We start from the raw sequence: 134177 nt of genomic DNA on the forward strand, positions 1-134177 counted from the left end.
AGTGTGATGCTTGTTGCTGAGGTAACGGGATCAGTGTGATTGCTCCCGTAAAGGTAGCGGGGACTTCTCGGATGGCAGCGTCAACAAACCGGCTCTTTTGGGAAGAGGCTGGGCAGCGTCTCGTGCTGTTTGACACTGGTGCTGTGCACTCGTGACAGGGCTCTGGCTCTTTGACTTGACAGGCAGAGCGGCCGGGAGGAGCAGGCGCTCTCACCGGGGGGTGATCCACAGTCAACATTTCAGGGCAGGATCTGGGATTTCAGAGAACGGAGGCTCTGTTTCTGTTCCTCTCAAAGTCAGTGTGGTTACTCCGTGTGCTCTGTGGGCTCAGGAGGGGCCTGCTGGGAGCCCTGGGCTCGCTGCTCCTGCCGGTGGCCTGGGCAGGGGGACGGGCAGGGGGTTCCTGGGAGCCATCCAGGCCACGGTTCCCTGCAGGAAAGGAAGGTGAGGAGCTCTGGGAGCAGGTCCTGTGTGCTGCTTCTTTTGCCACAGGACTGAGGCTACCCCAGTGCTCACCCATGGCCACAGGGCCAGCCCAACCTTACAGCACCCACAGACTGTGGGCTTTTGTTTGCCCAGTGCCCCCACCCCACTGAGGTCAGGCAGGTCACGGCTGCAGCTCCCAGCAGGCCAGGCTTTGCTGGCTCCAGCAGCAGGGCCAGGAGCCCTGGAGCATCCCTGGTCCCAAGGGAGCCGTGGGGCCTGTGCCAGCCTCCCTGTAGCACCTCTGCCTATTCACAGCCTGCTCTGGGGGAGCCAGAGGAGAGGGAAGGAGGGTAGGTACATCTGGGTGTGAGGAGGGAGTGAGAAGGGCTTGGAGTGCTGAGGGGGTAGGATGCTGAGCAGAGCTGGGATGCTGAGAGGAGCTTCAGGTGCTACAGGGAGCTTGGGGACAAGGAGCAGTGAGATGGGACAAGAGACAGGGCACAGGCTGATGGGGGGCCTGCAGTGGGAGCACTGCCCAGCCTGGGGAGGCACCGGGACTCCCGGAGCGGGAAGAAGCCGAGAAGGACGGAGGAAACCACAGTCAACCGCGTGCCGGGGGCTGCTGCGGGAGCCGTCCCCGGGCTGCTCGGTGGGGCCGGGGCGAGCTGGGGGGAGCTGCGGGCGGGGCCGGAGCTCCGGGCGCTGCGCGGGGGCCGGGGCGGCCGCCGGAGCCCTCCCCCGCCGCTCTCTCCGCTCTCTCCGCTCTCCGCTCCGCTCCGGTCCGCCCTCCGCCGCGCCCCCGCTCCGCTCCGCTCCGCCGCCAGCGCCCGCCCCCGCCCGGCCCGGCCCCGCTCGGCGCCGAGCGGCTCGGATCGCATCGGCTCCGCTCCGCTCGGCTCCGCTCGCCCAGCTCGCCCCGCCGCAGGATGCCGGGGCCCCGCGGGCTCTGCCTGCTCGCCCTGCTGCTGCTGGGCACCCCCGCGGCCCCGCGCCCAGGTAAGCGGGGAGGAGCGGGGCGGAGCGGGCCGGGGATGCGGGGCTCGCCGCCTCCCAGCTGCGGGGAGGGGGCACCGCCCGGCGCGGGGGGGATGCAGCCGGGACCGGGGAGGGGGCGATCGGTGCGGGAAGGGATGCTGGAAGCGGCCGTGCCACCCCCGATCGGGGACTCCCCCGCTTGTGCTGCAGCCCGGGCCGGGATGAAACTTCTGGCATTGCGGGGAAGCGCAGCGGGGCCCGGCGGAACGCGGAGCTCAGCACCGAGGGGCGGACAGCTCCCGCCGGCCGGCAGCGCTCCGGGAGCCGCGTCCGCACCGGGAACCGAGCGCCAAGGCGGCCGCGGCCTCCCGGGAGCCGCGCCGGACCCTTCGCCTCCTTCCCGCAGGGAGAGCAGCCCCCGGTGTCCCCAGGCTTCCGTGTGTCCCCAGCCCCCGGTGTCCCTCCAGCCCCCGGTGTCCCTCCAGCCCCCCACTTCCATGTCCCCACTGGTGTTCCCGAGCCACCGTCTCGGTCAGGGGGTGTCGGAGGGGGGTGTGAGTGTTTACCAGGGGCTGCCTGCTCGTTCCACGTGTCCCCCGTTTCCACGCAGACCCGCTCCCTCTCCCACTGCTGCGATGCCAGAGCTAAGAATAGGCTCCGGGATGCGCTCGCGGGTGACTTGGCAAAGTCATCGCAAACTCGCGTGAGGCTCGGAGGCGACTGAAGCGGCGCCTGTGCCCAGTGCCTCGGCACTGCTGGGGTGCCAGGATGAGGCAGCCGGGCTCCGGTGTGTGTCTGGGTGGGGTTCCCAGCGCGGATTGCTCGGTGGGAGAACGGGAGAGGCCAGTGTGTGCTGGCGCTGCAGTGTGCTCGGGGCCTGAGGCTGCCCTCCGGGGCTGGCAGGGTGTTCATAGCAAACACAACCGGCTCCTGGTGTCAGGAGTGCTGTGCGGTGCTCTCTGCCCACTCCAGTCCCTGCTCTCATGGTCAGATTGCATTAAATGACTTTGACTTTTCGGTCTGAAACCTGGCTCTCCAGACAGGGATTGTATTCCAGAATCCATCCTTTCTGGGCAGCAAAACAGCAGTGGATGTAGAGGGTGGCATTTCTCCCTCACCTGCATGGGTTTGTGTTCTGTGGACGTGCACGTACGTGGGGAGGAATCAGATGCGAAGTCCCTGCCAGTTCTGGCACCCTGTTCCAGCACGGGGACACGCAGAGAGGCACATTCCTCTGGTGTGTTACACAAAAGCTCTGGTCTGGGCTGCTGGTGACAGCAGCCACCATCCCGGGCTCCTGGGGGGCCTGGAGGAGCTGGGGAGAAAAGGCAGCAAGCACAGGCCCAGTGAGAGCTGTCAGCTCCCTCAGTGCCTCGTGTGCCGAGGCAGGAGGGCTGCCCCAGTCCCACGGGGAGCATCAGCAGGCAGTCCAGCTCCCGGGAACAGGATTTGGCACAATCTGCCATAAATCTCATGGTGGAAGAACACAGCGTGCTGAACTCCTCTCTTCTTGGCAGAGAGAGGGAGCTGATAAATTGTTGACCCTTTACAAGGTTTGGTGAATTATTGCAGTAAAATCCCAACTCCTGCCTACGCAGCCTGGAGCCGCTGGCTACGTGGCAGCTCTGCCCGTGCCTGGGGGGAGTCTTGTCCATCTGTGTGGAGGGCAACACAGCCAGGGGCCCAGAGCAGCAAATCCTGCTGTTCTGCAGCTGGGGGGGAAGCAGGATCAGACCCCGCAGAGCCAGACTGCTCTGCTCCATCTGCTGCTCTTTCTGTTCCTGCGTCCAAGAAAAAGCCATTTTCACATGACTTGCACCCATCGGGTGCTTGGCTGGTGGCTTTGGGTGCTCGGCACTGGTGAAGCCATTTAGATCACCAGAGAGGAGGTGTGAAAGCCTCTCCTCTGCTCTCGGCATCCGCTCGCACCCACCCACCGGCGCAGAGCAGAGCAGGCAGCAGAGGCACGTCCCTGCACAGGAGGGACCTGTGCCAGGAGGCTCCGGGCAGCCTGTGCCGGAGCAGCGGCATCCCAGGAACGTGGGCACCAACAGGGACATTTATTTGTGCCCTGGGATGGGTGGGCAAACACGGGGGGAGCGGGCAGCAGAGCGCAGAGAGGGCACAGCTGCCTGTGCTGCCCATGTGGGCTCAGCCCCTGGCGCTGGGGATGGCAGGGGCACAGCTGAACCTCTGAAGATCCAGGGTTTCTCAATATTTTTGGGGTGTCCAATATAGGCTGTGATGAGACCAGCAAACCCTGCCCCAGGCAGATTGGGGTGCTGAACTTGGGCTCCTCTTCACCCCCAAGGTCTGCACCCTTCCTTCTCTTCCTCGAGGCATGGGGGCACTCCTCGGGGGGGCTGTCACAGCCCAGCAGCGAGGACAGAGTTCCCCCTGGTTCCGTGGCGAGCACAGCACCATGGGAGGCTGTTTCCAGAGGATCAGGTGTGTCCAGCAGGAAGGAAAACCGAGCGTGAACTCGGCGAGGGCTGCAACAAGTGCGTGGTGAGCTCTGGCGGCAGCACCCCGAGCAATGAGATAACAGCACAGAGCCAGGCTGCCAGCACAGATAACGGGAATGGGGCTTGTCTGATGGAGAGCTATCAAAGGCCATGGCAAATGGCTCCTCTTCCTTCTCTCCTCCTTGGCAGAAAGGACGAGGAGAGCCTGGATCAGGAGTAAATGAAATTAGTCTCTCTCAGCCCTCTGCTTCGGTATTTTTTGCCGTTATGAATATACAAAGATGCCATTTCAAGCGCAGTTTTGTGGATGTCACAGTGTCACAGACATTTCCTTCTGTACATTTTTAACTTCTCCTTCACTGAGGAATCTGGTAGCAGGATTTAGGGCTGAGGAGCCAGGCTGCGCCGAGTCAGCTGAATGTGCTCCCTTGGCATCCAGAGCGGCAGCAGAGATCTTGGAATAGCAAACCGTGTAAAAAGGGAAGTGTGTGATCCATCCCTTGGAAGTCAGGTGGTGCTGGGTTCGAAAGTTAATGGATAATAAGTGATGGATGAAGCAGAGGAGTGCCAGGGCATTGCTGGACAGGTAACTTGGGCATCAAAATGGGCTGGTGGGAGCGTGGCACATCCTGCCAGCAAGCAGGGACGTTCCCTGGGTATTCCAGGTCAGCGCCGAGCGCTGGGGTGCTTTGTTATCCCATTTTGTACAGACAGTTGTTTTTTTAATGAAATGGGCTTTGTCTGATTAAATAACACACAGCTTTTGATGTAGACTACAAGCAGCCTCAGAAATCTGTGTATTTTCCATCCTCTGTCACTGCGATGAGCGCAGCTGCTTCCAGTGGGCTTTGGGAACAAAAAAAACCCCGAAACCAGAGTAACCTTCTGTGAGCAATCCGAAAGTTATTTACTTGATGCGATTTTATTTTTCGAATATTTGAAAGTGGTTACTGAGCAGCAAAATAGGCTCCAAGGAAATCCTGTTACAAAACACAGGCTCTATTTTAATTAGCATGACGTGAGTGACACGGCTGGAACCGGGGCTGCCACCGAGTGCATCTTTCAGGAGCTCGGAGATGTCTGTAGGAAACACGGCATGAGCACCGGCTTTCCAATTTTCCAGTCCATCAGGATGGATTTACACTCTTGTCAGGGGTATGAAATTGCTGGATGTGGTGGTGAGAGCTGTGTGTCTTTAACCACTTGGCTTGCAGGGTGCTCTGCAAGGTGGGGATGTGTCTGTCCCTGTCACAGGAGGGGCAAGGGGACACCGGCACCCCAAGAGCACCCAGCCCTCTGTCCTTGCCAGGGCTCCAGCAGGATGAGGAGCAGGATGAGCCTCACTGGAGCCTGGGGATGGAGGGCAGCACCTGCACAGGCCCCTTCTGTCAGGGCAGATTGTGGGGCCAAAGCCAACGTCGCCAGCAGAAAGCTCGGGGTGCAGCTGGTGCCATCCCCCAGCTGGTGCACCCCAAACCAGGGGGAGAAGGGCAGGGTGAGGAAGGCTGGTGGGGTGAGAGAAGGTTTGGCACCACTGTGGCTCAGGCTGCTGCCCTTCAGCTGCTGCTTGTAGCTCCACGGCTTTCCAGAGCTCTTCCCAAAAGGACCTGCTTCACGAGACGGCTTTTCCTGCTGCTGCACAAGTGAGTGGTGCTGGATTGATGGGATGCAGGGAGCAGATCCGCCTGGTGCAGGTGCCTCAGCTGCTCTCCCTGCAGCCCCGACGCAGTGGCAGGGAACTCAGCCTGCAGGAGCCAGGAGGAAGGGAAGGAGAAGGGCTCTGCAGCAGGAGCGCTTCCCGCCGAGGTGCTCAGAGAGGGAAGGTGTCCTTCATTCCAGGGGACAGGCTGGCAGCTCCTGGCTGGCTGTCTCCTTTCACAGCTTGTTAACTGACAAGTTGTTAAGGATGTTCTTGCTCTGTCCCATGGGGCCGGTCCCGCTCTACCCGCATCCTGCTCTATCCACATCCTGCTCTATCCACGGATAAAAATACCTGCACAATGGAAACGGCAGCCAGAGAGAGGAGTGAGAATCTGGGAGAGGAGCAGCCCTGCAGACACCAAGGTCAGTGAAGGAGGAGGAGGAGGTGCTGCAGGTGCCCATGGTGCAGCTCAGGGTGAGGCAGCTGTGCCCCTGCAGCCCATGGGGATCCACAGGGAAGCAGAGATCCACGTGCAGTCCATGGAGGAGCCCGTGCTGGAGCAGGATCCTGGCAGGATTTGTGTGTCCATGCACAGAGGAGCCCACACTGGAGCGTGTTTGCTGGCAGGACTCATGATCCTGTGGAAGGGATCCAGGCTGGAGCATCCTATCCCTGACCCTGTGGAGGGGACTCATGCTGGAGAAGTCCATGGAGGAGTGCAGCCTGTGGACAGGACTCGGGGTGGGAAGTTCATGGAGGAATGTCTCCTGTAGGAGCAATGGAGCAGCTTTGGTGGGCACCCAGCACCCATCCAGTGTCAACCCAGCACATCCACAGGGTCAGCTGCGCTGCTGGGAAGATGGGAATCAAATGAACAAACAAATGAACCTCTGCTGCTCAGCTCTGTCACGACTCAGATCTCATCCCTAAGGATTTCCAAAATCAGAGGAGAACCATGGAGCTGGGTGTCTGGAGGAGCCAGCAGGAGTCTGGGACCAAAGAGACAAAGCTGGGAGCAGGAGAGGCTCACCTTCCATACCTGAGAGAGCCATGCTGAGGGTTTCCAGCAGAGCCTGTGGCACTGGCTCAGAACCAAGTGCAGGTGGTGGTTATCTCCAACTTGGATCTGCATCCATGGACCCTGAGGATGGGAGGTTCTTGAGCAGCCACGATCAGTGCATGTGACCTGGGACAGCCCCAGGACCCCCCAAAAATCAGGGGGTGTCAGGGAGGATCTGCCAGGAGCTGTAAAAGTGGAGGCTGTGTCTGGCAGGGAGCAATCCTCTGGCCCTGTGGAGGAGACACCATTCCTGCCCCGGAGTCTTTGTTGGATGTCAGGGACGGGAGATAAGGAGCCCTTTGAAGCAGGAGTTAGTGTCACACTGTCACAGCTGCGGGAGCTGCACGAGCTCTGCTTCAGGGATCCAGCCCAGGCTCCAGAGCAGGAGCACCTGGATCCAGCCCCCGTGGGATGGGGACCCTTTGCTGCACTGCTCTGTCCCATGGTGGCTCAGGGCTGTCCCCAGGCAGAGGGGATGGCGTTCCCAGGGTGCTGACGAGCTGATCTCCCCTCTGCTCCATCTTTTTGCTCGCTGGAGCTCCCGGCAGTGGTGCAGCTGGGGCTGGCCCGCTCCCAGGACACAGCCCAGACTCAGACATCTCTCTTTTATTCCTTTTTCCTCCTTTTCCTTTCTCTGGGAAGAGGCCAGAGCAGCAGCTGACCAGCCCTGAGTGCTGGCTGAGCCTGGAGCTTTCCTGACGCACAGCGAGGAGGCTCTGCCTGGATTCCCAGGTCTGCATTGAGCCGGGGCAAACACGGATTTCTCCAGACCTTTCTCCCTTTCCCTGGCCCCAGGAGCCCCAGGACTGCAGTAGGTGTCCAACCCCCTGAGAGCCCAGGAGGCTGGGCAGGGGCCTGGCTCTGTGCCTGCTCCATGGGGCTGAGGACAAAGCATTGGCACCCCAGGACAGATGGCTGCAGCAGGAAGGTGCAAGGAGAACTCCATGGAAGCGCAATCCAAGCTGCTGGCAGTGCAGAGGGATGGGATGAGCAGCCTGGCCACTCAGCCCGGCTCCGAAGGCATCATTCCAAGTGCAAAGCTTTAGTCTAGGAAGGAAATTTGGTGCCAAATGCAAAGGCATCCAAAAACTCGAGCACGACAGAAGGGATAGCTGTGAGATGGATCCCAGAGCGGCGTCATCTGCTCAGCAAGGAGGATTCTCACGTCTCGGCCCGTCTCTCTGTCTTGCACACTGGGGTGGGATGTGCCAAAGTCAGGAGCTGGGGGGCCGGGAGCACCCCAGGGAGGGTGGCTCTGCAGGGGGACCCCCCAGAGGGGACAAGTCCCCAGGGCCTCCAGGGGACACATGGTGATGTGCTCCAGCCCCAGGGCAGCACGGTGAGGAGCTGGCACTGCGGGCAGGAGCGGCTCGGGAGCAGCATGGGGGAGTGAGGGAATGTTCTGGAAAGCGGTCATTTCGGGGCAATTTCAGAGCTAGTCAGAACGGCTGGAAATATTTAAAATTCAAGAGAGAATCTCCATCTGACGTTTTCGGGTGGATTAATGGAGCATGGCAACATTTTGTGGATGAGATGCTTCATCTCGGGTAGAGTGGTGGCTGGGGGACAATACCGAGGACATCACTGCTGATGTCCCCTCTGCCACCCTGCATCTCTTTCATGATGATGGGGCTGCACAGGAACGGGGCTTGCATCTCCTGATGCTGATTTAAATGCAATTTCAGTGAAAAAAAACAGGCTTTTCCTGACAGTCCCAAACTTCTGTTTGCAAAGATACCAAGTCCCTAAATTGACAGACCACTCTGCAATGAGCCCTAAGAGCTCCCAGCGCTCCCAGTACACCAGCACATCCCTGCCCACCACAGGAGTCCTTGGCAAAGTCCTCTTGGACACATCCAATGCCGTCCTTGGAGAGCTCAGACTATTCCCAGCACTGCTGGGGTTAATCAGTTCTGGTGCAGGGGTCAGATCCTGGAGCAACACTGCCCTAAGCAGCCACCCACGGCAAAGCCACCCCAAAATCTGGGGCCCCAAGGCAAGGAAAAGTTACTTTCCAGGGCACACAGCCCCCACCAGACAATGTGTTTCCCTTCACTCCTTATCCATCCACATTATCCACGCAGCAGTTTTTAAATTGCTTCTGGACACTATATTTACATAAATATGTGAGCCAATGAGGTCTAAAACCCTGGTGAGCCCTAAATGGTGAATTAGGTTTTTGGAAAGAGGATTTTATCAATTTACTGCGAGTGCAAATCAACAGAACAGAATTTACAAACCCATCAAAAAGCGAGGTGACAGTTTGGAATTAATCCTCTGCCCCAGGCACAGGATGTACCTCCACAAACATCTCCCAGCATAAATATATTTGAGAAATAGTGGAGGAAAACGTAACTCCTAATGCCTGAGCACGCTGGCGGCAGCGGGAGATGAATGGAGTTAATGTCACCGGGAAGGTGCTGCCGCCTCCTGCTTTATTTTTATCCAAGACTCAGCGCCCAGCCTGCGCTGAGATATTGCAGTTTGTCTTTGTGCCAGAATTTCCCCCGAAGAAAATCTCCCCGATAATCGCTCTTCCTCATCTATTCCTTTTCAGAAAAAAAAAGAGAATAATAATAATAATAATTGAATTCAGTTCCTCGGCACCCCTCGCTGCTTGGAGGAGCCCCGGAAGGCTGCGTGTCCTGGGGGGGTGAGCGCCTGTGTCCCCCCGGCTTGGAGGTGGAGGTTGGGGGCCGGATTTTGGGACAAGAACTGGCACCGCTGGGGCCATTTGGGCTCAGGGATGCTCGGGGAGAGGGGGATGCTGCTGGTACCGAGCTCCTCTCCTGGGGGAAGCCGAGCTCTCCGGGTCGCGAACACAAAGCCGTGTCCAAAGCCAGCGCAGCATCCTAAATTCTCAATTCCTGCATCTCCTGGGCTCTCTGCTCCCACTGCGGGATGGGAGCGGTGCCTGCCGAGGGGCTGGGGCTGCTCTCCCGTCCCCCGAGGGCTCCAGAGCTGTCGCCGAGATGGAATCAGCGAGGCAATAACCAGTAAAAGCCAAACTTCTCAAGCTTTCTAATCACAACTAGAAAGGCTCCTTTTCAGCTTTTGTTTCCAGCTCACAGAGGAGCCCGTGGCTGCCAGCGGCGAGATGGCTGGCTTTGTTGTGGAGATGACTGTGAAGGACACAGGCTGTGTTCCCATTTAGGAATGCATTGAGGCTTTCTTGGAATTCATTAGGAAAGGTAGGGAGGGAAGGGTGCAGCAAAACGAGAGTCCCTGCCGCCTCACCCGCTCCCCAGGGGGACAGCTTCTCAGTTTTTCCACTGCTAGGCTGTCGTTTACAAGATCTAAATTCCAAAGTGGTTCCGTTCCTCCAGTGGGGCTCATCTGCAGCCAGCCGGGAAGGGGAAGGTGCCCAGCCCAGCATCACCGGGCTCTGGTGCCAGCAGGACCCCACATCTCCTCCCTCCGACCCATCTCAGGGATCCTCAACAGCTCTGCCGCAGCTCAGCGTGGAATCATGGAATGGTTTGGGTTGGAAGGGCCCTCAAAACTCATTTTTCTCCACCCCTCTGCCATGGCCGGGACACGTTCCACAAGCCCAGGGTGCTCTAAGCCCCGTCCAAGGATCCAGGGGCAGCCACAGCTTCTCCGGGCACCCTGTGCCAGGGCCATTCCCTCCTGTCCCGTCACTCCATCCCTTGTCCCCAGTCCCTCTCCAGCTCTCCTGGAGCCCCTTTAGGCACTGGAAGGGGCTCTGAGGTTTCCCTGGAGCCTTTTCTTCTCCAGGTGAGCACTCCCAGCTCCCCAGCCTGGCTCCGGAGGGGCTCCAGCCCCATCCCCCGTGGGGACGGACAGGGCGATGGTGACTCACTGTCCTCACTGTCACCCAAGGGCACCAGCAGAACTGAGTCACACAGACACCATCTCCTTCAGTGGCTCAGCTATCCGCTCAAGCTTCCACGAGGGAGGGCTGGATTTTCCCACATTTCCACTCCACATGCACCAGCCTGGCCTCAGGAGCAAAGTCTTAAATTATACAGCGTTACATCTCTGATCCAAGCAAGAAGCCCGAGAGAGCAGCAGGGGCAGGAGCCTGCCCAGAATCAGTCACCTCAAATGAGGGGTGAAAATTCCTTCCTCTGTCCCCCAGCACCATCCCCAGCTACACCCCAAATCTTTCTCTCGTGGAAAATCCACGTTACAATCTCACGTTGACCTCCTGCTCCCAGGAAATCAGCTGTTGTGTTTATTCAGAGCCAACAGCCCCAGCCTGGCACCTCCTGCCTCCATCCAGCTGCTGCTCCAGGCTCTGCTGCCCCTCGGGGCTCCTGCTGAGCCCCCGGGGCAGGATGTGAGCATCCCTCCGGGTGCTGGCCAGGGTGGTGCTGAACCACGGGCTGCTTTGCCAGAGCACAGCCCAGGATCCCCGAGCATTGTGTGTCAAAAAGGCAGTGCTTAAACCCAGATTTATGTCTCAGATGTGCCTGTTTTAATCATACTACACTGCTATCAAAAGGACATTAAAAATTACGATTACCCTCTAGGAACATAAACAGTGGCAGCAGTGACAAACCCCTCATCCCAGGCGGGTGGCACACGGGTTTGTGTAATTGGCCCATTCATTACCTGCCGGGGAGAAGAGCCAGGTCCTTCCTCACCACATTTCCCCATCCCCAGGGTGGGTCAAAAATAAAATCAGGGGGAAATCTGCCCAGCCAGCAGCGACGAGACCAAGGAGCTGCCCACGAGAAAGTGCAAGGCTCTGCAGCAGACCCAGCTCCCCCCCAAAACACCCCCCCAAGGCAGAGCTGGGGGTACAAATCACCCTCCAGGTGAGGTTTAAGGGCTTTCTGTTAACCCAGCTGTGACTCAGGAACAGCTGGATCCCTTCCATGTGTGGGTTTCTGATTTTGTTGTTTAGGGAATTTGGGGGGATTGAAGAAAGTGACATTGCCTAGTGCCTTACAAGAGAGATGCTTTTCCATCAGCATCCTTGGAGCTGTTCCCAAGGTAAACACAGTGGCAGTAACACCCCATGGGCACAGGGGAAGGTGACACATCCCCCAGCAGGGCAGGTGACACAGGTGGGACCCTGTCTGCTGGCCAAGCCCTCTGTGCTCGTTTATGATATCCTTTTATTCCTCAATTTTGGAGAATCCAGGGATTCTGTGGGTGCTGCACTGGGCACAGAGAGGGGTCTGGGTGTCCCACAGCCCGTCAGAATCATTAGCTGGGCACTGCAGCCCTGGGTAAAGCGTTGTCCTCTGTTCCCAGTGTTCCTGCAGCCCCCCACCAAAGCCTGTCATTATCCTTTCTGATGGAATTCAGATCAATCAAACAGAATAATAGAGCAGAGGTCAAGGAAGGCTGTTCCTTCCCCAGGGAACAAGGGGCTGCGCTCATCAGAAGTACCAGGGAGCCAGTTTAATTGTTCTAAATCTGAGAAATTATGAACGTGCCTGCTAATTGTGTGTCCTCCTGTGCTGGAGAGGGAGCAGAGCTTTGGATGGGAGCTCCCAGCATGCGTGGAGCAGCAGGGCTAAATCAGCTTCTAATTCCCCCAAAAAGCCTGGTTTTCAGGGGTTGATGGTGCCACCCATACTGGGCTGGGAGCAAACTCTGCCCTGTGTGGGAGCACATGGGTGTGGAGGGATGGAGATGGATGTGGAGGGATGCAGGAGGATGTAGAGGGATGCAGGAAGATGTGGAGGGATGCAGGAGGATGAGGAGGGATGAAGATGGATGTGGAGGGATGGAGATGGATGCAGAGGGATGCAGGAGGATGAGGAGGGATGAAGATGGATGTGGAGGGATGAAGATGGATGTGGAGGGATTCAGGAGGATGAGGAGGGATGCAGAGGGATGAAGAGGTGTCTGGAGCAGGGGACACAGCAGGGCTGGGCACTGCACCCAGCCCCAGGAGCGAAGCTGCTGCTCACCATGGAGGAGGACCCTGCTTCTCCCCTGACATTCTGATGGCTAATGGAAATATATTTGCTATCTGTATTAATTAAAATAAAGCACAGCAGCTCGTCATGAGGCTCTGTGGGAGAAGCTGTACATGGGTTATCATCATCCAGCACAGCATCGTGCAGCGATGGAATTAGTTCTGCCAGGCCATCTTTAAAACACAAATCACTGATGGCTGATACAGCTGACAATTAATTATATAAAAACCAGTGTCACTGGGTCTGAGGTGAGGGCTGAGCAGCACCAGCAGCAGCTCAGGGATGGGCCCAGGCTGGGCTGGGTGGTCTCAGGGTCTGGGACACGGAGGGGGGGCAAGATTGTGCCAGCCTCAAACTGCTGCTCTGCCCCCCAGAACGACTCTGGTTTTAGTGAGGAAAAAAAAATTAAGAAGTTCAAGATAGAATTTCAGCCATATCTTGTCTGCCAAGGGGTTTGTTCCTGAAGGAGTGAGCCAGGGCAGGGGCACAGCTGAGGGCTGGACATGGGGATGTGCTGGGGGTTGTAGTTCCCACATGGAGCTGCTGGCAGGATGTGCCAGTGGAGCTGCTCTGCTGCCACCCCCCAAACTGGCCTGACATGAAAAGGATCCAGCAACAAAATGCAGGATATTGCTTGTTCTTTTTGAAGGCAAAACCAAGGAATGGAGGGGGTGACAACCTGCAGCAAGGCCAGGCTGGACGGGGCCTGGAGCACCCTGGCCTGTGCAAGGTGCCCATGGCATGGGGAGGAGCTGCATGGATTTAAGGCCCATCCAAGCCAAACCTTTCTGGATTCTGTGCTTCTCTGATCACATCTGGCACCGCTCCAGGCTGTGGAAGAGCATTTGGGAGCCCAGTGTGCCTCATCTCTCAGCCATCCCGGGCAGTTCCGAGCTGTGCCAGGCCCGCAGGGCTGGCAGCAGGAACGGGGAGTGCTGGGCCAGATCCTGCCAGCCTCGGTGCACAGCCCCTGATCGATGGAGCCCAATAAGTGTAATAACCACAGCCATCAGTAACCCTCCCTGTCCCTGCCTTGCTGATTGCCAGCAGCAGGGCCCTTCCCCAGCTGTCAGGAGTCATTAGGCACCCGAGCTGCATCATTTCAGAGCAGGCAGCAGGGGCTTTTCAAGGGCACCAGGCGGCACCGGGGCCTGCACGGCTCCTACGTGGCCTCGGTGAGGGGAGAAAACACAACAGAAATCTGGGAATCTGCCTGGGAAAAAGATTCCCCCTGCAAAGAGGGACAAAATTGATGCCAAAGCCTGCCCTGACACATTGCCTGAGCAGGGACCACGCTCAGTCCCCAGGAGGGAGAACCAGGCCCTGCACAGGGGCTGGGAGCACGGCCTGGGACATGGGGAATGCCCAGGTTGTGCCATTCCCTCATCCTGAGCAGCTCCAGCTCTGCTGCCTCTGCCCTGCGTGATCCCAGCAGCTGCATCCTGTGATGGGAACAGAAAACTCCATGTGTGCCCTGTGCCAGATGTCACCTGTGCCACCCTCATTGCTCTGAGGCACCTCTCCACCTTGGCAAGGTGGCCAGGACCTGATGGGCTTCAAATCCTGCCTCGAGATGCCCCAGGACAGCTTTTAAGGCACCCAAATTGGATTGGATACCCCAAAATACATTTTTGGGGTATCCCTGGACAAACGCACAGAGGAGAGCAGCCATGGGCAGCAGTGCTGAGGCCACGGGGGACAAGTGACACCCCCGAGGTGCAGCCAGCCCCTGCTCCTCCCTCGGCAGCCTGGACCAGATCCACGCTGTGATTCCTGTTACATCCTGTGAAAGAAAAATAAAGAGCTGCCAAGTGGATTGAGCAGAGGCAGCTCAGCTCTCCCCCAGTTGCTGCAGGGAGCTGGGAGCTCAGGCAGGAGCTGGGAGAGCCGGGCTGTGATGCTGCTCTGCTCACCTGCACCTCCAACGTTGGCACCTCCTATTTCCAGTGCTGGGCTGGAAATGGAATCAAACCCAGCTGGGAACAGGTGGGACAGCAGAGGAGGTTGGGAATAGCTGTGAATTCCACGGATGTGACTGCCCTGGAGTGAGCCCATCAGGGACTTGTGGCCAGACACAGGAACAGGCAGTGACAGTAATCAGACAACTTTGTCCCTCCAGATGTTTCAGGGCTGTGTATCCAGTGTTTCCCAGTGTTCCCAGGAGCTGGGAATCTGGCTGAGCCCACTCCTGCATTCCTCCTGGATCCCCTCCATCCCCCGAGAGGCAGTGCCAGGGCACAGCACCCCTGCCAAGCCTTTGGCTCCTGCAGCACTGGCACCGAGAGGTGCTGGCATGGCAGGGGGGGCACAGCTGAGCAGAACCAGCCAGGCAGGACCCCCAGGAGTCCCCAGGAGCTCCCGGGATCTCCCTTGGCATCACAGCAGGAGCGGAGCAGGAGCTCCTCTCACAGGGCTGACCTGCTCCCAAAGAGTTAATCCCAGCACTCGCTTCTCCAGATCTGCTCCACTGCATCTTAACAGTGATGGGAGATTAATTATTTTAGCTGCAGAGAGCTGACTAGAACGGGGTTTTGTAGCTAAATATACTCTCTCTTTAGGAACCCATTTAATTTTATGCCCTGATGTAGACGGCTGGGCTGGATGATTGGCGAAGAAAGAAGGAGCTTCTCTTCCCCCTCTGCAATTTGTAGCCTGAAATGCTGCCAAAACACTCGATTTCCTCTCCCCAGGTGGGCCCTGAGGAGTGAACATTCCAGCTGGGGAGCCCAGCAGAGGCACAGGAGGGATCATCTTTCTCTCCTTTATCCCTCTGGCTGTCCCAGCTGGCTGGAAGTGTCCAAGGCCAGGTTGGACAGGGCTTGGAGCAGCCTGGGTTAGTGGAAGGTGGCCCTGCCCATGGAACAGGGTGGGACTGGATGATCTTTAAAGTTCTTTCCTAATGAACTTCCAAAACAATGAATTCCCCCTCCAACCCAGCCTGTTAATTCCTTTCAGCCAGGTCTGTCTGCCTGCAACAAGGCACAGATACGCCTTTCTTACACTTGGTACCAAAACCCTGTGATAAACTCAGATGATCACCTGCATCAAAGTTCCTCTCTCCCTGATGGCTTTGCTCCCCTGCTCCCTGGTCCTGGAATACCAGGATAATTCCTGCCCCCATGAGCTGGGGACACAGGGGGATCCAGCCAGCACAGCACAGGTTGTATCACTTCCATGCTGCAAATATGATTTCTCCATAACTGGATGAGCCTCTTAAATTCCTCTTCCTCCTTCTCTGCTGCTGCTCCTCCCACATTCCTTCGGGAAGGAGCTGGGCTCATCCCTGGGGATTTAGGCCGTGCTGGGGGTGATGCTACAGAGCAGGGTGCCAGGGCTGGGGACACACAGACTGTGGAGCCAGGCCACCATGAGCAGGTGGCCCAAAGCCACAGGTGCCTGTGCAGAGCTGGCGTGGCCAGAACAGACGCCTGGGAGTCAAAGCCTCACTGATTCCAGCTCCGTGGAGCAGCAGTGGGGAGGAAAATCCATTTTCCTCCTAGCTCGGGGAAGTGTGTAATTTCCCAGCATCTGTCAGGGCTGCGTGGATCGTTAGAGCAGTTACAGCTCCTCCCGAGTGCTGGGAGAGCGGGGAGAGGTTTGTGAGTTTAATTCTCAAATTCCTTGTGGTGTCCTTGCTCCCGAGCCCAGCCAGCCAGGCACAGGCAGTGTGGATTCTCCAGTCAGGCACAAACAGGATCGATTTGCCACTAAAGCAGGTTTCCAGAAGTGTTTTGCTGTTGGAATATTGCCCCCAGCTGCAGCAGTGCCCAAAGCCCCTGCTCCCACCTGGAGCAGGACCCCCCTCACCCATGGTCAGTTTGGGGGGATTTCCCCCTGTCTCGTCCCAGGGCTCTGGGTGTCTGGTGTCCCCTGGGCCATGTCCCAGCCCTGTGTCCCCTGCCAGCACAGCAGGTCCCCGAGCCCCTGGGCTCAGAGCTGGAGTTGGTGGAACACCTCTCTTCCATCCATCCCTGGAAGTGCCCAGGGCCAGGCTGGACGTGGTTTGGAGTGACTCAGTTTAGTGGAAGGCGTCCCTGCCCGTGGCACAGCATGGGGGATGAAGTGATGTTTAAGGTCCCTTCCAGCTCAAACCACTCCAGGATTTGGTGATTCCATGGTTCTCTCCTCTCTGCCCTTCCCAGCAGAGATGGGTTTGCCGCTGGGTGTGGGAGCTGGGTGGGCAGTGAGAGCAGAGCCTGGTCCTTCCCGGCCACGGCTCCTCGGGCTGGGCACCACTGCCAGCATCCTCACCCAGTAATGAGGGGTTTCCATGGCAACCTTATTTGAGCATCTCGAGTGACACAGATGTAAATTTTAAAATGAAATATTCAGTCCACAGTCCTATGAGCATAAATAAACCCCTGCACATGGGCAATTTAACAGCATTTTAAAGCAGATCCGAAACTCCCCAGGGGCCAGCGGAGTCTCTGTGGCACTGGGAAATTCATGGGAATGGAAAGAAAAGAGTCCTGACCCCTTTCTGCCCCAGGAATCCCAGCACACAGCTGCATCCCAGCCTGAGTCCAGAACAGCATCAAATCAGCGAGGTGCTGGTCACAGCCGGCCTGCAGAGGATGTGGCACAAAGGGACAGCCCAGGAGGGACAGCCAGCTGTCCCCTGGCATGGGAGGAAAACAACTCTGAACTTTCCCTGCTGCACTGTCTTCCTGAACAAAAGCTGGGCATCTTTTTTCTTCTGGATTATCTCCCATTAATTGCGGCATGCAACAGTCCAGGTTTTCCCATTGGAGTCTGGAGGCTCCCAGCAATTCCAGAGTGTCACCCACAGTGGGCAGGACCCAGGGACAGGCACTGCTCCTTCACCCTTGTGCCAGAGAGGAGAACAGCTTTCTCTTTTCTGAACATTCGGCTGAAATCCATGCACAGCCCTCCCGTCCCTGTCTCACCTTTGCCAGGAAAGCGGCTCCGAAACTCGCGGTGCCGCGGGCAGCCCCGGATCCGGCTGGAGCTCCCACGGGGATGACTCACCCACATCGGATTGCTACGGTTTTATTTGCTTAGAGGGGGAGCTGACAGGATGCTCTTGAGGAAAACTTTTTTTTCCCTTTCCTGTTGGAAAAACTTAATCTGCTGAAACTGTGACTGCAGAACCTGGGATTCACGTCTCCTGCTTGGAGGCAGGCGGCCTTCGAGGCTGCATCCGCCTGCGGGGACATTTGGGGAGTGAAAGATTGTTTCAATTAAGGTTTTTCTGCTCCTCAAGATTCAAGGCCAAAAGCTTTGGAAATCTGAAACCAAACCGATCGCAGCCAAGTGTTTTGATGGACACAACCTGGTCTCATCCAAACCCTCTGTTTTCCTCCCTGAGGATGAAATGCGTGTTACACACGCTGGAGGTCGGCGTGGGAAGAGGTGGGAGAGCAGAAGGTGCCCAGGGTGCCCCTTCCCACCCCCCAGCCCCCTGGTGATGAAGGATTGCACCAGGACCTGGCCTAGACCTCCCTGCTTTATCCAAGATCTGGATCAGCCCTGGCTGAACTCATCCCCAGCAGAAGTGTTCCTATTTCTCCACAGAGGTTCATGGCACCCCTGCATTGACCATGTGGGAATGGGGAACTCCAGGGGCTCAGCCTGTGTGCAGAGGGTGCTGGGCAGTGCAGGATAAATCCCAGCTCTCCACCAGGGCTTGGATATGATGCCAGCAGCAGCTCTGGGCAGGATTAGCCCAGCCCAGCACCCATGAATGTGCCTGAGCCCATCACACAGGCAGAGCTGAACATCCCCACTAATAGTGCCTGGATCAGCTTTATTCATTTCTGCCACAATCAGATCCTAAACCTCTCTGGACATGATTCCTGAGCTGGAGCAATCCTGCTGCCCTCCCTGGAGCGAGTGCTCAGGGCGATACCATCGGCATTAGTAATGGGAGCCGTGATACGGCTACTCCTGCTTTGGCTCTTTCAGGAGCACAGCAGCGAGACGAGGCCTTTGTGATTATTCCAGCATCCTTTTATCAGGCATTTGCAGCTCTCTAATTCCTCTAAGCCCCTCTGGCTGAGGTATCTTGGCAATCAGGTTCTCCCGGTGCCACAGGAGCACCGCTCGTGTGTTGGCCACAGCTGCCCACGGGACACGGGCCTGGCTGGGGGTCCTGGGGACCCTCTTGCATGGGGATGAAGCTTTGGGGCTGGGGAGGACGATTTTGGTGCCTCTGTGCCATCGCTGCTCAGGTGGGCGGGTGCTTGGTGCCCCCAAACAGCTGGGGCGCTGGGTCTGGGTGAGAGGAGATGCTCCGGGAGCCGCTGCCCTGCCACCCTTCCCATCCTGCTGCCTCTCCAGAGCTTGGTGCCACCACCCCAGCCCTGGGATGGGGCTGTGCCCCTCTGGCAGCTCCCACACACAGCCCAGGCTCGGCACCGGCGCTTCCTCCTCGGCTAAGTATAAACCGCGGGGGCTGAGGCTGGTTGGAGACATCCTCCCCGGAGCCCTGCGCGGTGTTTGCACACAGCCGGTATCCAGGCACAGCCCAGAATAGACCTGCAGACGAGCTGCCGTTCTGTGTTAAGGTCACTTTGTGCTCCAGAGTGCCCCGGCCCTGCCTGGCCCACCCTGCAGGAGCAGCTGCTGTGCCCACGCTGCCCCGCAGAGCCCCCGGTGCCCCGCTGGACTGGCGAGGGCTGCAGGGCCACCACAGAGGTTCCCATGGATTTGGAGAAGCGGAGAGCTCCTGATGGAGATACAAGATAAACCCCTTGTGCATCTCCATAGCGTTTATTTCCTCCGGAGCTGCTGTGGCAGATTAGATCAAGGTCAAACGTGATCATTTCTCTTCCAGCAGCTCCGGATTGGTGCAGAGCAGGGTGGGTTTTGGCAGCTGGGGAGGCTCCTGTGTGACCACTGTCACCCCGTGGGGGCCTTGGAGGTGGCTGCTGGAATTCAGATCAGGGTGGAAAGGACCTTACCAAAGCCCACCCTGGCCCTGCAAACACGGAAACCCACTGCAATCCTTCCTTGAGGATGGGGACACTCTGTTCTGCTTCCCAAATGGTTCCTGGGCAGGAGTGAGAGGGCAGGGGCTGCCCGGGGGCTGTGGGGGCTGTGGGGCAGCACCGAGCTCCATGGGGAGGGAGCAGGGTCTGGCAGCCCAGGGAGGTGCTGGAGCACAGCTCGGCTTTGGGGGTGGTGATCAATCAGGAGCTGAGATCGACGATCAATTCCGTTTCTGATAACGCAGAAAAAAGCCCTTATCGATCCCGGATGCCAGGGCCCTGTTCCTGCCCCTCCCCTGCTCCATCCTGGCTGTGTTCCGCCCTCTCTTCCCCTGGAATGCGCATTTGCCCTTTACAAACTGCAGCATGTTTAGTGTCTCATTAAGGACTCGCTTTACAGAGTGTTTTATTTCATGCTTTGTTAAGGACAGAATCGAGTAAATGCATCCTGGCAAAGGATCTAATAAGGAATTAGTCAGCTTTCCAAAGGCATAAAAGATGGTTTAAAGGCACAATCCATTAAGAATTAGGGTTCACATGACAAATAACCCCGGGATCCTGGGTTGGTGGTTTTGGGAATGTGTGGGCTTTAAGGACTCGGTATCCTTGACTCCTGCTGTGAGCTGGTGTTCCAACATGTCCTAGCATGTCCCAGCATGTCCCAGTGTGTCCCAGCATGTCCAAGTGTGTCCCAGCATGTCCCACTGGGCAGTGAGCCTCCTCCCCTGGCAGGGCTGTGCTTCCTCCCCCCTGTCTGAGAGCAGCATCTTCTCCTGTCATGGAAAAAACCTTTTGCTGCAGAGCCCTGGAAGTGTCACCTGGGCCATGGAAGAGCAACCAGTGACTGCTCCTCCCTGTCTTGGGATGGGAGAGGAAGAGAAGAGCCCAGGAGAGCTCTACAAAACTTCTCAGGGAAGGAGAGCTGCCACAGGCACAGCCTTGGGGACATTTCCCCCATCGGCCCAGGCAGGGTGACCGTGAAGGCCAAGATCAGCCCAGGGTGGGATGGAGAGGGAAGCAGAGATACCAACAAGCAGAAGGTGTGGAAGCTCCTGCTCCAGCTCTGCAGAAGTGTGGGGACACTGAGGCACCCAAACCTTCCTGGGGAGAGATTATTCAGAGCTGATAGTTGCAGATGATGTGTGTGAAATGTCTCTTAATGCACTCAGGGAATTGGTGATGGTGATGGGTTTGCTGAACCACTTTCTAATTAAGGAATTAATGTTTTAACTTGTGGCAAATGGCAGGAGAGGCCAGGAAGCCCTCGGAGGCCAGGACAGGTTTGCTGGTGCAGCAGGGTGGTGGCAGCAGGGTGCAGTGGCTTGGGGCAGGCACAGCTCTGTCCCCATCTGTCCCAGGGGCAAAGGACCAGCCCAGGGACCTGCAGAGTGTCCAGGACCAAGGAGCAGTGTAGGGACTGCCAAGAGTTTTGGCAGCTCCATCCTTGAGGCTAATTCACCAGCTTTTGCCTTTCCCTGTTTCTTATCTTTGGTTCTTGCCAGAAACTGCTTCTGTTTTCCAGAAGATGGAGCAAAGTCAGTTTTTCCAGCGCTGCTCAGCCCCTCTGCACAGGCTGCTTGTGCCCTCCCTCAGCCCCCTGGGTGGTGTCACCCAGCAGTGTGCCTGTGCTTCAGGATTCACATACAAAAGCTCCATTTTCCCTCCTTCTCTTCATTCCAGTCTTACCTTAATCAGCAGAATTTGAAACAGAAAACAAGTTAAAATGTAACCCAAGAGTCGAGCTTTTGTTTAAGGCACCTGCGCTACCGAGGTGAGCCGAGGTTTGTCTGGAGTCTGCTTGGGAAGGGAGCCCTGACTGCTGCTCCAGCCCCCATCCCATGGAGAGCTGGTGCTCTGGTGGCCTGGCTGCCACCACGGGCATGTCACAGCAGCCCCAGCTGGGTTAGGGATCGCTCGGTACCTTCGTGTGCAGCCACTAAGGGGAGTGCGAGGCTGGGCAGCCCAGCAGTGGGGCTGGGGGATTGCAGACCCCCTGTGCCTCCAGAGGAACAGAGACCCTGCGTTCTGGGGGGCTCCAAACCCTCCCAGGGGACACGAGGGGGCTGGAATTATGGTCTTTAAGTACCCTGCATTAAGTGCTTTCCCTGGCAACTGCTGTTTCCATGGAAAGCGTTGACTCTCGGAGCTCTTTGCGTGTCTCACAGAGCTCACGATGAATTCCAGCCCATGGATCACAGCCCAGTCACCCCACGGTGGTGGATAAATCTGTATTTATGCAGTTACCCCCTGGCCAGAGCGGAGCTGGGTGGCTTTGGTCACTCGCTCCTTCCTGCCCATCCCTGTTCCCAACAGAAGTTGGGTTGGGTTTTCCCAACACGGATTCGCCTGAGGGGGCTCTGCCAAGGCGGGTGTGCTGTGCAGTGGGGGCCGGTGGTTCTTTCTTTGGGAAGTGGTGGGTGTTCCTGCAGCCACAGCTTCCCAGGGGGCTGATTTCACACCGGCAGCACAGCTCTAATTTTGTGCCCAGCTTTGCCCAGGCCCCACTTTCCCCTGTTTTTTTGCAGACAGCGGATCGGGGGCAGCGCTGGTGCTGGCCAGCCCGGACCCTCTCGCTGCGGATGAGCCGCTGGGGAAGACGGGCGGTGGAGCTGCGGAGCTCGGGCACAGCACGGCTTTGGCAGGTGGAGCTGAGGATTTTGGGCATGCCCTGGGTTCAGCCCCTGGAGCTGGGCAGCTCGGGCAGGGCACTGCCCTCAACCTCCTGCCGGCCCCGGAGGACGAAGCCGCGCCAGCGGAGGAGACCACACCGCTCCTGCCTACAGTCCCCAGACCTGCTGTCAAACAAACTTCCCCCGTTAAGAAAAAGCCACCGACTCTAAAGCAAGTAAATACGGGAAGGAAGCACCCAAGGCTGAAGCCCACCCTGGCAGGGCCCCCCGGGACTGCCTCCCCGGCCAGCCCACGGAGCTCCAGGCTCCCCACAGCCGCCCCAGGGCCGCGGGTGCCAGCAGGAGACACGGAGCGGAGCCCTCCTGAGCTGCCCTGGGGGGACCAGGCCACCACCAGCCGCCCCACACTGCAGATCTCCCCTTCCACCCTGCCCCCAGCCCTGCCCCGGCCCTTCCCTGGCAGCACTGGGGATGCCGGAGAGGCTCCGACGGCCGCTCCCGCTGGCGCTGCCGTTATCCCAACAAACGGCGCGGAGAGGGACGTGCACGGCTCTGCGGCAGAGGAGAGCCAGGAAACCACCACGACCACCATCGTCACCACCACTGTCACCACCACGGAGCCCACCCCGGGTGAGCTGAGCACAGGCACGGGGCTATGGCACCGGTGGGGAGCACGCCTGTGTTTAGGGAGGGCCCCCCAAAATCGGGCCACCACCCGGGTTTGGGGGCTGCCTAAAATCTTCTGCTCTTCATGCACTTTATGACTGGAGGGATGAAACACTTGTGCAATGAGGAGAGGCTGGGACAGCTGGGAGAAGGCTCCAGGAAGGGCGTAGAGCTCCTTCCAGTTCCTAAAGGGGCTTCAAGAGCTGGAGAGGAATTTAGACAAGGGCTTGGAATGTCAAGAGAAGGAGGAATGATTTTCCACTGCCAGAGGGCAGGGTTAGATGGGATATTGGGATGAAATTCATCCCTGTAAGGGTGGTGAGGCCCTGGCAGAGGTTGCCCAGAGCAGCTGTGGCTGCCCCTGGATCCCTGGAGGTGTCCAAGGCCAGGCTGGATGGGGCTTAGAGCAACCTGGGATAGTGGGAGGTGTCCCTGCCCATGGCAGGGGTTGGGCTTTAATGTCCCTTCCAACCCAAACCACTCTGGGATTCTGTAATTCAATGGGATCACTGATGGGGGAGGGACTGGACTGCTGGGTTTTGGGGTATAGGAGGGAAGTTCCCTCGGTGTGACCCCACTGTGTGTCCCCTCAGTGCTCTGCAGCATGAGCTTCCATGACCCCGAGGGCTACATCGACTCCACGGATTACCCCCCGCTGCCCCTGCACGGGTACCTGCAGTGCACCTACAACGTCACTGTCTACACCGGCTACGGCGTCGAGCTCCAGGTGAGCCGTGCCCTGGGGGGCATCCCCACAGCCAGACCCCCCTGGTCACTGCAGCAAAGCCTTGGGCACCTCTGCCCTGGGCACTTTCACTTGATGAAATACCCCTTCCTGGGGAAAAAGTAGATTTTTCTGAGGCTTTGTAATAAATGAACTCTAGGAGGGAGCTGGAACATCCTGAATGTCAGCGATGATCAAGCTCTTTAAATGTCACGCAATTAATTTAAGCAAGAGGAGCTGGCAGCAGGTTGTTAAAAAGGCACTTGATGGGAAGGGGCCACCAGCTCCCTGCCCTCTGCACCACCCATTTTCTGGGAGAGGTTTGGGTGGCTCTGAGGGTGCAGGAAGCCCAGGAGGGCGGCCCTGGTTCCTTCTCTGGCTGTCACAGGTGCCTGGCAAATGCCCACCCATCAGAGCAGGGTGTCTCACCCAAGCTGACGTGCACCACTGCACCACCAGCTCCCCCTGAAATGAGCATCCCTCAGCCTGGTGAGGCTGCAGGCAGGGCAGGCACCTCTGCATGTTCCAAACACTCTCCAGGTCAAACCAGCCCAGGGTCCCCATGTTCCCTGCAATCCCTTTCTTCTTGTGTTTCCTCCATGCACCCAATTAAAATCCCTTCACTTTGAATTGTGTAATTAAAAGTGTGCATTAAAAGGAGCAGGAATTCCAGCGGGCTGTCCTCACTGTCCCCTGGGGACACAGGCAGGGGCTGCCCCCAGGCCATGAGGCCACCGTGGCTGCCAGCCCTGGTGGGGAGGTTGCCCTGGGAGCAGCAGTGGTGCAGGTTGAGCACTGGATAGTCTGAGCAGCTCAGCCACTTTTCCATGGCAGTGGAAAAGTATCTGGACACAGCAACTGTCTCCTCGGATCCACAGGGTGCTAAAGACAGGCTGCTCCGCTGTAAATTCGCCTCTGTCCATAATCCATCAGGTGACACCACTCCTGACCTCACTCCGTTGCGAGCTGAGGTTTTAATGGAGCATAAAATTGGCCTCTCCACCCCCCCAAGCTTTGCATTTTGCTTTGCTGATCTTCGGAGTGTTTCAGACAAATTAAATCACAACAGCAGGTCGGTGCTGGTGGAGCGTGGCCTCATCTGCAGCTGGCAGTGCCCCGAACTGCAGCACCACGGGCTCAGGGCTGGGAGGTGAATTCCAAAGGAAAGGCACTGGAGAATCCGGGCTGTGGGGTATGGGGTCCCCTCGTAGGGGTTTGGGTTTGATTCCCAGCCCCTGTAGCGGGGAGGTGCTGCCTCTTAGCCTGGGAATCTCATTAAAGGCACCTGCAGGAGGAAAGGGAAGCTCCTGGGACAGGATGCCCTACACGGGCTGTCCCCTCTCCCTGCAGGGGCTGTGGCACAGCCTGGTGGTGTCAGGAATGGCTGTGGAATTCCAGCCCTGCCCAAAACTGCTCCTGCAGGCACTGGGAGCAGGAGGACACAGGGACCCTCCACTTCCTTTGGAGTCAGACCCTCACTGACTGCAGGGAAATCTGCCTTTGGGGAGGAGTGGGCACAAAGCCTGGATGCCAGGCATGGCGCTGGGAAAGGCTGGGAGCTGCCCCGGGCTGTGTGAGAGCTCAGGGTCCCTGCTCAGCTCCCTGCCCCTCCCTGCACCCCTCACAGCATTCCAGGGAGAGCTGTGTCCCTGCCTGTGCCAGGGCAGCCCTGGGAGCGGGGAGCAGCCAGCTCTCCCAATGCTTCGTGAAATTATATTTATTTTTAAAATTCCTGAATCTTCTTGGCAGGAAATAGAATTTCCCTAAAGAGGTTTTTCCAGTGGGAGAGCGAGGCTGGCAGCCTGACTCGAGGATCCCTCCTGCCTTCCCAAGGCTCTGGAGGAGCTGCTGTCGGTGCAGGCTGTGATTGAAGCCGGAGCCTGTGCTCCCAGCCCCTGGCAGGAGCTCACACATATGGTCCCTCTCGCAGGGCTGACGGTCCTTGGCGCGGCGCCACGGCAGCGTCTGCACTTGCTGGTTCCTCCAGGCTCCTCTGGGAATGCCAGCCTGGTGCTGGCACAGGGAATGGCACCCTGCTCCCCTGGCTTTACCCAGGGGAGGCTGATAGTGTGTGTGTGTGTGTGTCCCGTGGCATCCAGCACTGATCCCCAGCTTCCTCCCTTCTGCAGAGCTCTGCCTGCTCCAGCTGCTCCCCCAAATCCCCTTCCCAATTTCCCAGAGTGGTTTTGGCTCTGTGTCATGTGCGTGGTGCCACCAGCAGTGGAGGGAGCCAGCTGGGGAACAGGTTTGGCTTCAAGAAGAACAAAATCTGTTAGAAACACCTTGGAAAAATCTTTGCAGGGATCCAGGCTCAGATGGAGAAGCAAAGCTCTGTCCCAGTGGGAGCTGAGGGAAATTGTTGTCATCGTATGGAGCCCACTTGGATAACTGGACTCCAAATAATTCACCCAAATAACACTCAATTCATCCCATTTATTAATAATCAGATCTGAGCCATCCCACCAGTCACAGTGCATGCTGGCCATGCTGGGGATGCTTTTTTGGGACAATACCTGGAAAAGAAGAAATGACCCAGGGCAGGCTAGGGGTCAGAGCTGCATGTGGCTCTTCCAGAACCCAGCTGGAAAAACAAGGCAAAATCAGCTCCTCTTGGATTGAAACACAGGCTGGGGTGAACCCAGGCATGCTCTGAACCAGCCTGGGGATGTTAATCCAGCTTTGCCGTGAAGAACGGGCTTTTCCAGGGATTTGCCTTGAGGAGCAGGCTCAGGATGCTGAGGGCTGGGGATGGCTCCATGCAGTGCCCTTGGAGCAGGGCACATCCCAGCCCTGTGTGCCAGGGGGAGGTGGGCACGGCGGTGACAACAGCCACAAATCCCTCCAGTCACAACATCGTCGGGAGCGCTCCCAATCACGGCTGGGCTGGTGCTAAATATAGAGCCCTGGGCCTCGCACACTCAGGGAAACAAACGGTCTGATGAGCATCTCTCTGCTGAAATATGAGCCCATTTATTAAGCTAAATGGACGTGAAATGTAAATGTGAGGTTACTGCTCAGCTATTTCCAAATAATAATTAAAGCCTTTTGGAACTACTCATTAGATGCACTCGCTGTGTGGCTCCCTGGTGGGGTGAGGGATCCTGGGGAGGTTTCCTGGTGCACGGGGTGAGCACCAAACCCTGAGGAGCGCCCTGGTTTTGTTGCAGCGCTGCTCTGGTGCGATGCTCTGCGGGTCTGTGTGACAGACAGACCTGTCCCCGCAGCTCACAGGTCTCTGCTCCCCGCAGGTGAAGAGCGTGAACCTGTCGGACGGGGAGGTGCTGTCCATCCGCGGCGTGGATGGAGATGCCCTGGTGGTCTTGGCCAACCAGACCCTTCTGGTGGAAGGCCAGGTGATCCGCAGCCCCACCAACACCATCTCCGTCTACTTCCGCACCTTCCAGGACGACGCGGTGGGGACATTCCAGCTCCACTACCAGGGTGAGTGTGACATGGGTTTGGGGGTTTGGGGCCAGTCCCAAACCAGTGGGCTCCTGTTTCACCCCCTGCCTGTGCCCACAGCATCGGTGGAGGTGTTGTGCCCAGGGTAGAGGGGTCAGTGTGCCCTGATGTCCCCAGCCCTGTGCTGGCTGTGCCTCTCACACCCGCCTTGCCCCGTTTCTGTCCCCATGCAGCAGCTCCTCCTGCACACACTCACACTGCCAGTCTATTTTTTACCTCGAAGAGCTTTAAAAAATAAATGAGTTCCAGCAAATTATTTTTAAAATAGAAACTGGGTCTGGGCAAGAGCAGTAACAGGTGGGGAAGCAGCGGCAGTGGGGGGTTGGTGGTGCTCCGCCGCTGGTCTGTGTGACACGTGGGCACATCCAGCACGTCCCCACGGGGAGGCTGGGAGCAGCTGAGCCCCAAGCTCCCAATGTGTGCCTGTCCCAGTGTTTATGCTGAGCTGCAACTTCCCACGGAGACCTGACTTCGGAGACGTGACGGTGATGGATCTGCACTCGGGTGGCATTGCTCACTTCCACTGTCACCTGGGCTACGAGCTGCAGGGCCCCCGCATGCTGACCTGCATCAACGCGTCCCGGCCACACTGGAGCAGCCCCGAGCCCATCTGCTCAGGTACCTGCACACCTGAGGTCCCATGAAACATGAGTCCCTTTCTTTGCCCCATGAGATGAGTGTGGTCCTGGGAGGGGATGAGAGCACGGCCTGAGGTGCCACAGGTGGTCAGGCGGTGACAGCAGAATCTGTCCCCTCATTAGGCAGCAAAGGGAAAGGAAATGAAGATGTTATGTGTGAGTATAAATATGCATTTGTGAGTATAAATATGTACAGACAGAGCAAAGCAGAGCCAGGCAAGAGGTCTGTGCACTGGGCACTCTTGAGGAGCACCAGGCAGTGGGGTCACCCCTGGGCTGGGGGGACACAAATGCCACTGTCCCCGTGCCCATCCCAGCGGGGCTGTGCTCTGTTGCAGCTCCCTGTGGAGGGACAGTCCACAATGCCACCATCGGCCGCGTGCTGTCCCCCAGCTACAGCGGGAACCAGTCTGGCAGCATGTACTGCGTGTGGGCCATCGGGGCACCCCCGGGCCAGAAGCTGCACCTGCACTTCGAGAAACTCCTGCTGACCGAGAAGGACAGGTGAGACTCCAGGAGCTGTTTCCCCACAGCCCTGAGACTGCAGAGAGTTTCCAGGGAGCTCCAAGGGGCTTCTTCTGCATGGGGTGAGGAGCAGGGCCTTTTGCTGGACACTAAATATAGGAAAATGGAATTATTTGGGTTGGGAAAGCCCCCTGAGATTATTGAGTTCAACTGTCCCCCAGCACTGCTGAGGCCACCACTAAGCCGTGTCTCCATGTTTACATGGCTGTTAAACCCCTCCAAGGATGGGAACCACCACTGCCCCCAGCAGCCTGTTTCAATCTTGTCAGGCCTTTTGGGGAAGAAATTTTCCCTGATATCCAGTCTAAACCTTCCCTGACACATCTGGTCCTGTCCCTTGTTCCCTGAGAGCAGAGCATGACCCCCCTGGCTGTCCCCTCCTGTCAGGGAGTTGTGCAGAGCCAGAAGGTCCCCCCTGAGCCTCCTTTTCTCCAGGCTGAGCCCCTTTCCCAGCTCCCTCAGCCCCTCCTGGGGCTCCAGCCCCTTCCCCAGCTCTGTTCCCTTCCCTGGACACGCTCCAACCCCTCAATGTCCATCCTGGAGAGAGGGGCCCAGGATATACCAAAATCTGGATGCTCCCAGCTCGTCCCAGCTGCTGCACCTCACTGGGTGGGGCTGAGGGACGCTGCTGTCCCGCAGGATGGTGGTGTACAGCGGGGACACCAACCGCTCGGCCGTGCTCTACGACTCGCTGCGCGCCGACAGCGTCCCCTTCGAGGGCGTCATCAGCGATGGCTCCTCCATCAGGATCGAGTTCCGCGCCGAGGAGCCCGCGGCCGCCACGGCCTTCAACATCCGCTTCGAAGGTGCTGTGTCCCCGTGGCAGGACCCGAGGGCAGTGCCAGGCTCAGCCATGGCTGCAGGCAGGGTCCTGGCTGTCCCCTGTCACTGTTGGACACTATGTAGAAGTGTGGATTCATAGCAGAATGAGTTGCTAGGAAAAGGGGCCTTTTATTTTCTGAACTTTTCAGCTTTTAAAGGGTTTTACGCTACAGGGTTAACATGGTTGGTCAAAAGAATGCCGCCTCTTGTCCCATTGGTGGGACAAGAGATAAACAGGCTATTTACAGTTGTCCAGAACTGTTCTGAGAAAGTAAGATGGTTTGCAAATGTTGTCTTTGAATGTGAGATCTCCCAAGAAACTTTTCCTTGGGAATAGATCAGCTACTGACAGCTTGTAATTTTCTCAGGTTCTGAGAAAATCAGGTCCACAGTCCCCAGCTGTCCTGGTGCCCCTCTGTGGCTCCCGTTGTCATTTAAGTGGTTCCTGCTGTAGGATCATTCCCACGGGAGCCCTGTGGCCTGAGCAGGCTCAGTAACACGCAGCAATCCCAGGGTGGATGGCTCAGCATCCCCAGCTCGGGAGGCACAGTGCCCGGCAGTGCCCAATCCCAGTGCTGATCCCCCATGGGAGCGGGGTTTGGTTAAGCCTGCATGGCTCAGAACAGATAAATGGTTGTTAATCCTGATTGCCTGTAAAACACTCGGTGGAAGAGGCCACGGTGGGGATGCAGGGGTCAGGTTCTCATGGGGACAGCAGCGGGGCCTGGGGGTCACCCAGGGAAGCTCAGCGAGACAGGAGAAGCTCCGTGTCCCCAAAGCTAACAGGGCTCTCTTCCAGCCTTTGAGCGGGGCCACTGCTACGAGCCCTACATCCAGAACGGGAACTTCACCACCTCCGACCCCACCTACAACCTGGGCACCACGGTGGAGTTCACCTGTGACCCCGGGCACTCCCTGGAGCAGGGCCCCGCCGTCATCGAGTGCATCAACATGCGGGACCCCTACTGGAATGACACGGAGCCGCTGTGCCGAGGTCAGTCCTGCCCGTGGGCGCTGCTGGCTCTGGGGTGAGCAGCCCTGGGCCCCCGCTCAGCCCTGCCTACCCCTTGCCCCCACAGCCACGTGTGGAGGGGAGCTGACAGCTGTGGCCGGGGTGATCCTGTCCCCCAACTGGCCGGAGCCCTACACGGAGGGGGAGGATTGCATCTGGAGGATCCATGTGGGTGAGGAGAAGCGGCTCTTCCTGGACATCCAGCTGTGAGTAGCCCAGGAGCTCAGTGTCTGTCGCTGCCCCAGCAGTGCTCAGCCCATTTTGCTGCAGTATCCTGCTGCCCTCACCTCCACCATGGAATCACGGAATCCCTGAACAGTTTGGGTGGGAGGGACCTTGAAGGTGATCTCCCATGGGCAGCGGCACCTTCCACTATTCCAGGTTCCTCCAAGGCCCTTCCAACCCACAATGATGGAGCAGCCACAGCTTCTCTGGCTTCTCTGGGCCAGGGCCTCACCTCCCTCACAGGGAAGACTCTTGCTATGTCTTGTTCTCCCCCTCAGAGCTTCCATAATCCTCTTTGACAGCACCTGGCACCCTGGGCAGGCCTGAGTGGTGCTCCCTGAGTTCAAAGCACCATTACACGATCCATAGCAGCAGTTAATTGCTGCTCCAGTGGCTTTGGAATTCTCCACAGGGAGTGGTGCCACAGCAGCACGTGGCCATGTGCTACTGGGTCATTCAGGGTTAGGAGAGCCTGGAGGCATCCATGAGATGGAAACAGCTCAGTCTTTGGGCTGAATGTGAAATACAGGCTCTAAGGGAGCACAGCCACCCAGCAAGGCCAGGCTGAACATGCTGGGGTCAGAAGGGAATGGGATCTAATGCCAGGCTGAGAGCTTTTGGCATGGTAATGCTGCTGCTGCAGCGGGAGCCTCCTTTGATGCTATTTTGGGTTTTCAAGAGGAGGACGTGTTTCAAGTAGAGGCTTAGAGTCATAAAGATTTTAAAGCTCCCCATAAAATCCCAAGTGGGAGCTCCCAGCACACCTCTCCCAGCTCTGTGGGTGCTTGGGCTGAGCAGAACTGGAGGCCAAGTGATTTGAAGTCATCAGGCATAAATGTCACTGGGAAAATCGTGTTTGACAGAAAGCAGAGATTTACTACAAATGTCAGCTTGCCATGGGGATTAGCTGGGCTCCCTCCAAGATCATTCCTAATAAAACGTTTTGGGATCAGCTCAGGCATCTCCTGTGTGGCTGGGAGCATCCTGGTGCTCTCCTCTGGCCCTCTTTCCCCCAGGGAAGGGGAGGAGGGCTGTCCCTGCCCCAGTTCCTCCAGGCGCTGGTGCTGGCTGTGCTCCCAGCCCCGGGGAGCTTTGCTGGGCTGGACACGGCAGGACAGAGAGCAGAGAAGGGGTGTCTTCGCCCACCCTCGGGGTCGATGTGATCGTTTACCCCCACTGGCAGCCCCGGGCACCCAGAGAACCCTCCCTGTGTGTCCCCTGGGGTGTGCACCCATCCCCTGCCCTTGGCCTTGGAGCGGGGGGAGAGCAGCGAGACCCCCGCATCCCCTTCGGCTCCAGAGCAGCCGCATTCCCGGGGTGGACGGAGGCTTCAGCCATCCCTTCCCGGTGTCCCCGTGCCATCCGCGGGCCGCCACTGCGCTCTGGTGGCCGCGGGGACAAGCGCGGCTCCGCCGGGACCGGCGCTCCCAACGCGGGGTCCCGGGAGCCGCCGGCACCGCCCGGCCTCGAACCCCCCGGACGGAGGCGACCCGGAGGAAGGTCACCTGGCTGTCCCTGCTGTGTCCTGCCTGGGCTCCCGGCACACGCTGCTCTCTAACCAAACTCTCCTCTCAGCCTGAACATCACCAACAGCGACATCCTCACCATCTACGACGGGGACGAGCTCTCCGCCCGCATCCTGGGGCAGTACGTTGGCAGCAGCGGCCCCCAGAAGCTTTACTCCTCCAGCCCCGACCTCACCATCCAGTTCCACTCGGACCCTGCTGGGCTCATCTTTGGGAAGGGGCAAGGATTCATCATGAACTACATAGGTACGGGGAGCAGGGTGCTGGTGAGAGGATGGGACACACAGCCAGCCCAGACTGTCCAGGTGCAGGGGCTGGAAGCAGGGAGAGTCACTGTGGCACCACACCCCCTTCACATCCCACCCTGAAACTCCTGCAAACCCCCAGCCCAGCTGCAGTCTCTGGGTCAGTCACTTCTGGGGTGTTCCTCTATGTCTCCCCTCCTTCAGGCTGGCAACAAGGCATTTTTGGTCCCTCTTAGCCCTGGTCTGGCCTAGAGGGAAATAAACTGCTGGGAACAGGGATGCAGGATCCCCACACACACCCTGTCAGGCAGGAGCTGATGGCAGGGGTGGTCACTGAAGCCAGTCCCTGGGTGGGCTCCTGAGATGGATGTTCCCATCTCTTTGCTCCACAGCGGCTCGGACTGCACCTGGAGACATCTGTTCCACTGTCCTTTGGGGCAGCTGTGCCTGCCCACTGCAGGGACAAGGACTGGGAAGGGCATTCCATCCCCTGTGCCCCTGGCTGCCTCTCCCCCACCCTGCTGCCTGTGCCAGACTCCTTCCAGACATGTTTTCTGTGCACTGCTGGAAGCCCTGGCTACGACAGATGGAGGGAGCTGCAGTGCAGAGCACCTGGGAGGCTGCAGGGCCCTCCTCAGTGCTCTGCAGCACACGGGGCTGGGGAGGGCAGGACACAAGCCCTCACCTGAGCAAACCAGCCTGGGGGAAGCAGGGAACAAATCCTTCCGTGAGCAAACCAGTTGTGCTGTGACCATGGCGCTGGCACCTCTCCTGCACCTGCAGCTGGAGCTGAGCCTGGTGTTCCCAGGTTATCCTGACCCCAGCACAGACACTGCCCCACTTTCACCGGCCCAGCCCTCTACCTGCCTGTAGGATCAGGGCTGGGGAGGCTTCAAAGAGTCCCTGTCCCCCATTGCTGCCCTTTCCCTGTGCCCAGGGGATGCTGCCCGCAGCCCAGCCGTGCCATTTGTGGAGCATGGGGCTGGAGAGCTGTGGGGAGGGACAGGCCCTTGGGCAGAGCCGTGTGTCCAGCTGGGGTGGCTCTGGGGAGGGCTGTGCTGCTCGGTGGGTGACAACCAGGATCCTTCTTGGCTGCAGAGGTGTCCCGCAACGACTCCTGCTCCGACCTGCCCGAGATCCAGAACGGCTGGAAGACCACGTCACACACGGAGCTGGTGAGAGGGGCCAAGATCACCTACCAGTGTGACCCGGGCTATGACATCGTGGGCAGTGACACCCTCACCTGCCAGTGGGACCTCAGCTGGAGCAGCGACCCCCCCTTCTGTGAAAAGAGTAAGTGCCCCACAGGAAGGGGCTGCTGTCCCCATCCCACACCCTGGAACATCACTGATCCTGGTCTGAGGGGCTCCCAGGTCTGAGGGGTTCCCAGGTCTGAGGGGCTCCCAGCTCTGAGGGGTTCCCAGCTCTGAGGGGCTCCCAGGTCTGAGGGGCTCCCAGTTCCGAGGGGTTCCCAGCTCTGAGGGGTTCCCAGGTCTGAGGGGTTCCCAGGTCTGAGGGGTTCCCAGTTCCAAGGGGCTCCCAGGTCTGAGGGGTTCCCAGTTCCAAGGGGCTCCCAGGTCTGAGGGGTTCCCAGTTCCAAGGGGTTCCCAGGTCTGAGGGGCTCCCAGGTCTGAGGGGCTCCCAGTTCCGAGGGGTTCCCAGCTCTGAAGAGCTCCCAGTTCTGAGGGGCTCCCCGCTCAGCCATCCTCTCTCCCCAGTTATGTACTGCACGGACCCGGGGGAGGTGGAGCACTCCACCCGCCTCATCTCGGACCCGGTGCTGCTGGTGGGCACCACCATCCAGTACACCTGCAACCCTGGCTTTGTGCTGGAGGGCAGCTCCCTGCTCACCTGCTACAGCCGCGAGACCGGGACCCCCATCTGGACCTCGCGGCTCCCGCACTGCGTCTGTAAGTCTGGGTGGTCTCTCCTGCTCCCCTGAAGTCCAGCTCCTCTCTGGGGGTCCTGGGTGGAACTTTTCTGCAACCAGGACCCTGCCCAGCTGTGGGGGGTGGTGCAGATCCTTGAGCTACCTGGAACTAGAATGGGGTGAGAGCTTGGGTGCTTCCTCACTGCCCCCAGGCTGCTTCTGTCCCTCGGCAGCCCAAGCCCTGGGCTTACCCTGGATGTGTTTCGTTCCCTTTCAGCTGAGGAGTCGCTGGCCTGTGATAACCCAGGACTGCCAGAAAACGGGTACCAAATTCTTTATAAGCGCCTCTACCTGCCAGGAGAATCCCTGACCTTCATGTGCTATGAAGGCTTTGAACTCATGGGGGAGGTGACCATCAAATGCATCCTGGGGCAGCCATCCCACTGGAGCGGCCCCCTGCCCATCTGCAAAGGTAACAGGGAAGGGGATGGGGGGCAAGGGGACAGCCAACACCTCTGTCCCCAGCCTGGGACAGCCAACACCTCTGTCCCCAACCTGGGACAGCCTGGGGACCTTGGTCTGGCTGCAGCCCCGGCTGGGAGCTGAACTCAGCTGAGACCTGGAGCTTCTCTGGATCTGGGCTCTGCTCAGTCCTGGCCACATGCTGACAGACACCAAGAGCTTATTAAAAACTGGGAGTTTGCAGCGTGTTTTTGGGACCAAATGGGGCAGGAGATCCCAGGTTTGGGTTTCCCAGCAGGAAACAGCTGCCAGCACCCAGTCAAACCCAGCTACAGACCAGTAACTCTCCGTCTCTCTTCCAGTGAACCAAGACAGCTTTGAACACGCTCTCGAAGGTGAGTGACGTGGATTTCCTGGATGCGCAGGATCCCGGTGGAGCCTGGGAGGAGGGGGAGAGGCAGAGAGGGGATCACACGGTGCCTGCAAATGCCAACATAATAGATCTTGTCCTTTCAGTAGCAGAAGCTGCTGCAGAGACGTCGCTCGAGGGGGGAAATATGGCCCTGGCCATCTTCATCCCGGTGCTGATCATCTCCCTGCTGCTGGGAGGAGCGTACATCTATCTCACCAGGTGGGGCTGCAGGGGGCTGGCACCGAGCTGGGGGACACGGCCAGGGCTGGCTCAGCATCGCCCCCGCCAGCCACACGCCCTGGGCATGGTGCTGGGAGAGCTCTGGGGTGCCCGGGGTGCTGGGAGGAGCTGGGATGGGGGGATGTGGTTCTGGAATAGTCCATGCAGCCCAGCGACTCCGCCTCTCCCCGCAGGTGTCGGTACTACTCCAGCCTCCGCCTGCCCCTCATGTACTCCCACCCCTACAGCCAGATCACGGTAGAAACGGAGTTTGACAACCCGATTTATGAGACAGGGGTGAGTCCTGCTGTGCCTGTCCTCGCTAGGGACACTCCTGAGGGGCTGGGCTGGTTGGGCAGCCACGGGATGAGCTCAGCCAGGCTCTGCGGGAGCACTGAGCAATGGGCCACGAGTCCATCCGCGTGGCTCGGGAGGTGCAGGGGGCTGAGGGGACCTGGCTGCAAGGGCATCGCTCCCCTGGGAACAAAACAACACCCAGGATCTCTCTTCCTGCCTGGGAATGGGGAGATGATCCTGAAATGCAGCTGCTGCCCTCAACTGGCTTCTCCTTGCTTGCAGGAAACACGAGAATATGAGGTTTCGATATAAGGACAGCGGTAAGAGAGTCTCCAGCAGCGAACTTAATGTGCTCTCATAGAACTTCCTCAGTAACTAATCCAGAGACCACGTGGAGTTTGGTTGGACCCCCGGACCTGCTGTTGTCTTTCCTTTTGCCTCTCTATTGAAGATTTTACTGTTTTCTTCACTGTATTTATTCTATTTAAACTGCGATAGGTGTGCTGCCCAGCCCTGGGCACAGGCAGCAGCGGGAGCCGGGGCAGAGCTGGGTCCTGGTGAGGCCAGGGGGTCACGGGGGGCACTGCTGTGTCCCCCATCCATGGCAGAATGTCCCCCTCCATGGCGGAGCGTCCCTCGGCACTGCCCACACAGACGCAGGGGGATTTTTGCGGTTCTGATGTTGTCAAAAATTAAAGATGTCTCCATTGCAAGAGCCTGCGGTTGATTGCTGGGAGCTGAGGTAGCGCAGGGTCCCCCCACAGGCTCCCATCCCGCAGCTCCCGGCTCCCAGTGGGACCCTTCCCCGGGGGGCTCGGGGGGCAGTGGTGCAGGGACAGTCCTCGCTGCAGAGCCAGGGAGCAGGGACAGCCTGGTGAGGTACGTGCTGCTTTCTTTTCCCACTTTGCTTTGGATGTGGAGAGGCAGCAAGCCAGGACTCTGGGGCGATGCTCTGCCGAGAAGCACCAACCAGTGCCACCCAGCCACCGGCCCAGAGCAGCTGGGAGCCCTGGAAGCCGTCCTGGAAGCCACCCTGGATCGAGCAGAGCTCCCAACCGGTGCCTCTCTGCTCTCTGCCCGTTGTTCCTCTCCAGCAGCACTTCCCATCACCCTGCCAGGAACACCCGACCCGGCATGGCCGGAGGTCGCTCCTTGTCCCCCGGCAGCATCTCAGGGTAAGCAGGATGGGCTGGGCTCCCTGGCTCCTGCTGCAGGAGGGGCCTGGGGTGGGCTGTGCTGTTCTGCCCACCCTGCACCTCCCAGATCCACACCTGGCTGGGTCCCACGGCCGGGCAGGGGATGAAGGTGGAGGTGTTCGGAAGAAGAGGCAGGTGGGATGTGTGGAGGCTTCAGCACAGGAGCTCTGCAGGGAGCAGAAGAGGCAGAAATCGGCCCCTCAGTCCCACCCTTGCCATCCCCTTCACTGCATCACCCCTGCCAGAGCCACACAGCAGTGGGGACATGGACCCCCCAAAGGGCAACCTCATCCCTGTTGTCCCCCAGCCAGTCCCTGGGGAGGGCAGCGAAGGCACCGCCACGTCCTTGGCTGCCGGTGTCCTTCCTTTGTCCTTGTAGAACAATCGCAAGCGCGGGAGGCTGGGTGAGCTCGGGGTGGTTGGTGCAGCTCTGCGGTGTACAGCTGGGATTTAGGGGTTTTCCTTTCAAAACAACGAATGTGTGTTTGTAATTTGTAACGGTTAAAAGAAAAAAAAAAAAAAAAAAAAGGAAAAAAAAAAAGAGAAAAAAAAATGTGCCAACAAATGTACGAAGCATTTCATTTCCCTTCATACATGTCTGTTTTTATAAGAACAATGTGAAAATTGCTGGGATTAAATATTTTTGAACATGATAAAGTAGTTCCGTGGGAAGCTCTAGCGTTCAGTATATCCTCGATAACAATTGTTCTGTATTTTTAAATGTCTGAAATCACTTTGCAGAGACTCTGGCCGCAGGCTGTGGCCACTCAGGGCAGGGTGAGGGCCGGGCACGCTGCATGCCCTGCTGTGGGATGGTGGCCCAATGCCACTGGCTTGGCTCTGAGTGCCAAGTGCTGCCTTGGTGCGACTCCACAGTGCTCCCTGCTCCCGTGGGATGGAGGCATCTGAGCCCTGCTGGGACATGAGGTGACCTGGGGACATCTCCCCACAGGAGGCAGTGCTGGTTCCCCCTGTATCCTCTGCACTCAGCATTGCCCCTTCCCGTGCCAGCCCAGCTCAGTGATGTCTCACAGAGTGGGTGGGGGTCTGGGTGCTACCCCGGGGCACTGGGATCCCACTGGAGACCCTTGGCCATGTCATGGAGGACATGCAGAAAATTTCGGGGAGCCCTGGTAGCCCAACCCTATTGGGCAGGGGGTCTGTGGGGACCCATCCTGCTTGTGCCCTGCTCACCTGCCTGTGGCTGTCACCTGGCAGCTCCCCAGAACTACAGGGAGACCATCGTGGGGACAGGAGGGGGCTGCACGCTGGCCACATCCCACAGAGGGCAGGCAGGCACAGCTTAGGAGGATCCCGGGGCTGGGTGGGAAAAGTCCCTCCCTGCTCCGTGGGAGCCTCTCCGGGCTGAGCTGCTCCGGTGGGGGCAGAAGCGAGGCCCCACGAGGTTTTCCTCCAGCATCAGGTGTGGGCAGGGCAAGGTCCTGCGGGGGACCCCCTGAGCACGGCCTGAGAGCGTGGTGGCAGCACGGTGACTGTCACCTCGCCAAGGGGTGCCAAGCGCCACCGGGACCCCCCAGCAGGAACAGCATCCCTGGCACCAGCAGTCCCAAGCGTCCCTGGCAGCGGGGAGGGAGGGGGATGCTCAGCCCAGCCTGGGAAATGCCCGGCCGAGGAAACCTGGAGCTTCCCATCTGTACCTGCCCCTCCGCTCCCAAAACAACGCAACAGCGCTGTCCTCCCTCCCCAAACGTGCTTTTAACCAAGGTTACGCTGTGACATCCATAATGGCTTTGCTCAGCAGCTGCCAGGCTAATGCACAGGGGGCGAGGGAGCCAAGGCTCTGATGCAGAGGATTCCTGGGGGAGGGAGCTTGGGTTATTTTTGGACAGAGATTGCCAGAGAATTAAGATGAAGGGGAAAAAAAAAAAAAAAAAGCAAAAAAAAAAAAAGCCCTTGATGCTGCCGTTCCTCCTCGGTGACGTAAAGCCAGAGCCAATCTCTGGCCTCAGGCGTTGTGCTGCGGATGGAGCTTTGTCTGGGCCCAGCAGCCTCGGCCACAGCAGCCTCTTCCTGCCTGGGGCCGGGCTGGGGGCACGGTGGGGCCATGCCACGGCAGTCACACCCTGAGGGACCCCCGAGGTCAGGGGTGGAACAGCAGGGACCCCTTGATTCCTTGCAAGCTGCATTGGAGGCTGGTGAGGCAGCAGCATCCCTGCCCAGCCCAGGTCAGGCACAGCATCCCTGCCCAGCCCAGGTCAGGCACAACATCCCTGCCCAGCCCAGAAGGCTGGGAAAAGCCCTGGGATGCACTTGGCACAGCTCTGCCAGCGACACCCTGGCAGGAGCCCAGTCTGTGGGCAGCCTCCTGGCTCCAGTGGTTCCTTCTCCCTTTTCCCGAGATGTCCTCCTGGGGCAGACACTGCCAGTGTCCTTCCCTCAGCTGCTGCCAAAACTGTGCTTATGGTCTGCCAGGGCTGGGATTTCCTGGAATGCTTAGGCTGGAGCTGGGACAGTGCTCCTGGAGGGGCTCTCTTTGTGCTGAGGAATCACAGAATCATGGAACCACTTGGTTTGGGTTGGAATGCCATCTTGTTCCAACCCCTTGCCACGGGCAGGGACACCTTCCACTATCCCAGGTTGCTCCAAGCTCCATCCAACCTGGCCTTGGACACTTCCAGGGATGGAGCAGCCACGGCTCTCTGGTCAACCTGTGCCAGGGCCCCACCACCCTGCCAGGGAAGAATTTCTTTTCAATACGCCATCTGAACTTATTCTCAGTTTCAAGCCAGTCCTCCTTGTCCTGTCACTCCACGCCCTCATCCGAAGTCCCTCTCCAGCTCTCTTGGAGCCCTGCAGGAGAGCCAGGTTGATCTGCAGGGAAGAGATGAGGACCAGGGGCTGGTCCAGTGTCAGCTCAGAAGGCAGAGGCAGGGGAGAGTGGGGAGAGCCCAGAGCTGCGGAGCCTGCGAGCGCTGACAGAAGGATGTGCTGTGTGCCAGGAGCTGTGGCTGAGGCTGGGGGGTCTGAGAAGGAGCAGGATGGTAAAAACTCCCATTCCTTTCACCCTGCAACACACACCGCTGCCAGGGCCCTGCAGCAGCACACCGGGCTGGGGAATGTGCTGGTGGGAAGCGGCAAGAGCAGGCAGGAGGCAAAAAAATGTCCCAGGATGGAAAAGAAGGCACATTTTAGTACTGCCAGGGATGAAGCTGCTCAGAGAAAGCACATACACACCTGAGGGACTGTGCAGGACAGTTCTGCTTCCACTTCCAGAGCCCAGCCTGAGCAGTGCCAGGGGAGGATGCGTGGGCACCGGATGGCAAAATCTCCAAAGCAAGGCAGGGCTTTACTTGTGCCAGGAGCAGTGACACGTGTCCCACACGGCTCCACGTGGCACTGCCACAGGGCAGGGCACGGCAGGGCAGGGCAGCACTACCAGGGCTCTGCCTAGACCCGGAATCCCGGGATCTGCGTGTGGGCAGCCCAGCTCAGCCCCTCACCCGGCACCCGGGCAATGGAGAGCGAGGCCCGGAGCACTGGATCCCCTGGGGCTCCCGGAACTGACAGCATTGGCTATGGGGAACGGGAAATGGGGAGGGGAAAAGCGAGCAAGAAGAGTCACAACAGTTTCTCCGCTAGCACTTGAGAGTTGTAAAGGGACGCTCCAAGCTGGGAACAGTCTCCCCCTATCCCTGGTGCCGCAGCACATCCTCGCTGAGGCATTCCCTGGCTGCCTGCGTCTTGGGCATTGCCTCGCTGGGAGCTCCCGTCCCCTGCAGGAGGGGACATAATGGGGACACACGCCAGATGCATTTATTCTTGGAGACAAGCAACCCCTGCAGCCCTAGGGCTGCAGCACAAAGGGCCGGAATCCCCGGAGCCAGTACTCCCTGCTCCCTGAATCCCTGTGCTCCTGTATCCCTGGAGCCAGAATCCTGCACATCCCAACTGCTGCATCCCTAATAGCCTGTGTCCCTGGAGCCAGCCCCTGTTCCCTTGGCGGCTGCATCCCTGCGCGCTCCCACCCCTGGGACCAGCCTCCCCAGACTGCTGCAGCCCCCAGTGCCCGAATCCCTGGAGCCGCTGTCCTTGCCCCGTCCCGCTGCACCCCCGGTGCCCCCGCAGCTCCCGCGCCGCCGCCACCCAGCCCCCGCGTCCCCGGGGCCGTGTCCCCGCGTCCCGGGGTGCCCGCGGCCGGGATGGGCGCTCCCTCGGGGCTCATCGCCGCCTCCTCCCGCCGCTCCATGGCGGGGACCCCTCCCGAAGTGCCGCAAGCCCGCGGCTCCCCCGCCCCTCCGGGCCCCTCCCGGCAGCGCGGGGCGGGAGCGCGGGGCGGGGGCGGGCGCGGGGGCGGGCGGGCTGTGCGGGGCCGGGGCCGCAGCTGCCGCCCGGCGCGGTCCCGGCGGGGGCGGCGCGGCCCCTCCTGCCCGGGCTGCTGGGAGTTGTGGTCCGCGGCGGCGGCGGAGCGGCGCGGAGGGAGCGCGGCCCCGCACGGCCCCGCACGGCCCCGCACGGCCCCGCACGGCCCGGCGCGGGCGGCAGGTCGGTACCGCAGCGCTCCGCAGCGCACGGCGGGGGGGCCGCGGGGGCGCGGGGCGGCAGCGGGGCCCGCGGCGGGGGGAAACCCGGAACCCCCGCACCCCCGGCCGGGGCAGGGGCTCGGCACGGCCGCGCCGGGTGACAGCTCGGCGGCAGGTGCCACTAGGGTGATGGGACGGCGGCACGGCCGTGCCATTGTCACGCCGGGTGATGCGGCCACACCGGTGACACCCGCTGACGCCGCCACGCCGGGTGACACCGTCACACTGGGTGAGAGCAGCGCGCGGGTGACACTTACTCTGGTGGCACCGGCGGGGTGGCGTGCTCAGGAGAGGGTGAAGGGAGCAGCCGCTGCTCCGGTTCCGGAGCGGCACGGGCATCCCGCCTCGCCCCAAGGCTCCCGCTCCTCATGCTGCTCCCAAAGGCGACGCCAGCCGTGCCGAGCCGAGGACATCCCTGCCACGCGTCCCCGACACCGCAGGCCCTCGGCCCGGGGACCCTGGCCGGGCTGAGCGGAACCAGCCGCCTCCAGGAGATGCCGGGGCCACCACGGAGCCACCGAGATGCAACTTTGTGCTGCATCGGAGCCTCTGCCTTCCTTATGTAACACGGCTGCTGCTGGCACGGTGCTCGCCTCCACGTCCTGCACAACTTCGGTGCAACGTGGAATTGATCTCCGCTCCCTGGAAGGGCTCTGCCATTATCATTAGCTGAGGAGCCTTTTCTGGGATCTCAGGCCAGGGGTGCAGGATGTGACCCGGCTCGGTGCAGGGCCGTGGCTGGGAGGTGACAGCACCCAGCGGGTGCCCCGTGCAGCCCCAGCCACGCGGTGTGTGTGGGGAGCAGTGCTGATGTTTGGGGCCCTGCCCCAGCCCCTCTGGAGGTGGCTTTGGTCAGGTTTGCAGTGAGGTGTCCGTGCTGGCACAAGGAGGCAGCTCCTGGGCTGGTCCCACGGAGACTGTGCCCAGAGAACCCCAGGGCTCTGCAGCCCGAGGCTCCCTGGCTCTCTGGGGTCGGGCAAGGCGGTCTGTGGGCACGGGGGCTTGGATTTCTTGCTGCTCTGCTGGTTTCCTGCTGATCTGAGGTGTTGCCTGCAGCCCTGGGGCAGCAGTGGGGTCAGTGTTTTTGCTGTGCTGCCCTTGCAGGGTGTGACTCTGACCTGGGGACCCCGAGGCTTTGGACCCCCCAGTTCTGTTTCTCCTGTGTCTTCACGTTGCCATCGACTCTGACCGAGCGTGGCTGCTGTGCCTGAGCAGCTCCCCTTGTAGGGCACCCTGAATACACATCAGCCAGGGCTCTGCTCCTCCCCTGACGTGCTCCAGTCCTGCACGGGGGTTGTGCTGGCCTTGGGGGACACCCCTGGGACCCACTCTGTGGTTGCACCCCTGGAACGGAGGCCTGGGCGGGAGAAGCGGGAGTGTCTGGAGGGATGCCAGCCGTGGAGATGGAGGAAAGTTATCTTGAGATTCCCGGGAGGCTGTGACATGCCACGTGGGCTGCAGATCCCGGGATGGGGCACGCAGGCAGCATGCTACAAGGAAGTAGGGTGGAGGCAGGTCGGGTGTGTGGATGTTCGTCCCTGGGGTGTAACACTGCCTGAATCCCAGGTCTCCAGCCCTGCTGTAGGGTCAGATCTCATCTGCAGCCCATCTCCATCACCACTGATAAGGAAATTCACGTTGAGAGGCTGCAGGACCTCGCTAGGAAGGGCTGGGGAGAGTTTGGATGGCTTCCCTGGCTCATAAACCCATCCTGCTACTTAGAGTCAGTGCTCTTACCGATGAGCTGGTGAAATCAAACAAGCCACCCTGACCTGCCCTTGTTGCCCCCACCGTGACCTGCTCCCGTGGCCATGTGCTGGCCCTGTGGCCATGTGCTGGCTGAGCTCTGGGCTCTCCCACAGCTTAGCCTCTGGAGGGAGAGTCACTTCAGAGCCATCAGATAGAGGGGATAAGCTGATGTGCTGCCAGATAGGGCAGTGAAGTGTCTACTCTCAGTGTATATTCACTTAGCAGCCAGATTTCAGACAAGATAAGGCAGCAACTTAGGAGAGAAACTGGAGGACGAGCAGGAGGGGAGATGGTCACTGGGGCGGTGGGAGATGGGGTCTGGGTCTCCCCGCTGCCTTTTATTTGGGTATTTGTGGAAGATGCTGTTGAGAGCACTGGGGAATTTACCCAGCATGGGCTGATGTTGGGTTCCTTATCCACCATCCCCTCCCTGAGGAGCCAGTGCCCCACACAGTCGCAGTGCACAGCTCTGGCTGTGTCCTGTGCACTGACCCCAGCAGGGACCCCACAGGGCAGCTCTCTCCCTAACACCTCTGGGTTTTTTCTCCCCAGAGCATCCCTCCAACACGGCCTTTCAGGATGGTGGGCCCAGAAGTGCCGGTGGGGACCCTCTGGCCACGTGGCTGCTGACCCAGGGGTGCTGCCGGGCACCGCTGCCAATGCAGAGCTCCCGGGAGCGCAGGGCAGAGCCGCCGCTCCGCTCGCCCATGGCAGCCCCTTCTCGCCGCGCCCCGGCCCGGCTGCATGGTGTGGGTGCCCCTGAGCCCCACGAGCAGTGACCGCCGGGCCCCGCTGCGCGCTCCCAGCACCACCACCATGTCTCTGGAGTGGCTGATGGACTGGAGCTGGTCCCTGGACGGACTCCGGGATTTCATTGCCACCGGCATCCAGTCTTTCCGCGACTGCGACGCCACGGCCCTGGTGGCCGTCGCCTGTCTGCTGGTCCTGTTCGTGTGGTACTGCTACCACGTGGGGCGGGAGCAGCCCCGCGCCTACGCCACGGTGAACGCGCTGATGCAGAGCGCCGAGGCCAACGGGGTGCAGAACGGCTTCGTGTACTGCCAGTCGCCCGAGTGCGTGCGCTGCTCGCACCACGACGGCCTCAACCAGAAACTCTACCACAACCTGCAGGAGTACGCCAAGCGCTACTCCTGGTCCGGCATGGGCAGGATCCACAAGGGCATCCGCGAGCAGGGCCGCTACCTCAACAGCCGGCCCTCCATCCAGAAGCCAGAAGTCTTCTTCCTGCCCGACTTGCCCACCACGCCCTACTTCTCCCGGGACACTCAAAAGCACGACGTGGAGTTGCTGGAGCGCAACTTCCAGACCATCCTGTGCGAGTTTGAGACCCTGTACAAGGCGTTCTCAAACTGCAGCCTCCCGCAAGGATGGAAAATGAACAGCACGCCCAGCGGGGAGTGGTTCACCTTCTACCTGGTGAACCAGGGCATGTGCGTGCCCAGGAACTGCCGGAGATGCCCACGGACGTACCGCTTGCTCGGGAGCCTCCGTACCTGCATTGGCAACAATGTCTTTGGGAACGCCTGCATCTCTGTGCTGAGCCCGGGCACCGTCATCGCCGAGCACTACGGGCCCACCAACATCCGCATCCGCTGCCACCTCGGTGAGTGTCCGGTGCTGTGGTTCGTGTGTCGGGAGGGTGCGGAGGGCTGTGGCCGTGACTGGGCACAGGAGCCCCAAAAAAAGCCTCTGGCACCCTGTGCTCTTGGGGCTCAGACACCTGCTCTGCTTTGGCCTGAGGGAGGTTTTGGGGGCTTTGGTGGTGACAGCCTCCTGAGGAGAGGCTGGTGCTCAGTCTCTGGGTACCTGAAATCCTCAGGGTCTCCAGATCAGCAGCAGGAGGGTTTCACCTCCTCCTCCTGCTGACCCAGGGCCATGGACTCTTGTTGATTTTACACAGGGGTCTCTGAACATCCCTCTCTCTGCAGGCAGGTCCCTCTCCCATCCCGGGATGTGGGACAGCCTGGGGTGCTGCTCCAGGACTGTGTTGTGCCACTGGCAGCTCCCCTATCCTGGAATCTCGGGCACTCTGCATGGGACATGTGTGAATGGGAGCAGAGGTGCTGCTTTGGGGTTTGCAAAGCTGCAGGTGAGGGCAGGGGGGCCCTGGGCTGTCCCCTGCGGTGGGTCAGGCGCTGGGTTGGTGGCACAGTGCTCCCTGCTCGGCGGGCAGGGACGGGGAGAGCCCACGCGGCACAGATGGCCGGGCTGGCACAGCACCGACCGTGCCGGGGGAGGCACCGCACGGGCCCGGCTGGCAAACACCAACCGCGCCTGTTCAGCCAACAGCTCGGGTAAACACACCCAGGCAGTGCTGGCCATTTGTTTGGAATGGGAATTGTCTTCAGAGCTGATCCCAGGAGCTGCTGGGCAGCTGGGACCTGCCCTTGCTGGTGCCAGGAGGAAGTCTGTCACTGACCCCTCTCTCTGGGCTGCTGGGGGATGTGTTCCCCTCGTAAGGGGCTGGGAGAGGTTCCTGGAGGAACCAGTGGTGTCCGAGTGGGCTCAGGTGAGCACACCTGGCACACAAGTGTCCTGGGCAGAGGAATGACACAGCTTGTTCTTCCGCTGGGACTCTGCACTGGGCTGGGGGCACACTGGCACCCCCACCTTGGGGCTGGGAACGCAGCTCTTGCTGTGCCTGGGGCATGGATGGGTTTAAGACACAACCTGCCCTTTCAGGGAGCTGGATCTGCAAAGCCAGCACAACCATCAGTGGGACGAGTCACTGCCGAGGATTTACTCCAGGCACAGGCAGCCTCCATGGGCCAGGGCATCCCGAGGGTGTGAGTGGGATGGAAGGGCTGCAGGCTGCTCCCTCCCCGCATCCCCCAGCAGCTCAGCTTCCCTGTTCCAGCATCTCCAGCTGAGTCTGTTGTGCAGGGAAATGGCTTTGGGTTTTGCAGCCTTTGAAACAGCAGCTTTGTAGTCCCAGCTTTGCCGGGCAGCTGGGAGTCCCTGCTGCGCTCGCTGGGTTTGGCATCGCTCTTGGATCCGTCCTGCTCGTTTGCTGCATCGTTACCGTTCAGCAGCCACGTGAGCCCTGACCCCTTTCTCCGCCACGGCCGCATCTTCGGGGCAGGATGGCTCTGCAGCAGCTCCAGGGTCCCCAGCACCGTGAGGGGGTGACAGTCTTGGTGCAGGAGGTGATGGGAACCCCTGTCAAACTGCCTTGGCTTGTGCTGGTATTTTAAGAAAAGACCCATTTTATTTCTATGGTTGTCCTTCATGTGGCCCTCACAGAGCTGCTCCCCTATGAGAGTTTTGTGACCCCGCTCTGGATTTCTGTCCTTGCAGCCCCATGGGTCACCCTGAGGCACTTTGGGTGGGGACCGAGGGATGGGGCAGGCACATGGGGGGCTTGTGGCAGAGCCACAGTTGAGCCCAATTTCCAGGCCCAGTACAATTCCTGCTCCCCCGGCCTTGCCTGGGGCAGGGTCATCGCTGCAGGGCTGGAGGAAGGAGCAGGAAGGATCTGCCTTTGGTCCTGAAGTTGGAAAATATCCCAGGAGCCTGGCTTCCTCTGCACACCTCAGGGCCATGGGCTCTGGGGACTGGGGAGATACGTTCCAGACTGTTCCAGATATGGAAGTAGTGCCTGAGCTTGCTGGGGACAGTGAAAGGGCAGGAGGGAGCAGACAGGGAATGGGCAGGGGCTGAGCTGCTCCAGGCTTGGGGTTCAGGTCGCTCTTTGCAGGGCAGCAACCCCTCAGCAGCAGTGTGGAGCTCATATGGAGCTCACTGTTTGCTCCCTGCAGGAGCCACAGGGAACCGGGCACGGCCTGACCCTCCCTGTCCTCTCTCTTTGTGCCTGAAGGTCTGAAGACACCCAGCAACTGTGAACTGGTGGTGGGGGGCGAGCCCCAGTGCTGGGCTGAGGGCCGGTGCCTGCTCTTCGATGACTCCTTCCTGCACACGGCGTTCCATGAAGGTGAGTTCAGTGTGTGGGGCCTCGTGGTGTCCCCTGTGGTGTCGGGGACTGGGGACGAGTTGTGGGGGACACCCAGTCCCTTCTCCTGCCCCAGCAGGGCCGTGGGGCTCAGGCCCTGCTGTCCTGGCCTGCTCCAGGTGGGAACAGCCCTGTCCCTGCCATGGCAGGGCTCCCCACCACACGCTCCCTCTGCCTCAGGCTGCTGGGGCATCCAGGCACCTCTTTCCTGGCACATCCCTGGAGCCCCCTCAGCCAGCCCATGGCTTGCTCCCATCCCCATTTGCTCAGCCCAGCACGGGGCCTGCTGACCCTCCTCTCCCCGCCGTAGCAGCTCAGCTTCCTTCCCTGCCGAGCTCGGCGGGGCGGCCCCGGCTGCGATGCCACGGGCTCGGCCTTCAGGCCCTGCTGCGGCTCGGTGCTGACGTGCCAGCGGCGCCTTTGTCTCCCCCGCCGGGGAACGGCCTCACGCCCGTGGATTGTTCCTCCCTCCACCGCTGACGGAGGCTGTTCCGCTCCAGCTCTCCCGGATTACCCGGCATTAGCCGCCCGTGGCATAAAAGCATCAGGCAGAGCTGTTGTGCACAGGGGAGAGTGCGGAGAGAGTGGGAGAACAAAAGCTGTTGCTTCCACATCAGACCTGCTGTGGGATTGGGAAGCACAGCTCCGTGCAGGGCCAGGAAGGCTGGAGTGGCGCAGCAGCCGCTCCCTGCACAGATCCAGGGCGCAGCTGCAAGGAGGCCCTGCCTCAGGAATCCTCCGGGTGCCCAAAGCAGCCCTGGCAGGGAGAAGCCTGACCTGTTTACCGGTGCCTCACCCTGCTCTTCCATCCCTGCAGGTGCCCCGGAGGAAGGTCCCCGCGTGGTGTTCATGGTGGACCTGTGGCACCCCAACGTGGCCGCGGCCGAGCGCCAAGCCCTCGACTTCATCTTCGCGCCGGGACGATGACGGCGCTGCCCGGCCTGGTGGGTTCAGGGCAGCTCGGCCGGGGCCTCTCCCGGCACAGGGGCCTCGGTGCTCCCTGCCGAGGGTCTTGTAAATGGAAACTGTGACGTGTATCCGCGCCCATCTCCTTCCTCCATCGTTGGCTTCAGGGATTCTTTTCCAAGCGCTGGTGCCTCGGCCCTGCCGGGGTTCGCTGCCCTCCTGCTCCTTCGTGTTCTGTTGCTACTGTGTTTTGCGGTGTTCAGAAGTAGAGTAACAAGCCCAAGGGTGCTCGTTTGAATGTAATGTAAAAATTTTTCTTGTGGTCATCAAAGGAACAACACACACACACACACACACACAAAAACCATGACAGCCAACCAGCCTGCCCTGCCCGGCTGCGGTCCCGGATGGACGGACAGATGGACACTGGGGGCTGCCATGGGCACTGTGCTCCCCCCAGGCTGGGTCTGATGGGGTGGGCAGGGCACAGCTCTGCCCACAAAGAGCCCTCCTGGGGCTCCTGCTTCCTTCTCTGTGTGCCAGCTGGGGCTCCCCAGCCCTCCTGCCCTCAGAAACCCTTTCTGTCACCCAGGCAGGGAGCAGAGTCCACCGCCAGCCCAGCAAGGCAGGAGCCCCTACCTCCACCCTGCTGAGGGAACAGCACACAGAGTCGTGTTCTTCAGTCTGGCCAAGGGCGTTAGCAATTGCCCAAATCCCTTCCTTGCTCTATCTGCAATCCTCAGTTTTCCCAGCTCCAGCTGGGAAGCCCTGCAGGGGCAGGGATGCTGTTTGGGAACAGAGAATGGGGGTTTTGTTTGTCCGTAGGAAGAAAGGAGGTCACCATTCCTTCTGCTGCTCCATCTTCTCTCCTCGAGCCAGGCACACACAGCAGCAGCTCCCATGGACCTGACACCATCACAGGAGAGGCTCCCAAGGGGGGTTAATTCTGCAGCCTGAGCAGTTAGCCCCCACCCTGGGGTCCTGCCCACCCAGAGACCACCACACTTTTCCTGAAGTCCCCCAGCACCGGGGTCTGTTTGGGGTCTGGGGGCTGGTTTCTAACACTTCCCCCCCAAAGCACAGTGTGTGGTGGATGCTCACAGCTCTGGCTGGGGACCCTTTGCCTCCGTGCCCTGCCCAGGAGGGACCAGCCCTGTCCTCCAACAACTTCTTTACAGACTTTTCAGTGATTCGATTGCAAGATAAGGCAGAGATTTCAAATACATCTGAGATATTTTTTACACCCGTCTTGTTACAGACTACCTGAAGTGCATGATTTCTACACGCATTGGCTACCTGGACACAGGCCCTGGGGAAGCAGGCTGGCTTTGTCCAAAGGTTGGTAACATTCATACAGTGGATAAGCAAAGATTATCAATAAACAGTTGTGCTGAAAACAGAACAGGCTTTGCCTGCTGCTCTGAGTCCCGGGTCAAGAACACACTGAGGGGTTGGGTCCTGCTTATCTGGCTGCTGGTGGGGAGAAGTGGCCTAGAAAAAGCAGGAGCTGCAGGATGGGAGGGGGCATGGGCCTGTTTGCCAGTGATACAGTGAGCAAGGGTAGTGCTTTAAAATAACCACCCCATGGAAACTCCGTCCTGACCAGTTACAACCTCCCAGGCCTGGATATGGCCAGGTTGGATGGGGCCCTGAGCAGCCTGATCTAGTGGGTGAATCCTTGCCTATGGCAGGACCTTGCAAATGGATATTTGAGGTCTTTTTCAACCCAAACCATTCTGGGATTCTGTGATGTCAGTGCAGCCCAGGCTGCCAAGGAGCACAGGGATCTCCCACAGCCCATCGGACTGGGCACAACTGTGGCAGTGCTGCCTGGCCCAGGGCAGCAGAGACTGTCCCCAGCCATCCCCAGGAGCAGCTGTAGGCCTGAAGCTCCCTGGGCTACACAGAAGCCACCAGCCTTGCCAGAGCATCCACAAACCATTTCAGGAATTGCTTCCAGCTGCCTGCACTGATGGAGCAAAGGCAGCAGCTTCCCAGGAGCAGCTCCAGGGCAGAGGGTGCTGCTCAAATCCCACCCAACTGCCTGAAAACCAATGCCTCACCCCCTTAAGCACAAAGCCAGCTTGGCAGGGGCAGGAATTGCTCCCCACAAGCCCTGGCAGTGCTCAGAGAGGCTCAGCTGCTCCTCATCCCCTGATGCTCAAAAATGCCCCATTTTTAAGCATCCTTTCCAGCACAGCCATTGCCCCACGGGGGCAATGTGTGTGCTGTTCCCTCCTGAGCAGCCCAGGGCAGGTGTGGGCTGGGTGGGCAGGCATGGGCTGGGTGGGCAGATGCAGCCTGAGCAGCTGAAGGAGCAGAGCCAGCCCAGCTGTTCCTGGCCGGCAGACGGCTCAGCAGATTGCAGCAGAAGATCCCTGACGGCAGCAGGCAGGAGCATCCATCCAGTTTGTGCTTTGCTGCTGTGCCAAATCTCCCTCCTGTCCCTCTCAGGCTTTTCCTTCCACTTCTCTGTGTTTCCTGCTACAGCACACAACCAGTTCCCAAGCGCCCAGGCAGGATCCAGGCAGATGTCCCCAGGGAGCGGAGCAGGCTGGAGCTGCTCCTGGTGCTCCAAGGCTTCCTGTCCTGGGAATTGCAGAGGGAACCCAGATCTGCTGAGGGCACAGAAGGGACAGGCAGAGCAGCATCTCCCAGAGGGGCCACTTGGCTCAGCTGAGCAGGGATCCCAGAGCACACAACACTCATCCCTCCTGCCTTCTCTCATCCTGCGAAGCCTCCCTGATGTTCTTCCTCATGATGTTCCCTGTGCTCACTCCAGAACAAGAGCAGCTTGTCCATCACCCAGTGGAAGTGTGCAGGAAGTGACCAGGAAAGCAGCACCTTACCTTGTGCCATCTTCTACATGGAAGTCACTGAAGCAGGAGGTCACCAGGGTGGCTCCAGCTCAGGTTTCCCATGGAGTTCTCACTCCTACGCTGCCAACAGGCTCCTGACAGTCCTTCCATGCCCAGGATGGGAGCAGTGCCAAACGACTCTGCTCCTGCTGAAACACCTCCTCAGCTGCCAGGGCTGGCAGACGGGTGGCATCTGTGCCCAGCCACCCCTGAGCAAGCAGCTGGCTCATCTCTGGAGTCCTCTGAACTTCCCAGAAATGTCTGCAGAGCAGCCCTGGGATGGTGGAGCGACCTTGGGAACTGTCTGTGCTGGAGTGGGACCAGAAGCTGTGGCAGTGGTGACCTTCCCATGCCCAGCTCTGACACTGGAATGAGCCTGCTCAGCACCTCCCCAAGTTCATGTCTCTGCTCACCATCTCTTGGTGACAGCAGTCACCCATCTATCCATCAGAAAGCTTCCTGCTCTGCAGGAATGATTGGACCAACAGGCTCTGTTCAACCCCAGCACTGCAGGAACCACCCTTGGCACGGAGCTAAACAGGGAACAGCTCCCACAACCCAGCCCATCACACCAGGAACCACAAACATGACAACAACGTGACTCTGGCTGCTGACACAGTGCTGGGATGAGCCTTGGAGACTCCTTTATTTCCACAGTCACACTGAGGGGTGTGTCTGCAGCAGCAGCAAACCCAGCCAAACACAGGTATCCACCCCTCAGCCTGAGCAGCCACGGGCTCCCCTGGCCACCAGTGACTGGGGACACTCTCAGAGCAGAAAGGGAGCAGCTGCTGAGGGCATACAAAACCTCTTTGGTCCCATCACCTAAGAAGCAACTTTGGGGTCTGAAGAGTGTGGGCAAACGGAGCAGTCAGAGCAGTGAAGCGAGGTCCTGCAGCAGGAGGGAGGGAGCACAAGGAGGGCAGGGCAGGGCTGGGCCATCACTGACCAGGGAGGTGTGGAGGGACAGGGACATCCCTCCAAAGTCACCTATGGTGTGAAAACCTCCTGGGAGCACCCAAAGGGGGACTGTGAGCTCTGCAACTCTTGTTCTGCTCCTGGGTGAGAACAGGCAGGCACTGCTAACCAAGGTAAGGCACTAGGATCATTCCCATGGATTAAGGGATATAAATAAAGGCAAAGTCTGACCAGGGCAAGTGCAGGCACAGTGGCTGACTGACATCTCTGAAAGCCAGCACTGCCCAGGGGCTGTGTAACTCAGAGCAAGATGAGGCTTTACCTCAGATCAAGGCACGTGGGGAGTCTGCAGAGCACCAAGAGAGTCCCTGTAAACTCCATGTAAACCCCAAAACGCTGCATTCTGCCCTCAGTCTTTGGTAAATGCTGTCAGTGACACCTGCACTGGCCCAAAACGTGCTGTAGGACAGGGCAAGGAGTGTCCCTTCCTCAGGGCCAGGCAGGCTGGAGACCCCACAGAGGCAAGGCAGGTCCTCCTGCCTCTGCTGGCATAAACAGCCGAGATTATCCTTACTGGAGATGAACATTCCACAGGGCTGAGCTGCTGTCCAAGCACAGCAGCTCACAGCAGGTTCACCCCATGCTTCAGCAGCTTCTGCTTGGCCTTGCTGGGCAGGCTGAAGGCGCTGTCGTGCGGGTTGGGGATGCCTGAGTTGCGGAGAGGAGCTCCCAGCTGCTGGAAGTAGGTCTCCTGGACAGGATTCCGGCAGGCATACACGGCTGTGGAGGCGTTCCTGGAGGGGCAGGAAAAGGAAACTTGACAGCTTTGGGCAAGATTCACAGCTGGGCACTGGGTTCCCAAGTTTTGAGAGGGACTTTCAGGTGTCTCAGCACAGGAACATGGAGCTGAACAAGCAGCAAAACCCTGAAGGCTACAGGGAACCAGACCCTCCTTCTAAAGGGTCCTGGCATCCTTAAAAGGGAAAGTGGGATATCACAGAATCATTTAGTTTGGGAAAAGACCTCCAAGACCATTGAATCCAACCTGTGACCAAGTCCAACTCGGTGCTCTGGCCTGGGTGACAAGGTGGGGATTGGTCACAGGTTGGACATGGTGGTCTGGGAGGGCTTTTCCAAAATTAATGATTCTGGGATTCCATGTGTGGCCACGCTTCAAAAATTCCCATTGCTGCCAGCCCACCACGAGCCTGGAACAGTCCTCGTGCCTGACATTCCTCCTCTCCCACTCTGGCCACAATCAAACACCAGCACAGCACCTCCCAGCAGGAACCACGTATTTAGTCACAGGTGTGATGAAGCTCAGAAAAGAGTCAGATTCAGTCACCACCAAAGCCGTGATTAAAAAGTTTAATTAAGACTAAGAATCCCCCCTCCTGGAGTATTCCCTGCAGGAGGGCTGGCAGGGAGCAAAGCCAAGGACCCTGGATTCCTCCTCGAAGGAGGAAAGCAGCAACTGCTATGTTTGCTGACACCCTTCTGTGACAACTCTCCATAAAAGAAAGCAGTTTTAGTCATCTTGTTACTCAGGCTGATTCACACATGGAGTTGCTTTTTTCGGGGTAACAGGGAACACGCCAGCTTAGCCAGTCAGTTTAGGATTGGATTTAAGGAGCCAGCGAAGCTCATGCTAAACAAGGAGTCCTCCAGCACTTAAGTGTGTGATTCACATTCCCTTGGCAAGTGGTGCCAGAGCAGCAAAACTATGTAATTCCCAGGAGCATCTTTATTTCATCATGTTTTGGACAAACAAGCAGGAACAGGTGGGTGGGATCTGTGCACTCCCAGCTGAGTTAAGGAAAGGGGTGTTCACTTCAGCCCTGGCCCGGGGAAGGGCTCTGGATGTCAGGAAAGGCTCTGGATTTCGGGAAAGGCCCTGGCTGTGATAAGAGACCATCCTGCCTGGTGCATCACAATTGAGTTTGCCATGCACATCGTAGTGTGTTTCCAACCCAACGAGCCGTGCAAGAAAACAATATCTAGGTTGCCAATTCTGGGCGCCTTTGGCTCCCTGCCGAGACACAAATTTATTAGGAACAGCTAAATTTAAAACTGCGTCTTAGAACCTCATGGTGCCAGGAACTGGCAATTGTGTGAGTGCTGCATCTTAATCCAAGCCATGGCACCACTGAGCTGTGCCCTCAGTCCACCCTCCTGGTGCCACTGCAGCCTCTCAACATCGAGGCAGAGCATGAAGGAACCCACAAATTTAGGGAATAAAGCCAGGTGACTGGTCCTTGGGTGTGGTCACAACCTGTGTCGAAACCCAGGCAGCCTTGGAAAGGGGTTCTGCCCTCCTGTGACCACCTCTGAGCCTGGGACAGGAGGGCTGTGGGTACCCCTTACCTGATGATCACTTCTGAGGCCGTGGGGAGCTGGCTGAAGTCAGAGTGGATGAGTGTGGCCACCCTCAGAAAGTGCCGGTCCAGGGGCCCGGGGGTGTGGGGCAGGTTGGCTGCACGACAGGAGAAAGGGGGTGTTAAAAACCCACTCTGCACTGTGCCCCCTTTCACTGAGCAGGAAAAGGCTCTGGAGCTGCACAACAGGCTGGGGACAATCCCAACAGACAAAGAAATGTTCCCATAAACCCCATTCTCCTCATTGCTCCCTCCCAGAAGACGAAGGCTCACCCGTGAGGACGTTCTGGACACAGTCATAGTGAGTGAAGGTGTAGTTTGTCCTGGCTGAGGCCGAGGAGTCCTTGGGCAGAGTCTCCCTCAGGTGAACCTCGAGGCCATTCAGGGAGGCCAGGCTGCTGTGGTACTGCAGGCAGAGGGAAAGGCAAAGCTCAGAGCCTCACCTGGCCTTCAAGGAGGTGCTAGAGAGAGTTCAGGTGACAGAAGGAGCGGACCCTTCCTCGCTCTGCTGTGCAGCTTCCCATGTAGAATGCCTGGGAAGCTTGGGCACAGAGGGAAGCAGACAAGTCACAGAGCTCCCAGGGTCAGACTGGATGGGGCTCTGAGCAACCTGGTCCAGTGGGAGCTGTCCCTGACAGGGACCAGATGGGCTTTAAGGTCCCTCCCAACCCAAACCAGTCTGGGATTCTACGACTCAGAAAAGGGCCCTTCAACCTGAAAATCAGCCATTAAGCCACCTGATGCTACTAATTACAGAGAAATGAGAGACCCCATTAATTTACTATCAACCATTACTCTCCAGGGCTCATTTCACATGATTTACATCCCCAGCCAGGGACATTCCTTTGCTTACACCAGGCAGTACAAACACACAACAATGCACTAAATGAATGCCAAGCTGCTGTTCTGCAGTAGCCCAGAGGCCCTGATCATGCTGAGGCTCCCTGGGCACAGGCAGGGCACAGGCAGGGGTTCTCCACCACTCCTGGGAAGATTAACTCCATAATCCTCATCCTGCCAGTGTGCTTTCCCCTACTGGGGAGAGGATCAAGCCTTTGTTCAGCAGGACGGCAGTGCCTGACCTATCCTTGACCCCTGTCACGCCACAGATTTTCCTTTCTGTGCAGTGAAATGGAGGGATAAGACCTAAAGAGCAGCAGGAGGCGAGGACAAGAGCCTCCCACTCCACAGGGAAAGTCTGGGATGGAACCCGCCCTCCCAGAGGTTCACAGCTGCACAAGTAGCATATTTTACCCTTCTTTGGTGTCATTTGGGGGCCTCAAAGCATTTGAAAAACCATTAATTATAACTCAGCTTGGACATCCCTGAGAGCTGAGGGTCATTTTTAACCTATAGATAAACAAAGGTACAGACAAGCTGAGGTTGTGCCTCAAATCCACCAGCAGCAGAGCCCAGCTGCACCTCCTGGGACACTGGGACATGCAGGGCACCTCTCCTAAGGGATAACAACCTGCACCCACGGGAGGGAGCAGCAGAAGAGCCCAGTCACAGCTGAAATCCAAGCTGTGTGACAGTGCAGTTTTGGTGAGGTCCAAGACAAGGGTATGTGAGATGGAAGCAGGATGTTTGGGGAAAGAGGAACATGAATGGATTGAGAGCTTGTCAGCCCCAGGGCAAGACATGAAGGAAAACGGGCTGTGCAATCCCTGTGCAACAGGGATTCTCCAGTGTGACAATTGCCACCTGCCTGTGTCCCCCCTGCTGTTCCAGATGAGCAGAAAGGGGACAAAGTGCCACATCTGGTGCAAAGGGCCCCGGCTGCACCTCTGGGTTCAGCTGATCTGGCAGCAATCCCAACCCAGGCACATCAGCCCTGCTGTGCAGAGCAGTCATTCCCCAGCTCCCAGGGCCCCAGGCGTCCCACAGCTCCGAGGGAAGGAGCAACCTTGAGGCTCTGCATTAGTCTGAGCTTCCCTCCACCTTCCAGTCTGGCTGGGTAAGGAAATTAGGTTGTTCCTATGGCAACTGGCATATCAAACAGGGCTCTGCAGCTTTGACTCAGCTCCTGGTAGGGAGGCAGAGGCCAGGCAGCAGCTCTGCAGCTGATGCTTCCCAGGAAAGACGGGGGTCCGGCACATCCTGCCCCTGCAGCCCCGTTAGCTCTGCTCACAGGGGATCCTGGGCACCCAAATCGCACCACAGGGAAATTTGGGATTACTCTGGTGTTACCCAGGTGCAGCACCCACAAGACATCCCTCTCCCCAGCCCCAGGGAGCAGCCTGGAGGCTCCCACAGCCAAGGGAACCTCTCTGGGACCCGCTGCCAGCCACGTCTGCGCTCTCCCCGAGGGAGAGGCGGTGATGCTTAGGGTGGGGGTTTAACAGAACCAACCTCGCTTCCCCAAAAGCGCCGAACCAACGGGGATCCCCAGCGATTCCCAGCTCCAGCGCAGGCCCCTGGCAGCCCGTGGCTGTCTGTCACACCCACACGCTCTGCTCCGGTGCCGGCACCGCCAGACACCAGCAGCACCGGGAGCTGCCTGCGAGACGCGGCTGTCCCTGCTCTGACAGCTCCCACGCAGCCGCGCCTGCCGAGCCCGGCACAGCTCGGAGCAGCTGATGGAGGCACGGGGAGCACCGTTCAACGCTCCCTCCTCAGCTGTGACCCCACTGCAGCGGGGCAGAGCTTTCCCACTCACCACATCTTCCACGGCGCTGCGGTCCCTGCGCAGCTGCTCCTCGGCCAGCAGCGACAGCACCAGCCCCTGGATGCAGTGAACGTAGAGGCACAGCTGGGCTGGCTCACCCCCTCTGCCACCCAGCCTGTCCCAGCTGCCCTCCCCGCTGCTGGGACATGGCCTGTCCCCTGCAGGATCAATGGGCAGAGCCTCCTGAACCCCTGGGACCAGCGGCTGCCTCCTGCTCCGGAGCTGTGTGTGTCCAGCAGGGCCCGGACAGTCCAAGCCCCACACGTGGCCACCAGCTGTGCTGCCACTTCCTCCAGACACACGGTCCTGGCTCACAGTCCGTGGCTTGTCCTGCTCACTGGATTTTCTTCTGCTCAGCTCCCGGGCAGGAAAGGGAACAGCTGGACTGTGGCTGACTGAAAGGGAATTTTGGGAAGTGCAGTGACCGACATCAGAATCCGCAGGGGATTCCCCCTTGTCCTGGCTTTCCTGCTCCCAGGTGTAAGGGCTGGGAAAGGAAAAGCCTTCCAGGTATGGACCTCTAGTCCAAGCACATTCGGTCTGGAGTGAGGAAGGGCTTGGGAGCTGCTCTGTGTCGTTCCCTGAGGGGAAGGATGTTTTCCCGCTGAGTTCTGAGCTTTCACTGCCTGCTCCACTCAGGTTTGCAGCTGGAGAATTCCTTGTGCTGGCCCCCATTCCAGAGAAGTCCATCAGAGGACTTGCAGAGCTGCCCAACTGCACAGCATCTCCTGGGGCAGGTGTGCCTGAAGCATCCTCACGGGACTCCTGCACAGAGATTCCATCCAGGGCTTGGTTTTCATGAGCTCCTGTTGATTCTGGAACTGCCTGGGAGCAGAGAGCACTCTCCTCTCCTCTGGGGCCTGCTGGGGACATGGGTGACCTAGTGGGAGATGACAAACACTGAGCAGGATCTGTGTGGAGCTATCCCACAGCTGATAACCCCACCGGCTCCTGGCACTGATCAATGGCTGATCCATCCCCTGCGACAAAGACACCTGGGAACAGGACGGGCCGAGGTCTAGCACAGCTGAAATCCTGGGAATCTGACACTGCAGGCTCCTGGGAATGCCCCTCCCTTGTCCACAGAGCAGTGCTGTGAGCTGAGGGACAACAGATCACAGCTGGTCTGGGGAAGCAGCTCTGCCCCAGGCTGCTCACAGCAGGGATATGGACACGGGAATTCTGCCCAGCCTGAGGGGCCTCGGGCAGCTCCAAAGGCAGAGCCTGAGTGAGTTCCAGGGAAAGCAGTGACAATGGCAACAGGGACACTGTGCCTCGTGTGAGCTCCTGCTGCAAATCCTGCCCCTGGGTCAGGCTGCTTTCCCACCTGGCCATCCACTCCACTGGGAAGTCCCGGAGCACGGACACTTCCTCTCCTGTCAGGAACACCGGCACGATTCGGACGCCCGGCGGCAACAGAGACTCTGCAAGAGCAGGGGAGGGGTGAGGCTTCAGTGAACATGTCCCAGCTTCAAAAACAGAAACCAAACCTCATCAGGGCAGCCTTTTCCTACTCTCCCAGCATTTTCCCGTCCTGCTCATACCCTTCATGCCTGACACAGTCGCATTTCCCCTCAGTGTTTCCATCCTGGCAGATCATCTCCACACTGATGCTGAGAGGGGATGGCTGGAGGTTTGGACTGCAAGCACCAGCCATCTGTTGTCACGGCCTGGCAGTGGCCAAGTGGCCACATGGGGAACTGGAATTAAGGCAGGCATGCTTGGGAATCTACAGGACTGGAATAAAACCCAAAAGAGCAAACCCAACAGAAGGAGCTGGTTCTGATCACACAGCACAGGCTGGCTGGTGGCAGCAACACCCTCTGGGATAGCTTGGAGATACTCCAGCACAGCTTGGATGTGAATCCCAGAGAACCAGCTCGTGCTCCCATGCAGGGAAGGCAGCCCATAGGATGCAGCTGGATGCTCACCAGACTCCTGTGGCTCCTCAGCTCTGGGCTCACTCTGCAACAAAAGTCAAGAATCAGCTCTGTGGATGGATAAGGACACCTCTGTCACCCTCCCAGTCCCCCAAGGCTGCAGCAGACCCTGCACCACCTGCAAATGCTGGCTCTGGTGCTGGGAAGGGTTTTGGTCCTTAGGGAGCTCTCAAAGCCAAGGGGAGCTTCCCAAGAAGCAAAATACACCTAAAAGTCAGGACAGAGCCCAGATTTATCATCACCACCTGCTCAGGGCACAGAAACTCCCTTCATTCAAGCAGAAGAACAGCAAAGGTTGCCTTCATATCTGCACACCGACAGCTTTTTTATAGAAGATCTTGATCACATAAAACTTTTGACAAGTTTTAAAGCAAGTGAAAACTGCTGTTTGTCCCCTTCAGACACTCATTTGGTGGATTTCCCAGCAAATACCATAACTTGTGTAAAAAGCCAGTCAAAACATCACATAGGTGAGATCTCACATATTCAGTAAGTTAAAGACTGAAAAAAACCCCCAAACTGATAATTCCTAGTGCAGAAGTCTTGGAACCTTTTTCAATCATAACTAATAAAAGCTTTAAGCATCAGCACCAGCATTTGTCCTTCCCCATGGTGACACGTGCCAGATGTGTGTGGCAAGAGCTCCCACACCACATCCTTGCAGGGATCTGCTTGCAGGGAAGGTGTTCAGCAGCATACCTGGCCTGGGGACTCGCTGCCCTGCAGGAGGACTTTGGCAGTGAGTGGAGGTGGCAGCTGGGTGCTCACAATCCTGAAAGGACAAAGCAAAGTCACACAAGAATGGCTTGGCTTGAGAGGGAACTTACAGATCATTAGTTCAGAGAACTCTGATGATGTCTGGTGACAAAATACCTCTACCAGACAGACCAGAGACACAAGGTGACACACCCTGGTGCAGCACAAGGCTCCCAAGTCCCTCCTCAAGTCAAATGTCCAGGTTCCTGCACTCTCAGGTGCTGCAGTGACTCACTCCAGTGTCCTGCCTGCAGCTATGAGGTCACTCCCTGGCAGATGCTCTCCCTGTGGCACATTTCCAGTGCTCATAAAAGGTGTCACTGGAACAGTTCATGCCAAAGAAAAATGGCACTTGAGTGCTGCTGCCAAGGAATTCTCGGAATTCCCCACCTCCTGTCTTATAAGGCCACCTTGGGGGCTTTCCTTGAAGTCTTTCAGTCATCTTTGATTGAAAGAAACTGGAATTTATCATGGGGGGCCATGGCTCATGCCCCTGTGCACTTCCTGTCAGTACAGACAGTGGTCCTGGCCAGCAGGTCAGACAAACCCAGGGACAGATGGACACACCTGCACTGAACTGCAGAGGGAACACTGCTGGGAAAGCACAACATCCACTCATCTCCCTTTTCCTTGGTGACTGCCCCCTAAAAAGCCTCAGAAATTCAGTCCTCACATCCTGCTGAGTATCAAAAGCAGCAGATTTCTACTGCAGCCCAAGTCTTGAACTCCTTCATGGTGATGAGCACATTGGAGAGACTGTTCACAAGGGCCTGGAGTGACAGGACAGGGGGCAATGGATCCAAACTACCAGAGGACAGGGTTAGATGGGATATTAGGAAGGAATTCTTTCCTGGGAGGGTGTGAGGCCCTAGCAGAGGCTGCTCAGAGAAGCTGTGGCTGCCCCTGGATCCCTGGAAGTGTCCAAGGCCAGGTTGGATGAAGTTTGGAACAACCTGGACGAGTGGAAGGTGCCCCTGCCCATGGCAGGGGGTGGAACAGGATGGGATTTAAGATCCCTTCCAATCCAAGCCATTGCATGATCCCATGACTGCACAGACCACTCAGTCTCAGGGACACAGGACAGACAGGGACTGCCTGGCCTGAAGCTCTGATGGTCCTGCTGATAACCAAGAGCAGCCCTCGAGCCCTCGCTCTGCTCCCTGGATGCACTCCAGGACCCAACCCTGGAAAGGGGTGGATTTTACCCTCCAGGGAACACCTGGAGGTTACTTACAAGCCTTTGTACTGGATGCAGCCTGCCAGGACATGGGGAGAGCGCTGGCACGTCTGCAGGATGAGAGCTGCCTTCAGCAAAAGCAGGGGATCCACCTGGACAGGGAGAGCCAGGGCAGTGAGGCCACAGAATCCTGGGAAACCTTGAAGCAGCAAATAAACAAGCACAGTGGAACTGGGGCAGGTCTAGAGGCAGAGGACAGGCTCTTACCTTGGTTTTGTCCAGATGCCAGAGAGAATTGAAAATCCTGTGGAGGTCACTGGTGTTTTTTTGGATGTGTTCAATGTACCTGTCCCACTCCCTGCTCAGCTCCTCCTGGGAAAACACCTGTGGGTGACAGAAACCCCCACACTGTCACTGCAAAGTGTCCATGCACTTGGGATGGGAGATGCAATCCACGTGGGCCAGAGCCTGTCAGGAAAAGGTCAGGAAAAGGTGGGAGACAACACTGAGGGGGAACTGCTTAGAGTGACCACCTGGGAAAGGCTCAGCAGAGCCCCACAGGACCTCGGAGCAATGGCAGGGATGATGACCTGCTCACTTTTCCAGGTCCCACTCCTTGGATGTGTGACCCTTGGCAGGAGGAAGGCAACACAAGGGAACACTGCAGAGCTGGGACACCTCGGGAAGGGTTTAAATCTCCCCAAAAGTCACCATGTCCCCAGTCCCTCGTTACCAGGTCCCTCGTTACCGTGTCCCCATGTCCCCAGTCCCTCGTTACCGTGTCCCCATGTCCCCAGTCCCTCGTTACCGTGTATGCACCACGCACGGGGCCCTGGTAGAAGGTGAAGAGGCCGATGAGCTGCTCCAGGAGCCGCCGGCAGCTCACGTCAGGCAGCTCCACAGCACAGCCCAGAACCTGCAGCAGGCACAGCAAGGGATGGAGAACGCTGCCTTGACAGAACTCGGGCATGACAAGTGAGAACAACTCTCATCACTTTCACACAAGGACAGGCAACTCTGTGCAGGCAAACAGCCCTCGGAATCACAGGCACAGGAAAAGGGAACACAAACATACCCACACAAGAGCCCTGGCACAGACAGGATAAATAAATATCAGAAATGCAGAGCTTCAGACACACTCTCTTCCCACGTTAGATGACCTAACTTAATGCTTTAATAGCTAAGAACATTTTCCTGAAATGAAGTACTTGAAAATATTCAAAATAACTCATTATTTTTATTATGAAGCTCCATTTAGTATTTGAGTTGTTGAAACAGAAGCAGCAGTGCCAATTAAATGGGGCTGACTGGCCTCAGCCCAGTTCCCAGGGGATGGTTTGGGGCACTTTTGTCACAACTGCCACATGCTGCTCTTTATATACCAAATGTCTCGGGACACTGACGAAGCTCTGGGGATGCTGAGGGCTAGAAGAAAAGAACAATCAGACTATCAAACAGTGACTGTGTCCTTACAAACTGCAGCACATGGAATTCTGTTATGCCACATCCCTGGAAGTGTCCAAGGCCAGGTTGGATGGGGCTTGGAGCAGCCTGGGCTAGTGGAAGGTGTCCCTGGCCATGGCAGGAGGTGGAAATGGATGAGCTTTAATGTCCCTTCTAACCCAAACCAATCTGGGATTTTGGGATTCTGTTCCCAGCCAGGAACACCTTAAGAAATCCCTTTGGGGTGTGGGCACAGAAATGAGGTACTTGAAATTTTTCTGCAGGAAGCTGAAGGGACTGCCAAGCCACAGAAAGCAGAATTTAAGTTACCTTGCAATTAAATTTGTGCACTGCAAGGACCCTCCCCACAGTGTGTAGCCCACACCCTGAAAAATGAACCCTCTTTGTCTGGGTCCAGTCCTTCAGCCCCTGGCTGTTTTCACTCTGTGACTGCTCCAGAGCTCCCGAACTCACCCACAGAAAGTCTCCATCCACCACCACGGCAAATTTGAGCTTCCTGAGGCGGACGAGGCTGGGAGGGGCCCCGGAGATCTCGGTGAGGCAGCGAACAACCCCGGCCATCTGCCCACACAGCAGCTCCTGCTGCTCCAGGACCGTCTGCCAGGGAGCAAAGGCTTTAACTTCCCATTAAAAGAACTCAGGGAAAATAAAACAAAAAATCACTGTTTTTTTCAGGTATAAATAAAAAGTAATTATCATTTCAACTCAATTTACAGAAAGGCTTGTCAGGCATTGGCACGGGCTGCTCAGGGCAGTGGTGGAGACATCATCCCTGGAAGTGTCTAGAAAATGTGTGGCACTTGGGGACATGGTTTAGTGGTGAAGAGGGTGCTGGGTTCCTGGTTGGACTTGATTTTAAGGGTCTATTCCAACCTTAACAACTCTGGGATTCTATAAATCAAATGCAGTAGAACAGGCAAATTCCTGGGAGAAAAAGAATTGAATTCCTTTTTCCAGGCAGCACAAGGGCCTGGGGCTTATGGAGAGGGATTTTTATCCCTCATATGTGTTTATTCATAACACCAGGCCAGACCTGGGCTGTGCTGGCCCATTCCTCAGGGAGGGAGCAGAGTGTAACCCCACTGCTGTGCCCCCAAGCCTTGTGGAGCCCAGCCCTGCTCCACCCAGAGCTAAATGATAATTGGGATTTATTAAAAAAATTCTTAAAACTTTTGTGACTTAAATAAAACTTAAAATTTTTGTGAAGTAAGGATCAATCTAAATCAGCTGGAAGCCAAACCCCTCCTGATCCAGAACCATCAGCATCCCTTTACAGATGCTGAAATAAAGCAGACATTACCTGGGAAGGGTAAAAATAACAGATCCCGGCGCTTGTAGGATCCCCTTCCTCCTTCACTTTTGAGCCATCATAAAGGAAAAAGTAATTCCACCTAAAAAAACATTGGCAGAAATTATTGTGTGTTTGAAAACTGTTAGGCTTCTCCCTCGCCTTTCTATTTGTTTGGAAGAGCAACAAAAGGTTATTGCAAATATTACTTGTAAAATATTACAGTATATTACTGCAAATATATGACATGATTCTTTGCACAATCACACTGAGTTTACACCCAAAAGCAGCACCAAGAAGGTCCCTCCCGACTGAATTTGACCACTTTTGTGAGTTTAAAATAGGTTCTATAACTCCACCTCTCAGACACGTGGAAGGAGAAGTGGATTTGTGAGATATTGTACCCTCAGCACACGGGATAATTATCGAGAAGTGTTATCCATGTGCATCCCAAAGAGCTCCCGAGGAGCTGGGGACAGCGGGGTCCCTCCCAGGACGGGATCCCACTCTGCTCATCACTTCTTGAACGCGTGTTCAGCAACACTTTCCATCCACCCTGTCCTGTCACCAGCACCTCGCCACAAGCTCGGAACGAGACAAGTGCGGGGCTTCTCCGGCAGCAACAGCCCAGCTCCGGGAGCAAAGCTGGGAGCAAAGCTGGGAGCAAAGCTGGGAGCAAAGCTGGGAGCAAAGCTGGCACCGAGCTGGCACCGAGCTGGTACCGAACTGGGACCGAACTGGCACCGAGCTGGGACCGAACTGGGACCGAACTGGGACCGAGCTGGGACCGAGCTGGGACCGAACTGGGACCGAGCTGGGACCGAGCTGGTACCGAGCTGGGACCGAGCTGGGACCGAGCTGGGACCGAGCTGGCACCGAACTGGCACCGAGCTGGGACCGAGCTGGGACCGAACTGGGACCGAGCTGGCACCGAGCTGGCACCGAGCTGGGACCGAACTGGGACCGAGCTGGCACCGAGCTGGCACCGAACTGGGACCGAGCTGGGACCGAACTGGGACCGAGCTGGCACCGAGCTGGCACCGAGCTGGGACCGAACTGGGACCGAGCTGGCACCGAGCTGGGACCGAGCTGGGACCGAGCTGGGACCGAGCTGGCACCGAGCTGGCACCGAGCTGGGACCGAACTGGGACCGAACTGGGACCGAGCTGGCACCGAGCTGGCACCGAGCTGGGACCGAGCTGGCACCGGGGAACCCGCGCTGCTGCCGGGCCAGGAGCGGGAGGCTGGATCCGCTCCCGGACCGCCCCTGGAGCGACCCACGGCCAGGGACCGGGCCGGATCTCCCCCACGGCCGGGGGCAAAGGGCCCGAGGAGCCTCCCGGGGCGGCGGCAGGCGTGGCGGGGAGGCGGGAGCGGGGCTCGGGGCTCACCATGGCGCGGGGCCGGGCGCGGCGGGGCGGGACATGGCTGCGGGAGGCTCGGGCCGGCTCGGGGATGCTCCGGGCGGTTCCGGGATGCTCCGGGATTCCCGCCCCCCCCCCTCCCCGCTCGCTCCCGCCGCCGGTTCCGGGCGCGCCCCCGCGCACGTGACCGCGCACGTGACCGCGCGCATGGCGGCGGCGGCGGGCGGGTGGCGAGCGGGGCGCGCGCGGCGGCGGCGGCGGCGGGGCCGGGGCGAGGAGGAGAAGGAGGAGGATGAGGATGATGATGAAGAAGGGGAAAGCGGCCCCGGAACCGAAGCGGTGCTGCGGCGGCTGCGAGAGGCGCGGTGAGTGCCCGGCCCCGGCCCGCGTGTCCGCTGCCCGCCGGGCCCCGCTAACGCCGCGCTCTCCCCGCAGGGACGATCTGCTGAGCTCCGGCTTCTGGGCGGCGAGCTCCGGTGAGTGCGAGCGGCGGGGACAGCGGGGACAGCGGGGACAGCGGGGACATCCATCCCCGGCACCGCCGCGCTGACCCCGCCGCCCGCAGGAGCCGTGAGGGCCCCGCTGAGCGGCCCCGCCGAGCCGCCCGCCCGCTGCGTGTGCTACGGGCTGGGCCGCTTCGGGCGCTGCCCCGCCGCTCGCTACCAGCTCGCCTTCCTGCTGCTGCTGCTGGAGGAGCTGCGGGTGAGCACCGGCACCGCGGGGAGCAGCGGGGGCAGCGCCGGGCCGCGCTCACCCCGCACTGTCCCCGTAGGTGCCGCCCGGCCGCTGCGCCCTGTTCGACCCGGCCTTCTCGGCGCGGGAGGCGGCGGCGCTGCGAGCGCTGGGGCTGCGGCTGCTGCCGGAGAATGAGGTGAGGAGACGCCCGGGCAGAGCGGCCGGAGCCGCGGGGGCCGCGGCCGGGGCCCGGCCGTGACGGGCGCGGCGGGTCCCGGGCAGGAGGGGAAGCACGGTGTCCAGGGCGCGGCCACGCTCTTCTACATGGTGCACTGCGGGAAGGCCCTGTACAACAACCTGCTGTGGAGCAACTGGAGCCCCGCGGCGCTCTCCAAGCTGGTCATCATCGGGAACAGCTTCCGAGGAATCGAGGAGAGGTCTGGGCACACCCTGGGCAGGCTCTAGTGCCTCCCACCGTGCTTTCCTCTTCTCTGTCCCACTGCTTTATTGTTTCCTACAGCAATTTCCCTGTTTAGCACATTTTTGTTGCCATAAAGTTTTCAGTCGTGTGCCCTCTTCCCCCCCCTTCTCTGTCCCACCCCCATGCAGAAAAGCTGTCCAAATCCACAGGAACATCTTCTCTTATTGCAGATTGCTGTCCAGAATCTTGGAGAGAGATTATTCTTACATAGCAAAGGTATGAGGCAAAAGTTTAACACTATCGTTTCATGTTGACAACACATCTTTTAATGAGAAAGGAAATGAATTGCCACTGAAAAGAAGAAGGGGGGTATTTTTAAAACCTTTTTCCTAGGCACTATAATATAAAAGCTAATCACTTTAGGATTGTTGAACATCTGCAGAACATCCTGCACACAGGGGCTGAGGGTAATGTAACACCATTCTCATCCTCACTGGCTCAGCTTTGCAGGAGGGGGCTTCTGCATTGTAAATTTTTCCCCAAATGATCTTTTAGGTCTTGAAAGGAGTGGAGGAAGTGGCACTCCCCAGTCACCCCCGCTACCTGGACACTTTCAATGACACCTCTGTGCACTGGTTTCCCCTGGATAAACTGCAGGAGCTCTCCTCTGAGGTCTGGGATTTCGTGGAGGAGCCGATGTACCAAGATTGTGAGGACCTGGAGATCATCAGGAAGGGGGAGGGAGCTACTGCCAAGGCCTGACCATCCCTGTGGTGGCAGGGCTGGGATCCACAACTCTTCCCATGGAAGCTTCTGGGCAGCTGAGATGGAGCTCAAGTAGCATCAGGCTCTGTCAAAAGTGGCAGCACCTGAATGCTGAGGTGATGGGACATTTTTCTATGTTATTTAATAAAAAGTAAAGCTGAGCTTTGACTTACACTTGCTGAACTACAGCAAATCAATTCTACCAAAACCTGCCTTGAGAACCATTCACACTGCAGTGACTGCTCTTTGATTCCCTCCACTTCCACACCAATTCAAGGCCTTTGCATGTCCTACACACCTTTCAAAGCACCAGGAAGGGGAAATTATCTGAGCGGTTTGTAGTGGGAGGTGTTGGGGTCTGGTTCCCAGTGCAGGCTTGGAAAAAGCTCCCAGCTCTGATTGCTGCTGAAATCAGCTCTTGATCGGTCCTGAGAACACCCAGGTCAGCTCCCTCCAGGAAAAGAAGCATTAGGATTCCGTCCCTCACCTCTGTGCTCTTAACCACTGCAGTCCCACAGAGAGAGTTGGACAGGTCCTGGCTGTGTGCAGCAAAGAGGAGCCCACTGTGTGAGGGATGTTGTGGGGACAGTAACTCACTGCCAGCACAGCACACAGCACAAGCTGTGACATCTGTCACTAGAGACTCATGGGACTCAGCTGGGCCAGCCCTCACTCTGCTCTTGGAGCAGAGAATGTGATCCCTCCTAACCTGCTGGTAAACCTCTGTCCCAGGTGGCAACCACAAGTGTCAGCACTGCTTATTCTCCCTTAGCCTGGGTTCCCAGGTCGGGAAGTCTGACCCTCCATCCTCTTGCCACTGCCTGAACAGTTCTTCCAATAAAAACCATCCTGGCATCCAGCTCCTGTCACTATTTACAAACCTGGAACTTACTTATTCTAAGGGTTACCTGGAGGCTGTTCCTGGGTGGTGACAGAGTCCCCAGCAGGGTCTCACTTGGCCATGTCAATGAGGCTCTGCAGTGAGGTGGGCACCCAGGTGATCTCCCCTGGCACAGAGACCTCACTTGGCCATGTCAGTGAGGCTCTGCAGCGAGGTGGGCACCCAGGTGATCTCCCCTGGCACAGAGACCTCACTTGGTCATGTCAGTGAGGCTCTGCAGCGAGGTGGGCACCCAGGTGATCTCCCCTGGCACAGAGGCCTCACTTGGTCATGTCAGTGAGGCTCTGCAGTGAGGTGGGCACCCAGGTGATCTCTGCTGGCACAGAGACCTCACTTGGCCATGTCAGTGAGGCTCTGCAGTGAGGTGGGCACCCAGGTGGTCTCTGCTGGCACAGAGACCTCACTTGGCCATGTCAATGAGGCTCTGCAGCGAGGTGGGCACCCAGGTCTTCTCCCCTTGCACGAACACCACGCCCCTGTCGATGTAGATGACGATCCTGCCGAAGGTGTAGAGCTGCTTGCCCTCGTGCCGCTTCCCGATGACGGGCATGAAGACGATGTTGTGCTCCTCGGCCTTGGTCTGGATGAGGTCCTTGAAGTTCATGGGCACGGAGCCGGCGGCGGCGCCGATGCCGCGCTGGGCCATGTTCTCGGCCTCGCGCCGCTCCTGCATGGCCTCGTACTGGAAGTCCTTGCGGCGCTCCGTGTGCGTCAGGTACGCGATGTTCTCCCGGGCGCCCGGCTGCATGTACCCACCTGGGGGAGAGAATGGGGAGAACATGGTCCTCAGATGTTCCCAGAGGGAAGCAGCTCCATCTGGCAAGTCAAACAAGACAATAGGAGTGTGGTGTTCAAGTTGGGGCCCAGAAGGGGAGTTCTCAGTTTTGGAAAGAGGGCAAATTTCAGGTGCTACTCCCTTTTCTTTTATACAATGTAACTTCCAGTGAATTCCCAACAATCACTTTTAGGTCTTGGGGAGAGTCATGTGGAAGGGAACAGATGTAAAGATAAGGAAAAAAACCTGTATCTCACCATAAAGAAAAAAATACCCAATAATGACAGCTTTAGAAATCAAGCCCTAAAGGATGATGTCTGACTGACAGGGTAAGGCTGGAAGAGGATGGCCCAGCAAGCCACCAAAAATCTGTTTCTGCTTCAGTGCAGTCCAGAACTACTGAGCAGCACCTCAGAGGTGTTCTTTCAGGACACAGCAAGGCAGAGCCCACTGAGTTTCACTGCCCATGGGAGCTGCTGCCGTGCTGCCAGCAGGGCCATGCTCCAATCAGCCCCCCAGGAGCAACACTGACTGTGCTGGCAGCCCAGAGCAGCACAGCCACCCCCACGAGCCACCTACCCACACTGGAGGACACAGCCCGGTTCATGATGTCAAGGGCTTCATTGAACTTGTCTTTGATGGAGGGATGTGCCAGCACCTGGTCTGAGAACATGGACTTCCAGCCCAGGTACCACTTGGTGATCTCTTCATAGTTGGGGCTGTTGCTGAGCCAAGAGCAGAGCACCTGCAGAGCAAGGGACGGGTCAAAGGCAGCACAGGGATATTTGTGCAGGAGAGGCCTCTCTGCTACAGAATCCCAGAGTCATTAAACATGGAAAAGATTCCAAGAGTATTGAGTCCAATGTGTGGCAAATCAGCCCCTTATCAACCAGCCCAGAGCACTGAGTGCCACAGCCAGGCCTTCCTTGGACACCTCCAAGGATGGGGACTCCATCACCTCCCTGGGCAGCCCCTTCCAGTGCCTGACCACCCTTTCCATGAGGAAATTCCTCCTGATGTCCTACCTGAATCTCTCCTGGCATAATTTACCACTTGGTTTATTACTGAGTGTCAGTGAAAGGAGGAACTATTCCAATGACTACTGAGCTGTGAGTGGGAACCAGCCCAGTTCAGCACCAGCACTGCAATTCCTGGGCAGGAATCACTAAAACACTTCCCAGCCAAACTGGGGTTCCTAAATTCCTAAAATTCCAGTTTAGGAATCACTAAACTCCTTCCTCAGCCCTCAGTGTCTCACCTGCAGCCACTTTGGGAAGAAGTGTTTCTCCAGCAGTCCAACGAGGCTGGAGACAGAAATCATCCCCTCCCAGTCGATCACCCAGTAAAAGGCATCCATGTGCTGCTGGTGCGGGTTGATGATGAGCTCATTCAGACACATCCCTGGGAAAGGAGAGGACAGTTAGAAAAGGGCCTCACTCAGTGCCCTGACCTCTTTCACTACCTTCACTACCAATACAAGAACTTGAGCAGCACCTTTTTGTTTTCCTAAGGGACAGCAAGGATCTTTGGCTGATCCTGCCATAAAATGGTGCATTTCCACTTCCAGTGATTACAAATTGCTGCCAGAACTGACAAACTGAAAACACTCAACTATTTTTTAACATTTTAGCCAGTCTGCATTACAAAACTCAAGGTGAAACATCAGAACAGACCAATTCAGGAGTAACAGACACCTCACAGCTTGGTCCTATCTGACACCTCTCAGATATTCCTACCAGCTGGAGATGGATGATGTATAAAAAATAAGACAGAAAATCTAGAGAATAACCAGAGTAATTCCTCATATTTCTCTAATCTTTCTGCCTCTGCACAGGACTGGTAGCAGAAAATCAAAGGCAAGCTTGGTCTAACCTCACTAACAACAATCTCTGATGTAACACTGGCACCCACATTAGCAAGGATCTTTCCTTGGTGTCAGGGGGGAGATGCCACCAGCAGATTCCCAAAATCCAGCACTGTCTATTGTCTCACCGAGTTTAGGCACGATGTTCTTGACCATGAAAGCCTCCCAGGAGCCGGGAGTGAACACATCCTTCCAGGGCTGAAGGATGAGCTTGGCAGAGGAGTCGCTGGGGTGCCACTTCTGCAGGGCGTTGGCCAGCTTGTTGCGGATGGGCGAGTACAGCGGCTCCAGCCGCGCCTGCATCAGCGGCAGCCAGGGGTGGATCCACGAGTGGATCGGCACCGTGTCCGTCAGTGGATTCCAGCTCTCCACCTTGGGGCACGACAGGAAAGATTAACTGAGTCCAGCCACCAGCAGCAAGTTTTTTTTTTAAGCATAAAGAGCTGTGGTGCAAGCCCCGACGCCTCAATCCATCGTCAGAGGCTGCACACTGGTGTTTGGGAGTTCCAGTTGGAATTTAAACACTGCTTCAGAGCTTTGCTCTCCCCAGCCCTCTCCTCTCACCTCCTTCTGCAGCTTGGGAAAGATGAGCTGATCCAGAATGTTATCCAGTATCCACACAGGAACAACATTCACCCAGCTATCCAAGAAATCTACCATGGATCCACAGTTCCTTGGCTGCCACCGTGCCACGATGTTTCTGACATACGGCATCCAGATCTCCCACATCAGTCTGGGAAGAAACCCCAAACAAATCAAAATGAAGCTCAAAGCTACAACCTGGGCCTAAACAAACCAAATGGGAGCTGCTAGTTAAAGCTGCTTCCTTTCTGTAGCTGCAAACTGATTTTAACAGGCCCAGCAAGGGAATCCTTGGGAAAAGCTCCCTTATGTCTCCCTCTTTTCCATCCCTGAGGAAGCAGCACTGGAAGATGCTGCACAAAGTAAAAATCATTTGTTCTTTACCTGTGAAAAGCATCTGTTGACAGGTCCTGCCCACTGTGGGATAACAGCTGATCGTTTTCCAGAAGGCTCTTCCACTTGGCTATGATCTCTGTGCCATATGTACAGTCCTGGGAATGATAAAGCACAAATGGTCTGTATGCTTCTCCATTAATTCCAGCTGGGATCTGCACAGAGCTGGGATCTGATGGTGTGCTGAGCACAGCCAGCCTTCTCAACTCCTCTTAGGGCAAGCCAGAAGCTTGCAGGCTTAATTCTAGAATCCCAAAATTATTCAAGTTGGAAAGGAACTCCCAGACCACTGAGCCCAACCTGTGACCTCTCCCCACCTTGTCACCAGCCCAGAGCCCCAAGTGCCATATCTGTCATTTCTTAAATGACTTTTAGTAAAGTCCTGCCAGAGGAAAATCCCACCCTACAGTATTAATACACCTCCAGGGAGAGAACAGTCTGAACTTTTCCAGGTGTACAGAGATCCAGACTCAATCCCAGCCTAAATGGCACTGAGAACAGACTGTGCATCTCTGATACCTGACAGAAAAATCTCTCCTGCTTTTGCTAAAAAACAACAGCTAGAGATTTGTTTTTCACCAAATTTTTCATCCCAACACTCATAAAAGGGATTGGTTTTAACCTTACAAATTCCCAAATTTTCACCCAGCAAATGTCTGAGAATGGGGACAGTAAAGGATTTCACTTTGTCTCTTTTTCTCCAGACTGGTCAGGAATTTAGAATCCCAGAATCACAGACTGGTTTGGATTTGAAGGGACCTTAAAGCTCATCTCATTCCACCATGGGCAGGGACACCTCCCACTAGACCAGGACACTCGAGACAAGGTAACAAAGATTACTGGAGCCATCAAGTGAGGACTGCAGGTAACTCAAACCAACACACACCTTGAGGGGATCCCAATTCTTGAAGTATTCCTTCATGAGAGGATAAACTATGGCCACTGCCAGGTCCACCCTGTCCGACATCCTGTACTCCTCGTAGTACTTGTCCTGCAGGGTCTCAAAGATCTTTGCACACTCATCCAGGGTCAGGGGGTTCTCACAGCCTGGCTGCATCCGCCTCTCACACTCCTCCACCATGTCCAGCACCTTGCTGAGGTTGCTGATGGCCTTCTCCTCGTGGGACAGCACCTCAGCCATCTTCTGGATCTCGTGGCTCAGGTTGACCACCATGTCCCTCTCGTACTGCAGCTGCCGGTCGCTCTGGATGATCTCCTGCTCCGTGATGTCGATGAGCAGCTGCAGGTTGTGCTCCAGCTCGGGCAGGGCAAAGCCCTGGGGCTTGGAGTCCTTGCCCAGGGGCTGCTGGGGGCTGTCATCTGGGATGTTGTGCTTGTGGCTGATCTGGCTGTAGCTGTAATAAACCTTCTGCTCCCGGCCCGTCATGTCAATCACCTGCCAGCACACAGAACAAATTCTCTTACAAAAAACCCTCATTCTCAAAGAAGGAGAAAATCCCTGACTCCAACCTGGAATCTGGAGATTTCCAAGGACCTTAATTACCCCAGGAGGCTGCTAATGTACACTGTGTCTGAACGAGGGGATTGCCTCCACAATGTCCTTCTCCAGACACAAGGAGTTAGAATGAGTAAGAGACAATCTGGAAACAGAGAGAAATCTCCTCATCTCATCCCAGTTTCACTGAATGATTCTACAAGCAGTGATCTTGCCATTAGTTACACTATGAGTTATTGCACTTAGAACTTCTATTAATTTTACAGAGACACTTTAATTTCAGATCCATAATTTGAGTGCACACCAAACAAATCCCTTACTGTCCCTTTGAGGTAGCAGATGGTTCAAACAATCCCAAAAAGGACAACTGTGCTTTCAGAAGTAAATGAGTGTTAATTATGACAAACGTGAAACAATTAAACTTAAATTACAATTAACCCCCTACACACACTCACATTTAATCTGTCACCACATCCAGGTGACACAGAGCTATTACATGGCTCAGGGATGAATTCCATGAGGCTGCACAGGCAGTTCCTAGGACTGGCTATACTGAGGTTACTAGTGGCTGAAAGGTGCTGGTGACACCAAAAAGCCCGAACTGTTCCTCAGGGGTCACCTCTTGGCTTATCAACCTCACCTTGACCTGGGACAGCTCCTTCTGAGGGGCTGCAAGCTGCTTGCTGATCCTGCCCTTGGCTTTCAGCTCTTCCACTGTCTTGTAGCTGTACTTGGGCTTTTTCTTGCCTCCATTCGGGTCCTTCCGCCACTGGCTGAGCTCCTTCTGAAATTCCTGGAGAAAAACAGCAGAGTTGTGCTGGCTGCTCTTTGTCACCCCCAAATCTGCCCCTTTCTACATGAAAATAACCACCAGATCAATGAGGAATTTGTACAGGAAATAACTGGCAAGTGGAAAAGCTGATGCCAAACCAGCTCAGATGCTGTGGGCCAGTCACCCACCCTATGGATTAATGAACAGGATGTTCCTGATCTTTTTTTTTATTTAAACAAAAGACAAAGACTATTTATGTGGGGGACTCTTCAAAGGAGGGATTCTAGCAAAGCTACTGAAACAAGAGTGAGCCAGAAAAGAACATTGCAGTCACAAGAAAGATGTGACTAAACGAAATCTATGTGCTCTGTGTTTGGCTTCTTTTCTAAAATGAGTCCAAACAGTTTTCTCTGACACAGAAATTAAGAAAACTGAATTTTGTACACACAGCACAGCAGGGAAACAGCAAGAACTCCAGAAATACCTCCTCAGTTTCCTCTTCTGAGTCCACCACAGGGAAGTCCTGCAAGGACTGCGGGGTCCTCTCAGAGCCGTAAGCACCCACAGCACCTTTGCCTTTCCTCTGCTTAGCCTCGATGGGATTGATGATTCCTGGCAGGATGGGAATGGGGTCAGGAGGAGCAGCTTGTGTGCTGGGAGAGAGCAGAACAGCCAGGCTTTCCCTGCAAGTTACCAGATCAGCACCAACACCCTCCCTGGCACTGCCTCCAGCACCGTGGTACTTCCAGCATCACCGATTCCCTATAAAATCACTTCGCCCCAGCACACACCAAACTGCCAAAGCACAGCCTTATTCCCAACCACACTTCACTCCCTTTTTATTCTGCCACATAAAACAGCATCTCCTTTTCCGTGGGATGATCGCCTTTGGAATTTACTGCCTTTTTTTCTTGCTATTCTTCTCTTGTAAAATACAGGGTAGAAAATGACCACAGGTCAGTTTGAACACCCCTGAGTCTCACCACAGGGCCCGGATCACTGGCAGGAAAACAAGAAAGAAGTTGAAGCCACCTGGGACTGGCAGTTCTTTAAGGAATCCAACCTCTCCTCCAAATCCCCAGTTAATAATAAACCACCAAACACACTGACAGTACCTTGAGCATTCTTCCCCAGACCCCTTCCAGGGACATATCCCATCTTCTGCAGAAGCTTCTGTCCAATTCCTTTAGTGTGTCTCTCCCAGCTGCCAAAATCCACAAAGGACTTGGAGCCCCCTACAAAGCCTTTCTGGCTGGGCTTGAAATTTCCACCCTGTCAAAAACAAACACACAAAAACCTGCAGCCCTGAGGCTTCAAATAACCAATAATCCCTCAGAAGGTTCTTCCCAGAAGAAATCCTGCTGTCCCCACACTGCCCAGCTCACTGGAACCTTGTTTGTGCATCAATGAAGCACCTATGGAGATTCCTGAAATTCCTCAAATGGGAAATGAAAGTCCTGAAAAACTCTGGCTGACAACCTGACAGTTCTCAGGTTCCACAACCAGATTTAGCTGAAGCAAATTCTTTCTGGTTTTAACTAAAAATAAAGATTTGAGTTTTAATTTATAACATGCCTGGATTTGTCCACTCTGTGAAAGTAGAAAACTAAAGTCTCTGAAAGGCAGGAAAATCACAGGAATTCTCTTCTTTAAACCTCCACTGACCAAAACTGGAATATTGAGAAAAACCAAAGGACTGATGCCCAAAGACACACAACCATTATATCAATGTACAGTTGTACCAATGATTTACTATTCTGATTTTTGTCTTATCAATGTATTTTTATCAAAGCAAACACTTCCCTTACTGACACATTTGGGTCTCTGGTTTAATTATTTCTCCCTTTTTTAGAGCTCTATTACAATTTTGCTGCCCTCGACCACAGCCTGAGTTTCATAAATATAAAACAGAGAACAGTAAACTTCCTGGAGAACTCACTGTTTTTAACTTCTTGGGCACAAACTCCTTGGGAATCTCCTCCTGCTTCACAGGCTTCTCATCATCATCCGAGTCCTCATCCGAGAGCTCCTCAGCTGCCGCCTTCCTCAGCCCAGCACTGACAAAGCTCACGGGGGCCGAGTAATCCCTGGAGCTGCAAAACGAGAGGGAATTCTGCTCCAGGACACATTTCTACAGGAGCATCGCAGCTGCTGTGCCTTCCACCCCGCAAAAATGGGATATCAAAGGAGCTGTTTAATCCTGCTTTTGCCAGGCAATCCCCATCCTCTCCCCGCGCTGCAGGGAGCGAGCACAGCCAAAATCTCTACAGCTGAGGGGGTCCCGAGGGCAGCAGGATGGGCTGCTTGGGTGGGTGTTCACAGCCGGGAAAGGCCCAGGGAACGGGGGGAAGCTGCAGGGAACCGGGGGAAGTTGCAGGGAACGGGGGGAAGCTGCAGGGAACGGGGGGAAGCTGCAGGGAACGGGGGGAAGCTGCAGGGAACGGGGGGAAGCTGCAGGGAACGGGGGGAAGCTGCAGGGAACGGGGGGAAGCTGTAGGGAACGGGGGGAAGCTGCAGGGAACGGGGGGAAGCTGCAGGGAACGGGGGGAAGCTCCGAGGCCGGGGCAGCTCCTGGGGTCCCAGCCCGACCCTACCGCTTCCCGCCGAAGCTGGGCCTCTCCTCGTCCGAGTCGCGCTCGGCCCACACGCCGTAGGTCGCCTCCTCCTTGGTCTGGCGGTGCCGCTGCCGGTGCGGGTTGAATTCGTTCTGCAGGTCCCAGTCCGACACCTCGAAGCTCTCCATCTCCACGCCATCGTCTCCGTCCGTGCCGTACAGGTGCGACATCGACATCGCGGCAACACCGGGATTCCCCGGCCCGCTCAGGGGCCCCCGGTCCGCTCACGAACTCCCGACCCGGGACCGCCCGCTCGCTCAGGGATGCCGGGACCGGCCCCGGCCGCGCCGCCAAACCGGAAGCGCCCCATTCACTTCCGGTCCCCTCCCATAGCGCGCAAACCCCCCCCACCCCCCCAAACCATAGAGTCGCCAGGCCGGCAGCGCCGCCCTGTGGCCCGGCAGTGTAAAGGGGCGGAGCCCGCGCCATTAATAATTAAAATATTAAATATCAAATCAACACTTTAATGGTGTCCGACACCGGGAGTGGAGGGGGGGAGGGGCCATATATTAACTCTGCAATAGCCTCTGCAGGGTCGGGGAGGAGGTGGGGGGGACGGTACACGCACCACAAAGGCTCTTCGGGGCCAGGGGGCTGTTCCTGACCCTGGGAGTTGGGAACAGGAGGAGCAGGGTGGCTCTTCCCGGTCCCAGGAATACGGAACAGCAGGGATGGGAGGGCTGTTCCCCACACCGGGAACGGGGAACGGATCACGAGACACAAACGCGATGTACAGAGTCCTCCAGCCACGGCACAGGGAATCTCCTCCCGCCCCCCGAGTCCGGATTTCCACAGCTGCATTCCCCACGGAGCGCTGGGAGAGGCCGGCGACGTTCCCGCCGCGGAGCACGTTTGGCCTTTGCAAATAAATGCAAATACATTCCTGGAGCGCAGTCATTTGGCAACAGTAGGAGCAAGCAATATGCTTGGAGAACTGATTTCCACGGGCCCACTGCACACTCTTCCTTCTCGGGCAACAACAGGCCATTGGCAGCGTTCTGGAAGAGACAAAACACAGAACCTCAGGGGCAGGGTCCCCTCAGGGGCAGGGTCCCCTCAGGGGCAGGGTCCCCTCAGGGGCAGGGTCCCCCTCAGGAACAGGATTCCCTCAGGGGAAAGATCCCATGGGGAACAGGATCCCCTCAGGAACAGGATTCCCTCAGGGAAAGATCCCATTTGGAACAGGATCCCCTCAGGAACAGGATTCCTTTAGGGGAAAGATCCCATTTGGAACAGGATCCCCTCAGGAACAGGATTCCCTCAGGGAAAGATCCCATTTGGAACAGGATCCCCTCAGGAACAGGATTCCCTCAGGGAAAGATCCCATTGGGAACAGGATCCCCTCAGGAACAGGATTCCCTCAGGGGAAAGATCCCATTTGGAACAGGATCCCCTCAGGAACAGGATTCCCTCAGGGGAAAGATCCCATTTGGAACAGGATCCCCTCACGAACAGGATTCCCTCAGGGAAAGATCCCATTGGGAACAGGATCCCCTCAGGAACAGGATTCCCTCAGGGGAAAGATCCCATTGGGAACAGGATCCCCTCAGGAACAGGATCCCACTGGGAACAGAATCCCCTCAGACCAGCACAGCAATGCCCAGCTGAAAGTTTAAAGCCCCTGTGACACAAAAAATGGCAGGAAAGGAACCAATTCTCAGCCCAGGACAGGGGACAAACAATTCCTGATCTTCCCTCAGTGCTTCTGATCTTTTTCTAGCCCAACCATCTGCTTGCACACAGAAACTTGCTCTTAAAGGATCAGTTTTAGTACCAAGAATATTTTATGCTTTAGCAGGGAGGAAGAATATCCAACACATCAACAGTTGTCTCTGGAGCAGAAGCCCAAGGCAGCAGCTTTGTTTTCCATCATGTTTTCCTTTGTTTTCTATCCCCTTCCTCAGGTCCATGGCATGTCTTTGGAGGCAGCTGGGGAGCAGCTCAGCTCATCCACACATTCCATGTGTCCCTGCTGCCCGCGGGGACGGGCTGCAATAACCCTCCCAAGCGGCTGAGTTTCATTTTGCAGCTTTAATCCTGTTCCCAGAGCTCAGGAAAAGAATTCCTTACAAATGGTCCCACACAGAAGCATTGTGTGGGAAGATCTAAGGCGACTGTGAAGGATCCCTGGCACCAGGAATGGGCCTGGAACCCCAGCTGATCCACAGAAATCACACAAACCAAGTTCTGGGGCAACCTATGTGGATTTGCCCAAATCCCAAAATGAAGTAAAGAGTCTTACCTGGAAATCATTAAATTTTTTAGTGAGGAGATGATGTGTTCTGAGTCACCTGGAAGAGCCCCAAAAGAGAAGGGTCATCTCTGAGCCAGCATTCCTCAGGGAAGGGAGCAAGCACCAGGCACCCTGGTGTGTCCCAAACCCCCAAACCCTCAGGGTATGCCCAGCTCTTACCTGCAGGTGACCTTTGAGATTGGCCGGTGTTTTATAATCCCCCTTTAAAACCTGTGGGAAAGAGAAGCTGGAGTGACCCTCTGGGGCAGTGGAAATACCTCTGGGTTTCTGCTGCCAGCCATTCCCAGCCTTCCCAGGGAAACACCTTGAGTGCTCTGTCCTGCTCTGGGTCTCTCTCCAGGATGGACATTGAGGGGCTGGAGCGTGTCCAGGGAAGGGAACAGAGCTGGGGAAGGGGCTGGAGCCCCAGGAGGGGCTGAGGGAGCTGGGAAAGGGGCTCAGCCTGGAGCAAAGGAGGCTCAGGGGGGACCTTCTGGCTCTGCACAACTCCCTGACAGGAGGGGACAGCTGGGGGGGTTGGGCTCTGCTCCCAGGGAACAGGGACAGGAGGAGAGGGAACAGCATCAAACTGTGCCAGGGGAGGGTCAGGCTGGACATCAGGAGGAATTTCCTCATGGAAAGGGAGATCAGGGCTTGGAACTGCCCGGGGAGGTTTGGAGTCTCCCTGGAGGTGTCCAAGGAATGTGCTCCATGTGGCACTCCGTGCTCTGGGCTGGTGACAAGGTGAGGATCAGGTATCAGTTGGACTCGATGGTTCTGGGAGGCCTTTTCCAACCTGAATGATCCTGGAATTCTGTGATTCTGTTTTCCCTGTATGAGTCTGTTTCCCCCCTGCTCTTTCCTGATCCGGTCCAGGAGCTTCCCTTGCTCTGGGGGGCTCCGTGAGCCCCTGGCCCGTCCCCCCATGGCAGTGCCACTCACTCTGTGCGTGTTGTTGACAACCAGGGGGTCGGGGTGGCCGTAGTTGGGGGGGTTGGCGTAGGGGTCGTAGCCGAGCCTGGCGAGCATGGGGGCGATGTGGGCCATGTCCTGCAGCACATCCCCCGGGATGTGCCCGATCCATTTGGATAACGCCTCCATGTTCACCGGCTTGATCACCTGGTCTGTTGACCTTTCTATCCTGGGGAAAATAAAGGAAAAAAACAACCAAAAGACACAGTGGTTGGATTTCATGCATGTGCCGGGCTCACACACAGCTCCTCCACAGAGAACCACAGGAGAACCTTACATCCCATCCCACTGCCTGCCATGGGCAGGGACACCTTCCACTATCCCAGGTTGCTCCAAGTCCGGTCCCACTTGGCCTTGGGCACTTCCTTTGAAGGGGTAGCCACAGCTTCTGTCCCTCACAGCCCTGGGGAAGCAGACTCTGGCAGGGGGTTCCACAGCCCCAGAGGCTGGGTCCTCCTGCTTAGAGTAATGGAATCAATAAAGTTGGAAAAACCCTCTAAAACCATTTAGACCAATCATTCCCCCAGCACTGCTAAGACCACCACTGACCCATGTCCCCAGCTGCCACATCCACACAACTTTGAAATTCCTTCAAATGATGGTGACTCTACCACTGTTCTGTTCCAATGCTTAACTACCCTTTCAGGAAAGGCATTTTCCTTTTTGTCCAACCTAAACCTCCTCTGACACAACTCGAGGCTGCTTCCTCTTTTCCTACAGGAGGGATCTATCCTGCACTGGGACAGGGGTTTTCACCAGGACACCTCTCCTTATCAGAGGAAAATGATGTGATAAGATGTATGTAAGATGTGTGGGCTGTAGCACAGATACACCTGGTGATCCCCTATGAATATTCAAAACCTGATCTGAGCAGCCTGGACCAATTCACTCTGAGCAAACAGGGAAGCAGAGCCAGCTGCATTCCCAGGGCATCCCAGAAAACCAGAGCAGCTGCACATGCCCTGTGGCTCCTGTGCCCTCACCACCAGGGCACCAGCAACTGATATGGAGACTTGGATAAACCCCTTACACGGCTGATTAAATTTTGCTAAGCCTGACTTAAGCTTTCACTTAGAAAAGAAACAGCATTAAAAGAGGAAAAGAAAGTGGGAGAAGGTAAACGCCCCCCCCTGAACATGGAGAGGCCAGGAGGGAGTGCTGGGTGTGCCTCCACTGAGCAGGTATTGCTTTTATTCTGCAATACCAGCCCCAGACCTGGCAAGAACTGCAGCTCATCATCATTAGCAACACAACTAATCACATCAAGGAGGCATCTGAGGACGGGTGGAGAAAGAGGCATTAAAGAGCTCACGTTTCAGAGCAAGCAGCTCCTTGCAAATTAGAGACTGAAATAATTTCTGCAGTGTCAAGAGAGATTAAACAGTCACCTGCTCCTGAAATCCTTGCTTGACAAGCTGTTCTGTGGAGTACAACATATTGGGAGCATTAAAGCCATTTCTTACTCAGGCACACAAACCCCACTGCAGTACACTGTGCTGTCCTTCCTCCCCCAGAATCAAACAAAACCCCAGCAACTCTGTTCCCAGTTTTAGCCTGCTTTGAGTGATGAAAATACCCCTTGAAAAGCTGAGGAAGGAGCCCAGACTCACTTGGAAAGGGACACCCCACCGGGCTTCCCGATGAGCTCCTCATGGTGCAGCACCGTGTCGCTCCAGGAGATGTCCAGGAACCTCATGATGTTGTGCATGGACTGCTCGGGGTGCAGCACCAGCTGCTCGTAGTAGACGGGCAGGCAGCGGGCGCGGCCGATCTCCAGGCACTGGGAATACATCACCTCGATGGCCTTGTTCCACTTGGTCAGGCAGTCCCGGTAGCTGTTCAGGTCGAAGCCGGCGATCGTCACCTTGCGCGTGATCATGGAGTGCACCGAGGCGCGCCCGTCCCGCACCATCAGCAGGAACTTGGAGTTGGGGAACAGCCGGGACAGGTACACGGAGGACTTGAGCGTGAAGGGGTCCTTGTTGCACAGGTACCTGGCGGGCTCGCCGTGCTTGGCGATCACTTCCAGGATGAAGGCCTGCATGGCCGCGTCCAGCACCTGGTCCGTCACCCCCGCCTCGTCCAGGCGCATCTTCTCGCGGCCGGACTTGGACCAGGCCTGGCGCATGGCCAGCACGCGGGGGATGATGCGGGTCTCCTCCCCGCAGCGCACCTCGGGGTGGGCGTCCAGCATGGCCCTCATCAGCGTGGTGCCGCTGCGGGGGACGCCGCCGATGAAGATCAGGGGCATGTCCTTGCTGTACCGGTACTCCACGTGGTTGGCGTCCATCATCACCAGCTCCTCGTTCTCGGGCCTCATCAGCCTGTGCCGCCTCTCGCTCAGGACCTGCTGGCACTCCAGGACCTGCTGCCCCAGGTGCAGGGTCACCATCAGGGCCGCCACCGAGCCCACCAGCAGCAGCACCCTGCGCGTGGTGACCCGCATCCTGCTCTCCTGGGCACAGGCTGGGGGCTTCAGCTCTCCGCTAGCGAGTGTCCAACCCCACGGGCATCTGCAAGAAGAACAGCACTGTCAGAGCAGCGGGGCCAGCCCTGCTCCCATGGGATGCTGACACCATCCCAGGATTTCATCACCTCCTTCGCTTATCAGCACCTCCCAGGCTTGGTGCCTTACACCCAGCAGGTAATTAAAGTTTGCCTCAGTGCACACCCAAAGAGAGAATTTCTGCGCTGTTTGTGCTCGCAGAAACAACAGGTTTACAGCTGGAGCAAAGTTCCAGGAACGTCTTGGAGAGGAGGGGCCCTGTATACTCAGGGATTCCTTAAAGCAAAATCTTTAGAGAGAGCCTGTTTCATCTCAGATGAAGCCCAGACCCTCAGTGAGGTTATGCCTCCCAAACCCAAGTCAGCGCTCCAGCACTGCTCACCTCTCAGCCACCTGCATCCTCCCTACATTTTGTTTAGTTTAACCCTGCCGTCACAGGGGAGGGGGGAAGCTGAAATGAGGAGAAAACAAAAGCCTCTCATGCCAGCTTTATGGGTCTAAGTCAGGAGAAACCGTTAGAATGAAGCACAGAGAAATTCAGCCATCTGAGAGTGAACAGCCACACGCAGCGTTCACCACCCTGCCCTGCCTCGCAAACTGACCTGACAGACAAATCCGTGAAACTTCATCTGGCACCGAGACTCTTTGGGGTTTTCCACGGCTGGGAAGGACATCCAGCAGGAAGGCTGCAGCCTCTGTGAGTGCCCAGCTCCGCTGCGTGCCCGGAGGGACTCCCGGGAATGCTGGCACCGCTTCCCACCCCCTCCCCCCGTCCGCCCCAGTTGCGAGTGCAGGTTTTGCAATCCTCCCCTGGGCTCACCCCAGGATTTCCAGTTCTTTGTGATTATGAGGCTGGGGCAGGAGCTGAATGGAGTGGAAGGAACGGGCCGTCCATGGATTCTGTTTGGCTGACAGGCCAAAGAGCTGCTCCAGAAAAGCGTTTTCTCCCCTCCACGAAGGAACACATTGTGCAGCAGCCCATGCAGAGCAGGGAGCAGGCAGGAGAGAGCCTGGAGCTGGACAGCTTCCCTGCTCCTGCCCCCTCTGCCAGGCACTCAGGGACTCACTCTGCTCCCCCCTTCCAGCTCCTGACATCCCAGTCCACCGTTCTGGACTGCTCCCATTCACCCTCCGGCTTTTATCCAGTCCTGCTCAGGCAGTGCCTCTCTGCCAGCCCAGGGATGCCCTTCCCCAACCCAGCAACACAGCAACATCACCACCAAAAGTATTTTTGTGGCTCTTTACTCCTTGGTCCACCCCAACCAGCTGCTGGGTAACATACCAAAGCTGAACAGCCTCAACTGCATCCCCAGGTATGAGATAAAGTGGGTGGATTTGTTGGGATGTAGATCAGAGGGACACCCAACTGCTCTGGCATTTTTGCAGCACCAAGCAGAGTCAGAGCCATTAACAAGACAAATGCTGTTCCTTCCTGCTCTCTTCATCTGTTTCAGTCATGTAAATATATTCAAATGTTCACCCCAAAATAATTGCAAATGCCACAAGACCCATTTCAATGGATGGCAGAGGAGCAGGCAGGATTGAGGGCCAAGTGGAATAATTAGGGCGATGCAGACCAAGACAGGCTAATTAGCAGCAAAGGCTGCATCATGAAAGAAGGCTGGAGCACAGAAGTGCTCTGTTCTCCAGGAGAAGCAGCTGACAAGGAGCAGTTCCCACCGAGATGCTCCAGCAGCTCTGGCCAAGCTGCGGAGGGAACAAAGGGACTCTCATATTGTGTGCGATGGGAGGGTGGCTGGGGCTGCCAGCTGTGCCAGGGGAGGCTCAGGTCAGACATCAGGAGGAATTTCCTCATGGAAAGAGTGCTCAGGCCTTGGAAGGAGCTGCCCAGAGAGGTGGTGGAGTCCCCATCCCTGGAGGTGTCCAAGGAGTTCCTGGACATGGCACTCAGTGCTCTGGGCTGGGGACAAGGTGGGGTCTGGGCACAGCTTGGACTTGATGATCTTGGAGGGCTTTCCCAACCTGAATGATCCTGAGATTCTGTGAGCCCCTGGGGACCACCCTGCCTGTCCAGCTCCCCACTGCTCCCACCCAACACCACCAGCGTGGGGAAGCTCCCACTCTGTGTGGGGAGTGGGAAAGGCAGCTGCCCAGAGGAGCATGGCTTCTCCCCACTGCTGAGCTCTGGACTCTGGCTCTGCCCCTGCACGGCAGCCTCTGGCCCTGGAAAGGCTGGAATGGGACAAACCTCTCCATTGGGATCACCCCAATGTGCTGGGAGGGCTGAACAACATCCAGAGCGTGTCTGGCCATGGGCCAGGGGCAACCACAAACGGCCCAGCTGGTTCTCAGCTCCTTTGTGCAATTCCCCACTGAGAATTTCCTAAAATTTATGGGCCTCATTAGTCTGTGAGGGAATATGGATGGGTCATTTCCTCCCCAGCAGACACTGTGGTGGAATCACAGTGTAATTAGGTGCAGGGCTGTCTGAGCAGAGACAGCCCTTCCAGAGACAACACCCTTTCAGATGCCCAAGCTGGCTCTAAGAGCTCCCCACTGCAGCAGGAATTAGGGAGCTCTCAGAGGCTACTTTGGCACAAGGTGTTAGGGAATAGTGACATGGGAGCAGAAATCAAAGTGCCAGCAGCAATCCAGGGCTGAAGCTCCTGAGTGCAGCTTGGACACAGCAGGACAGGGATGTGACCCAGGGCCAGGGGCCAGTATCAGAGCAAGGCTGGCACCCAGAGCGTGGGGGAGGATGGGAACCAGTGGGAAAGAGACAGCAGGGTGACAAGAGGTCCTACAGGCAGCAAGTCTTCCCTATTCCCATGCTGAAGGGACTTGAGCATGAACAAGACTGACACTGTGTGCTGCCAGCTTGTGAAAGCAACACAGGATCAACGGGGCACCAGTGGCGGTGTGGACAGATGTGCAACATCATCAGACAGATGTGCAGCATCCCAGGGGAAGCACCCATCCAGCTGCTCACTCTTACCTTTCCCCTGTATGGTCATTGTGCTGCTAGTTGAGCTTCATGCTGAACCTGTGGCCACCAAAACACCTGGTGAGGAAGAGAAGGCACAGTGTTGATTTGTTTATTTAGCACACACATCTGCTCTCCTCCTCAGCACCTTCCCTTCCCGCCCACAGCCTCCTCTGAGCCCCAGGGAAGGCATTCCTGGCAGAGCTGGTGGTCCCAGGTCATGGTCAGTGCTGGCAGCTGGACTTGGCACACCTGCCCTGAGACACCAGCACTGCTCACACAGCACAGCCAAGCCAGGACACAGAGAGGGAAGCAGCAGGGCAGCTGCTCTTTTAGGAAATGCAGCCTCCTGGAAGGGAGAGGCCTCAGGGGGACCCGAGCAGCCGGGATGTCTAAAGCCCAGGGGATGACAATCCAGCTGGGCACAATTCCAGCACACACCGACTCACACAACAGCCGTGACCAGAGGAAGCAGCTCCACACTCGCCTGCTGCAAATGCTGAAATCAGGCACGAGTCAGACAACGACCAGAGCCCCCAAATCAGTGACAGGGAAAGGAGATAGAGCCCAGAGGACCTGCAGACCTGGCAGTGCCTCCCAGATCCAGCCCAAGGAACAAAGCTCTCTCCAGCCTCACCACAGCACCAGGCAGCAGCACCAGCCCCTCACAGCAGACAAATCCCCCCAGGCTGGGAACCAAACCCCTGGACACCAGGGTTCCCACAAGCACACAGCACCTGCACCCACAAGGACTGCTCCATGCCAGGGAGCCCAGCAGCTTTGGCTGAAGCCATCCTGCAAGCACAGAGCATCCTGGGGACAGTCCAGGACACAGAGCTGCAGCAGAGCACCCCGAGGGGCCAGGATCTGGCGGATCACTGGATGTCACTCTGCTCCCAGGATCACAGCACGGACATGGGACCATCATGGGGTCACTGCTGCTGGGACATTCCCAGTCAGCTCCCCGTGGCTGCACAGCAGGTCCTGGCCTCACAGGATGTTCCTGAGAACGTTTCCAGCAGTGACACTAATGGCTATTCCAGCCACCCGAGTCTCCTCTCCTGCCATCGAGTGTCACCGGCCCCTGTGCCTAAGGAGAAACCAGAGGGAAACTCCACCCAGCATGAACTCTGCAAGGGCTTATCCGCAGAACAGGCGCTTCCCTGCGAGGCTTCCTGCTCAGCCTGGCCTCCACGGGCAGCAGGATTCCAGCTCCAGACCAGGCTGTAGCTCCACGGAGCAGCAGCTGCATCCCTGGATGTCCTTCTGCAGTGCCACGAGCGCTGAGGTGCAGGGCCAGGGGGGGTTTAACAGCCCACCCGACTCACCCCACTCCAGAAACAGCTCCAGCTCCTGCCCGTGCACAGACACACGGACACGCACTTGTTTGTCACTTCCTTCCTGATGCTGTGCGGGCGTCACCACCAGCTGGGCTCCAGCAACAGCTCTGACCGAAACCCCGGTCAGAACCCCTGAGTGGAACCCCTGACCTTGGCACCTGCACTGGGAACGGGTAAAAACCACCCCCAGAACAGCCCCTGGGCCAGCACAGCACCCTCAGCAGTGACGAAACACCCTTTGTTAAAGTGTTACAAACAACCACTAAACCAGTTTCTAGGAGAAGCCCCATACAATCAAAAGCTGCATTTTCCTTTAAACCATTCCCAGAAATGATTGTCATTAAGTGCAGCCTCCCCAAAAGATGTAGGTGTGGCCTGGAAAATTTGAGCTCAATTTGTTGGTGCTTAATAAAAGGATGAGGATCTGCAGGCGCCCTTGTGGCGGAACAGCAGCAGAAACTGTGGTCAGCAAGAAATGTCCCAACATATCCAACTCACATCTTTACAAATCAGCAATATTTAATTACTGAATTGATAGCCTCCAGTTCATTTACAAAAATAAACACAGCTTGCCTGAGGGCCACTGCTTCATCCCAACCTGAGCTCAGTCCAAAGCTGGTGCTGCTGATGGCAGCTCTGCTCCTCCTGGATGTTCCTGCTGGCAACTCGTACTGCACATTTCCAAACATTTCCCAAGTATCTCTCTTAGCAGGACTGGAATGCAGCATGGAGCATGGAGTATGGGGCCAGCCCCAATCTCTACCAGGAGCACACAGAAGCACCACGGGAGTGGCTGTGGTCACCAAGTGCAGTGTCAGCCCTGTTGCACAACCCCCTCATGCTCCTCCACCCCAGCACAGACCGGGATCGATCCCACAGGACAGTGGGAACAGGGCCCAACCCCACCCACCCCAGTGCTGGGACAGGGGCTCTGCACCTACCTCTGCTGCAGGTGAGCCATGGCCCTGAGCCTCGGAGAGAAGATATGAAAATGAAGCTGCAGCACTCAAAAAAAAACCCCACAACAAAAAAAGAAGAGCTGCTGTCAGCCACCACATGGCGAGAGCAGGACGGGTTTGGTGATTCAAACTGAAGCTGCACTGCAGGTCATGAACCCAGGGCATTCACTGGAACAGAGGCCAATTCCAGTGAAAACACAACCAATCCCAGCAAAAACACCTGGGTGTTTTTGGAAAATCCCCAAACAGCCCTGTGGTTTATACTTGTACCGCCACATCATCCCAGGGAAAAATAACAGTCAGAAGAGTTCAGGGATGAGTGTTCAAGCAGCCACCTCAGCACCCAAACCACACAGAGGCTGCTCCAGCTGCATTTTAGCACCCAGCATCCTCAGGGTGTAAAGGGGAATTTATTCTCACTGCTGGGTATCTAGAAAAATAAACTAGCAGAACCTGAGGATTAAGACAGCCAGCTTCAAACACTTTCTGGCTCAGAAAAGCCTGCAAGATGAGAGCCCTGAGCCACACCACCCATTCCAGCCGAGCATCCCTGCATCCCAGAGAAGAGCCAGGGATATGGGCACTGTGTGCCAGCCAGCTTCAACAGGCCCTAAGTCACATCAGCAGAGAATCCACAGACATTTCACAGCACAAACAGACTGTTGGGTTTATTGCCTCAAAGCTGTTATGATTAGCAAAACGTTTTATTATCCTGCTCAATGGTACAGTCTTCCTCAAATAATAAAAATCCCACCAATTTACAGTAAGTCCCCTCTGCCATCCCTCGTTCCAAGTATGGAGATGGCATTTTATCACCTGGAGATGGAAATCTCAGCATTCACCCTGCCACCCTCTCAGGGACACGGCCCTCAGCTCAGAGTGGCAGATTAATTATGGAATGCCCAAGGGAAAGCTGCTGGCAGGACACAGGGATGGAGGCACCCAGCCACTCCCCAGCACCTGGCACCGTGTCCTCACACCGCAGCAAGGCTCCGGCACGTCAGATGCGCTTGTGCTGAAATGGGACATGAGCTCTACACTTCAGAGGGAGCTCCTGGATTTTAATTAACCCACAGAGCTTCCCCCTTCCTTAATTAAACTGCAGTTGCTGCCTCAGGGGGACAAAGGCAAAGGCAGCACAGGTGCCACTGATGGTGACACTCCCATGTTGGCTCCCCTTGTGCCTGATCACTGACTCCACTGTCCTGCTGGAGGATGGGGCTCTGAGAAAGCACCGAGCTCTCCCCCAGCTCCTCTCACCCAGGGAAGCTGTGGCTGCCCCTGGATCCCTGGAAGTGTCCAAGGCTAGGCTGGATGGAGCTCTGAGCAACCCGGTCTAGTGGAAGGTGTCCCTGCCCAGGGAAGAGGGGTGGAACTAGAAGATCTTTAAGATCCTTTCTAACCCAAACCACTCCATGATTCTCTGATGATTCTATGATCTCCATGCCCCTGACCAGGTCCCTCCAACTCCCACCCCTCATCCAGGGTATGTCCTGGGCATTCCCACAGGGGAAGGGTGAGGGTTGCAGCCCTCATGTTCACTCACCACGCTTGGATGCAAACACAGCTCTTCCCTCACAAAACTGCACAAACATTCCCTGCAGGAATGTGGGTGGTCAGAGCCTGCCATACAACAGGGAGAAAGAGAAGTCAGAGGAACTGCTAGAAAAAAACACTAAGTATCTTCAAAAAATATTTTCCCAATCCACACGCCAAACCCTAAGTCTCAACAACCTCCATTCTTGCACGCACAAAGATCAGGATCTGCAAATAAAAAGTTGTTTCTGCAAGACAAACCCCAAAACCTCAAATTTGCTTAAGAAACAAAATCAAAGTGTTTTATTTCCCCATGCAGCAGCAGCAGCAGCCCTGGAGGCAGTGCCTGAGAGCAGGGCAGGGCAGCAAGGACGGAGGTGCCGCTGCTCGCCCCACAGGCAGGGAGGGGAGAGGGGACACTGCTGTGCCTCACCTCCCCATCTTTCTCAGCTCCTCTGCTCGTTCTTGTCCTGTTTCCTGCAGCTCCCTCAGGAACACAGCCCTGAGCACAGACCAGCCCCAGGACCACCAGCAATGCCCAGCCATGCTCGGTACAACAGATGCCATAACGGCAATCATTTGGCATCTCCACAACACCAGAAACTTTGGGAAGCACCAGCACCCACTCCAGCAATGTGTGAACTCGTGGCCTCCCACTCCCAGCCCCAGCGAGGACGGGCAATGACCACCCCCAAGCCCTGGCACAGGAAAAGCTCTTGTGAAACCACCGCTGGAAGAAACAGAACCAGGTCCTTCCGAGCCTGCGCCACTGCTGCCTCGGCAGCCAAACCACCCTGCGCGGGACATCCGAGCGCCTTCCTGTCTGCACCAGCCCAGCTGGGAGCCCTGCTCCTCCTCTGCTGCCGCTTGCATCTGCAAAAGCTGGCCCACCAAGGCCTGTGCCCATGGCCTGAGTGCCAGCCGGTCACGCTGGCCTGCAGCCAGCTGTGCCACAGCTGCCCTGGGGGGTGGCTGCTTTCCCACCCCCCTGGCAGCCCAGCCAGTGCCAGCAACAGCCGCTCGCAGCACAGGATCGCTCCCAGCACTGAGCAGGAACAGGAGTGCTGGAACAGCTTCCCCTGCCCCAGCACAGCAGCCTGGGGCTCCAGAGCCAACGTGCCCGTGGCCATTCCTCCGTGGAGAAGCACCTGGATGCTTCAGCCCCTTCGGAGCTCAGTCTGGGGTCACTGCCTGGGAATGCACGGTGGGAAGAGCCGCTTGCTTCACTTCCGAGCGCTCTGCATTGAGCAACCCCTGCTGCTGCTCCTGTTTGCTGTCCCTGGGAGGGGACAAGGAGCTCCTGTGACAGGGCACTAAAGGCTTGGAAAAGAGAGCGAACCAAAGCAGGCAGCCGACACCAGGGCACGCTTCTCCCGCATTCTGTGTGCCCACTGCCCGTGCAATCTGGAGGGAAACGTGCTCAGCCAAGGCATGAGGCTGAGGTTCCTCAAGGCATCACAAATTCATCACAAGGCACATCTGTACGGTGCCAAATAAAACCACCTGCTGGGGGTTTGTTTTCTCTCTCCAAAAATCTTCTTGACAGTCCCTGTGTTTTAACAGAGCTCCTCCATCCCACACATCCCCGAAGGCTCAGCGTACCCGTAAATGCAAACTGCCTTTGGAAAAATCTCCTTAAAATAGCGACAGAAATTACTAATACAGTTTGTAAAACCTACAGGCAGAGGATGGTGGTGGCACGAGCCTGCCCATGCTGGTGAGCCCACCAGTGTCCTGCAGAGACCCCAAGCCCTGCCACTTTCCCCCACAGCGAAGCCCCCAGTGCCAGCTGCTGTGGGCAAAGCTGGGGAGGACCCACACAGTGCCCAGTTCAGCTGCTGTCCCCCAAATTCCAGGCTGCCTCTCTCACATGAGTCCGCACAGACCCTGAGCTCCCTCTGGGCTCTGCAGCACAGCTGCTCCTGTGGTGCCACATGCAGCAGCCTCGGGGCACCAGCTGCCACCGGCATGCGATGGCAAACCCTGCTTGCAGGCACCCGCGTTGGCTCTTGACAGCTCCCCACGAGCACCCTGCAGCATTCCCACAAAGCACACGGCAAACCTGGAAAGCCCTTAGCACCAATTATTCGGATCTCCCCACTCACCGTTGCTCGGTGCCTGAGCAGGAGGAGCAGCACGGCTGCGCCAAGGGGGGACTCGCCTCCCAAAACCGAGTCCAGGCAGCTGGCGGGGCCTGGCAGAGGGAGGCGTCTGAAGGGGTTTCAAGCTGTGAGATGATTTTTGGACAGAGCCCGAGCATGCAAACAAACACAGCGAGGGACAGAGCAAAGGCCTCTGTGATGCAAACCATCCCCTGCCTGCAAAGGAGAGCAGCCCAGCTCTCACTGCCAGCCCCAGTGCCAGCAGCTCCAGCCATGAGACCCAAGGAACATGAGCTGGACAAAGCATGGATGTCACATCTCTGCCATGCAGGCACAGCCGAGTAACAGGCACTGCCAGGAGAGTGCCGTTGCTCTGGGTGGGCTGCAAGGTGCCAACACAGCTGCTCAGGAGCCTGTCTGCACCCCCTGCCGAGGGACCCACATCTCACAGCCAGCTGACCTTGGTGCTGCCAACAGCTCCTGAGCCTCAGCAGAGGCTGATGCTACCCAAGACCCGCAGATGCAGCCTCTCACTGGCCACCTGCCCAAGCCACCACGCTCATCCTGGTATAGGAGGGCAGTCCCAACCCTGGCTGAGCTCGGGACACCTGGACAGAGGGACAGCCCCAGCCCATGGGTGCCTCTGTGTATGGCAGTGCTCAGGTTATGGAGGCACAGCTTGGTGCTGGACTGCCAGAGGGATGCCATGGGAGCGGGGAGAGGGGACCATGTGCCAAAGAGCAGAACGGGAGGACAAAGGTACGAGAAGCACCCCGCGCTCAAGACCTTGTCTCACCTGCTGTGCATCCTGCACTGTGTTCTGTGCACTGTGGCCACCTCAGCACACCCTGCACTGCACCCAGCACCACTCATGACCCCAGCACCGAGCATCCTGCGCTGGGCACCCTGCTCCGAGCATCTTACACTGGGCACCCAGCACCGTGCATCCTGCATTGGGCACCCTGCTCCGAGCCTCCTGCTCTGGGTACCCAGCACCGAGCATCCTGCGCTGGGCACCCAGCACCGAGCATCCTGCGCTGGGCACCCAGCACCGATCATCCTGCACAGGGTACCCAGCACCGAGCATCCTGCGCTGGGCACCCAGCACTGAGCATCCTGCGCTGGGCACCCAGCACTGAGCATCCTGCGCTGGGCACCCAGCACCGATCATCCTGCACAGGGCACCCAGCACCGCTCCTAGCATCCTGCGCTGGGCACCCTGCTCCGAGCATCCTGCGCTGGGCACCCTGCTCCGAGCATCCTGCGCTGGGCACCCAGCACCGCTCCGAGCATCCTGCGCTGGGCACCCAGCACCGAGCATCTTACACTGGGCACCCAGCACCGAGCATCCTGCGCTGGGCACCCAGCACCGCTCCGAGCGCTCCGCACCGAGCACCCAGCACCGAGGACCGCTCTGTGTCCCCAGCACCGTTCCGATCACGCATCACCGCCCGGCGCCCCCAGCACCGCGCACCCCCCCGCACTGCGCACCGAGCATCCCCCGCCGCTCCGCGCCACCCACCGAGCCCCGAGCCGGTAGCAGGCAGCTCCCGCCGCGCAGCCCGGCCGCTGCCACCTGCCAGCCGGGGGGAACAAACGGCGGGGGCACACGCGGTACCCGGGCCGGGCCGGGCCGCTCCCCTCGGTGCCCCCCGCACTCACCGGGGCCGCCGCCGGCCCGGAGCGGCGCGAGACGCGGCGACGTCACGCGCACGCGGGGCCGGGATCCCCGCCCGCCGCTCCGCGCCTGCGCACCGGGCGGCACCGGGCGGCACCGGGGGGAACCGGGCGGCACCGGGGGGCACCGGGGGGCACCGGGCGGCACCGGGGGGAACCGGGGGGCACCGGGGGGCACCGGGGGGCACCGGGGAACCGAGCCCGGAACCGAGCCCGTGTCCCTGCCCCAGCCCGTGTCCGTGTCCGTGTCCGTGTCCGTGTCCGTGCCCGTGTCCGTGTCCGTGTCCGTGCCGGTACCGGCCGTGGCCGCGCAGCCGTCCCCGCGAGTTGCCAGGAGCGCTCCGCACCGCTCTGCCCGCGGCCTCACCGTTATCCCCGCTCCCCGCTCCCGTCCCGGTGTTGCCCGTGTGCAGAGCCCGGCAGCTCTGCCGTCACTGCTGTCGCTGTAATTAATCACCGCCGTCGCTAATTAGCGGCGTGGGAGCGCGGTGAAATGACACCCGAGGTGCCCCACCGGGAGGCAACGGGATGGGATGGGGAATGAGGCGGCAGAGTTCCCGCTGGGGAGGGGCAGCATCCCAGGGGAAAAAAGGCAACTCCTTGAACGTGAATTGGTGTTTGATTGACTGCAATTTCGGCTGTTAATTAGTGGACCCCACTGGCAGGGAGCCAGGACCCCTCGCAGCCCCCCGATCCTGCAGGCGCGGACAGAGCCAGGAGCCCTCCCTGATTCCACCGCTCCCGGGACACCCTGAGCCCCCAAACTGAGAGGGTCCCCAGGGGGGCTGGTGGGGGCTGCAGGGCCTCTGCCACCCCCTTCTCCCACACTGAGGGTCTCCTGTGTCCCAGCACGAGGCCAATTCCCTGGCAAAGCCCCCCTCCCCATCCTGTCCCACCCGGCTCCAGCGCAAGGCTGGCGCATCCCGGGCGAACGGACCCGCGTTCATGCACCACCGACCCCCGAGCAGTTCTAATCTTCTGGTTTTTTTTTAATTTGCCTCACAAGGTAGAGTACATCCAGGGAATGTGCAATGTACAAGGAAAGTGCTGGGCAGGCGAGCGCGAGGGGAGGCGGGGGTGCCCCACGGGGCCCGGGACTCGTAGCTAGCAGGCGGCACGCTCAGTCGGAGGGCGCGTCGGGGGTGACAAAGGTGCCCTTCTGGTCCCACTGCATGTCCCGGATGCGGCGGATGGACTGGATCTGGGGCTGGAAGGCAGACCACTCATTCCAGTGTCGGAAGTCTCCGGTCTCAAAGAGGTACTGGTAGCCTCTGTAGCCAGGGTACTGGTACCCGACCCAACTGCAGGAAAAGCAAACACAGGGCACCTGAGCGGGGTCAGCCACTCCGGGCAGCAGCCACACAGCTGGCGTGTGCTCAGGGGCCAGCAGGGCCTCCCTGCACTGGGCACCAGCCTCTGGAGGATGGGCCACGTCACCAGAAACAGCCACCCAAAACAGCCATGCCACCAAACCAGCCATGCCACCAAACCAGCCATGCCACCAAACCAGCCATGCCACCAAAAGCAGGTGGCTGGGGAGGACAGGGAGCCTGGCACAAGGCAGCCACCGCTGCAGCCCAGCTTACGTTCCACTGGGCACCTGCACGCTGCCCACGCGGTCGCAGAAGCCATAAGCCCAGAGGCTGGGCACGTCGTCCTCCTGGATTTCCATCTTGTTGCCCTTGAAGTCAGCAGACTCATAGAGGGAGATTTTGTGGTCCTCAGCCTCCTGGGGAAGACAGAGGGAGGGTGCTGGGCAGTGTGGCCAAAGCCCTGGAGCTTTGCTGCAGCGAGGCATCCAGCGAGGCTGGGCACAGCCCAGCCCTGGGCAGACCCCAGCAGGGCTCTCTGCTCCTGAGCACTCACCATTTTGATGGGACGCATGGACATGAAGCAGTCGCTCCGGTAGCTGCTGGACCAGGTGTCCCAGCGAGGGTACTCGCCCTTCTCCAGGATGAACATCTCCCCGCGCATGTTGGCCTGCTCGTAGGCCACCCAGCTGGGGAGAGAGGTGGCCAAAGAGCGGGTCAGGTACCACCCAGCAGTTCCTCTCCTGCTCAGCCTGCTTGCAGGACAGTGGAGGGGTCTCCAAAAAGGCCCCACCACCCTGCTCCCACCTTTATCCCAGCCCAGGTACTGTGGCCTGTGCAGAGCCAGCGCTGATCCATGAGCTCCTGGCTGGAAGCTCGCTGATGTTTGAATGCCCAAACCTGCAGCAGGCACCAGCACTCACAGTGTTCCTCTTCCTCGGCTGGGGAGCAGCAGGACCCCTGCACAGCTGGTGACCCCACAGAGTCAGCTCAGGACTCTGTTGTCCCTCCTGCCTCGGCTGTGTAATCCTGGCACGCCTCACTGCTCCAGCACCAGCCAGCGCTGGCAGCCGTCCCACTGCCGGGTGTGGGGCTCACTCAGCTGCAATGTCACCTCTTCAGCAGAGCCATGAGGTGCTGTGGGGCTGGGAATGTTATGGGTGTGGGCTTCAGAAGCCCCCAGCACCTCAACAGTCCTGCATTTGCGTCTTCCCCTTTCCCTGCAAAACAGCTCTTCCAGCAGGGAAGATGTCAACAGGGGTTTTCCTGCTGGCAGGAGAGGTGTTCAGGTACCCCAGGCTGCACAGCCTCAAGCTGACTTGGTCAGCAAAGCTCAGCTTGGTTGTTTTGCTTTCATCTTTCCCTAAGCACATTTTTGGGTGCAGAGTCCCGTCGGTGACTCTCAAGAAGCTTCTAAGGACCCCAATGACACCCAAGTTCTCTGTCCTCCCAGTTTCACTCTTTCTATGTCTAGAGCAGTTTCCCAGGTATCACATCTGAGCTCCTTCCAGGCTGCTTCATCCCCAGTTTGTTTCAAGAGCAGTTGGATATTCTGGGTTCCTAATAAAAAAGTCATCTGTGCTGCGTGGTGTCATTCCAGGTCACCCTCCTGCTCCCCAGGGATGCTGTCAGGACAAGCCATGTCCTGTGCATCCTCCCCACAGCACTTCCAGCCCCCCTGCATTCCTGGGCACGCCGTTTCCAGCCGGGCACAGTGCAGTGGGATGCTCTTTCAACATGGAGATCATCTGTCTGCTCAGTTATCTGCTTTGGGGATCGTTTTTGTCCCTGCCTGTGTCAACTGTTCCCACGGCTTTGAGACCTGCCCAGCCCCCCTGTTGCTGCTCAGCTGTCTGGGTGCAGGCGTGTGCCCGTCCCTGCCTGTCCCTGCCTGCTCCAGCTTGCTCCAAGGATCCCACTTCATTTCATCTTGACTTCTCTAAAATCTGCAGGTCCCTTGTATTCCATGGACAGCTCCTGTCGGCTGAAATGATGGACACCTTTCCTCAGCCCTTGGCTTTGTCTCTGGTGCTCTTTGCTTTGCATGTGGTCCTGGAATCCTTCCCACCCACCCTGGCCCTCCCGTCCTCCTCGAAGGAGATCCGGGATGGCTGCTCTGCTCCTGTGCTGGCCCTGCTGCGCTCTGCCCAGGCAGCCAGGAAATGCCCCTGCACGTCACACTGTGCCCAGGGTGCCCCCCAAGGCCATGTCCCCTCCCATCCCCAGGGACACGGCCCCCTTCGTGGCTGGGGTCACTTACGGTCCAGAGGTGACAATGACACTGCGCACCCGGTCGAAGCCACGGTCAGCCAGGTTCAGGCACTCGGCGGTGAACTCCATCTGCCTGCCCTGGAAGTTCTCCTGGTCGAAGACAACGATCTGGGGGTGCAAGGAAAGTGTTGGATGAGGACAGGCGTGCTCAGGGAGGGCAGGCTGGTGTTGTGTGACCCTGCATGCCTGAGCCCACTGCTCCACCTGTCCCCCTCGGCTCGCCAAGCCTTCTCCTGCAGCTTCTTGGATCTGGAGCCTGCTCCTGCTGTGCTGGGCTCTGAGCACAGGAAGGTTCCCCACAACAGCTGTTCCTGCTCCAAGATGGTCTCATCCTGACCCTGGTTTTGCTGCTGCTGGTGCCCACACTGGTGGGAAGGAGCTGCTTCTCCTGTGCCCTGTCTGCACTCTGGCACAGTGTCACCGGAGCCCTCACATTACTTGTCCCATGCCAGCCATGCTGCAGTGCCTCATTGGCATGCTGACCTGGCATCACTGTGGCAATTCAGTGCTGGCCCTGTCACCAGTGTCCCCTCCACCTCCCCACAGGCCCCCTGCAGGCAGGGGGTGACCAAGGGAAGCAGGTGGCAGCAGCCAGCCTTGACACCACAACCCAGGGGAGAGCACTTCCAAAGCCCATGGTCCCCAACAATCCCTTGGTCCTGGCCAAGGGACCTTCAGACTGTTTGTCCTGCAGCAGGTGCCCAAATCCTGTGCCTGCTGTCACAGGGACAGAGCAGGGATGGCATCACCCACACTTCCACCCTCCTTCCCCCCGGGGCAATCTCCTCCTGCCCCAAGGATGCTGCCCCAGAGTGTGTCCCTGCTCGAGGGGAGCCACAGGGCTTACCCTGAAGGCTTCTGGGGAGGGCTCCTCGCCCTTGCTGTTTGCGACAGGAGCAGGGTCGAGGGATGGGGTTGGTGCAGGAGCCGCCTTCTCCTTCTCATCCACAGCCTGGCCGGGAGCAGCGGGTTTTGTGGTCTCAGACATCGCGGTGGTGGGCTCAAGTCTGTGACAGGGCACCAGCAGCAGGTTAAAGGGAGGCATGGATGGCCACCCACAACCCACCCCAGGAACGGCAACATCTGGATGGGGACTCTCAATGGGGTTTGTGGCCAGGGCCAGGAGAGGAGCTGCTGGAAGGTTCTCCAGCAGGCACAGGTGGGGGTCCTGCCTTCACCAGGGGGATCACAGGAGGTCCTGGAGTCCACACCCTCCTTCTGTGGTCAGGAGAGCCCGGAGCATGGTCCCAGCACTGGAGGGGTGCCCAGGGATGGGGTCTGATGCTGTGCCAGGCACCGGGGCCATCCCGCACGGGGTGCACCTGGGAGCCCGGGTGGCACCGGGGCAGCGTGTGAGGGGTGGGAAGGGGACAGCTCTGGTCTGCTGAGGCCCTGCAGCTGGCACCCTGCTGCGGCCCGGCAGGTGAGTGTCACCAGCAGCTCCCCGGGGAGTGGAGGGCGGTGGGATGCTGAGCACAAAGGTGCTCCCAAACGTGACCACCACAGCGGTGGCCACGGCTTAGACCCTGAGTTTCCCTCTCCCCACCTCGGGTCCGGCTGCAGCCCGGTGCCCGGGGACTTCGTCCTCTTACCTGGGCAGCTGCTGCTTCTTGTTGGAGTGAGCGGGCTTGTGTTTCGGGGCGCCGCGAGGCCCCCACTTTATAGCCTGGCAAGGGCAGACCCCCGGGCGGGCGCACAAAGGAACTGCCAGCTCATCAGTGTCTGCGCGGCCGCCCAGTCATCACATCCTGCAAAGCGCTGGGCGAGCTGGAAGCCTCTCCCCGGCCCCGTGCCCAGCCGCTGAACCCAGCACTTTCCTTTGTGCCCGCGGCACAACAGAAGACCTGACCGTGCCACTTTGCAGCGCGCCCGGCACCCGCTGCCCCGCGTGCGGCCGCCCCGCCAGGGCATATATAGCCCTGGCACGGCCCGGCCGGCTCCGGCACCGCCGCAGGAACAGGAACACCTCCCCTGCCCAGCGCCCCGGGCCCGCGGTGACACCGCTCCCGTGCCGCTGCCACCGCGCAGGGAGCGGCAGCCCCGCCGTGCCCGGCCCGCGGCCGCGCTCTGCCCGTTCCTCCCCTCCCAACACCGAACCTCTCGCTCTGAGCATCACTCCCTGCCCGCAAGCGCCGGCAGCGCTGCCCTGGCGCTGCCAGGAAGCGAGACCTGAGTGTTCTGAAGCGTTGCTGGAGTTAGGTTTTTTCCAAACGATGTGTAATCGAAGCTGACACTTTCCGAATCACCTGAGTGCCTGGAAGCACTGTTTGTTCTCCCTTGGGAACGTCCCTGCTCACTGGCAGGGCTCTTCCTTTGCTTTTTAGCCCGTTTTCCCCGTGCTGCAGTCACCCTGAACCACCCCTGGTTCTGCCACCACCACATTCATGGTTTTGGGGCACTAGCTCTGGCTGGCTGGCGCAGGAGGGTCGGGGGGTGGCTGGCTGGGGATGCACTGCCACCAGCTCAGCCTCTGGTGCCACATCTCCCCCACCTCATGGCACCTCGGGGGGGACTTTCCCCTGAGTCCTTCTGAGCTTCTGATCAGCTCTTCTGCACCTCCACAGCCCTGTCCAACACCCCCAGCTTCCCGCAGCATCCAGCACCGGCGGTGCCTTACCCGGGGGTGTGCGGGCTGAGAGCCCCGTGTGCTGCCCTCCTCTTTTGTCCCTCCCATGTGTCACCCGGCGGTGGTGGGATCCAGATCCCGAACAAAAGGAGTGTATTGATGCCTTCTTTTCCCGAGGTTTTTCAGGAGGTGTGCTGTGCCCGTGACATGGCTGGGTGCAGGGTCTGCTGCCCCGTTACCCTGGGCACTGGCCCAGTCTGGTTCTCACCCTGATGTCGGGCGGTGTTTTATGATTCACGATTTCAATTTGCACTCGTTTCCAGATTTCTAAATTAACCTGCCCTCTCCTCCTCCCGGAGCCAGCGTGGGTGATTTCCCTGCGCTGCCTCCCCTGTGCCTCCTGGGCATTAATCAGCAGCTCTCCCTCACCCCCTGCGCCTGACTCTGCTTCCCCTCACAATCCCCAGCACCTCTGAATGTGAGAATTGGAAAACCAGCTCGAGGGGCCGAGATCTGCTCCTGATGGCTGCTGTGCTCGTTACTGAGCACTCAGCATCCCCGTGGGTTCCCCTGAGCCAGTGCTGCGGCTGGGCTGACAGCGGGGATCGATCTTTGGCCATTCCTGAGCTCCCTAGACACAAAATCTCTGCCCTGCCATGGCCCCTGTGTCCTGTAAAGCCCCACACCATCCCTCCCTGGCACGGGCGAGCCTGTGGGATGCACAGCTCCAGCAAACAGCCGCCCCAGCAGCAGACGGGCAGAGATGGCACAGCGTGGCCACCGAGGGCACGAGGGTTTGTTCTGCCCTGGTGAGTCCTGCTGCCCACGGATCTCCTGCTGCTGCATCCCTGCCTGGCATGGAGTGGCACCGTGGGGGCACAGCTCGGGCTCTGATGACCGTGTCCCGCTGCCAGGACACGGCGTGGACAGCGAGCGAGTGGTGGTCACTGCTGGTGGCCAGCGCAGGCTGGGTTTAGCTCAGGCCACAGTGAGAGGCTGAGGACAAATTGTGCCAGTGCCAAGAGGGCTTTTGCTGGGGTTGCAGGTGGCAGGGACAACCCGTGCAGCCCTGCTGTGCCCTGGGGCAGCTCAGTTCTGCTGAGCCTCCCCAGCTGCCCTGCTCTGCCTCCCCCAGGGTGCCCAGGGCTCACGGGGCTGCTGCAGATGCATGAGGGGGACTCTGGCTCAGCCTCCTGGCGGTTTTCTGGCAAATTCTGTCCCAAAACACAGCACTCCCTGGGACCACAGGTTTTCCATTGGGCTCAAAAGCCTCCCTTGTTTGCTGCCCGCTCCGAGGAACAGGCTGGGTGGGTGCCCAGCTTTTGGAGCCCTGGTACCACCCTGGGATGGTGAGGTACACACCTTGTGAGGTGTGTTGGTCACGGTGAGCAAAGCTGGAAGGTGTTCAGGTCCCCAAAATGTGGTGGCAGCAGACCCTTTCCAGCACACAGAGGCAGGAGGCTGTTGCAGCTCTTCCCAAGTCATAACCTGCACCTCCAGTCTCTCCCGTGCCTTTTCAACCCCCCACCACCACTTTCCATGCCCCTGGTCCCCACTTCTTACGGTGTCCATGGCTGTTGTGTGCCCAGCCTGCAACGAGCTGCCCCGGGTTTCGGGGAGAGCTGCTCTGCCCTAGCAGGGAGAGCAAGTGAACACTTGTATTTCCTCCCACTTCCCAGAAAGGGATGAGGAAACCTCCCTGCGCCCCCAGTGCAGGCAGCACTGCCTGCGGGCAGGGGCAGCGCTGCCAGAGCTGGGACACGGCCCCAGCCCAGTCCCACGCCAGGAAGGGCACATGGCAGGAGCGCTGGCAGAGCCTGGGGGCGATGCCCCGGCTCTGGAGCTGTGGGGCGGGGGTCAGAGCCTGTGCCCGGTGGGCCAGCTCCATGTCCCGGCTCATCAGCGTCTCTGACACGGCGCCTTTGTTCTGCCCGGTCCCTCCTCCCGGCCATGTGCTGAGTTAGGGGTTTCAGTAATGCTCCCCTGGGCTCTGTCTCTATCTGGAGGCTATAAAAACCCAGCCGGAGGCTGCTGGACATGTCACCTCCCTGGGCACCAGTGCCTCACCCCAGGTAAGCGCTGCAGCCCCGTGCCCATGGCTGGGAGCGAGCAGCTGCGGGAAGAGCTGGAGGAGCATCCAAGATGCGGGGTTAGACCCCTCCTCGGCACCGGGAGCTGTGGTGGGGGCTGGGAGTGGGGAGTTGGGGGCTGTGTGTGGCTGTGGCAGTGGCAGGGTGTTGATGCTCAGTGCGGGCACGCAGCCATCGCCGCAGCGCTCCCGGCTCAGCGCTGCCCTGCCTGCACCGCCTGCCAGCACCGGGGCTTTGGCTCAGGGAGCTGCCAGTGGGAGGAGGAGTTTCCCTGGGCACGGGCAGGGATGTCTGCCAGGGCCAGGTGCCCAGTGGGCCAGGTGCCCGCTGCTCCACATGGCCCTGGTGGCAGCTCCAGCTGGGCAGGGAGAGCCACAGAGCTCTTCATCCGCTCCAGCATGGAGCAACCACTTGTTGTTCCCCACACTGCCGCTGAAGGGATGTGCGTGGGCTCCTGAGGTCATTTTCATCCGGGCAGAGGGAGCTTTAACCGTCTCCTTCCCCTGTGCTCTGGCAGAGGCACCATGACCCACCGCTGCAAGAAATCCTCCGGTCTCTGGAAGGTACGGGAGCCTGGGCAGGACCAGCACCGTGCCCTGAGAACACCCGGGAATGGGGCTGCAGTATCTGCCCGGGGCCTTGGCAGCGCCAGAGCCCCCTGACTCCCTCCATTCCCCCCAGATCGTGGTGTGGGACGAGCCTTTCTTCCAGGGCAAGAAGCACGAGTTCACCACCGACTGCTACAGCACCCCGGAGCACGGCTTCAGCACCGTCCGCTCCTGCAAGATCGAGAGCGGGGCGTGAGTGGGGGTCCCGGGGCACTGCCACCCCGCCGTGCTGCGGGACCCCACGGATAGCAGGGGGGTTGGAGGATGGAGGCCTCCAGTGCCTTTTGCTCCCCGAGCTGCCTCCCCTGGGCACCGCTGGGTGCAGCGGGCACAGCCCGGCCGTGAGCGGGGCGGTGGGCACCCCGGGGGTCTCACCCCTCCCGCCCCGGCAGGTGGGCAGGCTTCGAGCACTGCGGCTTCCAGGGGCAGCAGTTCGTGCTGGAGCGAGGCGAGTACCCGTGCTGGGAGGCGTGGAGCGGCAGCAACGCCTACCACGTGGAGAGGATGTGCTCCTTCCGCCCCATCGCCTGCGCCGTGAGTGCCCCCGCCCCGGCTCCCCCCGCGGGGCGGCCCCCGGAGCCCACCCCGGCCACGGACAGGGTGGCAGTGCCAAAGCCGTGCCCGTCTCGGCCGCAGGACCACGGACGGAGCAGGCTGATGCTCTTTGAGCAGGAGAACTTCCAGGGCAAGCGGGCAGAGATGAACGACGACTGCCCCTCGCTGCCCGCCCTGGGCTGGGGCAGCAGCACCGTGGGCTCCTTCCTCGTCCGCTCCGGAGCGTGAGTACCCGGGGCTTGCAGCCTGCCGGGGCCGCCGGGGCACGCAGCAGAGCCGGGGATGCTGTGGCAGCTGCCGGGACCCCTGCCGCCAGCCCCGAGCCACCGCCGCGCTCTGCTCTGTCGCAGGTGGGTCTGCTCGCAGTACCCGGGCTACCGGGGCTTCCAGTACCTCCTGGAGAGCGACAGCCCCGCGGGCGAGTACAAGCACGTGCGGGAGTGGGGGTCCCACGCTCAGACGGGCCAGGTCCAGTCCATCCGCAGGGTCCAGCAGTGACCGCGGTGCCGGAGCCCCCGGGCACCGTCTGTCCCTCGGGGCGGCGGCGACAAAGCTCAATAAAGGCTCGGTTGTCCAAGGCGGCGCTGGAAGTTGGGGATGGGAGGGGATGGGGGCCGTGGGGGTGCGTGCCCGGGAGTGTCGCAGCTCCCGGGGGCAGAACGCGGCTCTGCAGGGGCAGGGATGGGCTGGAGGGGAATTCTTCTGCCCGGATGCTGATGCAGGGGTTCTGCGGGACCCCCACATCCCACCACCGCACAGACACCATCTGCTCTTCCAGCACCTGTCAGGGGCTGAAAGGAGCTGCAGGATCAAGCAAGTGTGCGCCTATCCCCGCATCCACGCTCTGTACCCATCCCAGCACTCTCACATACCTGTACACACCCCTGCACCCATCCCTGCACCCATCCCTCACTCCCGCACACCCAGTGTGCGGCCAAAGCTGGAAACGCAGCAGGGAAAGGCTGGTCTGGAAAATTTCCTCATTTCAGAAGAGCTCTGGAGAAAAGGTTTGATGTGGTGAAAATGTCCCATCCATGACATTTGCAGCAGCAAGGCCACCAGCGGAGGGAATGCTGCCCAGCAAAGGATTCTCTCCACAGGAAATCACAATTAAATAGGCAAAATAGAAGAAGAAACAAAAAGTTTTGGGATGGGCTGAGCGAAACCCTCCTGCGCCCTAGGGCAACCCCGTCCGGGGCCGGCAGCCAGGGAGACCCGAGGAGCTCCTGGGTACCCCCGTGTCCCCGCTCAGCTCCAGAGCCCTGGGGGGACGCGAGCTCCGGGAGCGGGGCCAGCACATGGCCAGGCACGGTGGGCAGCTGGCGGCGAGACCAGGGGTCTCCGGGGACCCGGCGGGGACTTGGAGAACAATGCAGGAGCCCAGCAGCTGCACAGCGCTGCGGAGGGGCTGTCTCAACCCCCGGACGGGAGGGGAGCTGTCCCCGGCACGGGGAGGGGCTGTTCTCGGACAGGGCCGTGTCCCCAAGCCGGGCTGGTCTGTCTGCCACCCGATGCCACCCAGCCCGGCCGCATCCTGCCCACCATGTCCCAGGGGTGCGCCCGACAGCCCCTGCCCAGCGCCCCTTGTCCCGCGTCCCCTGGGTCACAGCCTCGGCTGTGGGGAGCCCCTGGCACCACGGCCAACCATGTCCTGGCAGGGGACAGTGACAGTGGCCATTGCGGCGGCTGTGGTGGCAAAGGGGTCCCCAGGGTGTCCCGCAGCGGGAGCGGTGCGGGGACGGTGCGGGAGTGGCGCGGGGAATGATGCAGGAGCGGTGATGGGAGCGGTGATGGGAGAGATGTGGGAGCAGTGATGGGAGTGATGCGGGAGCGGTGATGGGAATGATGCAGGAGCGGTGCTGGGAGAGATGCGGGAGCGGTGATGGGAGAGATGCGGGAGCGGTGATGGGAGCGGTGCTGGGAGTGATGCGGGAGCGGTGATGGGAGCGGTGCTGGGAACGATGCGGGAGCGGTGATGGGAGAGATGCGGGAGCAGTGATGGGAGAGATGCGGGAGCGGTGCTGGGAGTGATGCGGGAGCAGTGATGGGAGTGATGCGGGAGCGGGGATGGGAGTGATGCGGGAGCGGTGCTGGGAGAGATGCGGGAGCGGTGCTGGGAATGATGCAGGAGCGGTGATGGGAGTGATGCGGGAGCGGTGATGGGAGCGGTGATGGGAGAGATGCGGGAGCGGTGATGGGAGCGGTGCTGGGAGCGGTGCTGGGAGTGATGCGGGAGCGGTGATGGGAGCGGTGCTGGGAACGATGCGGGAGCGGTGATGGGAGAGATGCGGGAGCGGTGATGGGAGTGATGCGGGAGCAGTGATGGGAACGATGTGGGAGCTGTGATGGGAGCGGTGATGGGAGTGATGCGGGAGCGGTGACGGGAGTGATGCGGGAGCAGTGCTGGGAGTGATGCGGGAGCAGTGCGGAGAGGGAGCGGTGCGGAGAAAAGGTGACTCGGCCGCATTTCCAGCATTAAAATTTAATGCGAGTTGCAGCATCCTCCTGCGCCGTAGGTAGGGCCGGGGGGGCCGGGGGCTGCTGGAGGAGGAGTTTGCTTGGCTGCCTCTTCCTCAGGGATGCTCTGGGAAAGCTCCAGCACAAAGGAGCGGCGCGGCGAGCAGGAGGGAGCGGAACCGGCGCCCCCCAGCCCCAGCCCGGCCCCCTGGGAGCAGGTAACGCACCGCGGACATGGCTCCGCTCCCTGCGGACGGGGATGGGGCGCCGGCGGGGTCTGGGGGCGCGGGGAGCCCGGGGGCTGCCCCCACCTCAGGGCTGGAGCGGGGGGTGATGTCGCTCCGGGACTCGGGGGGTCCTGCGGGCATCGCTCCGGGAGGTGCGGAGCCGGCGGCCGCGGCCGCTCCCTCCTCTCCGTGCCTAAAAATTCCCCCCTTCTCAATATATTATTCCCTCGTTATAAATAACCCTACGAGAGGTTCCTCCGGCAGGAACCCCCCCTTCCCCGGGGGTGCCAGGCCGGGACAGCCCGGGCCCCCTCCCTTTGTTAGGGCAGGAGCAGTCGCGCATCCCGCAGCGCGTTCCTGGCCACATCCCGGCCCGGCGGGCGATCCCGGTGATCCCGGAGGCAGCGCCGGGCAGCCTGGCCCCCCCTCGGACACCGCCTGCAGCCCCCGGCTCAAATCAGAACTAACTGCTGCACCGCTTGTTTGTATTTATTTTTTTTTTTTTTTTTTTTTTTTTTGGTATTTTTTTATTCCAGAATCCTCATCAAGAATAGGGCTCCTGCCAGGTAAATGGATTCTTGCCTGATTCAATGCTCCTGGGAGGATTTGCAGCCAAAATAGTGTTTTATTGCTTTGTCTCGAAGCCCCCATTTTCCCCGAAAGCTGATGATCCTAGGCGGGGGTTAGAGGCGAGGCTGGGGCCAGCAGCCCCAGGGCACAGCACAGCCCCAGGGCACAGCACAGCCCCAGGGCACAGCACAGCCCCAGGGCACAGCACAGCCCCAGGGCACAGCACAGCCCTTCCTTCTCAGAGTTAACCTGGCAGATGCTCTTCTTGCGGAGCCATTTTCTCTCCCTCATTGTCTCGCAGCCTTTTGTGTGTGCGGCTAGGTCCTGCCCGGGGAGCCAGGAGGAGCCCGGAAATAATCAGATTTTCAAGCAAGGAGCCTTTCACACCCTCACACCCCCTTCTGCCGGGCTGCCCAGCCCCAGAGCTGCAGACAAAGGCAGCAGCGCCTGGCACCACTGCAGCAGCACCGGAGCCTGGGCTGTGCCAGAGCCTGGGCTCTGCTGGATGGCAGCGAGGGTCGGGCAGCTCTGGCAGGACACAGGGCCGGGGTGTCCGGCCACCCCGCTGGGATCTGGGGGCTCAGGGTGCCCCATCCCAGAGAGCATCTCTCTGGCATCCCTCGCGGCAGTGCTGTGCCTGCTGGGCCCTCATCTCCCTGCTCCTGCCTGCAGTGGAGCTTCTGCTCCTCTCTCTCCCTCCCTCCTCACTCGAGAAGGGGCTTTGGCCCCCATTTAATTCGGGTGTCCAGCCCCCCATGGCCACCCACGCGTGTGGCAAGGGCAGCTCAAGCTCGCACTCAAGACGAGGGTTTAGGTGAGTCCTGTCTGCACAAAATTGTTTTTCCCTCCCTGTCTCCTGGGCTGTGCTTCATTCCCAGGCCAGAGAGGCCATCCTGCCCCACCACAGGCACCTCCGGCTCGGATCCAGGCAGAGCATCCACTGCCAGATGCTCAGTGGCACCTCCGCTGCTCATTCCCGCTGCTCGGCCCCACCGCAGCTGGGTTGCAAACGCTGCCTGGACACGCTGTCCCCAGGGGAGGGACTGTCCTGCCGGCGTGCGGTGACAATGAGCCGTGGGAAGCAGGAGCGGCTCCGCAGCTCAACTGCAGAGTCATCACTGCCCCGCTCCCCCGGGACCTGCTGCCGTCCTGGTTTGCCCAGGCGGGCAGGGCAGGGCAGGGCAGGGCACAGACATGGGCTGGCTGCTGGCACCGGCCGCGTGTCCCCAAATCCCCGGGGACATGGAGCAGCACGCACTGTGACCGCCAGCCGCCCCAGTTTAACCAGTGGAGCCGCAGGGTCCCAGAGGCTCAGCCTGGGCACGCGGTGGGGACAGCAGAAGCGGCAGTGGCAATCAGTCCCTGCCTCCAGTGCGGGGGTTCCAGCAGCAGGCAGGGACAGTTTGGGGCACTGCCACCATTTCTGCTGGGGTGGTTCTGATGCCCCCCTGTGCCCGGTTCAGCTCCTGCTCTCTGCAAGGGGACAGGGACAGGAATGTCGGTGCCCAGCCCTCCTGCCAGGCTCCTGCCAGCTTGGCTGGGCTGTGCCTGAGGCCGGGGCCCTGTTTCTCCCCCTTGCTGCGTTGGTTGTTTCTTTTGCAGCTGCTAATGACTGACCTGAGGTCTGTTCACACAGTCCCCTCGCTGCCTCCACGGCACAGAGCCACATGGAACAGGGGACATTGCACAGCACCCCCCTAGCTGGAGACCACAGGTAAGACTCAGGGGAGGGGACACAGGTAGTGCCACCACCCTGCTCTTCCATCCCTCGTGAGCAGGGAGGGTTCTGGGTCAGGACCAGCCTTCCTCCTCAGGGCCCCATCCCCTGGAGGGTTCTCCCCAGGCCCCAGCGGGGTGCAGGGGTTCACAGCATCCCCAGAATCACCTGCACGAGAGGATGTGTCCCCCACGTGTGCCCAGCAGTGGGGAGGGGGTGGCTGCCACAGCCTAGGGTCTCACAGCGTCTCTGCTCCTCAGTGCCACCACCCCAGGGGCATGGCCCCAGCTCCTGCCTGGCCACACTGACCATGTCCAGAGGGAAGCCGGGCTCAGGAGCTGCCATCACGACCAGCACATGATGCCAGAGCCAGGCTGGCCCCAGCAGAGCACCCCGGTACCCACTGCCAGGGCGTGGAGCCGCGAGCCCGGCCACAGCGGGGGACACAGCCCAGGAGACTGCGGTGGTGACACCTGAGGACACGGGGCTGCGCATGCACGCGGTTCTCCTGCAAGGTGCTGGGGTGTCCTTGCCTCCTTCTGCTCCCCCCAGGCCTGTCCCCTTCCCCAAGGCAGTGCAGGAGGAGGGAGAAGAAAAAGGGAGTGGGGGCAGAGCTGTGCCAGCTCCTCATGGTGACACAATGGCCAGAGCCCAAAGGGACTCTGTCCCCACTGATCCTGCCCTTCCCTCTGGCTGTTGGTGATGTCCTGGTGCTTTCTGCTCTGGAGGTGCCAAGTCTTGGCAAGACCCTGCTTCTGCTCCCCTTGGAGAAACACCTGGTTTGTGGAGCACCCTGGAGGAATGTGGGCAGTGAATCCTCCTCCTGTGGCCTCTGCAGTGGCCCCATAAGCGGCTGGGACCTTGTCCTTGCCAAGGGACACACTCGGGCCCGTGTCCCCACACAGGCAGAAGGGCGGGGGGTGCTGTGAGCTGGGGGCTGAGGACAAACACAGCTCATGGCAGGTGTAACAGCCTTGAAGTCCAGACTGGAAAAGCATCCTCATGGGGACCAGAGGAGCTCGTGCTGTGGGAGGAGGTGACCCAAAGGGACACGGGGCAGAGGTTTTGCTGGGTGCCCCATCCCAGCCCTGTTTCTTGGGGCACAGTGTTCCTGCAGCCCTCGGAGCACTGCTCAGCCCCATGGAGAGGCAGCTTCCAATGGGAGGAGGGAAACTGTGGGCCACATTTCCTCTGCTCCATGGTGGTTTTTCCTGCTGGACCTACACCTGCACGTGCAGTAGGAGCTTGGGGCAGACCTGGAGCAGCTGTTGTGGTCTCTGCTGGAGCCCTGCTCTTGCAGAGCTGCCTGGAGCCTTATCCCAGACACTGCCAGTGATTCCTTCACCCTCTCCTTTTCTGCTTCTTCCAGCTCCTTTAGAGACCTTTAGGCACTGCTGGGACTGTCCTCCACACATCCTGCCTCTCACCTTTCCCAGGCCCAGGGGTGGGAAATTCCTGTTGTGAGGGGACGCTCACTGCTGGGCCCTTTGGTGCCTCCCTGGCCAGGATCAGAGGGGCAGGTGCCTGCTGAGCATTTCAATCAGAGACAGGTTCTGTTACCCTGGCTGAACCCTCCACTAACACCTTCCCCAACGTCAAAGCCCAAAAACGCCTCCTGCTCTTGTGAGCCAGAGCCCTGCTGCTGACAGGCCCGGCTCTGCATGCTGCCAGTATTAACCTACTAACCTGCTGGGACCCCTGTGCCCTCCCCAGGGCTGCCACAGCCCCTGGCACATGGACTAACCCACTAACCAGCCCAGCGCATGCCCTACTAACCCACAGCGGCCCTGCCTCGCACCCACTAACCACGGCAGCAGCACTGCCTTTAAAGGGGAACAGAAAAGCTGGAAAAGGCCTTTGGGAGTGACAGGGGTCGGTGCCAGGCTGCACAGGCAGGGACAGACAGGGCCAGCCCTGGCTGTGGGCAGGAGAGAGGACTGGCTGCCCAGCACTGGGCAGGAGTGGTGTTGGGCAGCCCCAACCCCGGGCAGCAGAGGGGACCAGCAGCCCCTGCCCTGGGCAGCAGAGGGGACCAGCAGCCCCTGCCCTGGGCAGCAGAGGGGACCAGCAGCCCCTGCCCTGGGCAGCAGAGGGGACCAGCAGCCCCTGCCCTGGGCAGCAGAGGGGACCAGCAGCCCCTGCCCTGGGCAGCAGAGGGGACCAGCAGCCCCTGCCCTGGGCAGCAGAGGGGACCAGCAGCCCCAACCCAGGGCAGCAGAGGGGATGAGCAGCCCCAGCCCTGGGCAGCAGAGGGGATGAGCAGCCCCAGCCCTGGGCAGCAGAGGGGATGAGCAGCCCCTGCCCTGGGCAGCAGAGGGGACCAGCAGCCCCAGCCCTGGGCAGCAGAGGGGATGAGCAGCCCCAGCCCTGGGCAGCAGAGGGGATGAGCAGCCCCTGCCCTGGGCAGCAGAGGGGACCAGCAGCCCCAGCCCTGGGCAGCAGGAGGAGAGGGTTTCTCCCCACACGCCCTGCCCAGCCCTGCCTGTGGAGCCTGTTGCTGACTAGGAACCTAAAACGGTTTTATCAGCAGAAGCTTTTCAGTTCCTTTTTAAGCCAGTAGATCTCTGTTACTAACACATTCCTGAACTGAATTAAACAAACTAACCACTGCTGCTTTTCTCTTCATTTCTCTTCCAGTGTGTGTGCCCTCTAAGGCAGACCAGTGCCCTGCTTCTGTTACTAACCTCTACTTCTGTTCCCACTGTACTAATCCTCCCTGACTGTTTCTCTCTTGCTACTAACAACTCTCTCTGCTCTTTGCCTCTCGGGTGCTGTTTGCCATGACAAGTGACGGTGGCTCCTCCTGGATTTACTCACCTGCAGCACCCGGTTTTCCGTGCTGCTGAACATCCCTGGCTCACGTTTGCTACTGTGGGAAAGAAGATGCTCAGGCTGGGGAGCTTTGGATATTTCCCTCTTAGCCCATTTTCCAACAAATTTCACTTGGCACAGTGAGGAAAAGAGGCTGAGTGGCAATAGGACAGTACAAGCCCATTAATAATGACCAGTAATGGCTGTAGAGGCCCAGCAAACCCAGTTTGCGAGGAGATTCAGCCACAGAGCAAAGCTATTGCCACGAGCCTGAGCTTGGGGCTCTCCTGAGGCCCTGGGTCACCTGTCATGGGGAATGTTCTTGTGCTGCTCCCTGCATTGGTGCTCCTGGGCTCCTCTCTTCACCCCTTTTGTCTCTCCACAGTTTATCTGGTGCCTGGTGCATGTGGAAGCCGCTGCTGGCAGCATGGCCCTGACTAACTCAGCTCTGGTTGGTACCTGCAGGGTCCCCCAGCCCCAGCCAAGGGCAGGGGTGGGCAGTGGGTGTCACAGGGGGCTCTGCCACCAGCTGGTGGGGGCACAGCCTGGGCTTTGCTTTCTGTCAGCCAGATGAATGTGCCCAGCCTCTGCAGGGATCCTGCCAGGGTGAAGGACCAGACCCTGGCTCTCTGGTGTGGCTTTGGCACATGGCAAGGCACTGGCAGCATTCAGGTCTGCCATGACCAGCGGGACAGAGCCAAGCCCTGTGTGCCAGCAGGGGATGGTGGCCCTGTGCTGCTGGCAGGGACAGGCTGGCTCCTGAGGACATCCCAGACTGTGGCTGTTGGGGGGACACAGCACCCCTCAGCCAAGGGTCCTGGCAGCTCTGTCAGGGGGGGGCAGATCCAGACAGGGCCCAGCTCTCTCTTGGCTTTGCCTTGTGCTCACTGCTTCCATGCTGAGGGCTTCCCCAGGCCACCTGCTGATGTCACTGTCACCCCACAGTGACAGTCCAGGTGTGGCCCCAGGACACTGCCCGCTCCCCTGGGCATCCCTGCTGTGCACTAACCCCACCCAGCTGCTCCTTTAGCCAGGGGGGCTCTCTCAGGCTGATGGGGGTCCCCTCCCCACCCAGCTCCGTGTCCAACCTCCACCTTATCCCACTCATCCCCCACTGCCCTTCCTCCACACGGCTGGCACAGGATGGCTTTTTGGGCTGATGCTCCTGGGTTTGATGGCAGGGGGAGACAGGGCCCTGCTGTGGGCAGAATGGGGAGCACAGGGACGGGAATGGGACAGGAGGACAAGCCAGGTCAGGCCCAGGATGGGTGGGTTCAGGGCTTCTGCACAGGACAGGAGCACCACAAGCACTGGGCTGGAGTTGTCAGAGTCCACCACAGTGAGGGACTCTCCTCCCTGCCCCACAGACCCCCTTTTCTGCCCCAGAGAAGCCCCCCTGCACACAGAGGGACCTCCCCAGGCTGGTCACCCAGGGAATCCAGGGGACCACAACTCACCTCGGTGGCCCAGAGGATGGAGCTGGCAAGTGTCACCCTGCACAGGCCCCTCGGTGGGGACGGGCCACCAGTGCCCGTGGGTGGCTGCTCCCCCCTCAGAGCAGGGCAGGAGGGCACAGAGGCTCCACCAAACACCCAGGTTGCTCCTTTGCTCTGCTCCTGCACCTCAGGGCTCCCTGTCCCTGCTCCCCACTTCCTATGGCTGGCAGGAGTTGATCTGTCTGTCTGTCCATCCCTCTTTGCTGCTTTCCCCAGAGCTGCCTGCAGAGGGGCACGATGTGCAGACCCCCCTTTCAGCTGGGGTGGTGGATGTGGGGCCAGGACACCCCAGCAGTGCCACGGGCAGAGGTCCAGCCCTGGCTGCTCTGTCCTGCCCAGGGTGCTCCAGCCCAAGCTGGTCAGGGCTGCCCCAGCTCTGCAGGCACAGCCACGGTGGGGCTGGGCTGGCCAGGAGTCCCGTAAGTCACCACAGCCCCGAGGATGTCCCCACAGCCCCGAGGATGTCCCCACAGCCCCGAGGATGTCCCCACTGCCTGTAATGTCTACTGTGAACATGGCAAGTGTGCAACCACCCGCCTGTCTTCTGTCTTTGTGCAGTGTGAGGGGCAGGGGGAGCCGTGTGAGGCTGGGCTGGGGGTGTCCCAGCTCCCATGGGGGCTTGGAGGGGGGCCAGGACATTCCGTTCTCACCGCGGCCATCTCGACATCCCGAGGGACCGGGGCCACCGGGGGTGTGGCAGTGGGCGGTGGGGAGAAGGGGCTTCGAGCCGGGCAGGGCAGGAAGGGGTGCGGGAGGGGGGTCACCCACCTTCTGTAGAGGGTCACCCACCGGCTGGGGGTTCTGGGGGCTCGGGGAGCAGGGAGCCCCCACTGCCGGGACAGCCCCGCGGGGCCGAGCCCGCAGTGCCGGGGTCAGCGGGGGGAGCCTGGGGAGCGCGGAGCGGGGCTGGGGGGCTGCAGGAGCTGGGGGGCTGCAGGAGCTGGGGGGCTGCAGGAGCTGGGGGGCTGCAGGAGCTGGGGGTCCTGCAAGGGATGTGGGTCCTGCAGGTCCTGCAGGGGATGCGGGGCTGGGGGTCCTGCCGGGGCTGTGGGTCCTGTGGGTCCTGCCGGGGCTGCGAGTCCTGCGGGTCCTGTGGGTCCTGTCGGGGCCGGGGGTCCTGCGGGTCCTGCCGGGGCTGCGGGTCCTGCCGGGGCCGGGGGTCCTGCCGGGGCCGGGGGTCCTGCCGGGGGCACTCTCCGGTACCGGGCCGGGCTGGGAGGGTGGCGGCAGGTGGAGCTCGCGCTCCAGGGAATCCCGAGGCTGTCCCTGGATCCCTGGAAGTGTCCAAGGCCGGGCTGGACGGCGCTCGGGGGTGTCCCCTGCCCACGGCCGGGAAATGGAAGGAATGAGCTTTAAGAGCCTCCTGCCACAAACCCTTCCACGATTCTGCGGCTCCAGCCTGGCACACGATGGTCACAGCGAGCTCCTGCCTCTCTCCGCAGGGGGAGGCTGGACACCCCCGGCTCTGGGGAGGGGTCCCGGAGGAGGGGCAGGGCAGCAGCCAAAGTGCCGTGTTTGTTTTGCCAGCACTCTGACACGGCCCGTGCTGCCAGGGAATGCGTACAGGAGGAGAAATGATGCTCGTTTACATCAGATCGCGCCGCGGTTCTGTGGAACGGAGCGGCTGAGAGAGCGGGGTTCTCTCCCACACAGGGGCCCTGAGGAAAGGGCTTTGCCAGAGGGATTGTGAGTGCCCCCAGTACCTTTCCCAAATGCCCCAGCGCTGGCCATGGGGCTGCCGAGGGAGCCGGGGAAGCAGGCAGGGAGCCAGCCCAGGGAGCAGGTCCATGCCCGCAGCTCTGCCCAAATCCACTGCACGGGGAGGTTCAGTGCCTCTGTTCCCACTTCTGCAAACAGGACATTACAAACCTGCCCAGACCTTCCACCCCTCTCCCTCGCTCCCGTTCAGCCGGGAGGCAGCTGTTCTCACCACACTCACACCATTACCCGGGTTTTTCTCAGCTCCTGGAGCTTTATCCCGGGTAGCATCGCGTGTTTGCTGTCCCCAGCATCTCACAGGGACACAGCGGGTGTTTGGTCCATCTTAAGTGGGAAAACTCTTTAGCTGAGGGCATCATCCGCGGCCTCACACACACACAGCAGCCAGCAGGTGCCCTGGGCACGCAGCGTGGCTGGCTCACCTTGGGCAAGGAAAATCCGTGCCCATCATCTGCAGCCCCCTTTTTATCCCAGCTAGCTCTTTCTGTCCCAGATCGTGCAGCAAACAGAGCCAGGAGTCACATGTGGAATACTGAGCAGAGCTGGAGCTGAAGGCAGGACATCCTGGCACGTCTTGAAGCAATTATAGTATCATTTACAGAGCTCTGAGCTCTGCTGTCCTTCCCTCTTCCACCCTGCAGAGCAAGGCAGGGGCTGTGGCTTGGTTGGGCACCAGGATAAAGCTTTCAACTGACAGAGAGCAGGTTTTGATTGAGGATCAGGTGTAAATTCTTCCCTGTGAGGGTGATGGAGCCCTGGCTGTGGCTGATCCATTCCTGGAAGTGTCCAAGGCCAGGCTGGATGGGGCTTGGAGCAGCCTGGGATAGTGGAAGGTGTCCCTGCCCATGGCAGGGATGACAATGGATGTGCTTTAAGGTCCTTTCCAACCCAAATCATTCCATGATTCCATGTCATGCCAAGGATCCTGTTTTCTCTCGGATCAACCATGTTTGGGCCCTTCCCTCCGCTGGGAGCAGCTCCAGGCCTGTGCGGCCACACTCTCATTAATATGTGGGATTGTGAGGCAAACCATAATTAGATGCTAACTGAGTTTTCTCTAAGTTGGGTGAGGGAAGGTCACCAAGGTAGGACTGGAGTCAGCTTATTGTTATTATCAATCAATAACCTATTTATTTTCCAACATTCCTATTAACCTCTGCGAGGCACTCGTCGTTTCCCTATGAAAGGGCTGTGCTGCTGCTTTGCTGACTGGACAACTCTGATTGAAAATGGAGCAGTGACCCGACCCCGAAAGCAGAATCCAATTAAAATCATTTTCATTTGTAGATTAATATCTTTTAACATGTTCTACATCCCTTGCTTCAGCATTTCACACAGGAGCTGCTGCCTCGTTACACGAGTGCCCGTATCAGTGGTGCCATAAGAAAATAATTACAACTAATTAGACACGGAGACCATTAGGACTGTCCTTTTCCAGGAATAAGGGACAGGGCCCAACTGTGATGTGCCACCCCCGTGGTGGCAGCGATCAGGAGCTCATGGCTGGTGGGACAGGGCTGCTGTGCTTGGGGCAAGGAGAGGGACAGGGAGGTCTCAGGGCTCCTTGTGCCCCTCTCCAAGGACCATTCCGGGGAGGAGGATGGGTGAGGGTCCCTGGTGGTCCATCCTGTGCTGACAGAAGAGATCATGGGGGTTCATCACACCGGGATGTGTCCCATCCTTGTCCCCTCCTGGAGCCTGGTGCTGGGCTGAGCACAGGAATTGCCTGATGCAGCTCGGTCTCAAGGTAAAGTCTATTATTAATAACGTGACTTTGATAATAAAAAGATTAAAATTAGGTTTATGGTTTGCCGACTGCCCTTTCCACGCTGTAATCATCCCTCATCCATATTCATGAGCCTCTCATTAGTAACCACTGCTTACAAGGCGGCTAAACAGCCCAACCCTTCAGCAGCCACCGTCTCCTTAACTGCTTAACTTGCTCGCTGATTACCAGCATCAAATTAACTCTGCAGAACGGATCTAATAAGCTTCCCGGTGGCTTCAAACCTCCTTGAAAATTGCTCTGATGTCTCCATGGGGCCCTATTAAAAAAAATCCTTCCCCTGTGAGTGTAAGAGGGAAGGCACCGAGCAGTGCCCAGCGGTGCCCAGGGTGTCCCCGCAGTGCCCAGCAGAGCAGCCCCGCTCCGTGCGGTGCCTTTGCACTGGGAACGGCTGTTTGAACTGATGAGCTGTTTTCCCTGATCCTTCATTAAACACTCCAAGACTTAATTTCACTATTTGGTAGCTCGGGGGTTGTGTAACAAAAGAATAAATAAGAACGACCTTTCCGTTTAATTACTTTTTTTTTTTTCTTTTTTTTGAGATGGGGGAAATGCCTCGGTTCTCTGGCAGCGGGTGTGGGGAGGTCTGGGGATGTTTAGGAGTGATGGGACCAGTCTGGTGATGCTGGCTCTGGTCTGGGCCAGGTTTGGGGACACCCCACAGTGCTGGGGACAGTGCCACAGGCTGGGGACAACACTTGGCACAGAACACAGGGGTGGCTCCCTGGCAATTAACTCTGACGGGTATTTCAGCAGCGGCCGTGGCCATGGAACGCCAGGGAGCCTTCATCCCTCATTGCCATGGCAACCGTGCACAGGGATGGAGAGCTGAGGGGCCTGGGGGGATGCATCCCTCCTGGTACACAGACCCCCCGCGGGGCTGGCTGCTGAGACACCCCCAAAACCCCTTCTGGGATAAGGATGGATGGGCTGCACCCTCTGGGATGTCAAAGGCCTCCATCAGCCAGATCCAGCCCAGCCAGGGCTCAGAACCCCCTGGGTGCAGCCAGGTGGGATGGGAGATCCATCCTTGGGATATCCCTTGGGACAGCAGGCAGGGCTGGCTGCACCCCCTTTTCCTGGGAAAGGTGTGCAAGGTGCCAGGCTGAGCCCCCAGCCCCTGTGCTGTGCTGATGTGAAGAGCTGGGTGGCTGCAAATTCCTGCGTCCAGCCCGTATTTCCTGCCTGCTGGAGAAAGCATCCTGCAGCAGGCACAGACAGGGGAGATTTGCAGGCTGGAGGTGGAGAATTTGTGTCCTGGCTCCCTGCTTGGTGCCCCCAGGGGCTGGCAGCTGGAGGAGGCAGCTGCTGGCACTGTGTCCCCTGGCCCCACGTGTCCCTGAATGAGGAACAGGGAACCTCCACTCAGTCCTGAGCCCTGGAACCAACCTTGGGGTCTGGTCACGGGATCCAGCAGTGTCCCCCTGCATGGTTAGAGGGGTCAGGGAGCAGGCTGTGTGCCCATCTCCTGCCCTAGGGTGAGCAGAGGATTCTGTGGCCCTGCTGCACAAAATCCCAGCCCTACACCACCCCTTCCCACACCATCCCTTCCCACACCATCCCTGCCCACACCATCCCTTCCCACACCATCCCAGCCCACACCATCTCTGCCCACACCATCCCTTCCCACACCATCCCTTCCCACACCATCCCTGCCCACACCATCCCTTCCCACACCATCCCTGCCCACACCATCCCTTCCCACACCACCCCTTCCCACACCATCCCTTCCCACACCATCCCTTCCCACACCATCTCTGCCCACACCATCCCTGCCCACACCATCTCTGCCCACACCATCCCTTCCCACACCATCCCAGCCCTACACCATCCCTGCCCCAGGAGCTGCTGTAGAGGATCCCCCAAGCTGCAGGGCAGGCAGGGAGCTGTGCACACAGGCTGGGGCAGGGGCACAAGGCCACTGCTGTTGAGCAGCTGAGGAAGGAGATCCTCAGCCTTCTGCCCAGCCAGAGGAGACCTTCCCACCTGGTCCCAGCCCAGCTCAGAGATGGGGCACCTTGGGGCACACTCCCTGATCCCTCACTTTCACACCACAACCCCCTCCCTGCATATTCTCCCCAGATTTAGGCTAATATTAATAATGGCTTATTTCAAGCATTCAGCCCACTTTCTCTGAAGAAATTATTTACCCTGAGCTCCATTTTCCATTTCTTTTCGATTACCCAGGGCGGATCACCGCCCCACAACTCTCCTCTTTAGCCATGAACACAAATCCTATTGCCTTTTCTCCTTCTGTGTATTTGCCCTTTGATTTAAGCTGCATTTTCTCCTGTTTTCATCAGTTCTGGCCCTCTCCTGCTGTATATCTCCCTGTTTATCTACTTTCCAAAGGCCTCCCCCTATTTCTCCGGCCTGGATCAATACAGCTGCAGAGTCGACTGGCAGCTCCTTGCTGCTGCTGCCTGTAGTTTTTCTTAGGGGACTTGTCCAGTATTTCTTGTTAAGCTTCTGTCTCAGCTTGTTCCATTTCTCATTAGGTTTTAGCACTGGCATTGTAGTATTTCTTGGATTTCCATGCTGCCCAGCAGATCTCTTGGAATTCTTAATGGCAAGGCTTAAAGCCTCCTCTTTAGCGGGCTCCTGGGTCCTCCCCAGCAGGCTGGAAGTGCTGAGCAGCAAGACACTTGGATTTTCAGGTGGAGAAAAGAATTTCTCTGGCTCCAAGCCGGGCCAGGAGCTTTTCTTACAAAAGGGGTGATGGGGATTGTTTGTGTTTTACATTGTTTTTTCCAGGGGATGCATTTCCTGGGGCCAATGTGGGTGGCAGTGCCCGAGGGTGGGGGAAGAATGGGATGGCCCCTCTGTGCCCCTAAGAACCCAAACCCCTTCATCCCAGCAACCATCCTGCCTATTCCAAAGGGGCTTTTATTTTTTCTCTCATCTGCATCCCTCCCAGAATTTTCCTTCCAAGAGAAAAGCTGCTGTTAAAACCCAGCCCAGCTTTGCAGCTGTCAGGAGCCAGCAGATGTATTGCTCTCACGGCTGCATCCCTGAGTATTAAACACGACGCGCAGCCGCCACCACGCAATATTTCCTGGGATGCCACAGCACTGCAGGAGCCAGGCAGTGTCCTTTAAAATCAAACCAATTTTTCCTGTCTCCTCCACAGAATAGTTTTATTTATCCGCACTCCACCAGCTGTTACTGCAGGTTAACCAAAGGTTGTAAAAACACTTTTTTAACACCCTTAACTCTGTGTGGTTTGTTATTGAGATTATTCATCTTGGATTGAGGGGTTTTCCTTATCAGATTGGGGGGAAAAAGGGAAATCTGGCCTTTCCCTGCCCTGCAGAGCACTCTGCCCCCGGAGCTTGGAGCCTTCCCAAGGCCATGGAGCTGCTCCACATTGCCTGGGAGGGATGGGGATTGCAGGGATGGGGATTGAGGGATGGGGATTGAGGGATGGGGATTGAGGGATGGGGATTGAGGGATGGGGATTGCAGGGATGGGGATCACAGGGATGGGGATTGAGGGATGGGGATTGCAGGGATGGGGATTGCAGGGATGGGGATTGAGGGATGGGGATTGCAGGGATGGGGATTGAGGGATGGGGATTGCAGGGATGGGGATCACAGGGATGGGGATTGCAGGGATGGGGATTGAGGGATGGGGATTGCAGGGATGGGGATCACAGGGATGGGGATTGAGGGATGGGGATTGAGGGATGGGGATTGAGGGATGGGGATTGAGGGATGGGGATTGCAAGGATGAAGGATTGCAGGGATGGATATTGCAGGGATGGGGATTGAGGGATGAAGGATTGCAGGGATGGATATTGTGTGATGGTTCAGTCCTTGCACACCCCTGAATGTCATTTCTATACAGGTGATTTCCTCATCCAGGAAGCTGAGGCTGAAGTCCAGTCTCCTCTTCGGTCTGACCAGGATAATTCACAATGAGTGAAGCAAAGGGGAATTATTATTAAATGCAAATAAAAGTTAAATAAAGCTGCTTGGGAGCTGCTCTGTGATGGACCATCCACATCAATCAGGGGGAAATGCACCACTGGAGCTCCTGCTCAGGTGTGCAGAGCTACCCAGCCCCTCATTACCTCCCTGTTAACAGGGACAGTGATGACACTGGGGGATGTGGAGGGGAGTCACAGCTCTGACCCAGCCTGGGGACAGGTGGGCAGGGGAACAAGGGGTGGCAATGGGGACAGCAGGTGGCTGGAGGCGTCCAACCCACACCAAGGAGCCATGGAACATCCTGGTGTTTGTACTCCTCTGTAAACCACCCACCAATCCCAGGGCTGACAGAGATGTATTTTTAGCTGCTGCAGCACAATTAAGTCTTCTCGTTAGTCTCAGGAGGAGAAGGAGGCTGTTGGTTTACTTGCAAATGCTTGAGGTAATTCTCTAATGGCTCCTCCACCATTACACAGACACTGTTTTCCATCTCTTATCATATGTAATCCCTAATGATTCCTCCGTTATGTCCTGTTTTATTAAAGCACCATTGAACTATAGCCTATTGATTTAGATTTCACAGACAATTGAAATTTAAATTGACTCCAAATTGAATGTCTCCATGCAATCTGTGTTCTGCACTAAAGATAGATAAAATGCTTCTATTTTTGATAACAACTTATAGCGGAGGCACATTTTAATTTCAGGAAGCGCAGAAGGGCGTCAGGATTTCCATGACAATGGCAGGTGGCCGGGTGGCAGCAGGTTCCTGACCCCTCTGGGCACTTGCTGCTGTCCCATGGGGCTCGAGGGGATCGGCAGGGCAGCGTGCACGTGGTCATTTGTGTTGGATTTAGAGAAAAATGGGACTTAATGCCACGGAGGCTGTGGCTGGGCAATGCCTGGAGGGCTCTTCACTTCCTGAGCACCAGCTGAGCCACCTGTGCTGGCTGCCCGAGGTGCCAGTGGGTGCTTGGCCACTGGCAAGCTTTCCATGAATCACAGAACCACGGAATTCCAGACTGGCTTGTGTGGGAAGGGATCTTGCAGCCCATCTCATTCCATTCCTTGCCTGGGGCCAGGCTGCCCCTGCTGCTGAGGGATACCAGGGGATGCTCCAGCCCCAGCCAGCATCCCTTATGTTCCTGTCCCCAGGCAGGGGCTGGCAGGGCTGTGGGGATCACCCTTCCTGACAGGGCTGTGTCCATCAGCCACTAAACAGCTCACTGCAGGGTGGAATTATCCTGGCTGGCACTGGGGCTGGCTCTGACACAGACATTATTCCCAGCAGGAGGCACAGAGCAGAGCTGGTGGCAGCCCACAGCCCAGAACTCTTGGTTATTTACACCAGAGCTCCTGGGAGGTGGAGGAGCAGGGTCTGGAGCTGCAGGGATGGCCACACTCAGCCCGTGCTCCGAGGGGACACCGGGGATGGGGTACGGGGAGTCACGGTGACAGGTCTGGACATAGCTCCCGTGTGCTCCTGGAAATGGGCTCCTGCCTCACACAGGTCTCTGCATCCCCAGAGCTGGATCTAGCCCTTAATTTGATGAATTAAACCTGGAAGGTGTTTGGGGTCCAGTGGGGTTTTCCCCTCCGGTGCTGTGTGCTCCATGCTGGCTCTGCTCTACGTGTGCTGCTGGTGGGATTCTTGAGACTGTCTTGAGCAGGGCCAGCAGCTGCACTGATGATCCTTGTGGGTTCCTTCCAACTCCAGATATTGGGAAAAACTTCTTCCCTGTGAGGGTGGGCAGGCCCTGGCACAGGGTGCCCAGAGAGCTGTGGCTGCCCCTGGATCCCTGGAAGTGTCCCAGGCCAGGCTGGACAGGGCTTGGAGTGACCTGGGATGGTGGAAGGTGTCCCTGCCATGGCCAGGGGAGGAACTGGATGAGCTTTAAGCTCCTTTCCAACCCAGGCCATTCCAGGATTCCATCAGGGCTGTGTGTGGGACTGGTGCATGCCCCAGGGGTGGGGAGGTGACAGCAGAACTAAAAACACCTGCTGGCATTGGTGCTGCCCACTTGGAAGGACAAAACCCCCCCAAACACCTCTGCTGAAACCCACCTGCCTTTGAAACCCACCTAAATTCCTACAGCCAGAGCTGTCACCCAATTTCTCAGGGCACCGTGGTTTTCTCCGAATGATAGACAGTAATTAAAACTCAGCTAATAACCTCCTCACTCCTGACATTTCTACAGGGGTTTTCTTCACCATTATCTACATATAGATTAAAAATTGTAATTGGACCAGAGATAGGGTTAGAAAAATCCACCCCCTTCCCACTGATCGTTTGCTGCTGAGTGACACTTGGAAATTTTATTTAATCTGAGGAAAATTGAGTTGAACTCCAGTAAAAGTTAACGTGAAGTACCTGCATTGGGTAGGAAATGCACTTGGCTGAGGGATGAAAGGAAAGGCTGGGAAAGGGGGTGGAGCAGCAGCAGGGATCATATCAATGTTTCCATGCCAAAAAAAGTAAAAAAATGGAAGAATTGATGATGTTGGCAGCACCAGGTGCTTTAAAGATTCATTGGGAGCAACCAGTCAAGCTGAGAATTAATCCAGCCTCACCCAGCAATTCCCAATCTCTTGCCATCCTATCCCATGGTTCATGTTTTCCTGGAATGCCCAGCTGCCCCCTGGACATCCCAGGAAAACAAAGATCCTGAGAATTCCCTGCATCCTCACACCCATCCCAACCCCACAATGACTATAGACACTTAATTATGACCTCAATAATTATTATACCACGGAATTAGTAATGGGATAATGACAGCATTTATTGGAAGCGGTGACATATTAACTAAGCGGGGCAGTATTAATTGCAATGGTGAATTATTCTCATTGCCACTATTTCAATTCTTGTTTTGTCACTATTACGTTTATGACAGCAATAATTACATCTCTAAAATACTCATTATTGGGAGATATACAGAATAAGTCTGGATAAATGCTGCAATTAAGGGATAATGCTCCTGTTGGGGAGTTGAGGAGCAAGAAATGGCTTTTCAGGCTGGTTTTAAGGGCTCTCCTGATGGAGATGACCTTTCACAGGATGAAGCTTGGCATGGGGATGGCATCCTTGTTGGCACAGGGATCACACTGCCCCGAGACCCCAGAGAGGCCTCATCTCTTGGAGATGGTTTGAGCTGGGATGTCTGGGGGTGTTTCCACGAGCAGGAGTGCCCAGGGGTGCCAGTCTGGGGGTCCCTGTGAGCTGGGGTGCCGGGGAAAGTTCATCAAGATCACCAAATCCAACCATCAGCCCAGCCCACCACCCTGCTCACCCCTAAGCCGTGTCCCCCAGGGCCACATCCTACACGTGTTCTGAGCACCTCCAGGGACGGGGACACCACCACCCCCTTGCAGTGCCTGACCACCTTTTCCATGAGGAAATTCTTCCTGAGGCTGTTTTCTCTTCTCCTGGCATTTGTTGCTTGGGAGAAGAGCCTGATGACCCCCACACACCTCCAGCCCCCTTCCAGGGGAGCAAAAAGGTCTCCTCCCTCCAGTCCGTGCTGCTTCTCGACCCAGCTCCTTCTCCAGTGCCAGAACAAGGGTGTTGGTCCTGGAAAGCGCTGTCCTCCTGTAAGAGACGGTCTGAAGATTCTCTCATCTGTCTCACAACCGTCTCAAGGACAGAGACTGAGACCTGAATATCACAAGGGACTTGGTTTGGGGTTTTGGGCTGAACTGAGGTGGATGTTTGCTCAGTGATTGTTTGCAGGAGGTTGCGCTGTACACTGCTCTGGTTCCTGCTGGTGAGCAGAGACTTGCAAGCCGTGGTTTGCTCTGTACCCTACACCTGCCCCCCGAGCAATGGAATTCATCACAATGATCATCAGCCTCCTCTGGTTTTGGCTTTGTGCTCCTCTCTTTGTAAAAGACTATAAAACACACCCCAAAACTTACTTTCCTTTGAGTTCTCCCCAATGGACAGGAGATTCTGCATTGCTGGACAGCTGAGTGGGCTTTGACCCCTTTAATCCCCTTACTCTCTTTTCTTATGCTTTGCTTTCTTTTCCCTCTATCCCATATTAGTGCTGATGAGCACTCAATAAATTGTGTTTTGCTAAGTCCCTGCTTTGCTGATAATCTTTTGTACCCCAAGATGGAATGAAAGAACCAGATCACGAATTGCTGATGGTGCCACCTCCTTCCCCAGCCGCATCCCCTCTTTTCTGCCGGCAATTCTGGGCTGAGCTCCGCGGCTCTCGGGCTTCCAGGCACCCGCAGCGCTCCCGGCTGCCCTGCCTTGCCCAGGTGTGGCTGTGTGTCCCCTCACGGTGTCCCCACACGGTGTCCCCACACGGTGTCCCTCTTCCCCCGCGGCACGGCCCCGCCAGCGCCGCCATCCATCAGCGCGGCTCCTCCCGCAGACAATGAGGGAACCGCGGCCTTTTCAGGAGCGCCACTTTGTTGTTTGTACAAAGGAGTTGGGGCTGTTAACACGTGTAAGGTAATGGGATCCCCCCCCGGCTGCCTGATGGATTACCCACCCCATTCATCTAAATTATGTCACGGGCAATGAGCAGCTCGCTCCATCTGCCCGCAGCCGCGGCCGGGGTGGCAGCGCTGACACACGGTCACCACCCTGTCCCCTGCCCGCTCCCTCCCGGCGGGGTCACATCCCCCGAGCAGCCCCAGGGAGGTGCTGATGCTGTGGGTGCGGGCAGCTGGGTCCTGCCCCAGCACAAACACAGCCCCGGTGGTTTTCCAGGCGTTCCAGGGCTTGAAAGAGTGAATGGAAGAGATGGAGAGCGGCATGGGCAGGGGGAAAGGTTTTAAAGTAAAAGAGATTTCGATTTGATGTTGGGAAGAAGTTCAGAGGGCAGTGAGGACCTGGCACAGGTGGCCCAGAGAAGCTGCCTCATCCCTGGAAGTGCTCGAGGCCGGGCTGGACAAGGCTCGGAGTAAATTGATCTAGTGCAAGGTGAAGAATTTCTTCCTCTTAGTGGAGAATTTCTTCCTCTCACCCACGTCAGCTCCCAGCTCCACAGAATCCCCGGGGATCACAGCAGTGACAGTAAATTGGGTCCATCCCTGCTCACACGTCCCACGCTGGGGCTCACCCAAAGGAGGAATCAAACTGGCTTATTTTAAAGATGAAGAAAGGAAGGAGAGAAGGGAGAGAACCCAATTTTCCTCCCAATTTGGTGCCACGCTGACGCCTGGAGATGGTGTCTAATTTGACAAGGCCGTTGGTCCTGCAGTGATGGTGTTTGACTAATGACAGGATGAACTCTCTGTCGGAGCTGCCTGCACTGGAATAGCCCTGGGCAATCACCCAGCCACATGTTCCAAATGTGGCAAAGGAAATTGTCTAATAAAGCGATAAAGTGAGGGACTCACTAAATGATTTGTCTTTTAACTATTGTAATGGATTTTTTTTTATTTTTTTTTTTAACATTGTTTTATGTTGGAATACAAAAAATTATTACAAGTAATTAGAGTCATTTTGATTCAAATCTCTGCTTGGGCTTGACATATTTTGCATACTTCCACCCCATATAACAAGTCAGCTCATAAAAATGCAGGCAGCTCGGAGCGTGGCGGCTCAGCCGAGAGCTGGGGTTGTCTAAACCACCGTCAGATGCCTTTGCCTCAGCAAGGGGAGGGAGAAGGGGGGGATACAGCACCACGTAAATTTATTTTGTCTCATTAGGGAGCAAGGAAGAAGCGAGTTCTGCACCGCCACGGAGCAGCAGCGTCACCGCTCCCCTGGCACCGGCACGGCGCTGGCACGGCTCCCACCGCGGTGCTCTGGGCACCCACACCCCCAGGAGCCAGCCTGGGAGGGGAAGGTCGGGTGTTTCATCCTGATCCTTCGGCATCCTGAGTGTGAACGGGCACTGGGAGGCTCTGAGCCAGGATTTATCCACCCTGCCTAAAGCAGGAGTGTTTGGGCACAAAGCCTTTGGATCTTGGGGGTGCTTGACGGGCACCATCTCCCCCTTTCTCTTCCCTGGGGTGATTGTGGGCTCATCAGCATTTTAGTGACGGGGTAATGGATGGAGTCACACCATCCCCATCAGCCTGGCACACTTCCTGGCACAGCTGCTGCACCAAGGGCACCGCTGCCCGTGGCATTGGCTGGCCGGGAGGGTTCTGCCCGGGGAAGAGGCAGAGCTCGGGAATCAGAGTGACTTTCAGCCTCTTCAGGAACAGCTTAGCACAGGGCACCTCCACAGGTACCAGGAACAGGTACCCCAGCAGCCAGGTCTGTGCTGCTCCCTGTGCCTCAGTTCCCCCCTGGCTCTGGCACAGCTCTGGGCCCTGCCCTCCTGCCTCTCCTGCCCAGCAGCACCTGCACCAGCCATAAGCTATCCCCACATCCCTGAGGGGTGCCACAGGCACAGCAGCAGCAGCAATGGGCTCAGTCCCAGAGGACTGGGAGGTCAGACAGGAGGACTCAGTGCCAGGCTCTGTGCCAGGCTGCCAGACTTGGCCCTCAGATCCTGGGAAACCCCTGAGGATGGCTGAGTGGCTGCGTGGTGCCCGTGCCAGAACTGCTGGGACTGCTTGGATCCCCGGGACTGTGCCAGAGAGGAGATGGTGCCATTCAGCCGGCTCCAAACCCTGCTGGGATCCCTGGGACTGTGACAGGGAGGAGTCTGAATCCTGCCTGTCCCCCACGGAGGGACCATGACAGCGCCGTAGATCTGCTCCCGACAATCAGATGGGATCTTTTACCTGCCGCTTTATGTATCTCACCCTGTACACAGCATCTCAATACCAGATCTTATTCTTTCTATTTGTCTTGTTTGAAAGCCCCTGTGTAAGAGAGACAATTTTTTAACTGTAAGATGGATTGCCTGGAGCTGTGCGACAGCAGGGACGGGAGGCAGGGGATGATGGATAACGTACAAATGACTGGAGGACAGGCCGCACAAATTCAGATGGAGAAAAAACCATTCCTGGCAATGTCACGGCTCCCTCCCCTCTGGTCAGCGCTGGCATGGGCCCCTGGCAGTGCCCAAGGCTCTTTTTTCCCAGAGCTGGGGGGGTCTGACACACACCCTGAGCCTCCTGGCGGCTGCAGGGCTGTTCCAGGTGTGATGCTGGTGCTCAGGATCCCTCCAGCCTCCCTCAGCCTCCTCCTGCGGAGCGAGGGCACGGCGTGGCACGGGCAGCTCTCCCCAGCCCTTCCTCCCCACCTCAGCCTGCTCCCAGGGCAGCCTCAGGCTGGGAGGAGGATGAGTGCCAGAGAGAGGGGGCAGGGGCAGCTGGAGGGAGACCTTTGCCAGGGTATTTGCCAAAGCCAAAGCCCTTTTCCAGAGAGGCTGCTCCGGCTCTGGCTGCCCGGGCCTGGCTGACCCAGGATCCCCGCCTGGGCTCAGCCGTGCCCCAGCTGCGCTGTGTGCCGTGTGGCACTGCCAGGGCTGTGCTGGCACAGGCTGTGGGACAGCCCTGACACCTCACAGAGGATGTGGAGGGTGAGGACAAGGTGCTGGCACAGTGCTGGAACCGCCACTGCCCAGGGACACTGAGGCAGCTCCTGCTTCCAGCCTGGCACAAGCTGCCAGCAGAGCTGTGCTGAGCTTGGAGCCTCATTAATCCTGATTTACAGGCAGAGGCAGCAGCCCAGGGCCCTCCTAACAGGCTGCCCAGGCTGATGTGCCTGTGTTGGAGACAGCAGTGCCCGAGAGGAGGCCACGCTGAATTACTGCAATCCCACGGGAAGGGGAGCAGGAGCTGCGGGCGCGGGGTCCCGGCTGCACTCCGGGTGCTGTGGGTGCCTGCAGGGTGCCACACTCGGTGCCCTCACACATCAGGGGGGACTGGCATCATGTCCTGAGCCCCGGTGCTGGCAGTGAGCAGGACCTGCTGTGCCCAGGGCTGCCCGGCAGTGACACACACGAGGTGCCACATGTCACCACTGCCAGCCAAGCCCGGCGGCTCTCGGCACAAGGGTGGAGCTTCCCCTCCATCTGCTCACCCAATACAGATGCTAGCACCTCTATCACACCTCTGTTCAGCTATTTTTCAGCTTAAAGGGCTAATAATGCCTTAATAAAACTCTTTAATTACAGAAAATGTCCTTTATTAAACATAATCACCATATGGTTGCAAAGTACTTATGGCCACATCCGTTACCTGGGAAAGTGAAGCTCCTCTGGTGTCACCAGCACTGGCATTAGCAGGGTGTGTTTAATTGATCCTCCAGCTCCCCTGTTCGTGCTCTGAAGATCAGAGGAGTTTGTCACAAGGCAGGAGTGGAAACTTTCACCCGTGCCATACGTGCTGTGTCGCTGCCTCCTGAGCCGCTTTACCCCTCATGGCAGCTGCAGGCCCTGGGCTTGGGACCAGCCCCTGTGGCCCTGGCCAGGCACGGGGACACCAGTGGTGGCAGGTGCTGGTGTCTGAGCCCCAGCCAGTGTGGGGTGCTGCCCCTTCCCTGGCACCCCGACACAAACCGGTCACAGCCGAATCCCTGACACGGAGACAGCTTTTCCACGAGCTGCTCAACCACTGACTCCACAACAATTAGCAAAAGTAATGAATTTCAGTGCTGTGGCATTGAGGGGAGCCATTAACCCCTTCTCCTCTGCATGAGGTGGCTGGAGAAGCCGGTCCATGACGAGCTCTGGATCCTCCCGGCATCCTGGTGCTGGCTGTTCTCACCTGTGCGAGGTGACAGTGACACAGCCGGGTGCCTCTCTTGCCTTCCCACCACCTGGAGAGAGAGAGCCCTGCAGAGCCCCATGTTCCTGCATGTACCCATCGCTCTCCAGGACAGACATCAAGGCACCAAGCCCTGGGATCAGTGCAGGGTGTCAGGGATCAGTGTGGGGTGTCAGGGATCAGTGTGGGGTGTCAGGGGTGTCAGGGATCAGTGTGGGGTGTCAGGGATCAGTGTGGGGTGTCAGGGGTGTCAGGGATCAGTGTGGGGTGTCAGGGATCAGTGTGGGGTGTCAGGGGTGTCAGGGATCAGTGTGGGGTGTCAGGGATCAGTGTGGGGTGTCAGGGGTGTCAGGGATCAGTGTGGGGTGTCAGGGATCAGTGCAGGGTGTCAGGGATCAGTGTGGGGTGTCAGGGATCCATGCAGGGTGTCAGGGATCAGTGCAGGGTGTCAGGGATCAGTGTGGGGTGTCAGGGATCAGTGTGGGGTGTCAGGGATCAGTGTGGGGTGTCAGGGATCCATGCAGGGTGTCAGGGATCAGTGCAGGGTGTCAGGGGTGTCAGGGATCAGTGTGGGGTGTCAGGGATCAGTGCAGGGTGTCAGGGGTGTCAGGGATCAGTGTGGGGTGTCAGGGATCAGTGTGGGGTGTCAGGGGTGTCAGGGATCAGTGTGGGGTGTCAGGGATCAGTGTGGGGTGTCAGGGGTGTCAGGGATCAGTGTGGGGTGTCAGGGATCAGTGTGGGGTGTCAGGGATCAGTGGTGTGGGGTGTCAGGGATCAGCGCAGGGTGTCAGGGGTGTCAGGGATCAGTGTGGGGTGTCAGGGATCAGTGCAGGGTGTCAGGGATCAGTGTGGGGTGTCAGGGATCAGTGCAGGGTGTCAGGGATCAGTGTGGGGTGTCAGGGATCAGTGCAGGGTGTCAGGGGTGTCAGGGATCAGTGTGGGGTGTCAGGGATCAGTGTGGGGTGTCAGGGGTGTCAGGGATCAGTGTGGGGTGTCAGGGGTGTCAGGGATCAGTGTGGGGTGTCAGGGGTGTCAGTGTAGGGTGTTAGGGATCAGTGCAGGGTGTCAGGGATCAGTGCAGGGTGTCAGGGGTGTCAGGGATCAGTGGTGTGGGGTGTCAGGGATCAGTGTGGGGTGTCAGGGGTGTCAGGGATCAGTGTGGGGTGTCAGGGATCAGTGTGGGGTGTCAGGGATCAGTGTGGGGTGTCAGGGGTGTCAGGGATCAGCGCTGCCTGCACAGGACGATGTTCTGCCTCATGGACTCGTTTAATCCTCCAGCACACAGGAATTGATCACTGTGCAGGAACAGCCCATCACAGACACAAAGAAATGTCCCTTCCCAGGAGACCCAGACAGGGCCCTGTGGGAGAGGTTTGCTGAAGACAAAGGGGGCTGCAGGGACACCTTTGCTCCCCTCGTCCTCTCTGAACACTTGCTGCGAAGCTGGAGGAGAAGGAATTGCACTCATTTTTCAGCTGCCGCAATTTTACGTGTAATTAAGTTTATTAATTGTGTATATTAGTGATGAAATGGAGACACATGACTGTGAGAACCCTCCCCAGCAGGCATCCATCTCCCAGGCATCTCCCAGACCCTCTCCCAGAGCTCTGCACCATCTGCTGAGGGATCCAGTTGGTCCCCGGGTCACCCCACTGCCCTCCCCAGTCCTGGAGCAAGGTGGGTGTTGCTGCTCCTAAAGCTTCTGCAAATGGGCCCCAGAAATGCTGCTGGGAGGGTCCTGGGGGGGCTGTTGGGAGCAGAGCCTGCCCTGTCCAACCTGGCCTTGGACACGTCCAGGGATGGGGCAGCCACGGCTTCTCTGGGTGCCAGAATCTCTGAGGACAAGAAGAGAGATGGTGCAAATGTGGATGGGTGGGGAGATGGACAGACTGAGGCACCCAAAGGAAAAACGACTCTGATAATTATTCATGATAAATAGACAAAATCTCTTAATTGCAGTATTAACCTGGCAGCCCCCTCGGCCTGGTTTGTGCCTCAGCTCATCCCCACCATCCCCTCCTGGTCAATGCTGCTGTCCCTGGGGGCAGGCAGGGGTCAGGGGGCCTGGTGGCCACCAGCAGGGACATGGCAGAGGCCAGGCTCAGCTCAGGAGACCCCTCTGGCAGGTTTCTCCCTTGGGCTGCTGGCAGGGGGTTCAGGCCTATTAAGGATTTGTTGATTCTCATGGCCCTGGGTGCAGCCAGAGGCTGAAAACTCCTCATTTCCCAGCTCCACAGCCCTGAGCACTGATGAGCCTCTCGTTTAGATGCTGCCCCGGCCTTGTGCCCTGATTGGATTTAGGTTTTGCCACTAGGAAATCATCCAAGGGACAGAGTTTTGGAGCACAGATGCCCTGGGTTTTTACTCCTAATTTGTACCAAGGGTCTGTGCTGCTGCTGCCCCACTCCCAAAGCACCACAGGCTCTGCTGGAACGTGGGACACACACACTCCTCTGCAGGTGTCTGCTGCTGTGGTGGCAATGGCCACTTCCAGGGAAAGAATTGTGCCCTGCCCTGAATCTCAGGTGTTTGTGATCCCACCCTCCATCCCAGGCCTGGGGCACTGGGAATTGGTGCCTTCCCAAGCTCATCTGCCTTTGTTTGCAGCCCCACAGCTCAGCCCCACAGCTCCCTGGGGCTGGGGTTAGCCCCAACCAGGGACCTCAGTCACTCTTTCCATGACGTATTTTTTTTTTGGGAACATCTGGTTATCATTTTCCAAAAGAAAAGAGCTCTTCTTTGCTGAAAAATGACTTCTTTCCTCTTCTCAGAATTGCTGAGATACGTGAAAAATTGTCCTTTTTTTAGCTTCCCCGAGGTGTTCTGTCCTTAACCTGCTTTCCTGAGGGAACCTGTCTGTAGGGTCAGAACCTGCCATTAGGGTCCCTGCCAAGCAACACCAGACAGTGCCCATTGGATCAACCTCTGCCTGCAGACCCCCAGAAAAGTGGGGCAGGACTTTGTTCTGGGGGTCACTGTCCTCATCCCTGTGAGGGGACACGATTGTGGTTTGACTCCCAGCCCCAGGAGCTGAAGGTGTCCCCACTCCAGCAGGAGCCTGGAGCTGCTCCCCACTGCAAGGCCAGTGCTTGGGGGGCCTTCAGGCCCTGTGGCTTGCAGGGATGGGGTGAGACCTTCACCCCACAGGCCCCACATCCTTCTCCCCATGGGGGCCCAGCCCGGCCGTGGCTGCCCAGGCTAATGGGATTCTGAAGGTTTCTATGGAGGGGAGAGTTTGCATTATTTTTCCCCCTTCAAATCTCCATCCCTCGGATTTGATCGGGCCCTCTGGGGACCAGGATGCCGTTTGATCTCATTTTGTGTTCCATTTCTGATGTTACACCTTGTCATGGTGTATTAAGTGCCATCAAGCTCCGTAACGCGGTGACACAAGAACCTGATGCTACATGATCGACAAAAATACGCCTGTCCCCGGAGACCCGCTGACACTGTCAGCTCCAGCACGTTCCCGCCCCGTGCCAGGCACAGACCCCCTTCCCTGCCAGCTCTGGAGCTGAATTCCATTAAACCTGATGTCCTGGAGCCTGACACCTGCAGAAAATGAGGCCCCAATTAGCAGCAGGACCCGTATCCAGAGGTGGTTCGAGCACCTTGAGGCTGCGCAGGAGCTGGGCAGGACCTGCCTGTTTGCAGGAAAAACCTCGAGGGGCTGCGAATTCCAGAAAAAAAACCCTAAAAGCGGGCTCACACACAGCTGGAGGACCCCCTGCTCTGCAGAGGGATGGGGATATCTGGGCACAAGAGCTGGGGGATGGATGAGGGGAGGAAGAGCAGCAGGTGATGCTCAGGGTGTGCTGGGCTGGAGGGCATCACCCCCCGCTCCCTCCCGCTGCTGCTTGGGGGATCCTTGCTGGTTTAATCCGCAGTTATTTCCCTTATTTCCCTCTCCCGGGTTCCCTGACAATCGTTAATGTGCGAGTTGACTGATTTTCATGGTAATATGCTAAACAAGTGCCTCTTTCTCTTCGCAGCGATCCGGCGGCTCCGGCAGAGCCCGGTGATAGACTTGGTGCACAATACCCTGATGCAGGGAATGTGGCGTGCCAAAGTAATTCCCAGTGAAATCCCGGGGGATTTATGTCAAGGACAAAATAGTGTATCCCATGGGTAAATATAGTTAGCACAGCTGCAAAACAGAATTTATTTCTTGTTTGCGATATCATTTGTAAAGTATGGCATAGGGGAAGCTTTAAAAATGAAATTATAGCAGGCAATAAAAAAAGCTCATAGCACTGTATTCAAATTATGCAACAGTAATATGCTGAGTTCATAAATAAACATCTCTTATTAACCCTTCTCATAACAAAATGGTGTTTTTTCCCTGGGAAAAAAAACCAAAAAAAGCAGTCAGAGTGAAAAAACATTAGCAAACATGGGTGAGGCAGGGCTGCAGATGGTGGTACCTGTGGGATCCATGCCATGATCCCACACCCCAGCTGAGCCCAGCTCCCGAGAAAGCAGGAATTTGGGGGGTGAGCATGGCAGTGACACCCCCAGGGCTCAACCCTGCTCCCCCAGCCCCTCCTGGGTTATTAAGCCAAGCTCAGAGCAGTTAATCAATTTTGTTTGCATATGCAGGGAGGGCGCTGCCATTTCATTAGCTCAAGTAAGGACTCAGCACACTTTCTGCAGCTTCAATAATTCTCTTTAAAGTTATTGAGAAATGGATGCTTAATTATATTTGCATATGAAAAATAGGGTCTAATTAGTTTGATTGATTATTATTTTAACCTTAATGACATTTTGAGTATCTGTCCCAACTAATAGCAAATGTATTGCTAATAAATCACGAATTTTTATAGCGTGTTCTATCGAGCTTCCTTTTGAAATACATTTTATTAATCCACCAGAATGTATTGAAAGTGAAACAAGTCAAACAACTGCTCATTTATTAAACTGTTTAAATGTCAGATTTATACAAGTGTAATAGTACAGGAAATACGTCCCCATGAAAGACATCTGTGGGCCAGGGACACTCCAAATCTTCGTTATTTTAGGGAAATATATTAAGGAGATAAAAATTCAATTATGTCATTTATTGCACTAAATAAATTTATATCGACTGGCATAAATGTTTTGCATTAGCAGATGTTCTCCCCTGCAAACTCTCGGGTTTGCTGTGTGCCGACGCTTCCCGACAGAACAGCGATCCCAGAGCGGTGGCACCTTCCAGTCCCGAGCTTTGTGGGACTCTGGGATCAGCTCAGCCATGGGAACACCAGGAAAAATCCCAGCTGGAGCAGAGGTGTCCAACGTGGGGCTGTGGGCCAGGCTGGCAGCGAGGAGGAGCCCCCCAGCCACACCCGGATTGCTTCTGCACTATTCCATGACTGGAATTCTTGTGGGGGGTGGTGGTGCTGCCCCTGCCATCAATGCCTTAATTAGAAATTAGGATAGTCACATTGGCATAAATTAAATCAGACTAAAGATGATTAACAAAGTAATGCAAGAAATCATTAAATTAAACCACTGCGCCAAGTCCACTGCTGATCTATCACAAATTTGGGCTGCTAATGAGGTCTTAATTAGTGAGTTCGGTTGGAATAATTCATGTCATTCAATTTGGAGAAGATACTTTATTTTTTTTTCCAAGACTCCATGCAAATTTATCAACAAATGGGCCAACAAACAAACAAACAAACAAACAAACAAACAAATCTGTCCCTGTGCCAGGTCAGCCCGGCCCTGGCAGCGGTGGCTGGGAATTGCAGCAGAGGGGTTGGTTCTTCCCTTTTCCAGGCCTGAGCCCATCTTTTTGGGGATGGACCCAGAATTTTGTGCCCAGCTGTGAGCAGCAGTGAGAGGCTGCAGCCCTGGCCAGGGGTAGGGACGCTCCCGGGTCCCCAGCACCCCGTGTCCCCAGTGCCACCGCCGGGTCACCTGGCTGGAGGAGCAGCGGCTGTGCCACCGCAGGGCTGCGAGGGACAGTGTCTGCAGAGTCATGAACCCAGAGCAAGGTGGCCCCAGCACTGCCAGGAGGGAATTCCTCGATGCTGTGGGGAGTGCCAGAGGGGCAGGAGGAGCCCTTGGGCTCAGCCTGCCTGGGGAGGTGGGACCCGCTGGGCTCTGCAGGGTCTCTCCATTGGAAAATCATGGAATCATGGAATCACGGGCTGGATTTGCTTGGGAGGGAGCTTAAAGCTCATCTCATTCCACCCACAGTAATGGCAGGGCCACCTTCCACTACCCCAGGCTGCTCCAAACCCTGTCCAACCAGGCCTTGGGCATTTCAGGCATCCACAGCTTCTCAGGGCATCAGCACCCTCACAGAGTAAGCCCAGGGGTGCTCAGTGGTGCTGTGCAGCTGGGGGTACCAGGTCCCCAAAAGCCGGAGCAGCTCCTCAGCTGCACCACTCAGGGATGTGCTGGAGGCTGGGAGCCAGCACTGCACTGTCTGCTGCAAAAGAAACCTTCCAAATTGGCCATGGCAGGTTTGGGAAGCACCTCAGTGCTGGAAATAATGATGGGGTTTCAGGACAGGTAATCCCCAGCACCTCCCTTCCCATCCAGGGGCTTGTGACCCGTCTGCCCTGGATCCCCAGAGCCAGAGCTCCAGAAATGGGTGGGTTTTCCATGTGGAGTCTCTCCAGAATTGGGTGCTGCTGGGTGCCCTGCCCCAGCACAGCACAGGAGAAGGACAGAAATGAACACTGATCCTGTCAGCCCTGCAATACAGAGCAGTGGGAACAAGGAAGGATCAGAAAGAGCCAGGGAGGGTGACCTGGAAACCTCGTCTGCATGCACCGAGGGCTGCTGCCGTGACTACTGCGTGGGATGTGTTTGGGGAATTAAGCAAAGCACATCACTTTTTTTGCATAATTGAATTCTCTGCATATTTTTTTCTTTCTGTGCATAATCTTCCTTTCATGTTGTTCATGTACTTCCTAGATAATTCAGAGGTTACTTTCCTTGAAAAGAAAATACTGAAAGAACCTATGGCACTATATCCTTAAGTATTCCACTTGTTGTAAACTCCCTGAGGAATCTTACAGACACTAAACATCAGTGGAAAAATATTCAATACATTTTCAGAACAGCTCTTTGTACTTGAAATACTCTGGTTGATATTAAAATATTCTCATCTCCCTATAATTTGTAAGAACTCACAGAAGTAAGAGGACTCTATTTGCTCCAAATTCTGTTTAGGGGTGGCAGCAGTGGTGCCAGGCACGGTGAGCATGGGGCAGGGGTCAGTGTGTGCCCGGCTCACATCCCACACCTCCCACCCCAGGCAGGACCAGGCAGGCATCACGCTCTGCTTCCCAGCACACGAACAAAAGGAGATGTGGAGGAGGAGAGGAGCGGAAAATTGCCCACTGACATTTCACCGGCAGCTCTGGCACCGCTCAGCCCCGGCCGGCACGGGGTGGGGGACATGGGAGCCCTGGGGGAGTGGGGCAGGGCCAGGGCATCCATCTGGGATTCTGTGGTGGGGTCACGGTCATGGTGACAGTGTGTGTGTGTGTGTGTGTGTGTGACAGCCATGGTGACACCGTGTGTGTGTGTGTGTGTGTGTGACAGCCATGGTGATACCGTGTGTGTGTGTGTGTGACTGCCATGGTGACACAGAGAGTGTGTGTGTGTGTGTGTGTGTGTGTGTGTGTGTGT

The 134177-nt window shown here is 58.0% G+C and overlaps 8 protein-coding genes across 14 annotated transcripts; 4 read left to right on the forward strand and 4 right to left on the reverse strand.

The window, feature by feature from the left end:
- The first annotated feature begins 1266 nt into the window (after positions 1-1266).
- Positions 1267-37006, forward strand: SEZ6L (seizure related 6 homolog like). Of its 2 annotated transcripts, none has more exons than XM_086856504.1 (17): positions 1267-1422; positions 21944-22678; positions 23308-23441; positions 26687-26879; positions 27333-27518; positions 27877-28042; positions 28703-28869; positions 29685-29879; positions 29965-30103; positions 31698-31894; positions 32992-33186; positions 33612-33803; positions 34041-34235; positions 34588-34620; positions 34742-34856; positions 35051-35153; positions 35436-37006. In XM_086856504.1, exons 1-17 carry the CDS (start codon positions 1353-1355, stop codon positions 35463-35465), a joined length of 3045 nt encoding a protein of 1014 aa, XP_086712630.1. In that variant the 5' UTR covers positions 1267-1352; the 3' UTR covers positions 35466-37006. The 2 variants fall into 2 exon arrangements, with proteins under 2 accessions (XP_086712630.1, XP_086712631.1); XM_086856505.1 differs by having other exon boundaries at positions 1269-1422; positions 34745-34856.
- A 3759-nt stretch (positions 37007-40765) lies between these two features.
- Positions 40766-48917, forward strand: ASPHD2 (aspartate beta-hydroxylase domain containing 2). Its single transcript, XM_086856513.1, has 4 exons — positions 40766-40852; positions 43192-44263; positions 46478-46591; positions 47427-48917. Exons 2-4 carry the CDS (start codon positions 43384-43386, stop codon positions 47534-47536), a joined length of 1104 nt encoding a protein of 367 aa, XP_086712639.1. The 5' UTR covers positions 40766-40852; positions 43192-43383; the 3' UTR covers positions 47537-48917.
- Positions 48918-50981: 2064 nt separating this feature from the next.
- HPS4 (HPS4 biogenesis of lysosomal organelles complex 3 subunit 2) lies at positions 50982-64464 on the reverse strand. The gene is made up of 13 exons (XM_086856508.1): positions 64351-64464; positions 62972-63062; positions 62125-62268; positions 61016-61123; positions 60475-60591; positions 60265-60359; positions 58974-59046; positions 58266-58299; positions 57662-57758; positions 56326-57214; positions 53940-54072; positions 53656-53764; positions 50982-52085 (listed from the first exon to the last, which is right to left on the reverse strand). Exons 1-13 carry the CDS (start codon positions 64383-64385, stop codon positions 51914-51916), a joined length of 2097 nt encoding a protein of 698 aa, XP_086712634.1. The 5' UTR covers positions 64386-64464; the 3' UTR covers positions 50982-51913.
- A 44-nt stretch (positions 64465-64508) lies between these two features.
- Positions 64509-66345, forward strand: SRRD (SRR1 domain containing). Its single transcript, XM_086856514.1, has 7 exons — positions 64509-64688; positions 64759-64799; positions 64889-65025; positions 65096-65194; positions 65281-65435; positions 65650-65695; positions 65975-66345. The coding sequence occupies exons 1-7, from the start codon at positions 64531-64533 to the stop codon at positions 66179-66181; spliced, it is 843 nt and encodes a 280-aa protein (XP_086712640.1). The 5' UTR covers positions 64509-64530; the 3' UTR covers positions 66182-66345.
- TFIP11 (tuftelin interacting protein 11) lies at positions 65723-75986 on the reverse strand. 2 transcript variants are annotated; one of them, XM_086856507.1, is made up of 13 exons: positions 75522-75986; positions 74867-75020; positions 74043-74199; positions 73412-73539; positions 72796-72948; positions 71586-72095; positions 70691-70797; positions 70289-70457; positions 69853-70096; positions 69119-69261; positions 68440-68605; positions 67369-67841; positions 65723-67229 (listed from the first exon to the last, which is right to left on the reverse strand). In XM_086856507.1, the coding sequence occupies exons 1-12, from the start codon at positions 75716-75718 to the stop codon at positions 67486-67488; spliced, it is 2484 nt and encodes an 827-aa protein (XP_086712633.1). In that variant the 5' UTR covers positions 75719-75986; the 3' UTR covers positions 65723-67229; positions 67369-67485. The 2 variants fall into 2 exon arrangements, with proteins under 2 accessions (XP_086712633.1, XP_086712632.1); XM_086856506.1 differs by having other exon boundaries at positions 65723-67134; positions 67275-67841.
- Positions 75986-91887, reverse strand: TPST2 (tyrosylprotein sulfotransferase 2). 4 transcript variants are annotated; one of them, XM_086856510.1, is made up of 8 exons: positions 91797-91887; positions 88043-88119; positions 84210-84275; positions 80358-81260; positions 78718-78916; positions 77956-78006; positions 77785-77833; positions 75986-76540 (listed from the first exon to the last, which is right to left on the reverse strand). In XM_086856510.1, exons 4-7 carry the CDS (start codon positions 81191-81193, stop codon positions 77804-77806), a joined length of 1116 nt encoding a protein of 371 aa, XP_086712636.1. In that variant the 5' UTR covers positions 81194-81260; positions 84210-84275; positions 88043-88119; positions 91797-91887; the 3' UTR covers positions 75986-76540; positions 77785-77803. The 4 variants fall into 4 exon arrangements, with proteins under 4 accessions (XP_086712636.1, XP_086712638.1, XP_086712637.1 ...); XM_086856512.1 differs by having other exon boundaries at positions 91657-91822; XM_086856511.1 differs by lacking the exon at positions 88043-88119 and having other exon boundaries at positions 91797-91861.
- An 892-nt stretch (positions 91888-92779) lies between these two features.
- CRYBB1 (crystallin beta B1) lies at positions 92780-97130 on the reverse strand. Its single transcript, XM_023947782.2, has 6 exons — positions 96985-97130; positions 96240-96399; positions 95382-95500; positions 93678-93810; positions 93398-93540; positions 92780-93112 (listed from the first exon to the last, which is right to left on the reverse strand). Exons 2-6 carry the CDS (start codon positions 96378-96380, stop codon positions 92932-92934), a joined length of 717 nt encoding a protein of 238 aa, XP_023803550.2. The 5' UTR covers positions 96381-96399; positions 96985-97130; the 3' UTR covers positions 92780-92931.
- An 882-nt stretch (positions 97131-98012) lies between these two features.
- On the forward strand, positions 98013-101786 carry CRYBA4 (crystallin beta A4). 2 transcript variants are annotated; one of them, XM_086856517.1, is made up of 5 exons: positions 100573-100611; positions 100730-100848; positions 101049-101190; positions 101293-101435; positions 101562-101709. In XM_086856517.1, the coding sequence occupies exons 1-5, from the start codon at positions 100573-100575 to the stop codon at positions 101707-101709; spliced, it is 591 nt and encodes a 196-aa protein (XP_086712643.1). The 2 variants fall into 2 exon arrangements, with proteins under 2 accessions (XP_086712641.1, XP_086712643.1); XM_086856515.1 differs by having other exon boundaries at positions 98013-100611; positions 101049-101435; positions 101562-101786.
- The last annotated feature ends 32391 nt before the right edge of the window (positions 101787-134177 follow it).

Source organism: Cyanistes caeruleus, chromosome 18, assembly GCF_971803275.1.
Source record: "Cyanistes caeruleus chromosome 18, bCyaCae1.hap1.1, whole genome shotgun sequence".
In the NCBI taxonomy this organism is placed as follows: domain Eukaryota; kingdom Metazoa; phylum Chordata; class Aves; order Passeriformes; family Paridae; genus Cyanistes; species Cyanistes caeruleus.

What these genes read in the sequence shown, in the direction of transcription:
- SRRD (XM_086856514.1), top strand. Translation starts at nt 64,531, where the DNA reads ATGGCGGCGGCGGCGGGCGGGTGGCGAGCGGGGCGCGCGCGGCGGCGG. An exon ending in CGGCGGCTGCGAGAGGCGCG is followed by an intron (nt 64,689 to 64,758) that starts GTGAGTGCCCGG and finishes CTCTCCCCGCAG; the next exon opens with GGACGATCTGCTGAGCTCCG. An exon ending in TGCTGCTGGAGGAGCTGCGG is followed by an intron (nt 65,026 to 65,095) that starts GTGAGCACCGGC and finishes CTGTCCCCGTAG; the next exon opens with GTGCCGCCCGGCCGCTGCGC.
- TPST2 (XM_086856510.1), bottom strand. Translation starts at nt 81,193, where the DNA reads ATGCGGGTCACCACGCGCAGGGTGCTGCTGCTGGTGGGCTCGGTGGCG. An exon ending in GGTGGGGTGTCCCTTTCCAA is followed by an intron (nt 78,917 to 80,357) that starts GTGAGTCTGGGC and finishes TATTTTCCCCAG; the next exon opens with GATAGAAAGGTCAACAGACC. An exon ending in ATCTCAAAGGTCACCTGCAG is followed by an intron (nt 77,834 to 77,955) that starts GTAAGAGCTGGG and finishes GGGCTCTTCCAG; the next exon opens with GTGACTCAGAACACATCATC.
- TFIP11 (XM_086856507.1), bottom strand. Translation starts at nt 75,718, where the DNA reads ATGTCGATGTCGCACCTGTACGGCACGGACGGAGACGATGGCGTGGAG. An exon ending in TCTGGGGAAGAATGCTCAAG is followed by an intron (nt 73,540 to 74,042) that starts GTACTGTCAGTG and finishes CCATCCTGCCAG; the next exon opens with GAATCATCAATCCCATCGAG. An exon ending in GAACATCGTGCCTAAACTCG is followed by an intron (nt 69,262 to 69,852) that starts GTGAGACAATAG and finishes CTCCTTTCCCAG; the next exon opens with GGATGTGTCTGAATGAGCTC.
- SEZ6L (XM_086856504.1), top strand. Translation starts at nt 1,353, where the DNA reads ATGCCGGGGCCCCGCGGGCTCTGCCTGCTCGCCCTGCTGCTGCTGGGC. An exon ending in CCCCGCGGCCCCGCGCCCAG is followed by an intron (nt 1,423 to 21,943) that starts GTAAGCGGGGAG and finishes GTTTTTTTGCAG; the next exon opens with ACAGCGGATCGGGGGCAGCG. An exon ending in CTTTGAACACGCTCTCGAAG is followed by an intron (nt 34,621 to 34,741) that starts GTGAGTGACGTG and finishes TTGTCCTTTCAG; the next exon opens with TAGCAGAAGCTGCTGCAGAG.
- ASPHD2 (XM_086856513.1), top strand. Translation starts at nt 43,384, where the DNA reads ATGGTGTGGGTGCCCCTGAGCCCCACGAGCAGTGACCGCCGGGCCCCG. An exon ending in CCGCATCCGCTGCCACCTCG is followed by an intron (nt 44,264 to 46,477) that starts GTGAGTGTCCGG and finishes TTGTGCCTGAAG; the next exon opens with GTCTGAAGACACCCAGCAAC. An exon ending in GCACACGGCGTTCCATGAAG is followed by an intron (nt 46,592 to 47,426) that starts GTGAGTTCAGTG and finishes CCATCCCTGCAG; the next exon opens with GTGCCCCGGAGGAAGGTCCC.
- CRYBA4 (XM_086856515.1), top strand. Translation starts at nt 100,573, where the DNA reads ATGACCCACCGCTGCAAGAAATCCTCCGGTCTCTGGAAG. An exon ending in TGCAAGATCGAGAGCGGGGC is followed by an intron (nt 100,849 to 101,048) that starts GTGAGTGGGGGT and finishes CCGCCCCGGCAG; the next exon opens with GTGGGCAGGCTTCGAGCACT. An exon ending in TTCCTCGTCCGCTCCGGAGC is followed by an intron (nt 101,436 to 101,561) that starts GTGAGTACCCGG and finishes GCTCTGTCGCAG; the next exon opens with GTGGGTCTGCTCGCAGTACC.
- HPS4 (XM_086856508.1), bottom strand. Translation starts at nt 64,385, where the DNA reads ATGTCCCGCCCCGCCGCGCCCGGCCCCGCGCCATG. An exon ending in GCGCCCGGCCCCGCGCCATG is followed by an intron (nt 63,063 to 64,350) that starts GTGAGCCCCGAG and finishes ATGTTTTTTTAG; the next exon opens with GTGGAATTACTTTTTCCTTT. An exon ending in GCCTCAGAAGTGATCATCAG is followed by an intron (nt 52,086 to 53,655) that starts GTAAGGGGTACC and finishes CTGCCCCTCCAG; the next exon opens with GAACGCCTCCACAGCCGTGT.
- CRYBB1 (XM_023947782.2), bottom strand. Translation starts at nt 96,380, where the DNA reads ATGTCTGAGACCACAAAACCCGCTGCTCCCGGCCAGGCTGTGGATGAG. An exon ending in CCTCCCCAGAAGCCTTCAGG is followed by an intron (nt 95,501 to 96,239) that starts GTAAGCCCTGTG and finishes TTGCACCCCCAG; the next exon opens with ATCGTTGTCTTCGACCAGGA. An exon ending in GTCATTGTCACCTCTGGACC is followed by an intron (nt 93,811 to 95,381) that starts GTAAGTGACCCC and finishes CTCTCTCCCCAG; the next exon opens with CTGGGTGGCCTACGAGCAGG.